General features: G+C 44.4%; 1 protein-coding gene and 1 pseudogene across 3 annotated transcripts; one reads left to right on the top strand and one right to left on the bottom strand.

Moving 5' to 3' along the window:
- The first annotated feature begins 44,588 nt into the window (after positions 1 to 44,588).
- LOC148518409 (two pore channel protein 2-like) lies at positions 44,589 to 131,789 on the top strand. Of its 3 annotated transcripts, XM_088477392.1 has the most exons (20): positions 44,589 to 44,914; positions 45,029 to 45,129; positions 64,023 to 64,105; positions 69,403 to 69,517; positions 69,897 to 70,025; positions 70,129 to 70,245; positions 96,751 to 96,869; positions 99,205 to 99,306; positions 99,857 to 99,983; positions 107,685 to 107,886; positions 108,157 to 108,301; positions 108,412 to 108,597; positions 110,897 to 110,961; positions 111,719 to 111,806; positions 112,988 to 113,057; positions 114,880 to 115,099; positions 116,623 to 116,713; positions 120,232 to 120,345; positions 124,572 to 124,684; positions 130,841 to 131,789. In XM_088477392.1, exons 1-20 carry the CDS (start codon positions 44,863 to 44,865, stop codon positions 130,984 to 130,986), a joined length of 2,385 nt encoding a protein of 794 aa, XP_088333518.1. In that variant the 5' UTR covers positions 44,589 to 44,862; the 3' UTR covers positions 130,987 to 131,789. The 3 variants fall into 3 exon arrangements, 2 of the variants coding, with proteins under 2 accessions (XP_088333518.1, XP_088333517.1); XM_088477391.1 differs by lacking the exon at positions 44,589 to 44,914 and having other exon boundaries at positions 44,922 to 45,129; XR_015878986.1 differs by lacking the exons at positions 44,589 to 44,914; positions 124,572 to 124,684; positions 130,841 to 131,789 and having other exon boundaries at positions 44,922 to 45,129; positions 116,633 to 116,713; positions 120,232 to 120,321.
- LOC148518410 (uncharacterized) lies at positions 58,365 to 59,313 on the bottom strand (annotated as a pseudogene).
- Positions 131,790 to 144,179: the final 12,390 nt, after the last annotated feature.

The raw sequence follows: 144,179 nt of genomic DNA, 5'->3' as shown, positions 1-144,179 counted from the left end.
ACTGCCAGGTCTTTTCTTGGCATAGGGACCACGGGTGACAATTTAGGTGGCAAATCCCTAAAAAGAGAAAACAGACACATTTGCACTTAAAGGACTCCAAGAGAATGTAACAATAGCTAAGGTTAGTATAATATAATAATGTACCCATAGCTACATATTATGATTAACATTTATATAGTAATAGCTAAAAAAAATACTTCATAAGAATCTATTCTTATCTATAAATTACACTAATTTTCATCATTTTACATTTCTATACATAAATCACATTGTTACTTATTGTTCATGTGAAATCTGCACAAAATACTTACTCAGAGCATCTCATAGGACCAGTGTTACTGGAACTGGGGGCTTTGTCCTTATGGTCCTTATGGGCTGGCTCTATGGAAAAGAATATAGAAATAGTACAGTTACTACTATGTCTGGTATATGTTTTGCTTCAGTTAGTCAATGGATTATAGTCTGGAAGTGTAAACCCCAATTTTTTTCTATTGTTCCTGGGTCAGTTGCTTCCTTTGCTTAATCTGTAACTGTAAAGATCAGCATATGTACACACCTCCCAACCACCCAGCATGGTAACTTGTGGTGTAAGTACAATTTGTATTGCTTAAATAAATGGTGATGCAAATTGTTAGTGCACAACCATTACAGACCCCTCAATCTTTTCATTACAAGAAAAAAGAATACCTGGAGGTTGAGGGTCTTCCAGCTGCACTTTGCTTTCTCTTGCAGCCTCAGGGATTTTGTGGGGGGCACAAACACGGTTCCTCTCCACCTGCAGGAGGAAGGGTAAACAGCAGAGAGTTATGCTGGGTACACACTGGCCGATCAATTGATCGGCCAATATATCTGCTGGCTGTCGGCCAGTGTGTACAGACAATATGTCTGAGAACTGTGTCATTCACAGACATATCGCATTGGCTGTGCTGCACAGCCGATGGACAGATATGTCTGCAGACATATCTGTCCATCGGCAAGTGTGTACAGACCGCCCGTACACACACAGCGGCAGCCGTGGGGAAGGGGGCGGCCCCGGACGCCTCCCTGCCAGCAGGACTAGCAGCTGTCAGACAGATGATGGCCGTTTAGTGTGTATGAACGACCATCTTCTACATATATATTTGCAGATCACTTGATCTGCAGATATATCTTTTAAGTGTGTACCCACCTTTAGTTACTGGGCACTGGCACACTCAGAGAAAACAGGGAGACAGGAGATTATGGATGGGTAACCTACGTTACCCATCCAGAAAGTAAAAGGACACATTCCAACCAATCGTCTAATAAAACTGATTTTGAATGTTCATAATGTTTGTTTTATTTAATAATAAATCCCTTGTTCCACCACAGTTATACCCAGTAACATAGATAAATATGCAGTTACCCCTTGGGGGCTGCTCACCAGTGTTTTGATGTGCTTGGCCTTGCTCCCGTAGGTGAGTGTGCTGCGAGAGTCTTCATAGGCAGCATCCGCAGGGCTGATGTGTGTGATCATCACCATTCTGCTCCTGCCACTCAGTGCGCCCTGTGATAGATAAAGCTCTTGTTATAGGGGAGATCACTGAGGAATCCTTACACATTGTAATGAGCAGTTTAAAGATCTACTACTATTGTTTTCTGCTATGTTTGTGAGAAACAAATGATTGCACTAATATCATGGTTGATTGCAGCTATTATCTGAGATAAAACAACAGAACATTGTGTTAGGAACAATGGCCCTCATTCAGAGCCGTACGCTCTGAGCAGAGCGCACGCTCTGAGCAGAGCGCACGCTCTGAATGAGGGCCGGCCTCCATAACTATGGAGCGTCCTCCTGGACGCTCGTATAGCTGTGGGTCACCAGCCACAGCCTATACGAGCGTGCAGTTTGATGGCCGCGATGGTCATGACCATCGCGACCATCGAAACTGCGAGCCGGAGCCTGCGGTTGAGGTTTTCAACCGCAAGCCCCGGAGTGATTTTGGCTCTATCAGAGCCAAAATCACTCCCACTGACATCACTAGTGATGTCAGTGGGCCGGCTTCTGACGGGAGGCGTTCCTGTGGGAACGCCCCCGTCAGGGAGGCACGCCCCCGGCACGCCCACCAAAGGGGGCGTGCTGTCAATCAACATCGACAGCATGCCCCCTTTGATCAGACACAACGAGCGAAGGACTTTCCTTCGCTCGTCGCGTCTGGCGCATGCGCACGACGGAGCTCCCTCCGTCGTGCGCATGCTCAGTGCAGAACATCGACCCACTTGCGAGTGGACAGCCGCTCGCGAGTGGGTCTGAATCAGGGCCAATATTCCTGATGACTGGGGTTCAGGCATAGATGCTGTGGCCACATGCCCAGTACACAGGACCTCAGCATTCACAGTGGGGGTTGGCCACACCCCCATACACTAGACCACATACCCCTTTAGTACAGGGCATAATAAAGTCTCTTAATGGCCCTGTTTGATAACTCACATTCATATTCCTAAATGCTTATATCCCAAAAAGCTATCTAAGAAGCGACTAATGCTACTTATACATCAGCTATGGGTGTATCCAGGGGCTTATTAAGAGATAGTTCGCTGACAGCAGCCGGGGAGAGAGGAAGGGGAGTAAACACGGGCCCCCTCCTCTCTCCCCGGCCCCCTCCTCTCTTCCCGGCTGCCATCAGCGAACTGACAGCAGCAGTAGGCTCTGGGCACTAGAGTGTGCCCGGAGTCTATTGCGCATGCATAAATCACCAGGAAAATGGCGCATCAGCCATTTTCCTGGTGACTTCCTACTGCATATGCGCAAAATGCTGCTAAAATAGCGCTACTCTGTGAGACTTAGGGAATGGTAAGTAAAAAAAAAAATGATTGCTCAGTGTGCAGTGCGGGCCCTCCCTAAACCGCACACGCTGCCCCCATTAGAAATAAGCCTCTCGGTATATCTATAATGGGAGCAAGGCATATGGGTTACATGTCCAGTGGTCTCACACCGCACCCTGTACCCATAACTTATACTTAACAATGCTGCTGTAATAACCAATGTAGTCACTGGGAAAATTACATGGGTGCCATATTTCCAAAGTTCTGCACATGCCCAGTAGAGAAAGCTCAGTGCCAGACTATAATTAGTGCATGTGCCTGTAAGAGAAGGGGGAGGGCGGCATGGAGACTGCACACGGGGCCCTTCTCTCTTATTACTGTCCCTGACATCAGGTACAGTTATATTGTCATATGTCTGTAGGAAATCTCATAGTAATAACATACCTTTAGCAGCCAGGTCAATTTGCTGTCCCTATAATTGATATGGCTGCCTGGTCTCTTGCGTAGCGCTGTAATGCAGTTCCTCAGGGCCAGAAGGGATCGGTTTATGTAGCCACTTTCTTTCATGGTTTGGCCAGTGTTCTTAGTCTGATATAGAAACAGAAAAGATAATGTAGACACATCTGACTTCAGGTGTGGATGTGGTACAAACACATAAAGTATGATTAAACTAATTACACAATTTACTCCATTTGTGTCCTACAGTAAGACAGTGACTCCCATTCACCTTTATATTAGTTAGTGATATTGGTAGAAATGTTTTTCTTACTGCTTGTAATTTAACCTAAGCTACTAAAGAAAACAAAATGTAATTCAATTATTAGTATCATTAAATTGATACTAGGTTATGTTATTAATTAAAAAATAACTTTAATCAAAATTTTATATAATTTGTTATGAGTAAGGTCTCAGTGGGTGGGGGTCACAGAAATAAATGTATGTAACCAAGGGAGAGATGCGGTAACAGATTGGAATTCACAGCTCTAAGGGGAGAAAGGCCACACTTAGGGCTCTATTTACTACAATCCGCATATTGAATGCAGATTGTAGTGTGATATTATCGACTGAATTCGCATTGCGAATTCAGGCAATATCACAGGGATTTACTACAAATCCCTTGCAGGGACAGAGCTTGCGATAAAGCTCTGTCCCTGCGAATCCCCTCCGCACACTAGTCATGGTATTTCCAAAAAAAATACAGTGACAAAGTGCCTGCGCATGCGCTGACCGGCCGCCGCTGCTACCCCCCGGCGCTAAGCTCTGCCCCAGTGCTATGCCCCACCCCCCGCAATCGTGGACCCCCCATGACCTCCCTCCCCCCGTGACACCGCCGCTCCCTTAAATACACTTACCTGCATGATCCGGGCCTCCGATGATGTCCTCCATGTCTCCGATCAGGTGATCTTCCATACTGCACTGGGCCGCAATGCACTATGGGAGACCAGCTGACCGGAGGGGAGACATCACCGGAGGCCCGATCACCGGTCCCTGGAGTCAGGTAAGTAAAACATATATTTTTATTTTTTTTACAGTAATCAGCTTGCGGTCTGTTTAGACCACACAGCTGATTACTGGGACCGACTCCTGGCTCTGCTCTGCCCGTTAGAGCAGAGTAGGAGTCCGGTAACTGGGGGAGACCCTGGATAATGCCACCTCCAGGTGGCGTTATTATCACAGAGCTTTCCCTGATATTTTTTACAATTTATTTTTAGTAACTTTGGTAGGATCACATTTCCCATTACGATTATGGGAAATGCGATCTTACTAAAAATAAGTGACACTTAGGGGTTGGAGTAGAATTTTACGAATTCTACTCCAATTGCCCTGTAATAACTAAAGGTGGTACCAAAATAATGTGAAAAGGGTGTGAAAACACCCTTTTTCACTTTATGTTAGTAAAAATAATGTTAATAAATAGAGCCCTTAGGGAGTACTACAAACTAGGGGTGAGCGGGTTCGGATTTCTGAAATCCGAACCCCCCCGAGCCCCCCCGATCCGAGTCCGATCCGAGTCAGGCTCGACTTTTCCCGCCTGACTCGGATCTGACATCGAGGCAAAACGTCATCATCCCGCCTTCCGAGTCTCGCGGGTTTTGGATCCTATATAAGGTACCCGCGTCGGCGCCATTTTCTCACTCGGCTGTGGACAGTGAAGAGGGAGGGTGGGAGTTAGTGCTGTGTAGTGTAGTGTAGTGTAGTGCTGCTGTTGTCCACTACTTCAAAGTCCATAGGGGCTGGCTGTGTTGTGCTGTGCTGCTGTTGTTAATAGGGGCTGTATCCACTACTTCAAAGTCCATAGGGGCTGGCTGGACTGTGTTGTGCAGTCAGTTCCAAAGTCCTGTGCAGTGTCCCAGTCCTAAAGGGGTGCTGTAGTGTTGTCCAGGGGGTGCTCTGTCCATCAGGGGTGCTCCCCCCAAGTGCTAAAAAAATAATATATTTTCTGTGTTTGTGAATTGTGTGCGCAGTAGCCGCACGTGCATCAACAAAGTAGTGCCAAGCGTGCGCCTGTGTCATAAGTAAAGGGCCGGCTGGCTTGACCGTTAAGGGTGCTGTAACCCCCGAAAGTACACTCCAGTCCAAACCAAAAAAAAAATTATTTTCTGTGTTTGTGAATTGTGTGCGCAGTAGCCGCACGTGCATCAACAAAGTAGTGCCAAGCGTGCGCCTGTGTCATAAGTAAAGGGCCGGCTGGCTTGACCGTTAAGGGTGCTGTAACCCCCGAAAGTACACTCCAGTCCAAACCTAAAAAAAAATTATTTTCTGTGTTTGTGAATTGTGTGCGCAGTAGCCGCACGTGCATCAACAAAGTAGTGCCAAGCGTGCGCCTGTGTCATAAGTAAAGGGCCGGCTGGCTTGACCGTTAAAGGGTGCTGTAACCCCCGAAAGTACACTCCAGTCCAAACCAAAAAAAAATTATTTTCTGTGTTTGTGAATTGTGTGCGCAGTAGCCGCACGTGCATCAACAAAGTAGTGCCAAGCGTGCGCCTGTGTCATAAGTAAAGGGCCGGCTGGCTTGACCGTTAAGGGTGCTGTAACCCCCGAAAGTACACTCCAGTCCAAACCTAAAAAAAAATTATTTTCTGTGTTTGTGAATTGTGTGCGCAGTAGCCGCACGTGCATCAACAAAGTAGTGCCAAGAGTGCCCCTGTGTCATAAGTAAAGGGCCGGCTGGCTTGACCGTTAAAGGGTGCTGTAACCCCCGAAAGTACACTCCAGTCCAAACCAAAAAAAAATTATTTTCTGTGTTTGTGAATTGTGTGCGCAGTAGCCGCACGTGCATCAACAAAGTAGTGCCAAGCGTGCGCCTGTGTCATAAGTAAAGGGCCGGCTGGCTTGACCGTTAAAGGGTGCTGTAACCCCTAAAAGTACACTCCAGTCCAAACCAAAAAAAAATTATTTTCTGTGTTTGTGAATTGTGTGCGCAGTAGCCGCACGTGCATCAACAAAGTAGTGTCAAGCGTTCGCCTGTGTCATAAGTAAAGGGCCGGCTGGCTTGACCGTTAAGGGTGCTGTAACCCCCGAAAGTACACTCCAGTCCAAACCAAAAAAAAAATTATTTTCTGTGTTTGTGAATTGTGTGCGCAGTAGCCGCACGTGCATCAACAAGGTAGTGCCAAGCGTGCGCCTGTGTCATAAGTAAAGGGCCGGCTGGCTTGACCGTTAAGGGTGCTGTAACCCCCGAAAGTACACTCCAGTCCAAACCAAAAAAAAAATTATTTTCTGTGTTTGTGAATTGTGTGCGCAGTAGCCGCACGTGCATCAACAAAGTAGTGCCAAGCGTGCGCCTGTGTCATAAGTAAAGGGCCGGCTGGCTTGACCGTTAAGGGTGCTGTAACCCCCGAAAGTACACTCCAGTCCAAACCTAAAAAAAAATTATTTTCTGTGTTTGTGAATTGTGTGCGCAGTAGCCGCACGTGCATCAACAAAGTAGTGCCAAGCGTGCGCCTGTGTCATAAGTAAAGGGCCGGCTGGCTTGACCGTTAAAGGGTGCTGTAACCCCCGAAAGTACACTCCAGTCCAAACCAAAAAAAAATTATTTTCTGTGGTTGTGAATTGTGTGCGCAGTAGCCGCACGTGCATCAACAAAGTAGTGCCAAGCGTGCGCCTGTGTCATAAGTAAAGGGCCGGCTGGCTTGACCGTTAAGGGTGCTGTAACCCCCGAAAGTACACTCCAGTCCAAACCTAAAAAAAAATTATTTTCTGTGTTTGTGAATTGTGTGCGCAGTAGCCGCACGTGCATCAACAAAGTAGTGCCAAGAGTGCGCCTGTGTCATAAGTAAAGGGCCGGCTGGCTTGACCGTTAAAGGGTGCTGTAACCCCCGAAAGTACACTCCAGTCCAAACCAAAAAAAAATTATTTTCTGTGTTTGTGAATTGTGTGCGCAGTAGCCGCACGTGCATCAACAAAGTAGTGCCAAGCGTGCGCCTGTGTCATAAGTAAAGGGCCGGCTGGCTTGACCGTTAAAGGGTGCTGTAACCCCTGAAAGTACACTCCAGTCCAAACCAAAAAAAAATTATTTTCTGTGTTTGTGAATTGTGTGCGCAGTAGCCGCACGTGCATCAACAAAGTAGTGCCAAGCGTGCGCCTGTGTCATAAGTAAAGGGCCGGCTGGCTTGACCGTTAAGGGTGCTGTAACTCCCGAAAGTACACTCCAGTCCAAACCAAAAAAAAAATTATTTTCTGTGTTTGTGAATTGTGTGCGCAGTAGCCGCACGTGCATCAACAAAGTAGTGCCAAGCGTGCGCCTGTGTCATAAGTAAAGGGCCGGCTGGCTTGACCGTTAAGGGTGCTGTAACCCCCGAAAGTACACTCCAGTCCAAACCAAAAAAAAAATTATTTTCTGTGTTTGTGAATTGTGTGCGCAGTAGCCGCACGTGCATCAACAAAGTAGTGCCAAGCGTGCGCCTGTGTCATAAGTAAAGGGCCGGCTGGCTTGACCGTTAAGGGTGCTGTAACCCCTGAAAGTACACTCCAGTCCAAACCTAAAAAAAAATTATTTTCTGTGTTTGTGAATTGTGTGCGCAGTAGCCGCACGTGCATCAACAAAGTAGTGCCAAGCGTGCGCCTGTGTCATAAGTAAAGGGCCGGCTGGCTTGACCGTTAAAGGGTGCTGTAACCCCCGAAAGTACACTCCAGTCCAAACCAAAAAAAAATTATTTTCTGTGTTTGTGAATTGTGTGCGCAGTAGCCGCACGTGCATCAACAAAGTAGTGCCAAGCGTGCGCCTGTGTCATAAGTAAAGGGCCGGCTGGCTTGACCGTTAAAGGGTGCTGTAACCCCCAAAGTACACTCCAGTCCAAACCAAAAAAAAATTATTTTCTGTGTTTGTGAATTGTGTGCGCAGTAGCCGCACGTGCATCAACAAAGTAGTGCCAAGAGTGCGCCTGTGTCATAAGTAAAGGGCCGGCTGGCTTGACCGTTAAAGGGTGCTGTAACCCACAAAGTACACTCCAGTCCGAACCAAAAAAAAATTTATTTTCTGTGTTTAGCCGCACGTATATATCAAATCGATATAACATAAATGGAGGACCAAACTTTCTCCGATAAAAATAAAATAGAGAAAGATCAAGAACCACTTCCTCCTAGTGCTGAAGCTGCTGCCACTAGTCATGACATAGACGATAACATGCCATCAACGTCGTCTGCCAAGGCCGATGCCCAATGTCATAGTAGAGGGCACATACAATCCCAAATGGCAAAGTTCAGGAAAATGACCTTGAAAAAGACATTTAAATCAGCTGAAGAGAAACGTAAACTTGCCAATATGCCATTTACGACACGGAGTGGCAAGGAACGGCTAAGGTCGATCCCTAGTATGTTCATGACTAGTGGTTCAGCTTCACATGACGATGGAAGCACTCCTCCCACTAAAAAAATCAAAAGAGTTAAGCTGGCAAAAGCACAGCGAAGAACTGTGCTTTCTAAGAAGATATCACAAATCCCCAAAGAGAGTCCAAGTGTGGTGGTGGTTGCGATGCCTGACCTTCCCAGCACTGGACGGGAAGAGGTGGCTCTTTCCACCATTTGCACGCCCCCTGCAAGTGCTGAAAGGAGCACCCACAGTCCACTTGCTGATATGCAAATTGAAGATGTCACTGTTGAAGTACAACAGGATGAGGATACTGGTGTAGCTGGCGCTGAGGAGGAAGTTGGCGAGGAGGATTCTGATGGTGATGTGGTTTGTTTAAATCAGGCTCCGGGGGAGACAGTTGTTGTCCGTGGGATGAAAAAGCCCATCACGGTCATGCCTGGGCAGAAGACCAAACATTCCACCTCTTTGGTCTGGCAATATTTCTATCCAAATCCGGACAACAACTGTCTTGCCATATGTACCATATGTAAAGGTGAAATAAGTAGGGGTAGGGACGTCAACCACCTAGGAACATCCTCCCTTATACGGCACCTGCAGCGCGTTCATAAAAAGTTACTGTCAAGTTCAGAAACTTTGGCTCAGACCGTAAGCAGTCCAGGGACACCTAAATCCCGTTGTCCTGTTGTATCCAAGCGCCTGCAAACCACACCGTCAACTCCCTCCTCGTCAATTTCCTCCTTAGTCAGGATCGGAAGTAGTCCTGCAGGCCATATCACTGGCATGACTGACTCTCCTATCCGGGATTCCTCCGGAGGATCCTGCATTGCTACGCCTACTGCTGCCGCTGCTGCTGTTGCTGCTGCTGCTGGGAGTCGTTCATCATCCCAGAGAGGAAGTAGGAACACCACTACTTTTACTAAACAATTGACCCTCCAACAGTCCTTAGCGAGGAGGATGAAGTACGACAGCAGTCATCCTGAAGCAAAACGTATAACTGAGGCCTTGACTGCTATGTTGGTGTTAGACGTGCGTCCGGTATCCGCCATTAGTGCAGTGGGATTTAGACAATTGATGGAGGTAGTGTGTCCCCGGTTCCAAATCCCGTCTAGATTCCACTTCACTAGGCAGGCGATACCGAGACTGTACAGAAACGTCAGAAAAAGTGTCCTCAGTGTCCTGAAAAATGCCGTTGTACACAATGTCCACTTAACCACGGACATGTGGACAAGTGGAACAGGGCAGACTAAGGACTATATGACTGTGACAGCCCACTGGGTAGATGTATCACCTTACGCAGCAACAGCAGCAGCGTCACCAGTAGCAGCATCTCAGAAACGCCAGCTCGTTACAAGGCAGGCTACGCTGTGTATCACCGGTTTCAGTAAGAGGCACACCGCCGACAACCTCTTAGAGAAACTGAGGGAAATCATCGCCCAGTGGCTTACCCCACTTAGACTCTCCTGGGGATTTGTGATATCTGACAACGCCACCAATATTGTGCGGGCATTACATCTGGGCAAATTCCAGCACGTCCCATGTTTTGCTCACACAATAAACTTGGTGGTGCAGAATTTTCTGAAAAGCGACAGGGGCGTGCAGGAGACGCTTTGGGTGGCCCGAAAAATTTCTGGCCACTTTCGCCATTCAGCGACTGCGTGCCGAAGACTGGAGCGCCAGCAAACACTCTTGAACCTGCCCCGCCATCACCTGAAGCAAGAGGTTGTGACGCGGTGGAACTCAACCCTCTATATGCTTCAGAGGATGGAGGAGCAGCAAAAGGCCATACAAGCCTATACATCCACCTATGACATAGGCAAAGGAGGGGGTATGCACCTGACTCAAGCGCAGTGGAGAATGATTTCCGTGTTGTGCAAGGTTCTTCAGCCCTTCGAACTTGCCACACGTGAAGTCAGTTCAGACACTGCCAGCTTGAGTCAGGTCATTCCCCTCATCAGGCTTTTGCAGAAGCAGCTGGAGAAAGTGAAGGAGGAGCTAAGACGGAGCGATTCCGCTCGGCATGTGGGACTTGTGGATGAAGCCCTTCATTCGCTTTGCCAGGATTCCAGGGTGGTCAATCTGTTGAAATCAGACCACTACATTTTGGCCACCGTGCTCGATCCTAGGTTTAAAGCCTATGTGGTGTCTCTCTTTCCGGCCGACACAAGCCTGCAGAGGTGCAAAGACCTGCTGGTGAACACACTGTCAGCTGAAGCGGAACGTGACACGTCAACGGCTCCTTCTTCATTTTCTCCCGCAACTGGGGCTGCCAGGAAAAAACTTAGGTATCCTAAGCAACCCGCTGGCGGTGATGCAGGGCAGGCAGGACCAAGTTTGGACATCTGGTCCGGACTGAAGGACCTGGCAACAATTTCTGACATGTCTACTGTCACTGCATATGATACTGTCACCATTGACAGAATGGTGGAGGATTACATCGGTGACAGCATCCAAGTAGGCATGTCAGACAGTCCATACCTGTACTGGCAGGAAAAAGAGGCAATTTGGAGGCCCCTGTACAAACTGGCTCTATTTTACCTGAGTTGCCCCCCCTCCAGTGTGTACTCCGAAAGAGTGTTTAGTGCAGCCGGGAACCTTGTCAGCGAAAGGCGTAGGAGGTTGCTTCCACAGAATGTGGAGAAGATGATGTTCATCAAAATGAATTATCAGCTCTTCCAGGGAGACCAGCCTCCAGAACGTACAGAGGGACCTGTGGTGGTGGATTCAAGTGGGGACGAGTTAATACTTTGTGAGGATGAGGATGTACACACTGAAGAGGGTGAGGAATCGGTGGATGAGGAGGATGAGGATGACATCTTGCCTCCGTAGAGCCAGTTTGTGCAGGGACACATTAATTGCCAGCTTGTTTTGTGGGGGCCCAAACGAACCAATCATTTCAGCCACAGTTGTGTGGCAGACCCTGGCGCTGAAATGATTGATTTGTTAAAGTGTGCATGTCCTGTTTATACAACATAAGGGTGGGTGGGAGGGCCCAAGGACAATTCCATCTTGCACCTCTTTTTTTCTTTGCATTATGTACAGTTTGGGGCCTAGTTTTTCTAACTGCCATCCTGCCTGCCACTGCAGTGTCACTCCTAGATGGGTCACGTGTTTGTGCCGCCCACTCGTGTCGCTTAGCATAGTCATCCAGCTACCTCGGTGCAACCTTTTGGACATAAAAACACTATTGTGAGGTGTGAGGTGTTCAGAATAGACTGGAAATGAGTGGAAATTAAGGTTATTGAGGTTAATAATAGCATAGGAGCAGAAAAACCTACAAATTCTGTGATTTTAGCTGTTTTTATGCTTTTTTTCAAAAAAATACAGATCCAAAACACAAAACCCAGAACCCAAAACACGGAAGGGTGGTTTTGGCAAAACCAATCCAGATCCAAAACACGAAGAAAGATCCAGATCCAAAACCAAAACACAAAACACGAAAAGTGGCCGATGCACACCCCTACTACAAACACAAGAAAAAAGTGCTATACACATGAAAGGCTCTGTTACAGCCCCCTAAAAAGAGCTATTTTTACTACAAAAAGATGCAAAAACAAACTACAATGTTCATAAGAGCTTTAATCAAAGAAAAGAGCTTACATTACATGCCACCTCAGAAAACAGAACAATGACTACCCTAGGACTACTTAGCTCTCTGATAATTATACAGATAATGGATATAATTTACATTACACAGTGCAAGAGCAGCTTTGGTCTCGCCATACACCTCAAGTTGTGCGAGCAGGGCCATAACTAGCTATGGGCCACCGGTGCCGCGTCCACCCAGACGAGCTCTGGGTGGACTATCTGTGCTCACTGGTGCAAAACCAAAGCATGTAGCATAGTGCAGTAACCTGCTACAGATGTGCCTTATACCTCTAGCCTCCTTGCACGGTAAACAGCCCTTATAGTCTCGCCATGCCATGGCGTGACTCGGTAGTGCCAAGCATCTTTTTGTGCAACTTTTTACCTTCAAATGCATTTAATTATTCGCACAGTGATGCTAATAAGAGGCACAAGCAGCTTCTGCCAGATTAAAATGATATGCAGCATGCCTATATTCTGTTTGCGACTGTGGGTGTATCTGCATGCAAAATGCTATGTTACAGCCGCTGAAACTGTAACGTAGCATTTTGCATGCAGATACACCCGCAGTCACACACAGACTATAGGCATGCTGCATATCATTTTAATCTGGCAGAAGCTGCTTGTGCCTCCTATTCACATAGCTGAATGTAAAAAGTAGCATAAAAAGACATTTAGCGCTACTGAGTCACATGGAGCTCCCGTGTTATGTGTAGCGCGACTTGTAGCGCACGGAGGATAGATGTGGACACATCTGTATATTCTTGAAAATACACTGTATGTTCCTCTTTGTGATTGCGTGGGTTCTTTCTAGGTGCTCTGGTTTGCTGCAAACTCATACTGGCAGGTGAATTGGCTGCTGGCCCCCAAAAATTGACCCCTGTATGTGAGTGTGCTAGTGTGTGTATGTGACTATGTGTGTGTATATGTGTGTATGTGAGTATGCTAGTGTGTGTGTATGTGAGTGTGTGTGTATATGTGTGTATGTGAGTGTGCTAGTGTGTGTGAGTGTGAGTATGTGAGTGTGTGTGTATGTGAGTGTGCTAGTGTGTGTATATGTGTGTATGTGTGTGTATGTGAGTGTGCTAGTGTGTGTGAGTGTGAGTATGTGAGTGCCATCGCAGCACAACATAAGGACGCCCACTTTACCTTACACACATCCGTAATACTTAGCAAGACTAATAAAACCATTGGTAACATTGAGTACCATCGCAGCCTCATGCACACTTGCACAAGCTCTGACCTTACTCAGTAATTGCTAACCTCATGGCATGCAGTGAGTACACAAGCTGCATATGGCATCGCAGTGGATAATTTATGCACACCCATGCAATGGCGTTCAAAGACAATGGCACGCCTGCGTTTTGCCAGCCAACCCCCCGTCACCACCCCCAAATGGTGCTTCCTGTCACTCACTCTGTGATGGCCTATGTAGTCACTGTGATCGCAGTCCCGATCGCAGTGGAGTGTTTGCGCACGCGCACTGCGATACATACAGATGCGCAGAATGCAACAATCGGACGATTGCGTGCATAATCATAGTTGTGATCCTTGCTGAATCAGGCCCAGTGACAACTAGTGATAAGGCATGAACACTGCAGAAGGATAGCAAACTAATGACATTTACCTCTTTGGCATTGCAGGGGAAATACAAAGAAATGATAATGATATGTAAAATACAAGTGATACCTGGCATGCGCGCTCTGATCCCGCCAGGTCTACCATGTACAGCTGGCCCGTGCACACTCCATCACTGCTCGTCTGCTTTACGGTGACTTGTACAACAGCATGGGAGCGGGATGAGTTCTTATTGGCAGCTGTGGCTGCCTTAGAGCGGCGCTTATTCTCTTTAGTCAGTAATGCGATGGCCTGAAAAAGAAAGTAATATAGATGTACCAACGCTCTTGTGGTTACACAAAACAACTCATAAAGTTACACATGCCCATGTGTTATAGCTACAGGAGGGTCACTACACCAGCGATCACATTCTCATGGGCTCTACTTATTAATTCACACATTAATGGGTTTTTTGCAGACAGCAACCCTGATTGTATTAGTCTGTACTTATATACAGTAACTTATTATCATCTGTATCCCCCTTGTTCAGTGTTGAGGAATCCCTTGTGGTCAGTGGCATCCTTCCCCACGGTGACACCCGGTGTGGGGAGGAATGCCATGGGCACAACCCAGCCACGCACCGACAAAAAGGGGGTGTGGCATTGGGTAGGTGACGTGGTCTCTGGGAAAGGAGCTTGGCCTCGCTGCCCAAACCTCCCCGGTTCTTGGTTATCAATGGAGTGGTGGGGGGTGCTGGAGGTGTGGGTAGTACTTGCTCACTCACAGTGTCAGGAGCCAAGTGCTACACTTAATGCTACAGTGCAGTAATCGGCTCCTGTCACTGAGGGAGAGTCTGCACCTTGGTGTCACCCCTCGGTGGGTGACACCCAGGTGCGGCCTGCACCCCCCGCACCCACCTTGTGACACCACTGCTTGTGGTGCTTATAAATAAAAGTTGATAATAATAATATAGACAGGGATAACTAGTGGTGGAGCACGGATGCTGCATAAGGCCAGCAGAGACTAATGATAGTCACCTCCTCAGGACTGCAGGGGAAGAACTCTGCAATCCCTTCTATCTTGGTGTTGCCGTAGGGATCCTCTCTAAGGTTCAAACATCCAGAGGATGGTCTTAGCAGATCCCGAACGGTTTCATTGTAGACCTGAAAATGTAATGAAGGAATAATCACTGTCTGCAATGTCTGCAAACACGACAAGTGCGTAATCCACATTTACTCTCTGGAAAGGACATGTGTCACTTGTGGTTCTCCAGATGCTGCATATCATAAAGAAAAGGTTTTCGGGGCCAGTACATACATGGCAGGGGCCCGTCTTGGCTTTCAGTTCTGCATCAGTCCCTATACATTCTCAAAAAAGCAGAGTAGGGGGTCTTAGTTTCCCCCTTAAACTTTGTTACGTTGCCTGGTGATTGCTAGTTATACCTAGGGGTGTGCACCGGCCACTTTTCGTGTTTTGTGTTTTGGTTTTGGATCTGGATCTTTCTTCGTGTTTTGGATCTGGATTGGTTTTGCCAAAACCACCCTTCCGTGTTTTGGGTTCTGGGTTTTGTGTTTTGGATCTGTATTTTTTTGAAAAAAAGCATAAAAACAGCTAAAATCACAGAATTTGTAGGTTTTTCTGCTCCTATGCTATTATTAACCTCAATAACCTTAATTTCCACTAATTTCCAGTCTATTCTGAACACCTCACACCTCACAATAGTGTTTTTATGTCCAAAAGGTTGCACCGAGGTAGCTGGATGACTATGCTAAGCGACACGAGTGGGCGGCACAAACACGTGACCCATCTAGGAGTGACACTGCAGTGGCAGACAGGATGGCAGTTAGAAAAACTAGGCCCCAAACTGTACATAATGCAAAGAAAAAAAGAGGTGCAAGATGGAATTGTCCTTGGGCCCTCCCACCCACCCTTATGTTGTATAAACAGGACATGCACACTTTAACAAATCAATCATTTCAGCGCCAGGGTCTGCCACACAACTGTGGCTGAAATGATTGGTTCGTTTGGGCCCCCACAAAACAAGCTGGCAATTAATGTGTCCCTGCACAAACTGGCTCTACGGAGGCAAGATGTCATCCTCATCCTCCTCATCCACCGATTCCTCACCCTCTTCAGTGTGTACATCCTCATCCTCACAAAGTATTAACTCGTCCCCACTTGAATCCACCACCACAGGTCCCTCTGTACGTTCTGGAGGCTGGTCTCCCTGGAAGAGCTGATAATTCATTTTGATGAACATCATCTTCTCCACATTCTGTGGAAGCAACCTCCTACGCCTTTCGCTGACAAGGTTCCCGGCTGCACTAAACACTCTTTCGGAGTACACACTGGAGGGGGGGCAACTCAGGTAAAATAGAGCCAGTTTGTACAGGGGCCTCCAAATTGCCTCTTTTTCCTGCCAGTACAGGTATGGACTGTCTGACATGCCTACTTGGATGCTGTCACCGATGTAATCCTCCACCATTCTGTCAATGGTGACAGTATCATATGCAGTGACAGTAGACATGTCAGAAATTGTTGCCAGGTCCTTCAGTCCGGACCAGATGTCCAAACTTGGTCCTGCCTGCCCTGCATCACCGCCAGCGGGTTGCTTAGGATACCTAAGTTTTTTCCTGGCAGCCCCAGTTGCGGGAGAAAATGAAGAAGGAGCCGTTGACGTGTCACGTTCCGCTTCAGCTGACAGTGTGTTCACCAGCAGGTCTTTGCACCTCTGCAGGCTTGTGTCGGCCGGAAAGAGAGACACCACATAGGCTTTAAACCTAGGATCGAGCACGGTGGCCAAAATGTAGTGGTCTGATTTCAACAGATTGACCACCCTGGAATCCTGGCAAAGCGAATGAAGGGCTTCATCCACAAGTCCCACATGCCGAGCGGAATCGCTCCGTCTTAGCTCCTCCTTCACTTTCTCCAGCTGCTTCTGCAAAAGCCTGATGAGGGGAATGACCTGACTCAAGCTGGCAGTGTCTGAACTGACTTCACGTGTGGCAAGTTCGAAGGGCTGAAGAACCTTGCACAACACGGAAATCATTCTCCACTGCGCTTGAGTCAGGTGCATACCCCCTCCTTTGCCTATGTCATAGGTGGATGTATAGGCTTGTATGGCCTTTTGCTGCTCCTCCATCCTCTGAAGCATATAGAGGGTTGAGTTCCACCGCGTCACAACCTCTTGCTTCAGGTGATGGCGGGGCAGGTTCAAGAGTGTTTGCTGGCGCTCCAGTCTTCGGCACGCAGTCGCTGAATGGCGAAAGTGGCCAGAAATTTTTCGGGCCACCCAAAGCGTCTCCTGCACGCCCCTGTCGCTTTTCAGAAAATTCTGCACCACCAAGTTTATTGTGTGAGCAAAACATGGGACGTGCTGGAATTTGCCCAGATGTAATGCCCGCACAATATTGGTGGCGTTGTCAGATATCACAAATCCCCAGGAGAGTCTAAGTGGGGTAAGCCACTGGGCGATGATTTCCCTCAGTTTCTCTAAGAGGTTGTCGGCGGTGTGCCTCTTACTGAAACCGGTGATACACAGCGTAGCCTGCCTTGTAACGAGCTGGCGTTTCTGAGATGCTGCTACTGGTGACGCTGCTGCTGTTGCTGCGTAAGGTGATACATCTACCCAGTGGGCTGTCACAGTCATATAGTCCTTAGTCTGCCCTGTTCCACTTGTCCACATGTCCGTGGTTAAGTGGACATTGTGTACAACGGCATTTTTCAGGACACTGAGGACACTTTTTCTGACGTTTCTGTACAGTCTCGGTATCGCCTGCCTAGTGAAGTGGAATCTAGACGGGATTTGGAACCGGGGACACACTACCTCCATCAATTGTCTAAATCCCACTGCACTAATGGCGGATACCGGACGCACGTCTAACACCAACATAGCAGTCAAGGCCTCAGTTATACGTTTTGCTTCAGGATGACTGCTGTCGTACTTCATCCTCCTCGCTAAGGACTGTTGGAGGGTCAATTGTTTAGTAAAAGTAGTGGTGTTCCTACTTCCTCTCTGGGATGATGAACGACTCCCAGCAGCAGCAGCAACAGCAGCAGCGGCAGCAGTAGGCGTAGCAATGCAGGATCCTCCGGAGGAATCCCGGATAGGAGAGTCAGTCATGCCAGTGATATGGCCTGCAGGACTACTTCCGATCCTGACTAAGGAGGAAATTGACGAGGAGGGAGTTGACGGTGTGGTTTGCAGGCGCTTGGATACAACAGGACAACGGGATTTAGGTGTCCCTGGACTGCTTACGGTCTGAGCCAAAGTTTCTGAACTTGACAGTAACTTTTTATGAACGCGCTGCAGGTGCCGTATAAGGGAGGATGTTCCTAGGTGGTTGACGTCCCTACCCCTACTTATTTCACCTTTACATATGGTACATATGGCAAGACAGTTGTTGTCCGGATTTGGATAGAAATATTGCCAGACCAAAGAGGTGGAATGTTTGGTCTTCTGCCCAGGCATGACCGTGATGGGCTTTTTCATCCCACGGACAACAACTGTCTCCCCCGGAGCCTGATTTAAACAAACCACATCACCATCAGAATCCTCCTCGCCAACTTCCTCCTCAGCGCCAGCTACACCAGTATCCTCATCCTGTTGTACTTCAACAGTGACATCTTCAATTTGCATATCAGCAAGTGGACTGTGGGTGCTCCTTTCAGCACTTGCAGGGGGCGTGCAAATGGTGGAAAGAGCCACCTCTTCCCGTCCAGTGCTGGGAAGGTCAGGCATCGCAACCACCACCACACTTGGACTCTCCTTGGGGATTTGTGATATCTTCTTAGAAAGCACAGTTCTTCGCTGTGCTTTTGCCAGCTTAACTCTTTTGATTTTTTTAGTGGGAGGAGTGCTTCCATCGTCATGTGAAGCTGAACCACTAGTCATGAACATACTAGGGATCGACCTTAGCCGTTCCTTGCCACTCCGTGTCGTAAATGGCATATTGGCAAGTTTACGTTTCTCTTCAGCTGATTTAAATGTCTTTTTCAAGGTCATTTTCCTGAACTTTGCCATTTGGGATTGTATGTGCCCTCTACTATGACATTGGGCATCGGCCTTGGCAGACGACGTTGATGGCATGTTATCGTCTATGTCATGACTAGTGGCAGCAGCTTCAGCACTAGGAGGAAGTGGTTCTTGATCTTTCTCTATTTTATTTTTATCGGAGAAAGTTTGGTCCTCCATTTATGTTATATCGATTTGATATATACGTGCGGCTAAACACAGAAAATAATTTTTTTTTTGGTTTGGACTGGAGTGTACTTTGTGGGTTACAGCACCCTTTAACGGTCAAGCCAGCCGGCCCTTTACTTATGACACAGGCGCACTCTTGGCACTACTTTGTTGATGCACGTGCGGCTACTGCGCACACAATTCACAAACACAGAAAATAATTTTTTTTTGGTTTGGACTGGAGTGTACTTTGGGGGTTACAGCACCCTTTAACGGTCAAGCCAGCCGGCCCTTTACTTATGACACAGGCGCACGCTTGGCACTACTTTGTTGATGCACGTGCGGCTACTGCGCACACAATTCACAAACACAGAAAATAATTTTTTTTTGGTTTGGACTGGAGTGTACTTTCGGGGGTTACAGCACCCTTTAACGGTCAAGCCAGCCGGCCCTTTACTTATGACACAGGCGCACGCTTGGCACTACTTTGTTGATGCACGTGCGGCTACTGCGCACACAATTCACAAACACAGAAAATAATTTTTTTTTGGTTTGGACTGGAGTGTACTTTCGGGGGTTACAGCACCCTTTAACGGTCAAGCCAGCCGGCCCTTTACTTATGACACAGGCGCACGCTTGGCACTACTTTGTTGATGCACGTGCGGCTACTGCGCACACAATTCACAAACACAGAAAATAATTTTTTTTTAGGTTTGGACTGGAGTGTACTTTCGGGGGTTACAGCACCCTTAACGGTCAAGCCAGCCGGCCCTTTACTTATGACACAGGCGCACGCTTGGCACTACTTTGTTGATGCACGTGCGGCTACTGCGCACACAATTCACAAACACAGAAAATAATTTTTTTTTTGGTTTGGACTGGAGTGTACTTTCGGGGGTTACAGCACCCTTTAACGGTCAAGCCAGCCGGCCCTTTACTTATGACACAGGCGCACGCTTGGCACTACTTTGTTGATGCACGTGCGGCTACTGCGCACACAATTCACAAACACAGAAAATAATTTTTTTTGGTTTGGACTGGAGTGTACTTTCGGGGGTTACAGCACCCTTTAACGGTCAAGCCAGCCGGCCCTTTACTTATGACACAGGCGCACGCTTGGCACTACTTTGTTGATGCACGTGCGGCTACTGCGCACACAATTCACAAACACAGAAAATAATTTTTTTTTGGTTTGGACTGGAGTGTACTTTCGGGGGTTACAGCACCCTTTAACGGTCAAGCCAGCCGGCCCTTTACTTATGACACAGGCGCACGCTTGGCACTACTTTGTTGATGCACGTGCGGCTACTGCGCACACAATTCACAAACACAGAAAATAATTTTTTTTTGGTTTGGACTGGAGTGTACTTTCGGGGGTTACAGCACCCTTTAACGGTCAAGCCAGCCGGCCCTTTACTTATGACACAGGCGCACTCTTGGCACTACTTTGTTGATGCACGTGCGGCTACTGCGCACACAATTCACAAACACAGAAAATAATTTTTTTTTAGGTTTGGACTGGAGTGTACTTTCGGGGGTTACAGCACCCTTTAACGGTCAAGCCAGCCGGCCCTTTACTTATGACACAGGCGCACTCTTGGCACTACTTTGTTGATGCACGTGCGGCTACTGCGCACACAATTCACAAACACAGAAAATAATTTTTTTTTAGGTTTGGACTGGAGTGTACTTTCGGGGGTTACAGCACCCTTAACGGTCAAGCCAGCCGGCCCTTTACTTATGACACAGGCGCACGCTTGGCACTACTTTGTTGATGCACGTGCGGCTACTGCGCACACAATTCACAAACACAGAAAATAATTTTTTTTTGGTTTGGACTGGAGTGTACTTTCGGGGGTTACAGCACCCTTTAACGGTCAAGCCAGCTGGCCCTTTACTTATGACACAGGCGCACGCTTGGCACTACTTTGTTGATGCACATGCGGCTACTGCGCACACAATTCACAAACACAGAAAATAATTTTTTTTTAGGTTTGGACTGGAGTGTACTTTCGGGGGTTACAGCACCCTTAACGGTCAAGCCAGCCGGCCCTTTACTTATGACACAGGCGCACGCTTGGCACTACTTTGTTGATGCACGTGCGGCTACTGCGCACACAATTCACAAACACAGAAAATAATTTTTTTTTTGGTTTGGACTGGAGTGTACTTTCGGGGGTTACAGCACCCTTAACGGTCAAGCCAGCCGGCCCTTTACTTATGACACAGGCGCACGCTTGGCACTACTTTGTTGATGCACGTGCGGCTACTGCGCACACAATTCACAAACACAGAAAATAATTTTTTTTTGGGTTTGGACTGGAATGTACTTTCGGGGGTTACAGCACCCTTAACGGTCAAGCCAGCCGGCCCTTTACTTATGACACAGGCGCACGTTTGGCACTACTTTGTTGATGCACGTGCGGCTACTGCGCACACAATTCACAAACACAGAAAATAATTTTTTTTTTGGTTTGGACTGGAGTGTACTTTCGGGGGTTACAGCACCCTTAACGGTCAAGCCAGCCGGCCCTTTACTTATGACACAGGCGCACGTTTGGCACTACTTTGTTGATGCACGTGCGGCTACTGCGCACACAATTCACAAACACAGAAAATAATTTTTTTTTTGGTTTGGACTGGAGTGTACTTTCGGGGGTTACAGCACCCTTAACGATCAAGCCAGCCGGCCCTTTACTTATGACACAGGCGCACGCTTGGCACTACTTTGTTGATGCACGTGCGGCTACTGCGCACACAATTCACAAACACAGAAAATAATTTTTTTTTGGTTTGGACTGGAGTGTACTTTCGGGGGTTACAGCACCCTTTAACGGTCAAGCCAGCCGGCCCTTTACTTATGACACAGGCGCACGCTTGGCACTACTTTGTTGATGCACGTGCGGCTACTGCGCACACAATTCACAAACACAGAAAATATATTATTTTTTTAGCACTTGGGGGGAGCACCCCTGATGGACAGAGCACCCCCTGGACAACACTACAGCACCCCTTTAGGACTGGGACACTGCACAGGACTTTGGAGTGGACACAGCCCCTATGGAGAACTGACTGCACAACACAGTCCAGCCAGCCCCTATGGACTTTGAAGTAGTGGACACAGCCCCTATTAACAACAGCAGCACAGCACAACACAGCCAGCCCCTATGGACTTTGAAGTAGTGGACAACAGCAGCACTACACTACACTACACTACACAGCACTAACTCCCACCCTCCCTCTTCACTGTCCACAGCCGAGTGAGAAAATGGCGCCGACGCGGGTACCTTATATAGGATCCAAAACCCGCGAGACTCGGAAGGCGGGATGATGACGTTTTGCCTCGATGTCAGATCCGAGTCAGGCGGGAAAAGTCGAGCCTGACTCGGATCGGACTCGGATCGGGGGGGCTCGGGGGGGTTCGGATTTCAGAAATCCGAACCCGCTCACCCCTAGTTATACCCAATTACACATGTACTGGAATCACTTACAGTTGGGCACATACAGTATGTGCGTAGAATGTACGTAAGGAGGACACATAAAAAGCTTATTTGATGCATTTTTGGGGGCTAGAATCATCTCAAGATGCATCCAGCTCAAATACAGCATTTGCTGCAGGTGTTTGTCAGGTGTAATAAGTGTGTATAGTGCACAATAAGACAGAGATTGTGTAGAGATGTGGATTGATAGTGTTATTAGTATATTATTAAGTAGCATTACCCAAGTTTACACAATTAATAAATGCTTAAGTGACATGTGCCATATAGTGTACACAGATACAGTGATTGCAGATAAAATAAAATTATTTTAAGTACTCTCTCCTTCTGCCTGTTCCCATATTGCCCACTCTCAATATCTCCCTCTCATCAGGCACTGTTCCCTCTGCATTCAGGCATGCCCTTGTCCCCCATTATTAAATAACCTACCCTTGATCCTAGCACTTTCTCCAACTACCGACTCATCTCTCTAATTCCTTTTGCCCACAGACTCCTTGAGCGTATTGTTTACACCTGCATTACCAGCTTTATTTCCTCCCACTCCCTGAATGACCCATTTCGGTCTGGCTTCCATACTCTCCACTCCACTGAAACTGCCCTGACGAAAGTCAGCAATGACCTCCTTGCTGCCAAGTCCAAGGGCCATTACTCTCTGCTCATGCTCCTCGACTTCTCTGCTGAGGACCACCTTCTCCACCTGCAAATCCTTCACTCCCTCTCCTGACTGTCCTCCTACGTCTCTGACTGCTTCTCTGTCTCCTCTCATGACTCCACCCCCCCCCCTTCCAATTCCATTAACAGTAGGTGTCCCCCAAGATTATGTTCTTGGACCTCTCCTATTATCCCTCTATATATCTTCTTAAGGTGAACTCATTGGCTCTTTTGGCCTCCAATATAATCTCTATGCTGATGGTACTCAGATCTACCTCTCCTCCCCTGACCCCTCCCTCTCTCTCCTCACTCATGTCTCCAAATGTGTCTCTGCTATAAGTCCATAAAATGCTGCATCCAGTGGTCGAAGTGGGGTGGTATACGGCGGTATGACATACCGCCACTTCCCGGCCCCACTTCATTTTAGCCGCAGAAGAGAATGCAACAGCGCTGGGATGCAGTATGGCATCCCAGCGCTGGAGCAGCAGTGGCAATGTGTAGAGATGTGTCCCGCAGGGGACACATCTCGATCAGCGGCTGGCATATACCCGGGACAAAGCAGCCACCTGATCCCGGCTGCATTGTAAACAGCGCATTCTGGCTGCCAGCCAATTGCAGTGCTTGCGGCCGCCAGCCAATCACAGGGCTCGCGGCCGCCAGCCAATCACAGTGCTCGCAGCCGCCAGCCAATCACGGGGCTCGCGGCCGCCAGCCAATGAGAAGCTGCCAAGTGGCAGCTTCTCATTGGCTCGCACTACTGGAGCAGCAACGAAGACCCGGTGCTCCTGGCAGCTCCGTTCCAGCAGCGCAGGACCGCAGGTAAGAGGGAAGTAGAGAGAGGGGAGGATGTGAGAGAGGGAATAGAGAGAGGGGCAGACAGAGGGAGGCAGGCAGTTAGTATTGTAGGGGGTGAGGGAAGAGAGGGATTCAGTTACAAGGGCAGGGTATGAGAGAGGGGAGCAGGCAGGGAGAAGTGTGGGGGTGGGGTTAGAGACGTACAATGGGGTGACATGGAAGCAGGGGCCCAGGGGGGGAAATTCAGTTTCCATACCCCCACCTCTAAATTGCCACTTCGAGCACTGGCTGCATCCATATAAATAAAGATTAATAATAATGTTAATAATAATTATAATAATACTAATAAAAACATATGTCACATATTTACCTCAGCATATGACAATGAAACAGAGAATTTATTCTGCCCTCTCTGCACCTCGATGGTCTTATATAGATCTTTCAGAGTACGAAATATCACTCCGGGCTCATGAACATTGCCCATCATTGTAAAGGTGCCTATGATATATATAAAGGTATTAGGCATACACTCACTGACGTTACAAGAAAAGAATGGCAAATATGTAATTATACAATGTGTCATGTCCAGGCCCGCCAAGAGCCGTGGTGGGCCCCGGTAATAGGGGGCGTGGCCTAATCACGGGAGGCGTGGCCACGCCCCCTTGCCAAGAAAAAAAAAAAGATTTGCAGCGCCTCGAAGGGGGTGCTCTGAGCCCCCTCAGCCCGGCGCAAAGCCAGGGGGGTGCGATCAGTGTGATCGCTCCCCCGCACAGGTATAAGAGACTGCTGTGGCTGCTGCTCAGCAGCCACGAGCAGTCTCCAACTGCAGCTCAGCACACGCTGTGTGCTGGGCTGCTGTGAGGGGGGGAGCGGCGCCGGACCCGGGCCCCGGCCGGGCCCCTCAGGAAGCCCGGGCCCGGGTAATCTGTACCCGCCCCCCCCCCTCTCGGCGCCCCTGGTCATGTCAGTAATGAACAGTGATAGACATCATGTGACTAAGCCAATATTCATCAGGATGCTGCTCATCAGTTCCCTCTCTCAGGGATGTCACTGCTTGTTAGTAAATGGGTAGACTGTGCACTATTGCAGATTTGTTTTGTCCATAAACGCTGCCTCCACATTTGGTGATGGGTGCACCTATTCCCTGGTCACTGAGAGTTAGAAGCAGCATTAACCACAGCCTGTTACAAGCTGACAATGTAACCATTAAAATGTAAACATCATTTAAGATGCTATATAAAAATCTAATATATGCACATTTGGGAGCTTTTTATTCAACACAAAACAACATTGTGACACGGTTATGTGATCCAATACAATTTTACCAGCACTACCACACTTGTCACCATTCTCATGCTATTACCATGCCCCAAATAGAAGAGTTATCCTTAAGAACTATGACTTGTGCCCTTATTGGATGTTTTCAGTTCAAATGTTAATCTGTTATCCTGTATCTATCATCACTATACTGAGGATTCAGTGCTCAGACCCGGATTGTGCCATGTACCTAACGCCTCACTTTCTGGATCCACCTGAATAATTACACAGCCCGTAAGGAAACTACTAGCTCACAATTACTAACAATACAGATGGTCACATGTTTTACCACCACTCATTTCACCAGCTCACTACTTTTACACACACAATATAAACAATTAGACTTATGTATTAATAACAGTAATTTTACCTGTAGGGCCGTACGCAAATATAGCAGCACTGTACCCCGAGATGATATCATCCACTAGGTTCTTCATTGTGGACTGATAGACATGCTCCTGAAATGAGACATATTTATTGATGATACATAAGCAATCATGAAAATAATGTAAAAATATGCCCTATACTGAATAAAGAGAAATGACAGCTGTACAAGCATTACTGGCTGATGCTACAGTCACATATCGTGATAAATTGTTCTCATGGGCTAATTTACTCCCTTACAAGATGCAGTATGAGCAGCGCTGCCGTATGTATAATGGGTGTAGGGTGTGTAGTGCACATGGGCACCTGAATCCAGGAGGGTTCACACTGCACTCCATACACCCATTATATGCAGGGGCGCCGAGAGGGGGGGGGAGCGGGTACAGATTACCCGGGCCCGGGCTTCCTGAGGGGCCCGGCGGGGGCCCGGGTCCGGCGCCGCTCCCCCTCCCTCACAGCAGCCCAGCACACAGCGTGTGCTGAGCTGCAGTGGAGACTGCTCGTGGCTCCTGAGCAGCAGCCACAGCAGTCTCCTATACCTGTGGGGGGGTGCGATCACACTGATCGCGACCCCCTGGCTTTGAGCAGGGCTGAGGGGGCACAGAGCGCCCCCCTCCCCTTTTTTTTTCCTCCCGCCTCCCGTGATTAGGCCACACCCCCTATTACCCGGGCCCGCCGCGGCTCTCAGCGGGCCAGATTGTATGTACTTACCATGCAGCTGCCTCAAAAAAAATCTACCTTGTGGCACCATTTTCCCAGTGAAATACAGTATGTCTGCACAATAGGCTCTGGCTCAGTACCAGAGACTGCACCTCACGTACAATGATTTGGGGGGGACCCGTTCAGAGACTGCACACAGGAACCCTCGTCTCATAAGATGTCCCTGAGTACTGTATTATATATACTATTAACTTTTATTATTCTTTGTAAATAGTTCAGGATTATAATCACCTGGGTAGCTGCTTGATCAAACACCTGATTAAAGGTGAACGTCCTCTCCCTGGTCCTGCAGCAATGCAGGACATCATCAGGATCCTTGCCAGGGTCCTGCAGTAGTACTGTCTGTAAGGAAAGAGAAGACACATATTCATTATATTCCACCAGGTTCTACAGGCACCTCTGCGGCTGGAGCAGAAGATCTTAAGTCCGGTTTATAGTAATGGATAAAAGCAAAGTCACACATGGGAATGTGATCTGGGAGTATAGAGTCATATTTGTCAGCATCTCAGCACAGTTTCCAGGAACATTTTGCTGATATCTATATAAACTCTTCTAGTCACTGGTTCTTAGGCCCTTAAGACACAGAATAGTCTAACTCATAAGCCTGGGGGTCTGTCCAACTGTGAGACATATTATAATAACTTATTGGATTGTGGGTTGCCCCCTATTGTGTAACTACAATTCTCAGCATAACCTCCTTATGAAAGGGATATGCCATAAATTACTGTCCGTAAAATATGTACATGACAAATATCCCTACTGAACCGAGAGCCCTGGATTGGGCAGATAGGGTGAGATGAAAAATGTTATCCGGCCTCTCTGATGTATAAACATAGCCACATCTTCTCCTCACACTAATTTCATAAGATATAGCAATAGCTGGTGCTGCATGACCACGCAGACCAATAGGAAGCCACAATGAAAGAGATCACCACTTCCTATTGGTCTGTGGGGTCACATCCCTATATGACAAACATATTCAACTGGTTAGTAAGAGGGAGGAGCAGTATGGTTACCATCGATGGCAAATTATAAAGTGGCCATGGATGGTAATCAACTATGCATCGATGGCTTCACCAAACAATGGTCATCCCTATTCCATGACTGACTGGACCGTGGGCCAATCAGAACTGGGGGTGTGGCTTTGTGGGTGTCAGTGGGCGGAGCTATGCTCAGTGTCCCGTCACCTTGAAAAAAAATAATAATAATGACTATTCGGTTATGTTCTTCCATCAATGGAGGGAGACCATCTGGTTCTCCCCCTTCGATGGGAAAAACATTCAACATCGGCCATAAATCATCAATGATTATGAATCATGAATGGTTGATGGCCATCCCTAAGGAGCAGCTTAGGAGCCCTGCAAAGGTGTTTTGCAGCACGCCCAGCATTTGCACAGTCCATGATTTCCCCATTTCTTGTGCCCAGAGAGGTAACACCTGGCATTGGTTATTACTCTAAATTGCTTATGGGTATATGGGGACTGTGGATAGCGTTCAAACTCTGATACACAAAGCAAAACATTTTCTTTTTATCATATTTATAAACACAGATATATATATACAAAGTGAAAAATTAATTAAACAAAATAAATGTAAAAATAATGTATTGGTAAAAAAAATCTATTTTATAATTAACTGTGTTAAATTTTAAACTAATTCAGTTTGTTTAAACTAAAATAATGTTATTAGCATATTCTTACCTGTGGCCCGAGCTGCTGTATAATGCATTGGGCGCTGCTCCTAGCCTCTGTCCTATTAAATGGACGGATGCGCAGAGCGACCTGTGAAATAAGGAAACATACATAAGAACAATGCAGGATTATTAATACCAAGGTAATCTCCCAAACCAGCCTATTCTGTTCCGAAAGAAAAGACAATTGTCTTGGTCTGACTTGGTTATGTGTAATAAATAAATGACTATATTACCGTTGGAGCCAGTTGTACAATTCCAAACAGTGAAGGAGGGTGTCCCAGTGGTACTGAACCAAGGGCCTGATTCAGACCCACTCGCGAGCGGCTGTCCGCTCGCAAGTGGGTCGATGGTCTGCACTGAGCATGCGCACGAGGGAGGGAGCTCCGTCGTGCGCATGCGCCAGACACGACGAGCGAAGGACTTTCCTTCGCTCGTTGTGTCCGATCAAAGGGGGCGTGCTGTCAATGTTGATTGACAGCACGCCCCCTTTGGTGGGCGTGCCGCGGGCGTGCCTCCCTGACGGGGGCGTTCCCACGGGAACGCCTCCCGTCAGAAGCCGGCCCACTGACATCACTAGTGATGTCAGTGGGAGTGATTTTGGCTCTGATAGAGCCAAAATCACTCCGGAGCTTGCGGTTGAAAACCTCAACCGCAGGCTCCGGCTCGCAATTTCGATGGTCGCGATGGTCACGACCATCGCGGCCATCAAAATGCACGCTCGTATAGCCTGTGGGTGGTGACCCACAGCTATACGAGCGTCCAGGAGGACGCTCCATGAAAATGGAGCCCGGCCCTCATTCAGAGCGTGCGCTCTGCTCAGAGCGTACGGCTCTGAATGAGGGCCCAAGTCCTGATATTTTAACCTTAAAATAGGGGTTTTCCCCAACTTTTAACCTGCTCCAGGGGCCCTGAAAAAATGCTTCCGTTAACACCTATACAGAATTAATGATCGATAACTGGATGGCTAATCAATAGGCCAATTTTTATTTTTTTTAACACTCAAATTTGACTTTTACGCTCGAAAACGGGTTTTCAGACCTAATGGAATTTTCCCCATAGTGACAAAAACCACTAATATAAAGCAAAGCAAAACAGTGATATAGATGCACTTCCCTTTGTATAACAGCATTTCACAATATTTTTGCTTTTATTTTACATAATTTGAAATCAGAACCTTACATAATAATTAGAAAGTCTGGAAAGCTACTAAGCAAAACACAAATTAATACTCCATAGTAAATAGTATAAATACAGAGAAAATGGATTATTTATAACTAATGTATCTATCTCTACCCTGAACTTATATGAAATCATATAGCAGTGACCTATTATCATTACCCATCAGTAATACAGTGAGTCCATGGCTCTATAAGAGATACTTACAGACATTTGATGGTCCTTAGGATGTTTTTTTTCCGCCTTCTTCATCGTAAAATCATTGTATCCACTCAGAAATGAGAAGAGAAATATCTGTACTGTCACTAGTCCAGCAATATCAGATATGACACAGGAAGCATCCAGTTGCCTTATTATACCCATCATACCTCCAATAGTGACATCATCAGCTGCCACTATGACATCACTAGGTGCCCTGTAAGGGGGGCACTGCAGTGTATCATAGGCAGGGCATTGGGGGTTAATAGTAAATACAATGTGATGATTACATTTCAATAAATCAAAACACATAATTGGGATGAGCAGAAATGTAATCATTACACACAGCAGTGATGTGTATTATCTGTGCGCTGTGTGTGTCTGTGATACATTCAGGCCCATACCATACTTGCCGACATTTCGGCAGGGGAATCCGGGAGGGGGCTGGCAGGTCCATCCAGCAGGGAGGATGGAGGCGGGTCAAATAGACGGAGCGGGGGCGTGCCGACGCGATCGCGTCATAGTGGCCCTGCCTTATAATGCCAATATTACTGGCATTATAAGGCAGGGGGCGGGGCTACGATGATGCGATTCAGCGCGAATCGCGTCATCACACCCCCGCACCGCCCAATTTTGCAGCTGGCGCGGGGGATAGCGGGGCTATCCGGGGGACTTGCCTAGTCTTGCGGGGTGTCGGGAGCGGCACCCGATTTTTGGGAGGCTCCCGACAGTCCCTGGAGAGTAGGCAAGTATGGCCCATACTATGCACACCTCCCAACATGACCCTCTCCAGGAGGGACACAATGCTCTGGTCCTGGACTTCCCTGGTAATTTATGATTGCTGGCAGCTCCAGAGGCGGGGCTGTAGCATAGTCCAAAATTAAAATAGGGGAGTCACACCAACTGCCAGTGATTCCCAGCCAGTGATGTTTGGCAGCGTGTGAAATGGCAGTTGGTGTGGCTCCCCTATTTAACTTTTGAACTGCGCTGCAGCCCTGCCTCTTACCAGGGAAGTCGAGGACCAGAGCATTGTGCCTCCTGGAGAGGGTCATGTTGGGAGGTATGCATATAGCAGAGGTACTCAAGCTCTGCCATTACAGTCCAAATTTTATGGATATTTCTGCTTGAGCACAGGTGACTTATGATTTATTTAGAACCTCAGTCAATCTGAGTTAACAATCTGTGCTCAAACATGTATATCCTTAAAACCTGGGCTGTAATGGCGGGGTTTGGGAACCTCTGACATATAGGACTTTTCCATGAATGAAATTTCTCTCACACACTCATTCTGGATATCGCCAAACTCCAATAAGGGTTATTAAGTAGAAAAAAAGATATTAGCAATCATAGTGTAGTATATTAAATACCAGATATTGGTATCATCCCAATTTGCTTCAACATTAAGAATGATGATGTTTCCTGGTCCTCCTCAGCACTTCCACAGCTTCATCCACAGGATTCTGGATAACATATAACAATACCCATTGCGTTTTATCTCAGCAATTATGCTGATAAGACTTAGGGGCTTATGTATTAATAATCCCTGCACTGCCACAATTACACTGGGGAAAAAAAATATATATTTTTTTTTTGCCAAGGATTTAAGATCGGTTTGAGAGTACTCGCATGTCCTATTTTCACATTAGATCTTCGCTATAGCTGAATTAACTCCAGTTTTCAAATTAATAAAAAAAAATTAAAAATTTAAAATTAAATTGTTTTCTCCATTTGAAGCACCTTACTAGTCTAGGCCTGATTTACTTAACAGAATCAACTTAGTTTTGCTTTCTTAGCAACTACCCTCTTTCAACAATAACAAGAATTTGTTTTATCTGTGATAACGTAGCTGTAAGTCACATTTGAGATAGAGATGAGCAGTTCAGATTCTGTGTAATCCGAACCGCTCCGAACATTGGGGAATTGAGTCCACCCAAACGCTGTTCGGGTGTTCCCTGCTTGACTCAGATCCCCGTTCGAGGCCGAGCCACAGCCTCCTGATGTCGGATTCTTGCGAGAGAATCCGACATCAGGGCTCCTCTAGTGTAGGGCAGACCGCTGTGATAGCGGTCTGCCCTACACAGATCAAACACACAGCTGCCAGCGGCAGCTGTGTTTGTAATAGCAGCCAATAAGAGTCACACAGACTCTCAATGGCTGCTGCACGGAGGGAGACGGTTGGAGCTCACTCATGAGGTCTGTCTTCCGGCTCCCTCCGCGCGTTATACAGCAGAGCAGAGCGGATGTCGGCGGGAGCGGGGATTCAGGTAAGTTGTTTTTTTTCTATGTGTGTGTGTGTAAGGGGGCATTACGGGGGGACACACTACTAATGGGGGCCTGCTAAGTGGGAGCCTGCTAAGGGGGGCACTACTACTACTGGGGGCCTGCTAAGGGGGGGATACTTCTACTGGGGGCCTGCTAATGGGGGCAATACTACTACTGGTGGCCTGCTAAGGGGGGGCATACTACTACTGGGGGCCTGCTAATGGGGGCACTACTACTACTGGGGGCCTGCTAAGGGGGGCACACTACTACTGGAGACCTGCTATGGGGGGGCCTGCTAATGGGGGGCATACCACTACTGGGGGCACTACTACTGGGGGCATGTTAATGGGGGCACTACTACTGGGGCACTACTACTGGGGGCACTGCTACTGGGGGGCATACTACTGGGGGGCATACTACTTGGGGCATGCTAATGGAGGCACTACTACTGGGGGCCTGCTAATGGGGGCACTACTACTGGGGGCCTGCTAATGGGGGCACTGCTACTGGGGGGCATACTACTGGGGGCATGCTAATGGGGGGCATACTACTACTGGGGGCACTGCATAAGGGGCCCTACTACTAAGGAGACTGCATAGGGGGCACCACTACTGGGGCCATTGTGTAAGGGACACCACTGCTGGGGGTATTGTATAAGTGGCACTACTACTGTGGGCATTGTATAAGGGCCATTACTACTGTGGGCATTGTATAAGGGGCATTACTACTGTGGGCTTTGTGTATAAGGGGCACTACTGTGTGTCGTAACATAAATAAGAGACACTTTTATGGTGTAATGTGAATCAGGGGCACTATGTGATGGAATGTGAATAAGATTGTGCACTGTGACTCCTTGGGCTGTAGCCCACTTTGTAAACAAGTACTGTGATTCTGCTGGCCGTACCCCACTGGGTGGGTGCACTACTTTTCATTTCTGCCACTGCTGTGTGGCAATGTGTCATAGATGTGCTTTAAATTGTGGTGTCTGTGCCGCTGCGCTGCTGCGCCGCTGCTTTGTCGCTTAGTAACCAGTCAGCTCACTGCAACCTTTGGCCAATAATGTTGAAAACAATATTATAAGCTGTGAGGTGGTCTAAATTGACTATACATGACTTTAAATTAATGTTATTGAGGTTAATGATACTCTAAGAAGAAAAAAAGGACCAATTTATGTGATTTTTTTTGTCAATTTTTGTAAAAAAAATCCAAATCCAAAGCCAGTCACCGCAGTTTGGCAAATCCAAATCCAAATCCGGACGACGAATTAGAACCAAATCCGGTAAAAATGGTCTGGCGCACATCCCTAGTTTGAGATTTAACACATTCAAATCTCTCTAATGCTGGAAGGAGGCGTGGCAGTGCACTGCTGAGCCTGCTGGGACATCCTCAGACCACAGCCACGCCTCCTCCCAGCATACAGAGAGGAGCAATACAGAGGACAGAGTGACGCAGTTAGCACCTCCTGTTCCTTTGTTTGGCCCTCTCTCTGTCCCACCATAAACAATTTCCCCGCTGTTTAGGCTAGTTTTGTTCAGTACGACCTGGGCTGTTGGGAGTTAGCACTGAATTTGTGAAACAAACGTTTTCGCCGTAAAAATGAGTTCTTCTCGGAGACGGTGTACTAACAACCCTGATGTTTTTTGTTATATTTGTGGCCAATATAGTGTTGCAAAAGAAAGAAAAAATATAACTGTATTCGCAAAACAATCGTATCAGGCTTATTATGGACGTCACATAAGCCAGCAAGACAAGATTTGGGTGCCTCACAAAGCTTGTAAAACCTGAGTGGAATCACTCCACAATTGGACTAAAGGTAATCAAAAAGGACTTAATTTTGGCATATCTATGATATGGCGTGAGCCAAAAGATCACTTGAGTGACTGCTATTTTTGTGCTGTAAATGTGAAGGGCATGAATCAATTTAAGAAACGCAAATGGGAATACCCAAGTATGAATTCTGTAAAACAACCGATACCACATAGCGAAGACTTACCTGTACCATCATTCAGTTCTTTGTGTGAAGTTGAATGTTATGATGTAGAAATGTTAATTTCATCCAGTGCAAGTGACAACACAGATGAAAATAAGTTTGAAGAAAGTTCCACTACTCCAAACAAATTTTCTCAAAAGGAACTAAACTATTTCATTTGTGACTTGAATTTATCGAAAAAAGGAGTTGAGCTTTTAGCATCCAGACTTCAAGAAAAGCATTGTCTTGAGCCAGATGTTACTATAATGTTGTATCGAAAAAGAGAGCAAGCCATACTGCCGTTCTTTAGCCAAGATAACAATCTTGTGTATTGCAATAATATTCCGGAACTTCTCCAGATGATGGATTTACCAGAATATCGAGCAGAAGACTGGCAGCTCTTTTTGTATAGTTCTAAAAGGAGCTTAAAATGCGTATTACTGCACAATGGGAATACATTTGCGTCAATTCCTAACAGTCATTCAATAAAACTTAAAGAACAGTATGAAAATATCAAGTTGGTCTTAAAAATTTTTTCTTATTCTCAGCATCAGTGGTCTGTTTGTGTCGATTTAAAAATGGTAAACTTTCTTCTTGGGCAGCAAAGTGGATACACTAAGTATCCTTGTCACATATGCTTATGGGATAGTCGTGCAAAACAAAAGCACAGGCAGCAAACCCTATGGCCTCCAAGATAAGTTATAACTGTAGGAGAAGCCAACATCATTCATGAGCCCTTAATTAACAGGAAAAAAATCATACTGCCACCTCTCCATATCAAACTGGTTTTAATGAAACAATTTGTAAAAGCATTGGACAAGTCACGCGATTGTTTCACGTATATTTGTCGAACATTTCCATCTCTTAGTATTGAAAAATTAAAGGCAGTAATTTTGACGGTCCACAGATACGGAAACTGGTGAAGGGTCCAAATTTTACCACATCTATGACTGAAATCGAATGTGAAGCATGGCTGAGTTATGTGTCTGTCATTCAAAAATTTTTAGGCAATCACAAGGCAGACAACTATCATGAATTAGACCAGAACATGCAAAAATGTTTAGAGAAAGTAGGTGTCAACATCACTATTAAAGTACATTTTTTGTACAGCCATTTAGACAACTTCCCATCCAATCTGGGGGATTTCAGTGAAGAATAGGGTGAACGATTCCACCGGAATATTCAGATAATGAAAGAAAGATATCAAGGAAGGTGGGATCGTCACATGATGGTCGATTACTGTTGGAGTCTGCAGAGGGACTGGCCGCAACAAGAATACAAAAGAAAATCCTACAAAAAACAGTTCTCATAGCTTCCTAACACTTATGTATGTAATTATCCTGTGTCTTTTTATAACATTTTACGAATCAAATTTAATCAGAATAAAAAAAAACTTTTTTTTATCTATTTTTAACATTGTTTAATTTAATTTTTCATAAATAATAAAGACTTATGCATATCTCTAAAATTAGAGCCAATTGAAAAATAAGTATGGCATATTCATGATCAGAAGCAGAAAATTAATCGAAATTGACTCTTAAATCCCTGGCAACAGATTGACTGTTTCCCATTGTTATTAACAGACAGTATCGCAACAGATTTTTAATTCTGAAAGAAAATATCCCCACTACAGTATGTGCTAAAGTTAACTAGCAGGGGCAGCGCTAGTGAAAACTGCTGTCCCTGCGAATTACATCCCCGGCATATCGAATAGTCTTTCACATTTTTTGAAAGACTCCTCCAGGGGAATATGACAGTGCGCATACACACAGCGTCAGATTTGGGAGCCGGCCAGAGCCGACCCTCTGCTGCAAGATTGCTCCATAGGCTTATAGATTTACGCTATCTGAGGGGGATGTAGTTAAGTTACCATTGTTCGTAATGCTGGCCACCAGAATCCTGACGCAGGATTAAGTTACTATCTATACTCTCCCCCTCCCTACCCCCAGCACTGCCTGCTCATAACCTCCTCCTTGCCCATAGTACTGCCTCAGCTGCTATCTACACTTGCCCCCTCCCTACCCTCAGTACTGTCTGCCCCTAGCCCCCTCCTTGCACCTCAGTACTGTGTCAGCTGTTATCTATCCTTGCCCCCAGAACTGTTGCAATTGCTATCTGCACTTACCCCCTCCCTACCCCCAGCACTGGCTGCCCTTACTCCCCAACTTCTCCCTGCCTTTCCCTCCAGCTCTACCCCAACTGCTACCTGCCCCCAGCACTGTCCCAACTGCTACCTGCCCCCCAGCACTGTCCCAACTGCTGCCTGTTTTCACCCTACCATAATATGTGATAAGACCCAGAAACAGTGGAGTAAGACCCCAATTTTATAAAGCGACGGGTCCCTGGGACCCACAAATGTTTTCACTTATCGCGATCACTGCCCTTCCGCCCCCCATGAAGAGTTAGGACTATGCTAGGGGAAGGGGGGGCTAGGGTTAGGCAACCTCTGGGAGGGTTAGGTTTAAGGTGCGGGAAGGGGGGGTTAGGGTTAGGCACTACCATGGGGGAGGTTAGGGTTAGGCACCACTAAGGGAAGGTTGGGGGGAGACAGGGGAGGGTTAGGGTACTTACCAGCCCCAGTCGGGATGTAGAACCTACGGTCTTCTGGCATCTGTATTTCATCTGGCGGCTAATCAGCCGTCAGCATTATATACTGATTCCATCTGAGGATGACACAAATTGACAGGGCCAAACTCCAAAAAGCTGGTGCATAGGGGACAGACCCTTGTCCCCATTGATAACTGCGGTCTGCAGTGCTAATTAGGCTTTTATGCTGTTACATAGGAATACATATAATTATGCAGAAACTGCTGTTTGTGCATAATTTTATGACAAATTGGTTTTATAAATAGGCCTCTTAATTAAAGGCATCTATATATAATAAGGTTCAATACTGTATTCAACTATTCCTCTTCTAAAAGTCAGGTAGCATACATCACACACTTATACCCCTTTTGCACCGCTGCAATAATCCTTGTTATTGCCGGGTCTACCTGGGACGCAGCTCAGTGGAAAAGGGTCCCTGAAAAATAACCTGGGTCAAGTGACCTGGGAATCTAACCCAGGTAGCTACCAGGGTCAGACCCAGGATGGACCCGGGTAATGGTGCAGTGAAAATGGCGCGACCCAGGTTATCAGACTTGGGACACGCCTAAAATGAGCCGATTGGTGGTTGTGGAGTATTCACCTCCCACTTTTTATGAACTCACAAGTTTAGCAGGGAAGACCCGGGTTCAGTGTGAATGGATGTGACCTGGGAATAACCCAGATCGAAGGTGCAGTGTAAACAGGATCTGACATGGGTTGAAACCAGGGGCCTGATTCAGACCCACTCACGAGCGGCTGTCCGCTCGCAAGTGGGTCGATGTTCTGGACTGAGCATGCGCACGACGGAGGGAGCTCCGTCGTGCGCATGCGCCAGACGCGACGAGCGAAGGAAAGTCCTTCGCTCGTTGTGTCTGATCAAAGGGGGCGTGCTGTCGATGTTGATTGACAGCACGCCCCCTTTGGTAGGCGTGCCGGGGGCGTGCCTCCCTGACGGGGGCGTTCCCACGGGAATGCCTCCCGTCAGAAGCCGGCCCACTGACATCACTAGTGATGTCAGTGGGAGTGATTTTTGCTCTGATAGAGCCAAAATCACTCCGGAGCTTGCGGTTGAAAACCTCAATCGCAGGCTCCGGCTCGCATTTTCGATGGTCGCGATGGTCAAGACCATCGCGGCCATCAAACTGCACGCTCGTATAGCCTGTGGGTGGTCACCCACAGCTATACGAGCGTCCAGGAGGACGCTCCTTTTTCATGGAGGCCGGCCCTCATTCAGAGCGTGCGCTCTGCTCAGAGCGTACGGCTCTGAATGAGGGCCCATGTCTGAAAACCCAGGTCGGAAATGGATTTTTTCTGGAAAATGAGTGTAACAAATTGATCCCAAATGTTTGTATTGTTGTTTTACTTTACTTGCTCGAGAGCAGGTGCAGGTTGGGCCGGAGGGGCAGAGTGCCATCTGCCCCCTGGGCCGGTACAGTTGTGCAGCACAAGGGCAGCTGCTGCACTCTGTGTGCATATACCAGTGACAGCTGGAAAGTTTCTCTACCTGCCTTTTGGCTGTCAGTGTCGGGCTGCGTCAGAGCAATTAGTATGAGATATCTTAGCCGGAGGAGAGACTGCACAGCAAACACATGGTCACGTGACTGAAGACCAGGAAGTAAGGAGACACGGCATTGGGCACTGCAAACACACGCTGCAGTCTCCCGGACACCTGTCCCCGCCAGCAACATAGGAAGAAGCCACAAAGCAAGCCCCATCGAAGATTGAGGCCAGCAGTTAGCTCCATCGGCAAGCAGGATCTGAGGGGTCTATCCACACCGCTAGTGAGGTAATCACACCTCCATCGGATCGCTTACCCCGTTGGAAATTAACTGGCTGCACACATCCTTTGAGTAAAAACACAATACAAGAGACGCAGGACGCTGCTCTCTTATACCCCTTTCAGACATAAGCCCCTGGGAAATATCCTGGTACTTCCCGGTCTCAACCCTGGATATTCCCAGTTCTTAGTCTGAGACCCCCATTCACACTACACCAAAACCCGGGAAATTCCAGGGTCGGATACGTCCACACTGAAACCGGGTCTGCCCTAGAATTTGGTGTGGATTTAAAGGGGACATTATTTTTTTGTTCATAGTAATGACATAAAAATTAGCATTTTTAGAGTAAAGGCCACAAATTTAGTTTGTTTCCAGTGTTTTTTTTATTGAAACCCAATAAATTTTTGCATTACAATATAAGAAAATTATGAATATAGCCTTTAAAAAGTTTTGGTCTATCTAAAGACAACATTTTCCCATAAAGTTAAACATAAAATAATACACACAAATTAATTTGCTCCCCAGCCATGTGGTCCGGATCTGCAGGTGCAGAACAGCCATTGAGAAAGAATTCTTAAAACCTGGGTCTATAAACCTGGGTTGGATGCATTCACACTAGAGCCTACCCGGGTTTCACCAGGGAAAAACCCTGGTATAGAGCAGGGTCATGGACCCAGGACTTTAACCCAGGTCATTTCTGTTCACACATAGCAAAAACCTGGGTTGATGCACGTTCATGTCCAAAACCAGGGTTTTTGCTGTATGTCTGAAAGGGTATTAGTATAACTTTACTTCACATTATACTATTCTATTACAAAGTTGTAAGTTAAAGGGCCATTCTACAATAGGTCTCTTTCTTACAAATACCCATTTTCCACCAAAAACCCAGGTCTGACCTGGGTTTTTGGACATGGTTCCAACCCAGGTCAAAACCCGTTTAGACTGCACCTTCCATCCCAGGTATTCCTGGGTCAGCCCGTTCACACTGAACCCGGGTCTGCCCTACTAAACTTGTGAGGGCATAAAAAGTGGGAGGTGACTGCTCCACAACCCCCAATCAGCTCATTTTAGGCATGACCCAGGTCGGGTAACCCGGGGTCACGCCATTTACACTGCACCATTACCCAGGTCCACCCCTTAAAGGAACAAAATGAGCGGCCTTGAGAAATCTGTCCACCACCACCCATATTATATTGAACCGTTGGCAGGATTATAGATCTGTCACAAAGTCCATGGAGATGTGGGTCCATGGACGATGAGGCACTGATAAAGGAAGCAGGGAACCTGACAGAGAGTGCGGCGGAACCTTGTGTTGAGCACAAGTATGAAAGGTTGCCACGAAATCCTAGACGTAGGATTTATAGCACCGAAACTCCAGCTTTGCACGGGTTCAGGTGCTATAAACATTTTCCTCGGAGGAACCTTAACCTTGTTAGTTACTGCTACAAAGCAAATTAAGAATGGTTTTATCCTCCCACCACTTCGTCCTCTTCAGAGAAACTGAATGGCCAGGGCAACGGCATTTATATTTTTCTACCTGGACAATAGGTGATGACCAGGTTGAAACTACCATCTGGACTAGCGATAGTTCAGGCAGTGAGCTGTTCTGAGATATGTAAGGTTCTTTTGGTCAGTGTAAACAGTCACCGGAAATTTTGCCCCCTCCAACAGATATCGCCACTCTTGCAGAGCCAGCTTGATGGTTAACAGTACTTTATCTCCGACAGCATAATTCTTCTCTGGGGCCGAACACTTACAGGAGAAGAAGCCACAAGAGTATAATTTTCCTTCCACGTGTTTTTGCCAAAGCACCACCTCAACCCCAATCGTGGATGTATCCACCTCTAATAAGAAAGGACGATCACAGTTGGGAGTGCTGATATGAAACACTGCTTAAGATGGCCAAATGCTTCTTCCACCTCAGGTGGTCACACCCTAGTATCTAAGCTTGCTTAGTGAGGGCTGTGATAAGAGCTGCGATAGAAGAGTAATTTCTGATAAACTGTTGGTAGAAGTTGTGGAAACATAGGAAGTGTTGTATGGCCTTTAACCTGATAGGACGGGGACAGTTGACAATGGCGGTGAGTTGCTCAGGATTCATCTGAAGCCTAGAGCCCAAAATTATGTGTCTCAGGAATGCCAGTTCCTTTTGCTCAAAGGAACATTTATCTAGGTTACAGAAGATTTGGTTATTCCGGAGTCGAGACAGCACCTCACATACATGCTTGCGATGACTTGCTACATCCTCTGAAAATATCAGGATGGCATCCAAATATACTACCACGTACTACTATAACATGAGTACGGAAGATGTTATTCATGTATTTTTGGAAGACAGCAGGGATATTACTTAATCCAAAAGGCATGAAAATCACGAGTGTTAAAAGCTGTCTTCCACTCATCCTCAGTCCGCATCCTAATCAGATTATAGGGCCCGCGAAGATCCAGTTTGGAAAAAATCATCACCCCTTTTATTCGAACAAATAGTTTTGAGATCAGAGGTAGGATGTTCTGGTCCTTGACGATTATAGCATTTAAATCTTGGTAATTGATGCAATGTCTTAATTCTCCATGTTTCTTCTTGAAAAAGAAAAGGCCAACTCCTGCGGGTGACTTGGATTTTCATATAAACCAGCGTTCCAAATTCTTTTTGATGTATTCAGAAACAGCCTAGGTTTCTGGAAGTGAGAGAGGAAAGAATCTTCCATGAGGAGGCATTTTCCCAGGTAATAGATCTATAGTGCAGTGCACTCCCGATGAGGAGGCAGATTCTCAGCGGATTTTTTGCAGCACACATCCCTGAAGGACTGATATGGAGCAGAAAGAGGATCATCTGGGGAGATGGTCGAACTTTGGATGATATGATGTAGAGGTCAGATTATCGGCAAGCACCTTTGATGGCACTGAGATTTCCATATGGCACTGAGATTTCCATAACAAAATGTGGGGTTCTTTCCAGTCTAATGTGGGAGCATGCTTGCGTAACCACGGAACACCCAGGATGACTCGACTCTCGGCTGATGGGAGGATATAGAAGGAAATTAATTACCTGTGAACAGTGCCAATCTGCATGGTAACTTCTAAAGTCCTAGGGATAAATTTACTAAGATTCGAGTTTGGTCGAGATGACAATCTCGGGTGAGTTTAGGCATGTTTTTCATCTCGCAAATTTACTAAAGACAAACTCGGGTGAGTTTGGGAGAGAGTTCTTTAATCTCACTCGTAAAACTCGGGTGAGATCGCAAACTCGAATCAACTCACTATTGGGCAAACTCGGAAGTACTTTTCATTAAAAAGATGCAGCTTGCAAATTTACTAAAATTCGAGATTGCAATCTCAGGTGAGATTAGAGCAAACTTGCAGAGAAATTGAAGTTTCAAAACTCCACCTCCTGAGCTGCGAGTTTGCCAGAAACATACACAGATCAGTGTGATTTGTATATATTTCTGCATGTGCACTTCATGTAAAGTGTTTTTATAAATAAAAAATACGTAGGGTCCCCCCCCAAAAGACATAACCAGCCCCGGACTGGTCAGCCAGTCCTGGTTCCAAAAATGATGGGGAACAAAACGAGTAGGGTTCCCCCATAGTTTAGGAACCAGCACCTGGCTGCAGGGCCAGTGCTGGTTTTAAATATAGGGGGGAAAAAATTGCGTAGGGGTCCCCCTATATTTTAAACCAGCACCAGACCCATACCGACCAGGGTGTAATGACACAGCCAGGAGACCCTTTTACCAGGTCTCCATGGCCAAAGCATTTGCAGGCCAAGCCGGGGATCTCAGGAGAGGTGGGGACCCCTCAAAAAAAGGGGTCCCCCCCTCTCCCGAAACTCCAGGCTTGGTCTGAAGGCTCTTCCCCGCACCCCTGGGCTGTGGGTACAGGGGTAATAATGTGTAAAATTGTTGAAAACTATTGTATTTTACAGTGGAACTACAGGTGCCAGCATGCCTGCCCTTTGGCACTTGTAGAAATACAAGTGGCAGCAGGCGGCCGGCACCTGTACCCCCACTGCAAAATAAATACAGTACACACACCGTATACAGTAACATTTTATTACATACACCTAACCAACTAACACATACTTACTTGTGCCAGCTGGTCTGTCCCCTTGTCCCATGTAGATTCCACAGGTGTACCTGGAAAAAAGATCCCATACACACTTCCTATGGTAACAAATCAGTGTTAGTGGTAGGAGTATTATCTGACTGACTATCTACCTCTTCGGTAAATTACTAATCGTTTTTGTTGTGTGGTTTGTCTTAGCCCAAACATTTCCATGTACAGTAGCAGCAAAAGTTTCAAATGCAGAGTATAAAAATTTTGACGCATCGGAATGACAAATTATGTAAAATGTGTCCACTCACAATGCCGATACGCGTACCTGCGCGTCGTACTTCGTATCTTCAGATCTTGCCTACAGCAAGGATACCAACACCTATTGGTAAGTAGCCTAACCCTACCCATAGGCCTCCCTCCCAGCACCCTAAACCTAACCTCCCCCCTAGTGCCTAATTCTAACCCTCCCCCTTAACCCAATACTTACCGTTGGGATGCCAGCACCAGGATTCTGACTGGTGTTGGGATTCCGGCGCTGGCTTTGTGAGCGTCTGCATCCTGGCTGTCAGGATTTCAACTACCTCCCCATAGTTAACAATCGATGGTCGATGGCCATCCCTACTCCAATATGTAAAATCATGTGGAAACTGAATAATTTAAGTAAGAAGGGGCTTGATAAATAGGCCCCTCAGTGGTTTTGGGGCCTCTTACCATTGGTGCCCTAGCAACTGTCTAGAGCAGTGTTTCTCAAACTCGGTCCTCAGGACCCCACACAGGTCACATTTTCCAGGTCACCCAGCACGTGCACAGGTGTACTCATTACTCACTGACACATTTTGAAAGATCCACAGGTGAAGCTAATTATTACACTTGTGATTGTGAGGACCGAGTTTGAGAACCTGTGGTCTAGAGGCCCGATTCAGACCCACTCAGTAGGCTGCGTTCGCACGCAGCCTGCCGATGTTTGCAATGTTCGCATGCAAATGCTTCGCAGTGCGCGAACTAGTCCATGCGATCGGGGAGCGTTCGCTGAGCATAGCCACCTCGCTAGAATGAGTGACAGGACGAGCCATTTGTGGGCGGTGACAGGGGATGGTCGATAGAAACGGGGGTGTGGTGGTGCGAACGCAGGCGTGCCTGAGCGTCTTAACACTATTTCAGAGGCGTGCATTATTAAGACGCAGCGTCATAGTACAGGTCACCTGGTTGATTTATATACTGAAGCACTTGCAGTGCTTGCGGCAGGGTATGGTCAGCCAAGTGCTGCGTACGCTTCCGATGGTACCAATGGTTACATACACATCCTGGAGATAACGTGTATAAGTGGGCGTCTTAAGACAGGCTGGTAGGCATCTACATACACACCGCGATCGCACGCCAAGACATAATGGGCGTGCTAATGCCTTGCCATGCGATCACAGATTTGCATAATTTCGCTGTGTGCAAACGCATCTAGCGAATGGGACTGAATCGAGCACTAGTTTCAAAGCAAAAAACAATCAAGTTCCATACACACACAAGGATTTAGTAAATGAACGATTTTAGTAAACGATTTGCGTTAATTTTTTCAGGGGAAAAATTAACGAAAATCGTTTACTAAAATCGTTCATTTACTAAATGTAATGAATGATTTTTTTGAACTACAAACGATTTTTGCATATTCCCTTATGGTGCATACACACGGTCAGATTTGTCAGATGTGTCAGATAAACGATTTTACCAACGATTTGAACAATTTCTGACTGCATTAAAATGAATGGAATCGTCCAAGTCTGACTGCAAACACATCAGATCGTTATCTGAACATCGGGAACGCGCATCGTTCAGACATGTCATCTATGTCAGATTTTCCTTCAGATATGAACGATTGAACGATTTTTTCAATCATTATCATTCAGATCTGAAGAAAAATCTGACCGTGTATGCACCATTACTGAAAATCGTTGAGTTGGTCAGTCTGACTGAACTACAAACATGAACGCGCATGATCGATAATCGTTCATTGTTTTAACTCAGAGCGTGAACGATTTTTTTCAATGATTGAACGATATCGTTATTGATAATCGTTCAAAAAATCGCTGTGTGTGTATGCACCTATAAAGTTAGATAAATAAATTGGTTTAAAAAAAACAACAACACCTAACTGTTTTTAATACAATGAAACAAGCAAAATAGAAAAACACTGTTGCAACAGTACAAGTTTCAATTTATAAATATATTACCAATAATTTCTATTAAAGAAAGGTAGTAGCAATAAGAATAGGAAAAAAAAAAGTCAATTCAGTAATCCTATAATGTCCAGCAATTTATTTTCTTGTGCAGCCAATATCCAACGTGTATATTGAATAAAGGTCAATCTGTGAAAAAAAGAATAGGTGCTCCTTATATTGATGCTTGTTTGGAAACAGCAGACATATACAGACAAATTAATAATAAACATCCAGAATCATTAGGAACCCGGCAGGGAAGACGATTCACCTCTATGGTGGCTTCCACTCTTATAAAAGTGCCCACAGATGACGCCTAATTCATCGGTTGCATAATAAAGTCCCCGGCTGTAGTTGATGAAGATTAGTAGTGTTGTCTGCATATAATGTACACAAGTCCGCTGCTCCCATATAGCAGAGGGTTGCAGTGAGCACTGACGTCCGCTATACAGCGTGCAGCTGAACATCCCATCTAGTTTTCCCGATGCCACTGCACAAGCAGAGCAGACCACACAACTCAACAGTTGTGTAGCTGCAAAACAATACCTTATGTTTATTATCTTACAACAGACATCCATCTTCTGTCCATCATCTACTGCGGAAGGTGAAACTTGAGCTATTCCCTCATTCTTGCTGAGCTGTTTCCGTTCGGTCACATGACCCCATTCCAAACTCCAGCTCATCATCCTGCAGGAGGGGAACAGCTCTGTGCTGCTTAGTGCATAGGGAGCAGCAGTGATATAGTTACTGGCGGGCAGGGCTGTCACACACAACAAGCTTTGGTTACACACTTCATCGTACATTTCTTTCACCTGTTTACAACAATGACGGAAACTGGAGCAAAAACTAACATTGATCTGAGCAGCAGTGGAAATAACGGGACAGAGGGAGGATGCTCTGTGGAAGTGGAAGGTCCTAATGAGGTAAGACTGATGTCTCTCAGGCTGGATATTTAAATAACATTTACAATACTACAATTAATACATAGATATATGATAGTGGTGTGGGAGCTGCATGTGACTTTTGGTAGTATGATGCAGCCCTGATTCGTGCAGCACCTACCATAGTTACATGGTTTCAATCATCTGCTTCTGAATCCTGGGATTGTTGTCTCTGCTGATCCGAATAGGACGAGATTATTAAACTTTCTGCATTTGGTGCAAAATGTACATTTTGTCTGCAGTTATTTTCTTATCATGGTTTGTTTTGTAGGAGCCTTTTGTACGTTTTCTTTTTCTCTATAAAGAAAATATTTGTTCATTTTTGTTGGAAATCAGCAGATTTCCCTGACACAGAAAGGCTTACACAGCACATTCCTCACACTTACCAATCATTTCAATTAAATGACTTTGTTTTTGAAGCCCATTATCTGCATATTGGTAATAGGTTTACATGTATTTATGGTGTGGGCAAAAGTTTTTGCTGCTTAATAAAGTACGTATTTTCCCATGGATCGGTTGTCTTTCATCATATAATAGCCCAACTCTTTACTGTTCCAAATAAATACAGGGGCAAAATCGGTGCAAATGCAATTTGCATTTTACACATGACTCTTAGGGTCCTATGTACTAATAATTGCGGCAGTTTTACAATGGATCTTAGTAATTTTTAATGTAAATATCCCTGCTATGTACTAAGGGAAACATGTTGCGGTTGCAGGCACCCCTGTCCCTGCAAGTTATATCCCTGGCATTTTGTAGAAGTCTTTTACAGAAGCTGACACTGTGCATGCACCAAGTGTCAATTAATGCTGGAGGCTGTGGGAGAGATTTTTAATAAAAATATCCCTGCTATGTACTAAGGGGAACCGCTGTCCATGCGAGTTATATCTCCAGCAAATTGTGGAAGTCTTTCACATTTGTGAAGGACTTGTAAGACTTCTCCTGTGGAAGCTGACACTGCGCATGCGCACAGTGTCAGCTTCCAGAGCCGTCCGGAGGCTGCGAGAGAGAAATCGAAAGATCTCTCTCCTGCTCCTGAAGCTAGATACACACTATAGTTTCTGTCCAATCTGGCTGGTTGGAACGAAAGTCTGGTAATGTATAGGAGCAAATAACCATGGACCATTTGTTCCCAGACTCCGGAAAACAGACAAAAACGTCTGCTCGGACAAACTGGTTAAATCAATTGGATTTAAGCAATTTGATAATTTTTGTCTGTTTTCCAGTGTTTGGAAACACATGGTCAATTGTGATTTGCTCCCATACATTACCAGATTTCTGTTCCAACCAGCCAGATTGGACAGATAATCATATGCCTACACACTTATCGATACTTTACATGATTTGCCCGATTCTGACGCATCGTGATGACAAATCTTTTAAAATATATGCCCAGATCGTAAGTGTCCACTCACAATGCGCGTCCCCACAGGTCGTACATCGCATCTTCAGATCTGCCGTGCTGTAGGGCAGATCAATCTTAAGGTGGCCATACACTGTGAGATTCAAAAGTTGGTCAGATCAGTTGTACGATTTCCCTTGAAAATTCTTCCCTTCAGATACAGGACGATTTGTATTTAAAATGCAACTATTTCACATAAGACCATACAATTTGATCAATCACATCACATAATGTGTGTCAATTCCTACACGATCAGTTGAGATCTCTCTGCAAAACCATCTGATCTGCGATCCAACTAGACGACGGTGGGGACGCGCATCAGTGTCGCAGAAGACTCAAAATACAACTATTTTCAAATGATTGATCTGTCCAACCAGTAGAAACTGCCCAAATTGTCTGATCAATCGTCCTGTGTATGGCCAGCATTAGTAACAATGCACTGGAATAGTTAGGAGGCACGATAGATCGTTTTGTCACATTGGACAGTTTTTACACCAAATCGTGCCCACGACTGCCGGGGAGCTGCTGGGGAGAGTTCAAGGGGAAATCGGACACAATGTCGGATCGTGAGCACATCGTCAAGTTCGTAGGCACCTTTATAGTGTGTACCTAAGCCTCCATAGGTTTAAAGCAATTTACACCATAAGAAAATGGTGTAAATTACCAGGGCCAAACTCTGAAAAGCTTTTGCTTTTTTTGGAATTTAGAAACCAGGGCTGTCGTCAAAAATTGTGAGGGACTATCAAAATCCCCCCCCCCCTCCGTGTTCCCGTGTTTCTGCAACTCCAGCCCTGCAGTGTCTCTCCAGCTCCAGACAGCACTCCTTCTGTCTCTCCAGCCCGCCCCGCATCTAGCCCCTTGCAGCCCACAGACACTTACCTGCTTCTGTGTCTTCTGGCTGCTCTTCTTTGTGCTGCGGCCGACTGACTCCTCTGTCCGTGGTGTGGCACACGGGATGTAATGACATCACATGTGCCTTGCCTCAACAAGGAAATACAAAAACCTTTATTGTACCAGGCAGCCATCGGCAAGCGGCTGCCTGGATGGACCCCACAGTAATGAATAGGATAGATCCATCTCGATCCACTACAATGATCAGGAGGGCGCGGGCAGCGGTTATAGATGGATAGCTCTGTGCACCCTTGACAGCTTTGCTCCGTCACTGTGCAGCTCTTCTGGTATTAGCGGTAGAAACTAGGGGCGGGCCCCCCTTCCTGCCCGGGACTCCAGGTTGCGGGGAAGGGGGGGTTAGATTGTTGCCCCCCCCCCCCTGATGCCAGTCCTGTTTAGCACATAGGAGTCAGATCGTAATCCCCATTGTTAAAAAATAGGGACTGTGATCTGCAGTGCTAATTGGCACTTTGCCGGAGATTTCTGGGAAATCTCAGGCATTGTGCCATTAGTACATAAAATTATGCAGCATACTTTCCTACCAGGGCCGTAACTAGGGTAGTGCGGCCGGTGCCATCGCACAGGGCACCACAGGGCAGGGGACGCTGTTTGGTCCTGTCAAATTTCTGTTTATTATCATTCTCACTTGTAGCTTCCTCTTATTTCATCCCCAGCATCTCCTGTCCTCCCCCATCTCTTCCCTGGTCCTTCTCCATGACGCCATTCCCCTTTTTTTGGGTGCATTATGTCCCTTTGGCACAGGGCACCAAAATGACTAGTTACGGCTCTGCTGCCTACCCTCCCAATTCGTCCGAGAGCCTCCTGAAAATCGGGTGCCGCTCCTGGCCCCCTTCCCCTCTCCTCCCCTGGAAAAGCAGGCAAGCCTCCCAGGGGACGCCGACCCCTCTGGACCCACCGCAGTTAAAACACAACAGTTATGACACGATCGCATGACCAGACTCCGCACTCCGCCCGCAAATGCCAGGTAATATGTCCGGCTGCACCCCCTATACCGTCCATGCCCCCCTGCTATGCCGACCTGGCTGCTCCCTCCTGAAGGGGGCAGCCAGAATGTCGACAAGCCTGCACTGCAGTTTCTACATAATTTTATGTAAAAAAAACATCTTGATACATATGCCCCTCAGTCCCTTCAACTTCAAGCTTTGTGTTTCTGGCATCTAAACTAAACTCAGCTAAACGTCAAATAATCATTAGTAAGAGATCAGTAACTGCTTCTAACTTCATTATCTACATTTGAATATTATGTGACCTGAGTACAGTCTTGTTTTATATTAACAACTGAGCTGTGATAAAGTATATTCAGGGCCAGAGCAAATCTTATTTATGCCCACATTCCACTATTGGGCTTTTCCAGCAGAACATTACTCTGGGTCTGAGCCTCTTTCTCTGCAGAATTGTGATTACAGCTGGAAATGTTCACGGAGAGAGTAAAAATGTCACTTAAACATCCTGCCTGTTACTACGGGATTGGTATGATTTACCGCCCGCCGCATGCCGACAGCAGAAGCCCGACAGTGAAGATCCCGACAGGTAAGTATATTTTCTAACCCAGTGGTTCTCAAACTCTGGCCCTGATTCAGAGCCGGATGCTCTGACAGAGCGCTCGCTCTGAATCAGGGCCGTCCCTCTTTTTGACCACCCACAGCTATAGCGAGCGGCCAAAATGATGGTCGCGACCATCGGGCTTGCGACGAGACCCTTGTGGTAGGGTCTCGTCTGCCACAAGCCCTGGAGTGCTTTTGGTTCTATTAGAGCCAAAAGCACTCCCACTCCCATGGGAGCGCCTCCGTCTGGGCAGCTACACCCCCGGCACGCCCACCAAAGGGGGCGTGCTGTCATTCGCCATCGACAGCACGCCCCCTTTGGTGCGAGACCCATAATGACGGCTTGGCTGTCGTTATTCGGGTCTCGCGCATGCGCACGACGGAGCCGCCTCCGTCATGTGCACTTGGCCAACATTGACCCGCTTGCGAGCGCTCAGCCCTCGTGAGCGGGTCTGAATCAGGCCCTCTGTCCTCAGGAACCCGCACAGGTCACGTTTTGCAGGTCACCCAACAGCTGCACAGGTGTATTTATTACTCACTAACACATCTTAAAAGATCCACAGGTGCAGCGAATATCTCACTGAGGAGACCTGGAAAACATGTACTGTATGGGGTCCTGAGGACTGAGTTTGAGAACCTGTGTTCTAACCTCCCCCCCCCCCCCCCCCCGCCCCCAAGTGCCTAAATCTAACCCACCCCCCCCCCTTCCCCGCAGCCTAATCCTAAATCTTCGGGCGGGTGGGGGGTGCCTAACCCTAACCTCCTGGGGGTGCCTAACCCTAAGTACCAAATATTGACATGATATAATGTCAACAAACCGTCCCTGGACATCTAGCGGTGACTTATCTGCACGCAGAGGTGTCTTCCGGGCCATAGGTGGAGCAGCTATGGCGCAGACCTCTGACGGAGCAGCGTTTCTGGTAAGTATACTCCTCCCCTCCCCCCCCCCCACCCCCACCCCCTATTCCTGATCCCTAACGTCCCTACCCCCGCAGCCTAACACTAATGCTGCATACACACGGTACAACCTGCACAACCAACGATATCGCTGATAGATTTCCCTTCACCTTTCTGTAGTGCAGGGCAAACGAATTTGGCAGTGCACACTGATAGATATTTCAGTGAAGTCATCTCTTGACATGCAAATCATGTTGAAATCGTCCAAGTTGGCCTGTATGTCCATGCGGGAACGTGCATTGTTGTTCGTTCGCTGCATAAAAATGAATGGTATGAACGATTGATGGTTATCATTCATATCGTTCATTAAAATCGTACCGTGTATACGCACCATAACCCTCCCATCCCGCAGCCAAACCCTATCCTCCCCTCCCTAAGCCCATATTTGCCGACTTATAAATTCTCCTCCCCGGATGAAGAAGCAGGTGGGCGGAGTTAGGGGTGGGGCGGACCGGATTGCATCATTAAGCCCCCTCCCCTAACGGGAATTTGATGTAACGATGCATGTTTGAATTGGGAGGCAGGGCTAAATGATTTTCATAGAATTGCGTCATTAGGCCCTGCCTCCAACGCACGGACCTGTCGATCCCCGCTAATAATATCCCCATTCTGCCCTCCTCTCTAGGAAGTGGGCAGAATGCGGGAGAAGTGCCTACACTTCCGGGGCTGCGGGGGGGTTACCCGAAAAATCAGGAGCCTCCCATGAATTCTGGGAGGGTAGGCATGTATGCCTAACCCTCCTATCCTGCAGCCTAACCCCAACCTCCCTACCCCTGCAGCCTAACCCTAACCATTCCATCCTGCAGCCCAACCCTCCCACCCCGCAGCCTAACCCTAACCCTCCCATCCCGCAGCCTAACCCTAACCTCCCTACCCCCGCAACTTAACCCTAATGTCCCTCCCATCCCGCAGCCTAACCCTAACCCTTCCATCCCGCAGCCTAACCCTAACCCTTCCATCCCGCAGCCTAACCCTAATGTCCCTTCCATCCCGCAGCCTAACCCTAATGTCCCTTCCATCCCGCAGCCTAACCCTAATGTCCCTTCCATCCCGCAGCCTAACCCTAATGTCCCTTCCATCCCGCAGCCTAACCCTAATGTCCCTTCCATCCCGCAGCCTAACCCTAATGTCCCTCCCATCCCGCAGCCTAACCCTAACCCTTCCATCCCGCAGCCTAACCCTAACCCTTCCATCCCGCAGCCTAACCCTAATGTCCCTTCCATCCCGCAGCCTAACCCTAATGTCCCTTCCATCCCGCAGCCTAACCCTAATGTCCCTTCCATCCCGCAGCCTAACCCTAATGTCCCTTCCATCCCGCAGCCTAACCCTAATGTCCCTTCCATCCCGCAGCCTAACCCTAATGTCCCTTCCATCCCGCAGCCTAACCCTAACCCTTCCATCCCGCAGCCTAACCCTAATGTCGACATTCTGAGAGTGTCAGGATTTCACATTTTGGTTATCAACATATTGAATCATACTTGCCAACTATCCCTGATTGCTACTATTTCAGGGAGTCTCCCTGACAATCTCCCTGATTGCACCTTACCTCCGTTATAAAGCTGTTCTATAAACGGAAAACTCAGAGAGATATATACATTCAAATGGGATCATTAGTATAATTTCCTGCATTGGTTATAAGGCACAATGATCTCTATGGCTACATGCATTTTCTGAGAAGTATTAGTGTGTTTTCATCAACAAATAGATCTTACTAACTGCTTTTGGGCTCATTTACATTTGGAAGTAAATCAAGTTTAGGACACGCCTCTCAGATGTAGCAGTACACGCCCACTGTACAACCGCGCTCATAGGTGCTACTTTCACAATCTCCCTGAAATGCTTTTACAAAAGTAGGCAAGTATGGAGTGAACATGTCGACATTATGCCTGCATCCCCCGCATCAAATACTTGTGGATGGCGTATAAAGGGCCTGATTCAGACTTGGGAATAGAGTAAGAGCAAGTAATTGTGCACCTGGACAAACCATGTTGTAATGTAAGGGGTGCAAATACATACATTGTTTTTTTTACATGCAGGGTAAATACTGGCTGCTTTGCATGTAGCCCACAATGCTGGACAACTTTATTTTTAAACCGCAATTATTTTTTTTTCAAATATCTTTTTATTTTAGTTTTTCAGACAGAAAAATACAAAAAATAGTAACAAAATACTTGTGTAAATATAACAAAAAGGAGTCATTAATCAATATGTTTGTATTTACTCTGTCATATTTAAAGACAAAAAAGTCGACCAGAATTTAAACAATTATTATCAAGTATCTCAGACTGACTACAAATGAATTTAAACAATGTAGTAATAAGGAACTCTAAAAGAAATTCCAATCTCATAAATCACATAGAAACTGTAAAGATTGAGAATTTCAGTTTTCCAGATTCTGGTATTTTATTGAATAAAGACAATATATATCTTTAACTAAATAATACAAAATAGTACAATAGTATAGAAACTAAAATAAATATAAATAGACAATATTCATAACGAAGGGGAAGAAAGAAAGGGAATAGAATAGAGGGGGGGGGGGGGATAAGTACCCATATTTCTAGGTGCCTCTAGGGCTGAGTCTTCTATAGTAGAGACATTTTAATAACAAAATTCTTCCAAATCTCTCAAGGGAAACAGACACAGTATATGAACTAAACCAGCTTTTGGTGCAAGTACCATGTTGTGGTTTCAAAAATGTTGTTAATATGGGATTGAGTGGTGTTATCCAAATGTGATATATAAAATCCCCATTTTCTTTGGAAACGTTCTACACCCTTCTCTATATCTGGGAGAGTGTTGCGCCGGTCAAAGTAGAGTACTTAAAGTAACATATGTTTGACATCACCAAGAAAAGGAGGGGTCTTTACCGTCCAATTTATGAGAATAGCTTTCTTAGCGATCGTCACTATTGTCGTAAGGAGCGGTATTACTGTTTTTTTTATTGTGTGGGGACACATCCCAATTACTAAAATTAAAGCTAAAGGGTCTTTTAGTAGACGTAGTGATAGCAAATCATTTATAAAGCACATAAGTTTATCCCAGAATTTGCAGATACATCCACATTCCCATATATTGTGCCAGAAGGTGGCTTTAGAGGCTTTGCACTTCACACACTGTCCTGTCTCATCTAATACCATATGAGCTCTACTACTCTGTGAAATATAAGCCCTGTGTAAAATCTTCACATGGACTTCCTGTAGGCGAGCTGAGTGTAAGATTCTCAAGGTGGTCTCATAATATCTCAAAAGAGTTTCAGGAGAATTTACTGTGGGGATATCTACTGCCCATCTCACTGCGCATTTATGCCATAGGGAGTTTGCTTTAGATGAAATGAATTCAGTTGTCAAAAATTTGGTTTTGTAATTATTTTGTATTGTGAACCTAAATATAGATTCTAATGCATCTTTTGCACCTGGGTCTTTCAAAGCAGGAGGTATATGTTGAATAAAATGTCTGACTTGGAGATACATAAAGAATTGCGAATTAGGGAGATAAAATTTTCTTTAAGAGTTTGAAACGTAAGAAAGGTGCAGATGGATGGTAGCACGGAAGCTACTTGGTGCAGCTAATGAGCCGTGAGGTGAGTGGACTTGGAGGAACCGGACTGGGACCGGCAGGAAGGCTGACTGAGCTGGTCGGATTATTAGTAGATGGGCTTGCAGACGGATGGTAGCGTGGAAGCTACTTGTTGTGGCTTGGGAAGCCGTGGGTAGGCGTTGGTAGCTGGGTGGCTACGTGGAGCGGCTGGATAGCCGTGGGTAGACGCTGGTAGCTGGGTGGCTACGTGGAGCAGCTGCATAGCCGTGGGTAGACGCTGGTAGCTGGGTGGCTACTTGGAGCGGCTGGATAGCTGTGGGTAGATGCTGGTAGCTGGGTGGCTACGTGGAGCGGCTGGATAGCCGTGGGTAGACGCTGGTAGCTGGGTGGCTACTTGGAGCGGCTGGATAGCTGTGGGTAGATGCTGGTAGCTGGGTGGCTACGTGGAGCGGCTGGATAGCCGTGGGTAGACGCTGGTAGCTGGGTGGCTACGTGGAGCGGCTGGAGAGCTGTGGGTAGACGCTGGTAGCTGGGTGGCTACTTGGAGCGGCTGGAGAGCTGTGGGTAGATGCTGGTAGCTGGGTGGCAACGCGGAGCGGCTGGATAGCCGTGGGTAGACGATGGTAGCTGGGTGGCAACGTGGAGCGGCTGGATAGCCGTGGATAGATGCTGGGTGGCTACGTGGAGCGGCTTGGGAGCCGTTGGTGAGAGATGGTAGCGTGGAAGCTACTTGGAGCGGCCTGGGAGCCGTAGGTGAGATATGGTAGCGTGGAAGCTGCTTGGTGCGACCTGGGAGCCGTGTGGAGAAGCTGGTAGCGTGGAAGCTACTTGGAGCGGCCTGAGAGCCGTAGGTGAGAGATGGTAGCGTGGAAGCTGCTTGGTGCGGCCTGGGAGACGTGTGGAGAAGCTGGTAGCATGGAAGCTACTTGGAGCGGCCTGGGAGCCGTAGGTGAGAGGCTGGTAGCGTAGATAGCTGAACGCAGCAGGCTTACGGATAGCACTGGTCTAGGAACCAGCAGGAGCCTGGGACATACTGGTACACAGAGGTACAGCTATAGCACAAGTAGTACACCACAGAACGTAACAAGATGTTCAAGCACCGAGTGCTATTAGAGGAGGATCTATATACCTAGAGTCTGGCAGCGATTGGTGGACACAGACAGGTGGTCTGGCAGTGGCATTCTGAGTGGAGCAAGGCACAACATGCAGAGGGAGTAATCATCTCTGCAGCCCTTGAGAATCAGGACCACACCTGTGATTCCAATTAAGACTAGCAATGCTCACAGACAGAGCAGGGTCCAGGTGATTAATCAGTTTGGGTAGGAGAGCAGTCTGCACACACAGAGATGTCACAGCCAGCATGATTCAGCCAGAGCAGATGTCCCAGGAGAATTACAAACACAGATCCATGGAGCAGCTGGCAGAGGTAAGTCACAAAAGGTAAAAACTAGCCAGGATTGTGACAATAGGGTTACCCCAAAGAGTGTTGTATTTAGTAGAGCAAGCGTTTCGGTTGAGTCTCCGGTTGATGGTCCACCACGCCTTGTAGGTGTCACGAAAAATCATATTTAAAATTTAAATTGGGGAGTTTGGGTTTAGGTGTGTGTAAAAGGGCACTTGGAGCAAAAGGAGAAAGTAGTTCTGTTTCTAGAGACAGATCCGTGTAAACATTACGTTCAAGACACCAATCTAACACATATCTATAAAATACAGCTTCTGAGAAGTCCTTCAGATCCGGGATACCCAAACCACCCTTCCCTCTATTACCCTGAAGCTTAGCTAGAGCTATTCTGGTTTTCCCGCCGCGCCACAATAATTTGGAGTCTGCTTTTGAGCAAATGTTAATATCAATTTGGGTAAAGGCAAAGGGAAGCATTTGAATCAGACAAGCAATCTTTGGTAAGATTATACTCTTCAGGACCGCTACTCGTCCCATCAGTGACAAAGGAAAGTCACGCCAATCCTCCAATTGCTTATTGATTTTCGAGAGCATTGGGGAAAAATTACAGCTGTATATTTTAGTAGTTATTTCGGGGATGTAAATTCCTAAGTATTTTAAAGTGTTCTGCGATCTTAAGAATTGGGAGCAAACAGTGGGAAGGATAGAAGGGGAATTTGCTCCTAAATATAATAACTCAGATTTGTGGAAATTTACTCTATATCCCGAGAAGGATCCAAAGCGTTCAATGTTTTCTAAAACTGAGGGTAGGGAAGTCTCTGGATGGGAGACAAATAACATCATGTCATCCGCAAATAGAGCCAACTTGGATTCTACTGTTCCTATCTTGATACCAGAAAACTGCTAGTCTTTCCTCAGAGTGACCGCCAGAGGCTCCAGTGCTAATGCGAACAGCAAGGGGGACAATGGACATCCCTGTCTTGTCCCCCTGCCTATCGCAATAGGATGAGACAGATAACCGTTGCAGGCTATCTGGGTTGTTGGACTAGCATAAATAGCAGAAATTAGATTTATAAAATTTTCAGGGAAGCCAAAACGTCTTAGAGATTCAAAAAGATGATCCCATGTTAGTAAATCGAACGCCTTTTCGGCATCCAGAGAGAGAAGCAAAGGCGTCCCTTGGCTCTCTTTGAGTTCTAATCCCTGCATAATCGAAATAACTCTCCGAATATTGGTTAGTGAGTGTCTACCCATGATAAAACCTGTTTGGTCTGTATGTATTACCGATGGAAGACATAGCTTAAGACGATCTGCCAAAATCTTTGTGAAAAGTTTATAATCCGAATTTAGTAGAGAGATAGGTCTGTAAGACCCTGGTTGTTCAGGATCTCTTCCTGGCTTTGGGAGTAATTTAAGAATAGCGCTGTTAAAATAAAGTGGTAAAGACTTATTTTGAAGTATATCCATTATACATTTCTAATAAAGTGTCTCCACATTGGGGGAAGAGAATTTTCAAATATTCTCCGGTAAGGCCATCAGGTCCCGGAGCTTTATTGGGTTTGAGTTAGCGTATAGCTCTAGAGAGTTCCAATATCGTAATGGGGGTACATAGACCTTCCGCAATTTCTTGAATGATCTGGGGTAAGTGTAATCCCTCCCAGTGTGTGTAGTCTATTTGACTGTTTGCATAAAGATCTGAGTAAAATGTCCTAAGCGTTTCGGATATTTGTGCACCGGTGTGTATTCGATTACCTTTTTGATCTATTAGGGATTGAATGATATTTGTTGTGCGAGGGCCATGTAATAGATTGGAAAGTAGACGTCCTGTTTTGTTGCTGAATTTGTGGAATTTAAAATCTGAGACATATTGTGATCTATCATGGTAGTTTGACACAATGGAATCAAAAATCAATTTTTTATCTAGGTATATTCTTTTTTGTATGGGAGAAAGTGTTAATTTATATGTTTGGAAAGCGTCAGTTAGTTCTCGTTGGGCCTTATGGTAATATTTATAGTAATTCCTCGTATGTTGTTTAACATAGGATATTATTTTGCCTCTTATTACTGTTTTGGACGCTTGCCAGAACAAACAGGGTAGGGTTCGTGAGCCTGTGCTCCCCATTATCATTTTTATATTTTTGCCAGGCAGACTCTAGCATGGATCTAAATTCTATTGAGTTGACCAGGTGTGTGGGGAATCTCCACTGTCTATAAGGACCTTTGTCAACTTCTTCAGTAATAGTGACCCGAATCAGTGCGTGATCAGAAATACAGATCATTTCAATATGCGCCTATTGTACCTTAGGGAAAAGGTTAGTCGAGATTAACAAATAGTCAATTCTAGAAAGAGAGCCGTGAGCAGCCGATAGGCAAGTGTATTCTTTTTCTAATGGATGTAGCGTTCTCCATAAGATCTAATTGTTGTTCAAAGGATGAAATACCAAGTTTAGGTGGTTTAATTGGACGAGTCCTAATTGTCTGTCTGTCTAGAATTGATGACGATATGATATTAAAATCTCCTCCCACTATAAGCCTAGTCCCAGTAGGTGAGTTTAGTTTATTAAGAATTTTTTGGAAGAAAGATCTGTTATATACATTTGGGGCATAAACATTGCATATTTTGTATCTAGTACCATTTATAGTCACATCAATTATTACAAAACGACCCTCTGGGTCCAGGACAGAGGAATGTATCACATAGGAGTGCTTTTTATGTATTAATACTACCACACCTCTCGCTTTTGGAGGTGAAAGAAGCATAGGCCTTAACTTTATATTGGAACATGTTCAATTTATTTATTTCAGGATCTAGTAGATGGGTTTCCTGAAACATCATCAGGTCAATGCGTAGTTTGCGAATATAAGTAAACACTCTTTTCCTTTTAATAGGAGATTGCAAACCACCCAGATTCCACGAGCCAATGTTCAGGGAGCCCATTGTGTAGGAGATAAATTAGGTCTCACACTAGCATCACTACTAAAGGTTATCCCATATACAAGACTGGCAGTAATAAACTTTAGTGTGTTCTTAAAAGTCGCGTGTTGCATATTAAGTACATTATCCTCATCAAGTCGGGGGAGAGGGGTGGATTAGTAAGTGGAAAGAGAAGTGAAGGGGGGGAAAAAGAGACAGAAGAACATTCAAAAAATAAAAACATATATAATTATCCTCCAAAGGGAGGTAATCTATAACTGAAGCCCTCAGGCAACGCATTGAAACCTCTGATATAATTAGCATCAACACCCAAAACCTCAGGCAAAGAAATAGGAAAAGAAAAGAAAAACCATATAACCCATTATACTCTTAGCCTGCCACGGCCCTATGATATGAGTGTTGACATTTATCATGTATAGCTAGAAGAACGTTAAAATACACCAGCAGAAGAGAAACAAGTATGATAATAGTAGTAATTACCACATTCATTATGCAGCTTTCATTAACATATTGAAGGAAGTCTCTAGGTCATCCCACTGAAGAGACAGAGTGGACGGGTGGGGATGTTTGAGCAGCGTCGCCTTCTTCCGATAGGAATGCCATCGCATCTGCTGCCGTGGAGAAATCTTGATATGAGGAGCCATCAAACATCCGAAGGCGTGCAGGGAACAATAGTGCAAACTTGCGTCCATCCTTAATCAGCCGAGAGCACACTGGATTGAACTCTTTAAGGGCTCTGGTGACCTCGGTAGAATAATCTTGGAACAAAAATAGCTTGGTGTTTTCCCACATTAAATTGCGCTTGCGTCGAGAAGCTGACCAGATGGCTTCCTTATGTGTGAAATTTAAGCATTTGAAGATGACCACTCTAGGCCTATTTGAACCTGTATATCTGACAGGCCCCAGGCGGTGCGCTCGTTCAATTACTAAATCAGAGCTAATATCATTCAACTCTTAACAATTCAGGAAGGGTCTGACGTAAGAAATGGTATAAGGCAGCTCCCTTGATAGATTTAGGAAGTCCCACTAGTCTCAGGTTGTTCCTTCTGGAATGAATTTCTAAGTCATCGATCTTACTGCATAGTTGATAGTTAGATTTTTCCAACGTTTCACATTTACTTTTAAGAATTTGTATGTCATGGAAGTTGACCCCCACTCTATTTTCATTTGTGTCCACAAGAGTTTCCACATGTGTAACATTAGACTTAATGTCAGCTATAGCCTGTGTAAAGATGGTTGCTTGATCTTGCAACATCGGACCCATTGTGTCTTTTATAGCCTGCACCATTGATGCATAACTTATAGGCTGTTCGGGGTTGGATTGTGTAGGCTTAGTAGAGATCAAGTCGAAAGATTGTAAGTTAGAGTCTTTCACTTGTGGCTCAATAACAGCGGCCATGGTGGAATCTCTGCGTCTGTCTCCCTGTTGTTTCTGACTTGATTTTCCTGGCATCAGCGGAGGGAAAAATTTCTCCATAAAGTGGAGACACTCAACAAGAGATGTGTCAAATAAAGAGGGGGGTCGCGGACGCCTACAGGGCGGTTAATATATGGTCGGGGTGGCAGTGGAGTTTCGATATAGATCTATTCCATATCTCGCCGGAGGCCCAGGGTTAGTAGAATTTTTTTACAACATGACAGAGAGTAGTAAGCAGGCCTGTATAGTGTGTAGCAGGCTGGGGGCGAAAGTAAACAGCATGCACCATATGAGGAGAAAAGGACTCCGACCAGCAAAGACTGTCAGAGTCTGTCTCAAGAGTAGGGAGAACAGAGAGACTAATGAATCTCCGTCTCCAGGTGTTGTGTTCCTGAGCCGTGAGCCGCGACCAGCGCACTGCTCTCAGCGCTCCTCAAAATGGCGCCGGCGTCTCCTCTCAGGTCCACTGTAAGACACACTCCGGAGGGCAGCTCTGGATCCTGAGGACCGCCGCGAGAGGGTGGAAGTAAGTCTCGGGGGAATCGCTGCAGGGCTGAGGGTGAGGGAGTGCCTTGGTGTGCGGCGTGTGTAGTAGCCGTGAGTCCCGTCTAGACGCGGCCGGAAATCGAGGCCGTGGCTTGTAAGGCGGTTGGAGGCCGCAACCCGCGGCAGCGTGAATACTCACTGCCCGATTCCGCGGACCTCGCGCGCCCGGTAAGGTGTTATATTGGTGGGTATGGTGGGTGGAAATCAGTCACCAATACGTGTCGGGAGCAGAATATTCCCCTTAGTCAGCGGGAGCTCAGGCTGCACGCATCCATCTTCTTCAAAGGTCAGGCCACGCCCCCCCTTTTTTTAAACTGCAATATATAATTCAGTTTACACATGCCCCTCACAAATCTAATGGTGCATACACACGGTATGATAAAAATGAATGATAACGAATGATAATGATAAGAATAAGAGACGAGGAGGCTCTTCTGGTAGACGCTCTATCGGTCCAGTGGACCTTTCACTGTGCGTACCTCTGTTCTTCCTCCTTCCTTGAGTGCTTTGAAAACTCAAGCTAGAAGGAGGCACGCTCCTGTTGATAGCTCTAGTGTGGCCCAGACGTAACTGGTGCTTGGATCTTCGGAGTCTCTCCATAGTCACTCCAATGCTGTTGCCTCAATGTCCGGACCTGTTATCTCAAGGTCCTTGCCATTACCCGGCCCTGGGTCATCTAGCTTTGACGGCGTGGCTGTTGCGACAGCCCTCTTAAGGTCCTGGTTTTTTTTCCAGCCCTGTAGTTAACACCATGCTAAGAGCTCGGAAGCTTACTTTTTGCAAGAATTTACCACAGACTGTGGCATTCTTTATTTGGATGGTGTCACCCTAGAGGCTATGATCCTCAGGTGTTTAGGATATCCAGGGTTTTGGCTTTCCTACAGGCAGGCTTAGATCATGGTCTTCGCCTTGCTTCCCTGAAGGTGTGGTTTCAGCGTAGGATTGCTACTCTTCCTGATGTCCGCACCTTGATGCACTGGACTCTCTGAATGTTATATGAAGAATAAATGAAGGACACATGAGCATTATTATAGTCAGGAAAAAACAAAGTTTTCATTGATGTTGGGTTATACCAAAGGTTATAGTCTGACATGTCTATATCTGAACATTCCACTCGAGCAAGGCATATTCTCCCTGTAGTGAATTTCCAAGTTGGGTTAAACATATGGTTGCAGTGTGCTGTATTTTGCTAGAATATTACCAGTTTCAACCTGACATGATATAAGCATAATAAAAAGTCACTTTAAACTGGCAGAAAGTAGTTACTGGGTTAAAAGAAAAATGTAATATTCCCCATATGTATTGCATACGTAACCATCTACAAAAAAACAACACAAAATCCATAGGTTTTTTGTTTTGTTTTTAACTGTGTAATATTTTAATCTGGGTCTTATGTTTTCTGTTTATCTGACACTTGCGCTGGAGTGATCCTTGTCATGTAAAAATGGGCGTGGCTAACAGTATTCATCCATCTATACTATAGTTTTGGATGGTTTTTATCACCTTTGTATAGCTCGTTGTGTCCTCTCTATCTCAGAACTTGGGCATTTTCATCAGTCACACTAGTTTTGTAAATGTTGCACAGTAAACGTTTGTTGAAAACTAAAATTAAAAGTTCTATTAAGAGTATTATGTAGCAGATGTAGGTTTATTCCATACTTTCAGCATATTTGCTGAGGTATGGAGAAATAGGAGCAATTAATAAACATCTAAGCTTTCTTCATGTTCTGCTTTTGTAGTGTAGGATAGAAATAGTGACTATTTTTGAAACAATAAAAACCACAGCAAAAAAAAAGAAATAAATAATGCAACTAGTGTCAACTTCTTAAGGCACACATCCACTAAAAGACCTCAAAACGACTGCACGATTACGACATTGTAGTTGTGTAGTGGTTTGTCAGTCTGTGATGTGCCTACACTGAACGAGCAGTCGTTCAATGTAGACACATCAATCATCTGCAAACATGCTGAATCTAACGGTATCGTCAGGTTGTACAACATATTTGTACGATGATAGATGTCTAAACGAGCAGCGGGCGTGCGCATCACTGATCGTTTCCGACTTAGTTTAAAAAAAAAAATCTGTAAAGGATTTTCAAACGATTATTGAACGATTACGATATCGTTATCGTTCAATTGCTCAATTTAATCTTCTAGTAGATGTGTGTAGCTTACAAGTGTCAGATTGTGTATTTATATAAAGACACACAGACCCATCTTTGTGTGTGTGTGGGGGGGGTTGTGTTAAAGTTTTACAGATGTTTTCTTGGCAGAATTGATATTTTGCAAGGGTTGAATCAACAGTAAAGTACAATACCAGAACTAAAGCCAGCACATTTATTGCTATTTGGTTTTTGCTTTTCAAAAACAATAACCTTGTTCTATTCCTAGGTTACATTCTGCTGGCAGCCGCCCATTAATACTGTCCTGGAAATAAAATGAATAATTTGGTTATGAGTAGATGCATCTGTATTGTGGATTATGATCAGAGATACTCCATGCATTATAACATAGGACCTGATATTTATGCATAGCGCCGATCATTATGCGGTTTAGTATAGCTTTGCTACAGCGCATGCACAAATGGTGTAAAGAAAAAAAGAAAACCCTTACTGCGCATGCGTGATCCAAAGTGAGCAATGCCATTCGCAATTGCTAACACATGAAAAGGGGCCGTGTCATGGGCGTGTTATGGGAGTGTCATGGGCCTGTCTGGGAACGCTGCTTTGTTCCCAATTGCAAATCCAAAGCTTCAGTGACCATGTTTAGTTGGATTAGAGAGTAAACTGAAGCCACAGATTTCGGTGGTGTGACCGATGTTGGTGTGTTTACAATCTCCATTGCAAATGTACAGACTATGCAGCCTGAAAGTGGGCGTCTCACCTCTCGTACTCTACATCGCACCGCCCGCACAAAAGGAAGACTGGGATTAACGTTTGCATATTCCCACAAGCGCTATTGCACGAGCAGCTGCATTACAACCACATCTGTATCAGGCCCTCCATGAAGGAAGGACAAACCATTGCAAATAAGGAGAAGAAAAGCAAATCATCCAGAACACCATGCCGGATTAACAATACAGGTCTATTGTATCTTATATACTCCCCACCAATGAATCTGTATAAGGAAAGAGCAGACACTTACTGTAAAAGTAGTAAACAGTCACAAAACTTTATGTACCAGCTTTTAAAATTTGTAATTCACAGAGAATTAGAAACAGTTGTCACCTTTGTGCATCATTATAAATAATCTGACATGAATTACTAATAATCGGAGCTGGAAGTAGTCGCTTATTATGTGCTGCTGGAAATAATGTAGGAGTCAATGCATCTGTTATTTAATAGGACTGTTGTGGCTGAGCCTCCCCCTGATGTGTTATTATATATGCCTGGTGCAGGGGGTTGGGTATGGGATGCCAGCGCTCCAGGTCCCGGTGGTCAAAACCCTGATGCCGGAAACCTGACAGGATACCAACACCTGTCGGTAGGTGTCAGTATCCCCCCAGCACCCTACACCTAACCCTCCCACTTAGTGCCTAACCCTTCCCCTAAACCCACTACTTACCCTCAGGATGCCGGCGCCGGGATTCTGAGAGAGGTCTGGATTCCGGCGCCGCTATTCTAAGCTAGGGGGGAGAGGGGGGGGGTTGGCGGCCAGCAGCTACACTATAATCGTTGCAGTGATAACCCTTCTACACCATAGGGTCAATTCAATTAGCCACGAGGTGGGCAAGTTGGCATTTTAATGGCCTTGAAATGCTGCCAATGATACCTAAAGTCGTCACCCCCCCCCCCCCCCTCACACTCGTTCTTGTCTTGCACTTGTGGATTTTGTATGCAGCATCGCAGCCCTATGGTGCTGCAAACAAAATTCTGAGTCTGGAGGCACCATAAGTGTGGCATATAGCTACACTTACTAGTTGCCGTTCACAATCGGTTAGTGGCTAGTTTTAGATAATTGGCACCATTAGGGGCAGTCATTTATAACTTGTTACTTACCAACAGCAAAACCTCCACAAACCTTGGTGGATGTCGGGGTGATGGAGTAAGCCCATTCTGTCACACTGTAATGGAAATTTGAAAAAAAAAAAAAAAAACCGATTTGGACAGTGGGTGAATTTTAGTTTCCAAACATGATTCTGCCTGTTTCCTGCTTTTATCTTCGCCTTTAACATGAAGGTTTTATACAGTGTCAGCTTATTAATACTTTACTTTCTTTCTCAGAACTTACTCCTGGCTGCAGCATATGTTTATGATGCACAATACAACAGAAACATCCCCTTTGAAACTTCACCTCATGCGATCAGGTGAGTACACTGTAGCTACTGATACGAAACTCTGCCCCTACTACACTGTGACAGACTATAGTGCAAACACCCGGAAGCCATACTTGCCGACTCCTCCAGAATGGCCGGGAGGCTTCCTAAATAAGGTGGCATTCCCGGGCGCCCACAAGAGAGGGCAAGTCTCCGGCTGCCACCCGTAAAAATACCCACTCCCCCCACCACTGCTGATGTACTGACTGAAAGTGGACGGGCCAGGGATACAATGAAGCGATTCGCGCTAAAACTCGTCATTGTAGCCCACCCCCTGCTTTACAATGGCAGTAATCTTGGTATTGTACAGCGGGGGGCAGGTCCATGATGATGCGATCGTACCACCCCCTCATTGCCGCCGCCACACCCCTCCTGCTGCACCGACCTGGCTGCCACCTCTCGGAGGAGGGGATTGCAAAGTCAGCAAGTTTGCAGAGAGCTTCACAGTATCACCCATTCAGATCAAACACTCAGATATCTTAGTGCAAATTTATTTATTTTTTCCTCATTTAAAACTGGGGGATTAATAAACTTGGATAATGCCTGCGTCACACCCAGCTTCTCCCATTTCTTTACATGATTAAGATAATTTATGAGAAACCATTTGCCTTTTTTTACCAAGCTCCAAATAACATTGGACACCTGTGAGGTGGGGTAGAACCAGAGATGTCTTGACCCAGTAATAAACTTATAAGGGCCCTTACATACACATTTTGATACACCCCAAAGTGTGGGCTCTATCCCCAGTCAGTGAAGAGCAGGTACATGCCCAGCAAGTTACAACTTTTCTGAATGTAGTGCTGATCCAGAGAATGGCAAATCAAACCTCCACTCTCAACCAAAATCTGGCAATGCATTCAATCAGTTAATACTTAACTTCCCTTTTAACGTTCCCCTTTCTTTCTTCCAACTAGTTTTTTATATATACAATATATTCTGTCTCTTGACTGGAAGGGGAAATTGCTTCTGAGAAATGAATTCTAGGGGATTCTCTATTTTCTGTCTGACAATACCCTTTATCCTCTTTTGAATTACCATAAATCTAATGCTGAGTACACACTGACAGATACATCGCCCGTTCAATGGAATCATCGATATATCTGTAGGGCATCGGCAGGTGTGTACAGATGATGTCTGTGAACAAGGTCATTCACAGACATATCGCATCTATCCTGCAGAACAGGAGATGTCTATATATTGGAACACATGAACAAAAAAGTAGTGCTGTAATAATGTCATATACAGTGTATATAGAATAAACCTATAGATGGATAAAATGTATATAATTTATATACATTCACTTTAATCAAAAGGAAGAATATTTCAATAAAAGGAAATGAATTCCATAAAATCTTCACAAATTGTTACATGAGCAAGATGCCTCACCCTAGTGATTGTCCACAATAATGTTTGCCTGTTCTTATTGATACTTCTGGATTTGATCAATTAAATATGAATTATAGCAGTTTTTCAGTCTTATTAGAAGAAAAAGGACTGTCCAATAGATGTATAGTTACCAGACCGTTTCACCGGTGGGTTCTTCAAACACAAAACATAGGAGCACTCAGAAGTTCAGTGTATGGATATGGTTTAGTCCTAGATGAAGATAAGAGCAGATCCAGGATGGTAGCTAAGTTCATAGTGTATCTGGCAAGCTGGTCCAGACTTCTAAAGACAGGTGGCCGACTGTAAGGTCACTTGATGGGTTGAAGGAGGTAACAGCTGATGCGTTTCGCTGTACAAGAGTGACAGCTTTTTCAAATTACCTTTCACGTGGCACGTCCTTCTGCGCATGCACGGAAGGACGCCAGAGGGAATTCTGGGTCATAGACTCAGAAGTTCCTCACTTGTAATGGACAGCTCTTACCGAGAGAGCTGTCCTTTGCATTTACTGTCATACATACCGGCATGCAAAGAGTGGCAAGATGCATCGCATCCCGCCCCTTTGTGAAATAAGAATATGCTGTTCATGATGCAGCCTTGGTTGCGGATTTGGCATTCTTTATGATACACTTACACTTAGGGTGGGATACAGCAAATCAAGAAATGCGATCAAACCCCTGAAAACTGCATTTTCGGGTTTTGATCGCATTTCTTGCTTTGCTGCATCCCACCCTAAGTGTAAGTGTAGCATAAAGAATGACCGCATTTCTCATATGCACCAAGCCCCGGAATGCAATATATTCCAGGGCTTTGATCGAATCAGATCCCTCCCTGCACCCCATGCATCTCACGTCTTTCTGTGCATCATTCACTCGCAAAGGACAGCTCTTACCAAGAGAGCTGTCCTTTGCATTTTCCGTCATGCATCCCGGCGTAATGAACAGTGGGATGCAATGCACCCTGAATGCGATACAACATGAATCCCCATCCTTATTTTTATCACCAGTTGTTTCGCTTTGAAAATACGCAGCAGGCATCAATGAAAGGTAGAAAACCTCTCTAATACAGTAGAAACAACTACTGTATGTAAAATAGAATTCTTAAATGAGCACACACAGGCATATTATATGCCCCAGCAATGAGTAAAGCAGCTATCTGAGGGCCTGATGCATTACGGAACGTAACTGCGAATGCAATAGCGATTTTTGCACCGGTTCAACTGTGATAGTATGCTAATTCATTGCGATAGCAATGCTACCGCAGAACTACATAAGGACGCCCACTTTACCTTACACACATCCGTAATGTTTAGCAAGACTGTGAAAACATAGGTACAATCTCAACCTCACACACACTTGCACAAGCTCTGACCTTATTCAGGAATTGCTAACTTCCTCGCACGCTATGAGACCTCATGCTATGTAGGGCATCGCAGTGGCTAATTTATGCACGCCCCTGCAAAGGCTTTCAGACTCCCTGGCACACCTGCATTTCCCCGACCATACCCCGTCACCACCCACAAACGGCACTTCCTGTTAGTCACTCTGCTATGGGTCTGCGTACTCCCTGCGGTCACAGTCCCGATCGTAGCGGACGGTTTGCGCACTGCGATGCATATGCAGTACGCAACAATCGCCCGATTGTGTGCGTAATCGCAGTTGCGTTCCTTTGCTGAATCAGGCCCTGAATCAGGAGTGCCTTTACAAAACAGCCAATCAGAAGTAGTTCATTAGTGCTGATGACTGTCATTTTCATCTTAATTATCATCATCCTGTATTTGTACCTGGCCCTGACTACACGCAAATTATGCATCTCTCTCATGCAAGTATGTGCCTGTTAACAATATTAGAAATGAACCTCTATATACCCCTGCCTATACCTTCTGAAAACCTTCCTATAAACCTCTAAACACAACGCTAATTGCGTACGCAGTATGACCGCAAATAAAGACAGGAGTGGAATCTGTGGTTCCAACGCACAAGTATTATTCAGGTAAAATTATAGTCAGTTACACGCAATCTATACATACATAATTTAGGCGTAAAAAGGAAATAATACAGACCCAAGTACAGTAATCATACGCTGCGCCTCCGGACCCAGAGATATACCTCAGACTAGAGACCCCTAGTACATACAACCTTCAGCATGGACTCCTAAACCAGTATATCGGCACATGTATTTATTCCCCCCAGACTAAAGCAGGACAAAGGGGAAATTTCCTGCTGATCTCATTGGTTCCCAGAGGAGAAGCATATGTTACGGCACATTTAACAGGTTGTTTCAAATAGACTTTCCCTGCCTCTAACAGCCGGAGTCTTTCTGGTAACGCCTCCTGTAACATTTCATCAGCTAAACATTTTGTTGCTTGTAAGTTCTGCGATCCGTAACTTGAGTTTGCATGATGCGATCTCTCCACCGATAACACCGGGATGCTGTAAAAAGTGTATGCATCAGAACGAGACCAAACATACCTTGCATATCATGTATAATACCTTAGTTATCAAAAACCTTTATTTCTTAGCATTTAAACTAACTTAACCAACTTGAATCATACATTTTGATGCTTATGGAACCTTATGTGTGAATATGAAATGTGTGAGTATTCGGGGTTTGATATAAAGACATATTTAATGTGTGTGTGAGGATAAGTGCCTTGTCTCTAACATTTTAGCATGCTGGGCCAGATAGTTCTACATCTCCTGTCAGCAGGCCCTCCCACCTTTCCTGTGTCATTGCAGGAAGCTTGCTTATTTATTCTAGCCAGACCACCCGTAGTGAACAAACACTATGCAGGAAACTTATCTACCTAAGCCAGTTGTCACCTGGCCATTTGCTTCATATGATAATGGTCACAGATGCCTTCGCATGATGCTAATGGTATTATCGCCACATGTACTAAAATGTGAGTTTATCTAAAATGGCGCTTAGGCCGCCATTCACAAAATGGCGTCTTGCGATCGCATTTCTAAAATGGAGTCTTGCGGCCAGTCGCAAGATGGCGTCGCTGTGATTGAATTTTAAACTGAACTTGTCTTACTCAATTATTCAGCTTCGACACTGTCAGGGCCAGTGCTAGGGTGTTCGGTGCCCCCCATTCAAACTATACATTTTCCCTCCCTCCCAAATTTTTTATTATAAAAGAACAGCATGCGCCGAAAAAGAGGTGTGGTCTCATAACAAAGGGGCATGGCCACACACCAGTACCCTCAATTCAATTACACCACACAGTAGCACAATCTTATTCACATAGTACCCCTGATTCACATTACACCACACATAGTACCCCTGATTCACATTACACCACACATAGTACCCCTGATTCACATTACACCACACATAGTAGTGTCCCTTATTCACGTTACAACACAAAGTAGTGCCCCTTATACACAATGCCCACAGTAGTGCCCCTTATACACAATGCCCACAGTAGTGCCCCTTATACACAATGCCCACAGTAGTGCCCCTTATACACAATGCCCACAGTAGTGCCCCTTATACACAATGCCCACAGTAGTGCCCCTTATACACAATGCCCACTGTAGTAGTGCCCCTTATACACAATGCCCACTGTAGTAGTGCCCCTTATACACAATGCCCACAGTAAAAGTGCCCCTTGCACATAATGATCCACACAACACGCTACTTCCTGCGCCTGCCGCCATCTGACAGCTTCTCGCGCTCAGCATGTCTCTCTCTACACCCACTGCGGAATCGAAAGGCAGAGCTCAGGTGTGATCTCCAGCCTCTGGCTGCAGGGAGGGAGCCGCTGGGCGCCTGCTGGTAACAAATAATATCACACCGACACAACCATTGTTTATAACTTTAGAAAAACTTGCCTTAAACATCTTTTATTCTCTCATGGTATTTCCTACCTTGCTTATTGTGTGTGTTTGTTTGTTTTGCAGACTTTACTATTTTTATAACCACTGGGTAATGCAAGTAGCAACCTACATCTGTATCATTGTTGATCTAGGCCTGGCGCTATTTGAGGAGCCTGCTATTTACCCACTCCCATTTCTGGTAAGTATGAATTGCAGAGTGCTTCGGATCATATTATACACCCCAAAATAAATGTTCCTTCAGTGGATGGTAAATGCATACAATTGTTATTGGACTGGCAGAGTATATACATTAATCACACCATTACCGAGAAATTACCTAAATATCATTTAAAATATCATCTGATTTGTAGCTGACTTGGAACAACATTGACTGTAAAACATGACTGGATGGCGTGGGATTATGTCGTGTTCCGCTACCATTTCAGGCTATGTAAAAAGAAATACATATGATTACAGTATGTTTATGCTGTCAGATACACTAGCTTAAAAATTAATTAAACTGCAGGACTACAAATTGATCTATGTTGAAACCAGTAAAGGATTATTGTTATTTGCAGGCTACTTCCATAGTTGAGATCTTCTGCTTAATGGCATTCTTTGGCCGCCTTGTACATTTTGGTAAAGTCACGCCACGCACCATTTTCTGGAAAGACACTAAGAACATTTGCGTTATGGTCACAATATTAGTAAGTTATTTGTACTGTATGAAACATGCTGTTAAAAGTCTAATGAAAGGTTCCCTGAATTTAAAAACCACTAAACTATTAATGTTTGTCTTCTGTTGGACAGCTCAATTTAGTCGATTTGATTATTTATGGATCTTTGAGTATAGCTCAAATAGCCAGCATCCGATGGTCAAGAGTACTACGTCCAATTTACTTGGTTAATTTTGCTGAAAGTCGACAGGTAACAGATTCATCTGATTTTTATTGTTTGCTTACTATGGTTTATATAGTATGTGATCCTTTGATTAAAATTGCTAAAAAAAAAAAACAGTTGCTGTGTGCTACACATTAAAGTTTAAAGGACCATATTCTGTGGCGGTAATATACATTCACTACAGTCTTGCGCTACAGACAGCTGCAACTCATATAGGTCAAAATGCTGAAATGCAGTTATATGGGTTGTTGTGACATCACTGGTCCCACCCCTGTGTATAAATCCACCAACCCACACAGTACATTTTTGTACAGCAAGTTTGCAAAGTTGTCGCTCAAACTCTCTTGCTTAGATATATACCTTCCTCCTAACATTAACACCTGCTACAGTGCGGTGAAATGGATTACACTCACCTAGGTGTGGTTTAAGACAGGAGGAGGCCTGTGTGCAGCCTCCGCATAGGCCCCCTTTCTCGTCCCGGGCTTGCTAAAGGGGCCCGGGTCCGGCACCCCACCACCACCTGCCTCTTACCTCACAGCAGCTCAGTACAGGCTGCTGTGTGCTGGGCCGCAGTGGGAGACTGCTTGCGCAGCAGTCTCCTATGTCTGTGGGGGGAAGCAATAACACTGAACGTGCCCCCCCCCTGACTCTGCGCCGTGCTGAGGGGCTCGCGGTGCCCCTCTCCTCAGCACACAGCGGCTGGAAAAATATATATATATTTTTTAATCCTAAAGGGGTGTGGCCATGCCTCCCACAATTAGGCCACGCCCCTTCCCGGGCTCGGCTCTCAGCGCCCCTATCTATGGCCACCGGGATGGGGGGGGGGAAATGTTGCATAGTCTGCAATATGTTATGTTGTTGTCTACAATATACCCCACTGGAGTATTTTACTATTACATAGTTTTAAATATATTTTTAAATAGATATTTCAGCATAGTTATGTAATTAAACCAAAAAACAAGTTCTAAAGCATTTTTTTTGGGAAAAAAATCAGTCGGTTAGGTGGTCAAATTGCAGAAATATTCACATTTGCTTCTTCGGGTTCCATAGGGTCCACAGGAATTACCTTGGGATATATAGTTGGACAGCATCCATTGCACCAAACAGCAAAGCTTTGGAGCTCCCAGCATGCACTGGTCCTCCTCCCTATATACCCCAGCCACAGGCATTCAGTTTTTTTGTTTGGTGCGTGGCAAGACACACCTGTTATAACAGGCAGTCCTAAGCTTTTTTTCTTTTAATTTAAGTTATGAAACTTCAGAGTTTAGCGGTTTTAGCGCCAGTAATGACACCCTACTGCGGCTCCAACTACCTCCGCCGACGACGAAACACCAGTATGGCTGTAAGCCCTGAGGTTCTCTGCAGGCCTCGGCTGCCTAAAGACGCTGAGGTCCGGGACTGCGGTCGGGTAAACGGAGATGTCCAGTAAGGATTCCTCTCGGGATATCATGCGCAAGCAGTCCCTAGCCTCTGGTGTTGAGACGCGCCAGAGGCCTTTGCAGGTGAAAGACGCTTTGCGATTCCTCACTAAGGCGGCTGGGATCATATCGTCTGTTGCCGGGGACGGGTGGTAAAGCGCACTAGTCAAGTCTTATTACCTTGTAGTGCAGCGTACCCGGCCATCAAAATCGCAGCTTAGAGGAGATGAGGTGCTCCCCCGGCCGCCCCTCCTCCCAGACTTCAACTTCCAGGTACGGATTCCGGCGTCTGGTATAAATGACCACCTCATGTGTGAGACGCGCGCTGTTCAGCGTCTGTTCACGGCTGCAGCATTTGGTCTCAGAGGTTCGGTATGTCTCTCTATATACCTCTCCCTTGGGTTTGGCATATAGCGTACTCTGTATCCTACCCATTCCAGAAACTAGAGTTCTGGTAATGGGTGGTCCCAGTTTTAGCCCCGTGTCAGATATTGTTACTGTTCCTTGGGGAAAAAAAAATTATATCATATAGATAGATAGATAGATATAGATATATATATATATAGATATAGATAGATATATAGTAGAGTTGCAGGGTGCCTGTTAGTGAAAAGGAAACTTTGCAGCGTGCCTCCGGTGTAAGCTCCAATAAAGGGGGTGTGGCTACTTAAACAGGGAGCATGTGTTTTGAGAAACACCCCCTGTAGGGTCATTCCATGGTAACTTATGTTGCAGGGTGACATGGTGAGTGTGTGCATGGTTGTCAACAGCAACAGTTTATGTGACTTTGGTTTTGATTGCTGAGAAAGTGATGAGACGGATCATGCTTTGGAAGACTGTATACAGGAGCTGCTGATTGTTTGCTATGTCACTTTATAACGTGAGTTACCATAGAATGACCCAGTAGTACTAGAGGCTGTGTCGCTAGGTACAGAACCTGTAGGCAGTCATAGATAGAAAATCAGCAAGCAGGAGGGCACCTTAATCTGTCCCACAGCAAAAGGTCATAGAGGAGGGCACAGTCCTCCAGCAACAACAAGGTCAGTCAGGGAGTAGGTGCAGGAAATAAACTCAGCAGCTGGCCAAATGCTGTTAGGGGCAGCATAGAAATAAGCATCAGTACCTGAGGCAGCCTAAGGACGTCAGGCTGAGGAGGTCTGGTTCAGCAACGATGGTCCCTCAGGGAGGAAGCTGGAGGAACAACGCACAGGGAGATCTCAGGATGAGGAAGAGAGCCGATCCGTGCCTGCACCGGGAACCACCAGCAGAGAAAATCCCAACACCACAGCACCTGCACACTGCAGCCACTAGATAATCAGAGCAGCAAGCAGCACCAGGCAGCCAGGAGAGCAGCAGAGGTTACCTGAGCTAGAGGAGAGGGAGGTCACTAGCAGAGAGGGAGGAAGCGTTGGAGACAGTGGCGTAAGTTCATCCCAGACACCCGGAGGCAAGTTTTAACTCTGTGCCCCCCCCCCGTCACCGCCGCTGACACTGTAATGTAGCACTTCGCAGATACACCCTATTGATACCGTTTGAACAGCATCGACATTAGAGAGATTTGATTGCACAGACCAGATTGCCCATACCTCCCATTTCAATATAAAATAACTTTGTCACACAGAAACAGTTTGCGGTTCCAACACACACAAAGGTACTATATTGTAAAAAGGGTATAATCAGCCTTAATCTATACAATGCAGCTATATACAGGATAAAGACAAAGATACAATTACCAACACTTCGCCATGCGGTCTGGATCCTAGACTAACAGCTGTCCATCAGGATTGCTGTGTGTTTCTTTAGGGTCAGGCAGGGAGAAAGGTAGCAAAGGAAAAAGGGGCTGGGATCCAGACTGCATGGCAATTTATAGGTGTACAATTACCTTTGAACATATGCTGAATACTCAGAGGGGTTCCCTATTGGCCCTTTATTACTGAGTCACAATGGTTGTTGCTATTCATTTGTTAGTAAATGGTTGACGTCACTGGAGGTTGAACTGTTAGAAAATCCCTTTGTACTAACATTTGGCATGCAAATCTACAGGGGAGGTGTACAGTGATTTATACAGTATAGAGTATAATTCTTGGCAGGTCTTCATAACTCGATAGTGATCCCTTCCATATTCATTCTGTTGGTTTCATATTCCTGTTGAGACAGAGGGAAATCGGTAGATACTACTCATGACCCATTTATCTTATTCCTAATCCCAGATATCATATAACTGCTATTTAACATGTAACATTCACTGCATACCTTTAAAACACATAGCATTGTGCGTATCTCAGTCAGTTTAGGGTTAAATGGGATATAAGTTTATTGTAAGGAAAGGCTGCTGTCCGTCGGGGTAAGGTTTCCGACAATAATACTTAAAAGCTGGCTATGCGATTGAAACGCAAAACAGTATTTAAACAGTATTGCTGTATTAACTTTATGTGTTTATGTAATGTTAAAATGGCGCTTAACTGTTGTGAGCACAGAAGCATGGCTCGCCATTCACAATATGACGAGTTGCGGGGACATGGGATGCGTGTGCATGTATAGCGAGCATGTGCAATTGCGCGTGCGCAAATGCGGCGGGAGCCTGTGTTCGCATAAAAATGGCCGTGGACGATCAAATCGTCCAATGGATGTCGTGTTGCGATTCGTGCGCAATTAAGCGATCGCAACCAATTTATACGGTTTCGACAGTCCACCCTTTGATAGCAATCATACGCTATCACCATACGCAAGCAACAATTAATAATTGGTTATCTGATTAGCCATACTATAAGACATTAGTTAATGTTATTGTTATGGGATGGCATGAGTTGTTAATTTACCCATCAATGAAGCGCTCTTGGGGGAAGGGACATAAAACTAGCCTTATGTGCACACCACAGGCCAGACGGAAGAGGTTGTGACCATATGTTAGATGTGGGAATGCACCTAACCCATAAGGATAATTTTGAATTGTTTAGAGACTTCATATTAAGATGTTTTGAAATAGCATTAATAACACTTTTATGCACTGCTAAACAAATCCAAATCACATCATTACAAGGTACGTGTTCTTATGGGACTTCTACTATCATTCGGATCTTATTTCATGTGGACACTGTATTATAAAGTATTGTTCAATGTTCTTAACGATATGACTCCGTGTGGTCATTTGAATCGTTGAATAATGCGCCCCTGGGGACATAAAGTAGCCCCTCGTACGCATACCACGTGGACTCTAAGTCGAGGACCAATGGGGAGCTAGTGTGGGAAAGCACCACTCCATGGAGAGGACAACCTTGGAAGAAAGGGGAGATGAAGACTACATTTTAAACTAGGGTGTTCTAAAGAAACATTGACAATACTTTATTATACATGGCAATTTGCAAGCAAACATTAGATCGTACTCTCTAATTCAGGGTTATAATGTAGGGTATTAGTTACATTAGTATTCACAGCATCATGGGTAACTACCATCATTATTTCATTTTCCTGGTTTCCATTGGAACAACCTTTTGCACACTTCATAGCCGCTGGAACACATCTGATACATATGCCAATTATTAGGATGACCACCAACACTAGGATCAGGAGTTTCCCTATACTCGCAATCAGTCCTTGGACTCACTCTCCTAGACCCGAGAACCATTTCATAGGGTTCAACCAGGAGAACCACTCTTCGACCTGTTCCTCCACTTCAGCGATTGAAGCATTATGGTTCTTCCGAAATTCCCATTTCAACTGCAGAATTTCATCCATTTTCCGGTCTATCACCTCCTTGGGGTCACTAGTGCTATTGGTGATATAAGTACAACATTTAACACCAAACTGGGTGGCTAGGGTTACGCAATACCCTCCAGTGACAGCAGTTAAATAATTCAGCACTAAACGATGTTGGGCCAGCTCTTTCTTGTACACTTGCAACTCCTTACCAGTGTACCTAAAGGTGTCATCATATAGCTCGGTGATATTATCTATTAATTTTGCGAGATCTTGAATATACCTAAAATTTAGAGATCCCCGAGCAATCCTGGTGGGATCAAGTGCAACTAAAATCTGGAAGCCAGTCGTCTCACTTATCATTTGAGTGGCTTTATGCACATCACCAGGAATCATGTTACTCTTATTTCTGTGTTCATAATGCGTATGAAGGTATGGAGAAGGTATGTTCCTATGGACATCAATCATTTCATTATGTGCAAGAGTCATAACTTCAGGGAGTACCTTTCCCAAATAGCATAGTCCACGTGACTAAGGAAGCAGAGAGCCTTGTGCACAGCCTCACGCTGCTACTCCTTATCCTCCTAACAGGAAACAGCAGGAAACAGCACCCTCCTCTGCCATACTACAGAGCAGCGTGCATTAGAAGCAGAGGGTTGAGCGAGTGGTCCGGCTGGACTGACTGCGGCAATTGAAATCATACCGCACTGCTCCCCTCCTCCACACACCACATGGACAGTGCAACACGTGACATTCAGTGAAGACGCCGACCGGTAAGCCCCGCTAGCGGGACGCTGCAGTCACACTTTGCACGGCTCACTCTATCACCGGGACATTGCTTCAGACAGTGCAGGGACACGTACGTGGATATCCACATACGGAGAGCTACCTTTCTACATAAGGTTACCCTCACTTCCCTAGCACATTGCAAGTAGCCAAAGGGACATACACATACTTGTCTTTTTAGACATAGGGTACCGTATATATTTACGGGAAGGTAACCCCCTCAAAGGGCACACCTACCACCCGGACATTATTTACCCACTTGGGATCAGTCCTATTGGCTGACTTTTTCTTGGCTACTAGTCGGTATGGACAAATACTGAGCTGATATTATAACATAAGGGTACCGTATATATTTACGGAAAGGTAACCCCCTCAAAGGGCACACCTGCCACCCAGACATACCTTGATCCTTCCATATAGGACTTAATCATCATATATAATTTTTATTAGATTATTTTACCATCATACTCCTACTACCAGAAAGGAGACATATAAGAGTCTAAAATAGCCATCCATATCACTAGACGCATTGGTATATGGTGTCTATATAAATAAAAGATTGTTTATAACATTCATTAGATCTGTTGCCATCTCCACATTTTTTACCTTAGCTACATTTTCTATTATATGATATATAGACAAGGTGAGCGCATGGTACAAAATCTATTTTTATCAGTATAATTTTGTTGGAGACAGGACATCTCCAGTACCAAGCAGCCCCCTAAAACAATAAACATCTTGTTGAGCGCTGTTCACATTTTCCATTTCTAAACATGATTTTACTCAGCTTGTTTTTAATAGTACCATTTACCCTCTCCACCTTGGCACTGGCCTGCGGTCGATATGGGGTGTGAAGCTTACTATTAATACCCATCAACTTACACATACATTGAAAAACATCTCCGGTAAAATGGGTACCCCTATCACTTTCAATTATTCTAGGGATACCATACCTACATACAAACTCCTGAACTATTTTCTTTGCCGTGAATGCAGCAGTGTTGGTAGCAGCTGGGTATGCCTCTACCCAATTAGAGAATACGTCTATGCAAACCAAAACATACTTCAAGTTCCTGCAGGGTGGTAACTGAATGAAGTCAATTTGTATGACCTGGAAAGGGCCGTCTGCTGGAGGGATGTGAGATGGTTTGGTGGGTACAGTTTTTCCTATATTCTTCCTTAAGCAGGTCAAACAGGACATTGCCCTCTTCTCTGCTTGGGAAGAAAAGCCAGGTGCATACCAGTATGCCTTCACTAACTTGCACATACCCTGCTTACCCAGATGGGTCAGACCATGTGCTGCTTCTGCTAAGCTTGGGTAGTATGCCTTAGGAGCTACTGGCTTCCCTTGTCCATTTTCCCAGAGCCCAGAGGACTCTTGCTCACATCCCTTGGATCTCCAGCTTGCCTTTTCCTGATTGGAACACACACCTTGCATTTCAACCAGTTTCTGCATGTCAACCGTTTCAAATACCAACACTTTATCCATTTGATTAAGTTTTAAACCTGCTGCCCATTTGGCAGCTTCATCAGCCCTGTTGTTACCCAATGATACTGGATCATCTTCGCAGGTGTGGGCTTTACACTTAATGACAGCTACTGTCTTGGGTAGCTGTATTGCCGTCAACAGTCGTTTTATGTGATGTGCATGTGCGATTGGTGTGCCTGCTGCCATTAGAAAATTTCTTAGACGCCATAGGGCCCCAAAATCGTGCACCACCCCAAAAGCGTACCTGGAGTCTGTGTAAATATTGGCCGTTTTTCCTTCGGCCAACTCACACGCTCTCCTTAGTGCCGCGAGTTCCGCCACCTGCGCTGAATGGGGTGGACCGAGTGGTTCGGCCACTATAACATTCCTTGTCATCAACCACAGCATAACCTGTACATAACTCACCTGTATCAGTCTGTCTATGGCAACTCCCATCCGTGTAAAACGTTAAGTCTGCATTTTCTAACGGTGTGTCATGAATGTCAGGCCTAGCTGTAAAATTTTGATTTAAATACTCCATACAGTCATGCCTATTAATTCCTGTACCAAACTCACCTTCTACCACTGGTAATGATTCACCTTTACCTTCCACCCTTTGTGCGTCATGAGGCACACTTGGTAAATATGTAGCAGGGTTTAAAGTATTACACCTCTTTATAGTAATGTTGGTCGGTGCAATTAACGCTAGTTCCCATTTAGTGAACCTAGCGGAGGAAACGTGTCTGGTCTGGGCTGAATTTAACAGGGCAGAAACAGCATGTGGTGTATGTACAGTCATGTCATGGCCTAACACTACATCCTCACTCTTTTCCACTAAGAGTGCGGTTGCAGCTATGCTCCTTAAACACGTTGGGAGTGCTCTTGCCACAGCGTCCAACTGGGCACTGTAGTATGCTACTGGTCTATTGGCATCACCATGTTTTTGTGTGAGAACTCCTGCCGCACAACCAGCAGCCTCCGTACAAAATAAATCAAAGGGTTTCCCATAGTCTGGAATCCCCAATGCAGGTGCTCTTATCAGACTGTCCTTAAGATTAAGGAAGGCTTGCTCTGACTCTTCAGAGTGCAAGACACGGTCTGGTTTTGTGGAAGATACTAACTCCTGCAGTGGTAAAGCCAGAATGGAAAAACCGGGTATCCATGACCTGCAATACCCACACATGCCCAAGAAGGTACGGATCTGGTGCTGGTTCTGCGGTAGTGTCATGGTCTGTATGGCGTGGATTCTGTCCGCTGTCAGATGTCGGAGGCCTTGGGTAAGACAGTGTCCCAAGTATTTAACCCTGGTCTGGCACGGCTGTAACTTGTCCTTAGCAACCTTATGCCCTGTGTGCGAGAGGTGAAGCAACAAAAGTTTAGTATCATTTAAACATGACATAAACGAATCAGAGCATAACAACAAATCGTCTACATATTGGATTAGTACCGATCCATTGGCAGGTTGAAAAGACTGTAAACAATCATGTAAGGCCTGGGAGAAGATACTGGGGCTGTCAATGAAGCCCTGGGGTAGTCGTGTCCATGTGTACTGTACGCCTTTGTATGTGAAGGCAAATAGGTATTGGCAATCAGGATGAAGGGGGACGGAGAAGAAAGCGGAGCATAAATCTATTACCGTGAAATGGGTTGCGGTTGATGGGATTTGCATAAGGATGACAGCTGGGTTAGGCACTATGGGAAATTGACTTTCTACCACCTTATTAACCCCTCTAAGGTCCTGTACCAGCCTGTACCCCCTCCCACCACTCTTTTTCACAGGGAAGATGGGACTGTTGGCTACACTGGCTGTACGGACTAAAATTCCCTGCTGTAGTAAACGCTCAATTATGGGGTGAACCCCTAACTCCACTTCTGGCTTTAATGGTTATTGGGGAATTTTAGGAGCGTGTCTACCGTTTTTCAGGTTTACCATGACGGGAGCTACATTTGCCATTAACCCAGTGTCCTGTCCATCCTTAGTCCAAAGGAAACTAGGTATTTGTTCTATCATTTCATCTACCTGAGCTGAACCCTTGTCTGATGTTATGGTGTGCAGCATTAACCTTTGGGGAGTGTCTAGCACATCCCTTACCTCGTGTGCAAATTTTCCTGGGACATCCATAAATATCCCGTCAGGGGTACAATAGATAATACATCCCATTTTGCACAATAAATCTGTTCCCAGGAGATTAGTAGGGGCTGTTGCTGCCAGGAGGAAAGAATGCCTGGCATGCAAAGGCCCAATGGTAACCTCCGTGGGTTTGGTTAAAGGGTAATGCTGTACGCTACCTGTTACACCCATTGCTGGTACTGTCTGGTTTGTTATCTGTAGATTTTCAAGAGATTTTAAAACAGACCTGGTCGCCCCTGTGTCTACTAGGAAGGAACGTTCAGTACCAGCTACATTAACCTTTTATTACCGGCTCTTCCCTAGTACCTCCCGTTATCCTGACTGCCTGCAGACTACAGGTATGACCTAACCCCTATAGTTGGCTATCTTCCCCCAGCAAGGCATTTGCAGCAACTATGTGGGCAGGATTTATCTGGTAGTTCTTATGGTTACGAGATGCATCAATACGTTGCTGCATGTGGGGTTCCTGAATTATGACTCTACAGTCCTTCCTAAAGTGTCCTACTTGGTTACAGTTAAAACATTTCTTAGCTGATCTGTTGGGGAAATTTTGTTGAAGTCCGGGAGGAGGGGATTTTGAGTGTGGGTATGATGGTTTTGGGTGTGTGTGAAGAGTGTGTTGTGGTCTGGTGTGGTATGTGTGAGGGAATTGTATGGGTTGGGCCTGCGCAGGATGGTAGGTGTTTAAGACTTGTAACTGTGCAGGTGGATATGTGTCTGTTGGCTGTAAGTGCATATCTTCTAGAGCTCGAATGCTAACAGCCATCAATTTCTCGCTCTGAGCTTCACGTTTCCTGATGATATTTTTGTCATGGTCTATTGCAGTTTCCCTGAGTGCGTCAACTGTTATCCCTCTCCAACCAGGGTGTGAGGTCTGAACTCTGTCTTTCAAACTGTCTTTTAGACCGTCCATTAGAACAGTGATGACCATTCCCCGGTAGTGCGTGCTATCCTTAATGTTTTCGATCCCAGTGTACTGAGTGATCGTCTGCAGCCCACGATTAAAGTAATCTTCTGCAGGTTCACTTTCCTTTTGTTTAATGGAGAAGATTTTACTCCAATTAACAACTAACGGGAAAAATATGGCTAGTTGGGCAACTATACGGGCAATGCAATCCTGATTACCTTGATCAGTTAAGGGGATGTCTGCATCCAGAGTACATGCTGTGATAAACTTTTTCACATCTGTACCTTCTGGGAGACATGCTCTTAACACCACTCGCCAATCCTTGTTGGTTGGCTCATGGGCATTGCCTAGATCCTTTATGAAACGCTGACATTTTGCCAGATGTTTCTTGGGGTCAGAAATTCAGACATAATGGAATGTAGTTCCGCCCGTGTCCAAGGACAGTGCATCGCTACTTCCCTTGTGGGTACGACACCATTCGCATCTGCGTTCCCATTAGGGACAATAATTGTCCTTACAGGGTGGATGCCTCCCACCTCTATACCTTTAAGCCCATTACTGCAGCGAACGTTATTAGTAACCTCCGCTATTGAAACAGTTGGTTCTAATACTTCCTGCACCCTTATTAAAGGAGCCTCCCCCACCATGGGTTCTACTAGGGCCTCCCCCCCCATGAGCTAAGGATCCCTCCCCCCCTCTTGATGCCATAGGGGCAGCTACTTGTACTTGCTGGGAAGGGACATTTAATAACTGCACAGCATGGGATACAGCAGACATTGCTACAGGATCACTTTCTGCATCATAGACATTTTCCAAATATTCACTCAGGACCGGGTACAACTTACTTGGTTCAGTTACAACATTTTTATAGTTTTTGTTATGTGGTAATGTATCATCACCGCCCACCACATAAGGTGGCGGGGGTGCGCAAGCGCGATTCGCAATACCTTTGGCAACGCTACCGTGCCGCAAGTTTGCATTTCCCTGTGATGCGTACGCTACGCTGTGTAGCGTTGCATGCGCATCACCCCTAGGCATGCATGTGGCTCCCCGCGGTGCCCCATGCACGCCATTAACCCATGTGCGACTCTCATTCAGCCAGAGTTTCAAAGAATCATCATACTCCACTCTTTTCTTTAGGGATTTCACTCTACATATGTGATCCCTAAGGTTATTTAAAATCTCCATATTAAAGCTTCCAATCTTTGGGAAAGGTTTCTCACTCTTACTCGTCATCTTAACCCACACAGTACAGTGCGTCGTTGCGTACGCACCATATTTAGTGTACATTATATGAAGAGCCGACCCGGTCGGACCTTGCATACACAGCGCATCGTCTACCATCCCTGTTAACTGTTTTGCGCCCATTTTGCGAAAAAAACAACAACAATGATGAGACCGGTGGAAGAATTATCCTATTCTACAGTTAGCTAATATCTAAAAATAGGGAACACAGCAATACCTACTAAGGCAAGCACAGTACCACCTATAATAGGGAACACAGGAGTTATCTAGCTATAGATAAAACCACAGTAACCACCTATTGTCCTTTTTGTCCCCGCAACCAGCCTCAGTCAGAGATGCCACACTCGTATGGTCCGGTCGCCACACTCAAAGGCCCTAACTGACCGATGAATATTACAACTACACTGGAAGCTATATTTTATCGTTAACTCTCTTTAACGATAGGAAACCAGGAGGATCCCCTCTGCCAGTATACCTGTTATGTATACCCTATATTTATTACCTAAAATAGGGACCACGAAGGCACAACCTATTTAACAATCTCAATCATACACCTTACACACTTCTATATTGTGGCCAATTAACAAAAATAAAAAAAAATACCTTTCTTTTGATTAATAGCCTTTTGGAGATTAAAGCCCTATCAATATGACGTATTTCAGTCTTGATGATTTATTTGAATTCTAACAGAAATGCTAGTCACATGCTTCACTTGCTATTGTGCGTTCGGTTGCAAACAATTAGATGTAATCACTACACATGGCAGGAAGTGGCCGTACATCCGGTCGCACGCACTATGCTGCGACTGTTTGCACGTGGTGTACACTAAAACCTTTGTGGCATTATTGTGCGATCGGTTGCGCATGCAATGCGCGGCCGTTCTACAACAACGTGGGCAAGCACAAATCTCTCTCCACTATCCCAGATTCTAATCAGCCCTCTCTGAATTCGCAAACTGCGAGTCTCCGTCTCCGAACAAAAATAGGAACGCAGGAAAAAAATCTGTGGGCGCCTTTCCAGTCTTTTGTTCCAAGACGAGGGGAGCAGTTCAAAAACACAGTGATGGGTGATATCCAACTCGGTGAGCCCCCATTTATTGATACCGTTTGAACAGCATCAATATTAGAGAGATTTGATTGCACAGACCAGATTGCCCATACCTCCCATTTCAATATAAAATAACTTTGTCACACAGAAACAGTTTGCGGTTCCAACACACACAAAGGTACTATATTGTAAAAAGGGTATAATCAGCCTTAATCTATACAATGCAGCTATATACAGGATAAAGACAAAGATACAATTACCAACACTTCGCCATGCGGTCTGGATCCTAGACTAACAGCTGTCCATCAGGATTGCTGTGTGTTTCTTAAGGGTCAGGCAGGGAGAAAGGTAGCAAAGGAAAAAGGGGCTGGGATCCAGACTGCATGGCAATTTATAGGTGTACAATTACCTTTGAACATATGCTGAATACTCAGAGGGGTTCCCTATTGGCCCTTTATTACTGAGTCACAATGGTTGTTGCTATTCATTTGTTAGTAAATGGTTGACGTCACTGGAGGTTGAACTGTTAGAAAATCCCTTTGTACTAACATTTGGCATGCAAATCTACAGGGGAGGTGTACAGTGATTTATACAGTATAGAGTATAATTCTTGGCAGGTCTTCATAACTCGATAGTGATCCCTTCCATATTCATTCTGTTGGTTTCATATTCCTGTTGAGACAGAGGGAAATCGGTAGATACTACTCATGACCCATTTATCTTATTCCTAATCCCAGATATCATATAACTGCTATTTAACATGTAACATTCACTGCATACCTTTAAAACACATAGCATTGTGCGTATCTCAGTCAGTTTAGGGTTAAATGGGATATAAGTTTATTGTAAGGAAAGACTGCTGTCCGTCGGGGTAAGGTTTCCGACAATAATACTTAAAAGCTGGCTATGCGATTGAAACGCAAAACAGTATTTAAACAGTATTGCTGTATTAACTTTGTGTTTATGTAATGTAAAAATGGCGCTGAACTGTTGTGAGCACAGAAGCATGGCTCGCCATTCACAATATGACGAGTTGCGGGGGCATGGGATGCATGTGCATGTATAGCGAGCATGTGCAATTGCGCGTGCGCAAATGCGGCGGGAGCCTGTGTTCGCATAAAAATGGCCGTCGTGTTGCGATTCGTGCGCAATTAAGCGATCGCAACCAATTTATACGGTTTCGACAACCCACAGTTGCACACAGAATATAGGCATGCCATGGAGGAGTGAGACAGCGAGTTGTGGGTGTGGGGGGCGCCGGACATGTCACACTGACAAAAGAAGCTGCTGAGGAACAGCAACACCAATGAGTATAGATATAGGCTATAGATAGACGGAGGCAGCAGCTGATGGTCTGTCATGGATCCATTAGTGTATGGTGGCTTCTCAGGTGCCCGAGAGTAGGTACCATGTATTGGGCGGCCATAACTGTACACTCTGAGTACATAGTTACCGCCCTAAGTGGGGTGAATATATTGAGGGCAATGGAGGAGGTGCCCCTTCGGTGCTGGAGCCCGACGGCCAGCGCCTCCATTGTCTCCCATAGTTCTGCCCCTGGTTGGAGACTATGGGGGGGATTCGGAGCAAAAGGGAGGGCTCTTCTCCTGCCGAACAGCATCCCTTCTGCGCTACGGTCCACAGCGGGACCTTTCATTTCGGCGGGTCCTAGATCAAGTGAAGTCCAGGGCGAGAATTTATTGTGGTGCCCCCACCCGCTTCCTGCCCCCATAAACTCAGACACACGCTTCTGCCATAGCCTCACACACACACTGTCCCCCATAGCCTCACACATACTCACTGCCCCCTATAGCCTCACACACACTGCCCCATAGCCTCAAACACACACTGTCCTCTATAGGCTCATGCACCCACTGCCCCTCACAGATCACACTGCCCCCTCACACTGCACCCCTTTACAGATCACACTGCACCCCTCATACATAACCCCCTTACAGATCACACTGCCCCATCTCACAAATCACACTGCCCCCCTCATACAGCACCCCCTTACAGATTGCACTGCCCCATCTCACAAATTGCACTCCCCCCCCCCCCCATCCCCCACACAGCACACCCTTACAGCTCACACTGCACCCCTTTACAGATCACACTGCACCCCTCATACATAACCCCCTTAAAGATCACACTGCCCCCACACAGACCCCCTCCTCAGAGATCACACTGCCCCCACACAGACCCCCTTCTCACAGATCACACTGCCCCCTCCCCCCTCACAAATTGCACTGCCCCTCCACAGAACACACAGTTCCCCCTGACATATGGCAATTGCCCCTCTTACAGATCTCACAGACCCCCCCCCCTCAGATCGCACTGCGTCCCCCCAGCACTGACCTCTCCTGCCTGCAGAGCGCAGATAACTACCCCCCCACCCCCCCCCCGCAGGCTCTCTGCCTCACTCACTGGCTGCACAGTGGCTCACTTACACACTGTCTGCACTGTGCAGCTGCTCTGTACTGCACCCGCCCCCGACTCTGCAAAGTTTAGAATGTAAACAAAAAAAAAGTGTGTCCCATGCTGCTGCTGGCTCCCACGGCAATGCAAACAAGGCACCGACCGTGAGCCAATCAGGAGCGGCAGCTCCTGATTGGCTGTCGTTCCGCGAGCTGTGATCAGCTCACGGCTGGTACTGTTTCACTAGGATAGTATGCAGGCTGCAGCGCAGCAGACGCCTGCCCTGATGTAATAGTTACCGCTAACTACATTAAATATGGCGGATCTGGCATGCACCCCCCCCAGTTTCGCCTTTGATCCTACCATCCCCCTCCAGGGGTTGGTTTAGTTGAGTCCATATTGCTGTAGCAATTGCGCATCATTTTGCATTTGAATGTGACTGTATAGCAGCTGCTGTATGTACACTGCATATGTTTTAAAAACTGTCAGGTATCGGTATAACTGCCTCAAGAGTCGGACTCAACCTTCTAGTCAGACAAGGACTCTGACTCCTGGGTCAGTCTCTGTAAAGGAGGATCATCAATCCTTGGTGGATGTTCGCTATCTGGTAAGAGCGGTGAGGTCTGTCCTCAATATTCAGGAGGAGGAGGTTGCACTGACATCTAAGGAGGTGGTCTTTAGACGTCAGGTGGTGGCCAAAGACTATTTCCCGCACTCAGGGCAGTTGACAAATTTCATGCCTGAGGCATGGGAAACTCCTAGCAAGCATTTACGCCCACTAGGAAATTAACCTATCAGTACCCATTTGCACCTGGAGCGTGTAATAAATGGGAGGTTTTCCCCACAGTAGACGCTCATGTCACTAGATTAATTAGGAGCACTACATTGCCTAATCCGGCAGTATCCTCCTTAAAGGTGAGTATGGATAAGAAACTTGATGCTCATCTTAAATGAATGTTTTCTTTATCTGGGGCCATCACCAGACCTGCTACGGCTATAGCTTAGGTAGCAAAGGCTATGGAAGATTGGACGAGGTCTCTAAGGGAGACTATGGTCGACCCAACAGGAGAGCAGAAGTTCCTTCTGGAGCAGATACAGGAGGCGGCTGTGTACCTGGGGAAGCAGGTATTGACGCAGGCATCATGGTGTCTAGGGTCTGCTAACTCTTTGTCCAAGGAACTGGTAGGCAGATCCAGGGTCTAAAAAGGCTCTAGAATCTTTACCTTTGACAGGCAAGGTGCTGTTTAGACCAGTATTAGATGACATTATGACTTTGTTGGCTACACCGAGGTCTGCGGAGTTACCATCTACATCTACTTCTAGAAGACAAAGAAACAGTCATCGCTCAGTCATGGTCAGTCTCATAGAGGACCCACAAGGAAGTCTTGGTCAACCAAGTGCCCGGCATCCAAGTCAGACGGTAAGCCTACTGTCTGATGGGGCGGGCCTACCCCTAGAGGATGTCAGGGTTGGAGGCCGACTGTTACAGTTCTCCCGGGCTTGGCATCAGACAACTACAGATGCCTGGGTGCGGGAGCTGGTTGCTCACGATTATGACATAACATTCCGAAGGCCTCCCCTTCAGAGGTTTGTGGTTACAAATCTTCCTGCGGACCCAGTCAGAGTCTCGGCCAGGGAACTGTGGGGGCCCTCCTGAACTCAGGAGTCGTAGTCCCAGTTCCTGTGACGCAACGGGGAAGGGGTTACTTCTCAAATTTATTTTTGATCCTAAAACCCAATGGGTCGCACCGACCTATCCTGAATCTAAAATCTTTCAACAGATTTGTCGGGGTTCCGAAGTTCCATATGGAGACTCTACGGTCAATTATGCTGGCAATGGAGTCGGGAGACTTCAGGGTTTCGCTGGACATTCAGGATGCATATCTGCATGTCCCGATTGCAGAATCCCACCAGACCTTTCTCAGGTTTGCAGTGGATCAGCAACATTTTCAATTTCAGGCTCTACCCTTCGGTCTGGCCACAGGTATTTACAAAGATAATGGCAGTCATGACAGCTCATCTCAGGCAACAAGGAGTCAGGATACTGCCATATCTAGACGACCTCCTGATATTGGCCCAGTCTCGGGAGATGTTGCAATGTCATCTATGAATGAATATTGTTTGCTTACAGGAGCATGGCTGGGTGATCAACTGGAAGAAATCTTCCCTGTCACCGACTCAACGAATGGTGCACGGCTGGACTCTCTGCAACAGAGGATCTTTCTGCCGGAGGACAAGATTGTGGCACTACAGTCTCGGGTGCACAGTCTATTGTGCAATCAAGTAGCATCAGTCCACTTTGCTATGCAGATTCTGGGCTCCATGGTGGCCACATTCGACATGGTGGCTTATGCCCACTTCCACTCCAGGGCCTACAGCTGGTGGGGCCAGCTGTATGATGGTCAGCATCATAAGATAAAGCATCAGATGATTTATGTGTCAGCAAGGGTTGTGCGTTATGGGTCCGGAATGGGTTCTCCTCACCACAGACGTAAGTCTAAGAGGATGGGGAGCAGTGATCGGTCAGCACACCTTTCAGGGAAGGTGGACAGACCAAGAAAGCCATCTACCGATAAATATATTGGAGCTTCGGGCAGTGTACACGGCACTTCTTCTTGCACAGGACCTTCTGCAAGGCAGGTCTGTCCAGGTTCAGTCCGACAATGCAACGGCAGTGGCCTACATAAACCATCGAGGAGGCACACGAAGTTCGGCAGCCATGAAGGAGGTGGCAAAAATTCTGCTGTGGGCAGAGAGCCATCTGCCTGCGATCTCGGCAATTTTTATCCCAGGTGTTCTCAACTGGGATGCGGACTTCCTAAGTCACCAGGACATACACGCCGGAGAATGAGCTCTTCATCCGGAGGTGTTTCAAATCCTGGTGGACAGGTGGGGGTTACCAGACGTAGACAAAAGACCCCTCAGCAGCCTTCGTGGATGCCCTGGCTGTGAGATGGAACTTCAGGTTAGCGTACCTGTTTCCTCCAATCTCCCTCCTCTCAAGGGTTGTCAGGAAATTCAAACAAGAAGGCGGCAGGATGGTTCTAATAGCTCCTGCCTGGCCCAGGAGGCATTGGTTTTCAGTTCTGACACATCTATAAATAGACAGTCCGTTTCCACTGCCTCTGCGACAGGACTTGTTAATACAGGGCCCGTGTCTTTATCAGGATTTACCTCTGCTGGCTTTGACGGCTTGGCTCTTGAGTCTTCCGTTTTTAAAAGGCCAGGGGGCTTTCTCCGTTAGTGATGCAGATGCTGCTATGAGCGAGGAAGCCTGCTTCCGCTCGCATCTATCACAGGATTTGGCAGTCACTTTTTCTGTGGTGTTATAACAGGAAATATGACCCGAAGATATTCAAGGTGGCCAGGGTACTTGGTTTTCTCCAGGCTGGATTAGACTTAGGTCTTTGCCTGGCTACCTTGAGAGTCCACGTTTCGGCTTTGACTGTTTGGTAACAATGCAAGATTGCTCCTTTGCTGGATGTTAGAACATTCATGCAGGGAGTACTGCTTCTGCAACCTCCATTCCTCCCACCGGTAGCACCGTGGGATTTGTCTCTGGTTCTCAGGGCAGTGCAGACGCATCCCTTTGAACCCTTTGAATAATGTGGACTTGAGATGGCTGACGACGTAGACGCTTTTTATCCTGGCTATCTCTTCAGCTCGTAGAGTGTCTGACCTGGCAGCTCTGTCGTGTCGCTCTCCCTACTTGGTGTCTCATCAGAATAGAGCTGTCCTCCGTACCAAGGTGGGCTACCTTCCAAAGGTGGTTTCCATATTAACGAGGAAATTCGAGTCGGCCTTGATGTGGTTCGAGCCCTCTGGATCTATGTGGATCGGACCAAGGGCCTGATTCAGAGTTTGGAATAGAGGGCCTGATTCAGACCCGCTCGCAAGCGGGTCGATGGCCGGGCAGTGCGCACGCGAGTCCATCAGTAAAACAGATTATCTATTTGTGTTGTATGGATTCCACAAAAGAGGTTGGCCAGCAAATTAACAGACTTTGTGCCGCTGGCTCCGTATGACCCAGGTCTATACTCAGGTTAATCTCCCTGTTCCTAACAGGGTGACAGCCCATTCCACTCTGTCTGTTGGACCATCGTGGGCGTTAAGACAGGGTGCCTCGGCTGAACAGCTCTGCAAGGCAGCCACCTGGTCTCCCCTGACTACGTTCATAAAGTTCTATGCTTTTGATACGTATGCCTCCCAGGATGCTTCCTTTAGGCAGCGGATTCAACTGTCTGCTCAGGAGCGTCCCCAATTATGGTGTAACATACCTTTTTTGATTCTTTTTTTTTTCGAGGTCCATAGGGTCTACAGGGCACCCACCCTGACGCACCTGGCCTTAGATGAACCTGTTCTTTAAAGCTTTATATCACAGATTCCCTCTTCGCTTGTTGAGTGTTTCTTCCTTCTCCATTCTCCGTCTTTTACTGCGAGGCTTAGTCACGAACTGAATGCCTGTGGCTGGGGGCGGGACCAGTGGATGCTGGGAGCTCTAAAGCTTTGCTGTTTGGTGCAATTGACACTGTGCAACTATATATCCCAAGGTAATTCCTATGGACCTCGAAGAAAAATAATTTATTAAATTCTTTATTTTTAACCATACAAAGAGCATTTATTGTTACATTGTAATTGTACCAGTCACAAGTACGGCTTGCACATGTCCTTCAACACTGAGTTTTTTTTCCCTTTTGGCTACTGAATGGTCAGACTAAATTATCTCATTCCTCTTAAATCAATATGTTTTTAATTTCTAGTAAAATGTAGTGCACAGGTTAGGAGATATTAATCTCTGCTTTTTGTAATGTAATATTTGTGTGAAGCAGAATATCTTCCAGCAATATGTATTATATTTCTGTTTCTTTGGGTGACCTATTTCTATAAACATTCTAAATAAGGAGCTTGCAACCACTTCAGCGACACTCCCATAACATACCCACAAGATGGGTTACCCCCCAGTCATGGCCTACCAGGCCTAGGAACACCCAACAAGTCGTTTCTGAGACCATGCGCCCCAGTTGGCACAGCAACTTTGTGCATGCGCCATGCAACTTGCATGTACAGGACAATCGCTCAACTGCATCCAATATCGACATTGAGTCCGATTCAGAATCAGGTCCTTAGAGTTTTAAGATCATATTTTTTCAGAGGAGGAAGTTCTCATGGCTATTAAATCGCTCAAATTGAATAAATCACCTGGCCCTGACGGCTTTACAGCAAATTACTATAATATCCTAAAAGACGACATTACACCTACACTTACCAATTTACTGCAACAAATCTACTCGAATAACATTCCATATCCCTCATTTAACGAGGCAACAACAATCCTGATTCCCAAACCAGATAGGGATACCTCCTTGTTGTCTTCATACAGACCCATTACTTTGCTTAACCAGGATTATAAAATCTTGGCAAAGATCTTATCGATTAGATTACATAATATGATGCCGACAATCCTTACCCCACATCAACTAGGATTCACAAAAGGCCGCCAATCGGTGTTGGGCATTCGCTCGGCAGTTGCAGTTCTGGCCTCCTCCCCAGCGGATCAGAGATCTTCCACTATTTTGTTGAGTTTGGACGCTGAGAAGGCCTTTGACAAAATTCTATGGGAATATTTGTTCCTAGTTCTCGATGCCAGGGAATTTGGTACGTCTTTTATTAATATGATCAAATATCTTTATTTGAATCCATGTACTAAGTTACTTGTCAATGGCCTTCTCGGCAACACATTACATATGTTTAGAGGTACGAGACAGGGGTGTCCGCTCTCACCCCTTTTATTCAATTTAGCACTTGACCCGCTAATCCGTTCTCTTCAAGATTGGTCGCTGTTACGCGGTGCTTCCATTGGAGATTACGAATTAGAGCTTATAGCTTTTGCGGATGATCTCATGCTTTTCATATCTAATCCAGAGGTTAGTTTGACCCCCTTGTTCGAAAAATTGGAACGATTTGGTCACATTTCTGGATTTACTATTAACTTTACTAAATCTACGGCACTAGCTTTGGGTAATAGACCTTTTAGACCTAGAGACAATTTAGGAGGCTTAAAATGGGCATCTTCCAGCATACCTTACCTGGGTATACAATTACCCAAGAATATTAACAACCTATATTCTTTAAATGTTACCTCAATAATAAATAAAATTTGTGTGGAAATGGACAGCTGGCAACATTTTCAGCTTTCTTACCTAGGAAGGGCCAATCTAATAAAAATGATAATTTTCCCTAAACTGCTATACCCTCTACAAGTCCTCCCGATACTTCTCACTTTAACTGATATTAAAAAGATAGATGCCGCATTTCGGAAATTTATCTGGAATAACAAAAAAACAAAACTTAGTTTGAAAATTCTTCAACGCACTAAGGAAGAGGGGGGAATTAACTTTCCCCATACTCTCCTTTATAACCAAGCTGCAATATGTAGATACATTCATGACTGGATTCTACATAGAAATCATTTCGCCCACTATGAATTAGAGAGACAGTTCCTATCTGGTTTGGACTTGGTTTACTTCTTATTATATGCCTAAACACGATATAGGGCTATATCCCTGTTTTACCACCTACTAAGAATTCCTTACTTTTACGGGAACATTCTCCACTGGTATCACTAAGTGGCAGACTTGCTTTCCAAATCTAACAAAGTAATATTTTGTGCACGCTACAGTATTCCCTCCAAACATTGACAGCTACAACTCACAGAGAAATGTTCTACAGATTATTCTATAGGAGCTATCTTTCTCCCAAACGTTGTCACTTGATTGGTATTGCAACCTCCTCTGCGTGTCCAAAATGCGCCCATTTAGAGGCATCTTTATACCACTGCCTATGGGACTGTAGGGTCATCAAAAAAAATTTGGATGGAAGTGAAACAATATGTGCTAGCTGACCTAATCAATTATCTTCCATTAACACCAGAATGGGCAATATTGGGTTATATTCCAGGAATAACTAGAGTTTCCAAGGGTTGTAAAAAATTATTATTAATTATTTCGGCTGTAGCTAAAAAATGTATCCTGCAACAATGGATTGCTCCTACCCCTCCTTCATTAACCATGTTCAAAGAGAAATTATTTTATATTTTCAAAATGGATTGGGTCAACTCTTCTATCAACAAGGAAAAGAAAGCAGAACAATTCTTCTTAATTTGGGAAAGCTTTATTGAGGCTTTAAATCCTGAGATTAAAAGACAAATAGAACAGTGTTTCAAATCAACACAATGGTATGAAACTAGAATACTGCTACAAGACCCCCCAGTAATTTACGCTTAAGAGAAAAAGAAAAAAAAAAAGAAAAAACCTACATAAATAAAAGAAGAGTAGTAAGGGATTGACAAAAAGAGAAGAAAAAAGCACTGTCTCTTTGTTGGCGCACGGAAAGAAAAATAGATTAAAATATAACTTTTAATTATAAATATCTAAAATAACCTAGCCTTATTAGTGAAATATTCTGTAAAAATAAAAATCATGAAACAAACACATAAATGTATATTATTCTGGTATTCCTTTGTCAAAATTAAACAATAACACAATAAATAGTGTGTTTGTCTCTGTGTCCTTATTGTTGTTGTTAATTGAATTATAGGAATTTCTTTTATTGATAATTCATTCTCAAGTGGATTGTGCCTATTACAAACCTACAGTTGTGGATAAATGGTAATTCTGTTGGATATCTCAAACTAATACTGCGTTCATGCAACTTATATGCTTGACCAGTCTCGTATTGCCATTGATTATATAAAGTTAGTGATTGAGACTGTAAACCAACAACTATTGCCACTGTAGTAATTATAGCGCCCTCTATGGGGAAAAGTGCTTCTTCAACTTGGGTTACGCCACATGGGAACATGTATCCATATCTCATTTCAAAGTATTGACTATCCCTCTTTATAAGGCTACATATTGTTCATCAATCGTATAAATTACTACTTATAGAAATTGTATCGGGCAATTAAACATAACCCCTTAATATTTGGTATTATTCATACCATATACACGTATGGTCCATTCATCGCATAGCATAAAAACCCTAGTAGTACAGTACTAATATTGTGGCTTTCCCTGTGGGGTTGTGGAGTTTTCACATATATAAACGATTATGCATTCACTTATAGTTACATTATTATGTGCATATATAGTTTATTTATTATAGCACCCTCTATGGGAAAGCAGAGAAATTATATTGATTCAATATTATTATTAAAGCTCCCCCTGTAGGGTTATAGGGTTATTCACATGTGTAAGATGCAAACAAATATTATTTATGTTTATAATGTAAACCACACAGTACTCAAATATGAGGAGTTTTATTGCCTCATGCCATTATCTCCACATCATATAGGTTTACCAATCTCTCAATACGTTAGTTGAGGGTATAAAAATTCTACCTATTAGTTTTATCGCGACATGGGCATGACACGCGGCAACAGCCGCAAGCGTCAGAAGGCTGTATTAATTCAATATCAGTATTATAATTTCCCCTATGGGGTTGTGAAATTTACATATATGTTAGATATTGTGCATTTTCTCATAGCTGTATTGTCCTGTGCATATTATAGTTAGTTATTTGCAACGCCCTCTATGGGAAAGCAAAAAAACTATCGGTTCAATACTAGTTGTTTTGACTCCCCCTGTAGGGCTATAGGGTTTTACACATATGTAAATTGCAAACAAGTATTTCTTATGTTCACCGTGTAAACCATACGGTGTTCAAACTATGGGGATTTTTACTGCCCTATATCATTATCTCCACATCATATAGGTTTGCCAATCTCTTAATACTTTAGTTGAGGATACAAATCAAAAAAAGGAAAAGATAAGTTCCTATTTATTTTGTCACAACATGGACATGACACGCGGCAACAGCCGCCAACGCCGACGTACGTTTCACTAATCTTTTGTCAAGGCAACCCAAATGTGTAATACAGCACCGTTTAAGTGTGCTTCGTAAGCCAATCCGAGCGCTGCTGCATCATCGTGTCAGCCGCCAATCATTGACCGTCCCTGTATCATCCAATAACGACACGTCAGTGTCATCACATGTACCATTAGACCAATCAGTGGGATGCTCTGCTAAGTAAATATCACGGGGTTTTCTCATCGTGCATCACCAGTCCCACTAACCAATCCAGGCAGAGGACCTCCGACACACCTCCTCATTGGCATAAGTAAATAAACAGACAGATAGACAATGCAGTCATAATACTTACAGCATATATATCTTGGATTTTATCATTATCTCTGGTTTAGAGCCCCTCTACATGAGGGAATTGATTACCTATATATATTTAATATAATTAAAAATATCCAACAGAATTACCATTTATCCACAACTGTAGGTTTGTAATAGGCACAATCCACTTGAGAATGAATTATCAATAAAAGAAATTCCTATAATTCAATTAACAACAACAATAAGGACACAGAGACAAACACACTATTTATTGTGTTATTGTTTAATTTTGACAAAGGAATACCAGAATAATATACATTTATGTGTTTGTTTCATGATTTTTATTTTTACAGAATATTTTACTAATAAGGCTAGGTTATTTTAGATATTTATAATTAAAAGTTATATTTTAATCTATTTTTCTTTCTGTGCGCCAACAAAGAGACAGTGCTTTTTTCTTCTCTTTTTGTCAATCCCTTACTACTCTTCTTTTATTTATGTAGGTTTTTTCTTTTTTTTTTTCTTTTTCTCTTAAGCGTAAATTACTGGGGGGTCTTGTAGCAGTATTCTAGTTTCATACCATTGTGTTGATTTGAAACACTGTTCTATTTGTCTTTTAATCTCAGGATTTAAAGCCTCAATAAAGCTTTCCCAAATTAAGAAGAATTGTTCTGCTTTCTTTTCCTTGTTGATAGAAGAGTTGACCCAATCCATTTTGAAAATATAAAATAATTTCTCTTTGAACATGGTTAATGAAGGAGGGGTAGGAGCAATCCATTGTTGCAGGATACATTTTTTAGCTACAGCCGAAATAATTAATAATAATTTTTTACAACCCTTGGAAACTCTAGTTATTCCTGGAATATAACCCAATATTTTGTGTATCATTTATTACTGTCTGTGGCAGCACCCCCATGGGATAATCATACACTAGTGAGTTATCAACAAGTTGGGGTTATCTTATTTACAATTATTTTCAAATTAAACCTTGTGCAGAGATGCTATCCAAGTTCCCCACTCCCAACTTATTAGTAAGGGATTGACCCTGGGAGTGCATGGCTCATAACCCCCATCCCACTTTATTTCCTCTTCTTCTCTGTTTTTTTTTTTTAATCTATTTTCTCCTTTTTTTCATCTCTCTCTTCTTATACTTATCCCCACCCCCACCCCCCCATCACCCATCTACTTTCTTCCCCCTTCATTTCTTCTATTATGGTTGAAGTCATTATAATATATTACTGTTTAATTTTCAATTGATCGGTAAAAAGAGAAAATTGTGGCAAGTCTATTACCTCAAACCACAAGTGAACTGTATGCTATAAATTGTAATTATGTCATTGTTTCTTGTCATATTTACTTGTGTACCAAAGTGTATTTGTTGACTTCAATAAAAACATTTTTGAAAAAAAAAAAAGATCATATTTTTTTGGTTTTGTTTTTCTTTTCTTTTTTTTTTTACAAACTGCTGTATTTAGTGAGTTATTGGTTCTTCCTTTCATATCTACTAGTTTGTCAGTGCTGTCAGTTGTTTAGTGCTAAACAAATAGGAGAAACCCCTTACTGAGCTCATGAGGCTGGTAACTTTGTCATATCACACAAAATAATGGCTTTTTGTCTGCTGCTTGATATGCAACACAAATATATTATCTAACAGCAGCTCACACAATACCTCCCAACATTGTACAATTCTAAATCAGGACGCAGCTGGTAGACGATGTGGATGTGTTCTGGTCATGTGGCATGTTCACATGACAATGATCATGGCCACGCATCGGTGGCATGCCTAGCACTTCCTATGTGGCGAAACACCCCCAACTCCCCCCTTCCCTCCTCGAAAAGCATCCCTTCAATGCTGCATCGGTATGCAAAGGGCATCAAACAGCGGGGGCCATTCCTTCCAACTGATAATCAGGACGATGGGACATTCCCCTCAAATATGGACTCTCACTTAATTGGGGACAAGTGGGAGGTATGTTCAAGGCGCTGCAGACAGACAAGTGGGGTGCTCCACAAATTGAAGAGAACACATTAATTACAGAAATGACCAGTTGTGCTTAATTGGAAGCTTAACAGGGAATCAGGGGTGGTCTAGTGGGGGGTGATTGGGCATAGCCCTATGACCATACCCTTCTGGGCTACACATCAGCTGCATATATGAAGCTTTTATTAATACTACTAACTGCATAGTATCTCCTGCTTTTATTTCCCCTAAATGTATTTATTGCTGTGTCTTCTGCAGATTCGCCGAGCATTCCGCAGTATCAGAAACACATTACCTGAGATCCTCTATGTCTTGCTTCTCTTCATGTTCAGTGTGCTCATTTTTTCTCTCATGGCTCTGAAACTCTTTGGGAGCAGGTAAAAGTTCATTTACATAAACCTACCCACAATTCTGTGGTTCCATGATGTTAATATTTAGGAATCAGAAGAATTTGTACTTATTTTGTATTGGTTGGGAATATGTGTTTTCGCTCTGTAAATTAGAAAGTTGTTGTGTTCCAAGGTAGTTACCCCACTGGCCAGAATATAATGTACTTTTTGTCTACAATGTTTGGCATTAAGTGTTCCCAGTTCTGCCTTCACCACTTGTATGGAGAATAATTGTTTTTTACAAATAGAAGATCCTAATGAAAAGGAGAACCTTGTCTTATATAAAGATAAATAACATTACATGTTTTTACTAGAGTTACTCTTGTACTTGGCGCCTAAGTTGTAGACCCTTCCTATTACAATCTATTAGTGTGGGAGAGATGTACTAAGCTCCTAACTGTCATGTTACAGGCTGTGTTTGAAAAATGACAGGAGCGGACTGGTTGGTAATTTATCATTCTCCAATGTATCACTTCCAGAGCTTAGTTCATCTGCCCCTTATGTGGAAGTGAGGATACACTTCCTTTTGTGTACTACCCGGGCTACCTTGGCACAATTCTGATACAATCCTTTTCAAATAAAGAGTGAGTCCTATATCTAGATGTAATATCTTAATTCCACCATGCTAATAACCAGTATCGGCACCTTCTTCCTGGAAACAGGAATTTCTTCTACTGTCATTGCCAATATATTTTACTTGTCCTTCCTGGAACTTGTATGACTAGACTCCTGAGTTTTAGCTACTTTATAGACTAGGTTACACATACCTGCCCACAGGAGCTTCAGCAGTATAGGTGATTACCGGTACCTGTTTTCATAATACTGGTACCTTTACTCATAGGAAAAAAACACTACTAACGGGATCTAGTTATGATTATGATACCTACAGCCGGCATCCTGGCTGACGAAATTCTGGCATCAGAATGCCACTACCCAGCCAGAAGCCCGGCGCCGGAATACAGACAGTAGTGGACAAACAGATGCCCGACTCCCGACAGCCGGGAAGCCGATCGGAAGTATAGCGGGGCCTGTTAGGTTTTAGCCACGGGGGAAGGGGGATTAGATTAGGTACCCCCTGGGGAAGGTTAGGGGGTGGGGAGGGTTAGGATGCAGGAAAGGAGGGTTAGGGGGAGAAGTGGGGAGGCTTAAATATATACTTACCAGACCCATGTCAGGATCCTGAGCATCGGGTTGCCGCTGTCGGTATATTGACAGCAGGTATCCCGACTGCCAGGATTTCATACCGATTCCACTATTAACATCTAATTTAACATGAATGCACATTTTTTTTTTCCCAAAGTGTTTTCATTGGAACATTTATTTTTTCCAAATTCTACAAACGGTGAAGATATAATACACATACAAACAGATATGTATATCAACATAAACGGGTAATGTATAATAATACAATATTAATTTCCATTTGCATGAAAAAAAATTAAATAATTGAACAATACCCTATAAAGAAATTGGCTTAGAGAGGAAGAAGGAAGTGGGTTAAAAAAGATAGGAGAATAGGGAATATGAGAACCGTTGTAAATAATTTTTCAATAGATTATGTGGCTGCCTTTAACGTAGAGGCTGTAACACCCCAAGTAAAACCCGCCACCTCATTGAGCCAGTTGCAATCTGTGACTGCACTGGTTACACTGACTGGCAGTAACTTCCCATTGGAAAGTGTTTTCTCCCCCTGAGAGCGTGCTTCCAGTGGGAAGCTGCTCCTTTGACTTTCAGGCAGTCCTACCCGGGCTGCAGCCAATGCAGTCCCTAGAAGCCAGTGTTTTGTGCATGTGCCACGGTCCCAGTGGCTGCCAGATCCATTGTGCAGACACCAGGACCCAGCTGGCCGGGACTGTGTCCACCTCTCCTTCTGCAGCGGCAGCCCCCTCATCCAAGATGGTAGGAGCTATTGCCACCAATACTTCCTCATATTTTCTTTATTGTCATTATTCTTAAAGTTGCTTTAGTTATTTTATCCATGTTGTATGCAACATTTTACTGTATTGCTGTTGCTGCTAAGTGCTTTTAAGTTTTCTATGTAGGTGTAAAATAATATGGGAATATTATAAATGTTCCTTGAAAAAATTAGTGTCTCTTTACCGTAGGCCCTTTAGTCACTGTAACCAGATTTTCATATCGATTTGTCATTGATATCACTGGCTCCTAACGAATGGTCTGCAGAAACGTTGACCTATGCTTAACAGGCGCCTTATAATACAAATGGGAAGCACCTTGTGTCTCTGTTTTTGGTATGGTATAGTATTTAGCTTTATAGATGTTCTATGAATTCGTTCTTTATCCGATATCTTTCTGTTATTTGCAGAAAGCTGAAGACAGCTGAAGGAGAGCCTTACTTTGAAAACTACCTGGAAGGTGTATTTAATCTTTATGTGCTGGTAACTACTGCGAATAGTCCTGATGTCATGTAAGTATTGCCGCATGTATAGGGATCATTAGCATAAAGAAAAGGTGTAGTGTGTGTATATTTCTTATTAGTTTGATATTAAATGCAACACTATAGTATCACTATTACTTTCTCAGATTTATAAGGTATATGAATACAACTGCGCTAAATTGTGGAGCTGCTCATTAAGATTGTAACATGAGAAAGGGGGGTTTATGAGCGCTATATATATATATTTCTCAGAGCAAACATGGTTTTAGCCAATGTTATAAAAAAACAAAATTGCATATTTTTATAATAATGTGATGCTTACTGTGGAGTAATATTAGTAATGACATGATACTGACTGCAGTTTAACATTCTCCTTCATCCTCTGATATTACTCCTATATATTACAACATAGAGAACACTTTTTTTAATTTGTTTTTTTTAACCTATTTTGGGGACACTGCCCCTATGCATGATGATGCTGAATCAGAGCAACTTAATGTGTCCTCAGTGTGTTTTTACCATAATATGTCCACACTTTGCCTTTATCACGTGTTCATGTATGATTCTGTCTACCTTTCAGGATGCCAGCGTATGACTACAATTGGTGGTACTCCATCTTCTTTATAGCCTATATTATTCTGAACACTTACATCTTTATGTCAGTCTTCTTAGCTGTCGTGTACAACAATTACAGAAAACACTTGAAGGTAGGCTATTACATTTATACAGGTAGATTGTTTTATTGAATGCTTGAATTAGTACATCTGTGTGTGAATAAGTCTGACTCTGTATAGGAAGTGCTATGAAGTAGCAGCCGCAGGTTTTTCTCACCCCAAATTCTGTTGTGCTTAATTTGCGACTTTGTACGTGTTTAAAACTAATTCCTGTGTCTCTAGTATGCTTTGAGTGGTGCGTCGCTGCATCTGTAATGAGAATAAGACAAAATATTTTTTAAGACTGTACACTACACATCCCAGAACGGCATAGTCGCGCCAGGCGTCTCATGCTCTAGAGAGAGAGATGCTAGGGGCTAAGTGTAATGGCTCCCGATCTTCAGCCACTGCCAGGATTTATGCTAGTCTCCCCGTATTTTTAAAGCTGGTTTAGCTTCTCCAGTCAGAGTTGACGTCATCATCCCGCGAGGCAATGACTGTGAGGCTGAACTAGTGCTTTGACTGTCTAAAAATATTTAAAGAAACAAGATTACCCGCACAGAGATATATTAACTAGTTTGCTAGCCCTAGATCCTTCCTTATTATAAGTCTATCTATGATGAAGTAATCAATTAACTTAAAGAAGGTACACCCTGGAATAAAATGACAGTATGAACACGAAAGAAGAGAAAATTAATTCCTTTATGGGGCACTCACGGATCAGGACTATACAGGATGGCAATAGGTATGTCGACTGAATTGGGAAAACATTCTGATATATTAAAATATAACTTTTATTAGTCCGATCTAAAATAACAATACACGAAATATAAAGGAATGAAAAATAGATAAAATAAAATCGTGTGACCACTATCGTTTTTACTGTGTTACTTTTTTTATTTTTTATTGTATACTCATCATCATGTAGCCAATTGGCTTACTCTGAGTTTATTAACTTGGTGTCTGCAGTACAAGGGACATACCACACTTCCCCTTAATTCAATTGATACGATGCAATATTATGTATTTCTCAGGGGTACTATTGTCCCACTTTAATAAAGGAAGTCTATTTGTTTGCGATTTGTAATATATCTGAATATCACATTATCTCAGAGGCAGAATATTATAGATAAGTCTCTGGCGTTGGATAATAAAGCTTACTACCAAGATCACCATTCTAATATTTCCATATATCAATAACATAAATGAGGGGTCTCATATATATTGTAAGTTTACACATGTATTGGAAACTGGAGTTCCTTTTCTTGCTATTATATTGCCGGTTAGAAGATATTAGATACACCTTATATATTCATATGGTGTAACGGTTCCAAGGTGAGATCTCGCTATCTCTGAGATTAAATATCCCTATTATGCTGTGGGTTAATACCTCCGTAGCTATCATAGACACATATGTAGTTTTATATTCTACAATAATTCCACACACTGATGGGGACCAAAAGTGAGGATGCACTGATCCTCATAGAAATATTATATATTAAAGCCAGACAGTGTTAGCTTACCTTAACCATTATGGTAGGTTAAGTGAATGCCTCAAATCAATGTATCTAATGGCGTCCTTGTTACAGGTAAATTGAAACAGTGTGTAAATTGAAACAGTATTCTAAGTATTGCAGGTCACATGCGCCTTTTGACAGCGTCCCTATGTCTAACAGACACCCTCCATATACATAGTTATTATAACAGAATCAGTGGCTTCAACACATTAATATAAAAACATAGCACATGCTAAATGGCGAGTGCTACGTGTCTCCTGACACGCGTTTCACATTTAGAGCGTCTGGAGTGAAACTTCCACCATGTCAAAGGCAGAGATCAACTTTACCAGAACAGCAGAGATGAACCGCCATTTGGCACGTCTGTAGGAGAGATTGTACTATTGTCTATAAGGCCAAACTTTTGTTCCTGGGGAAGAAAACTCGCTGGGACTGGGTATCCAAATAATCCCCCAAGTGAAGCATCCGTTGTAGTTTAGTCAGGTTGAACTTTATGAGCCAATTGTGTGACAGATGGACCTGAACCGTGAGGAGATGATGTTCCTGAAGGGTGACAGGAGATTGATCCTCAATAAGTAGATTGTCAAGATAGGGGATAATCAAGATACCGTGAAGTCGAAGATCAAGACATTACCTTTGTAAAGGCACCTTGTGTCGTTGACAAACCAAAATGCATGGCCTGAAATTGGTAATTATCTGAGAGAACTGCAAAGCGAAGGAATTGCTGATGGTCCCTGAGAATGGGAATGCAATTTTGCATCCTTGTCATCAAGGGACACCATGAAATCCCCTGGCTCCAAGGCATGCATGATGGACTGGAAATGTTACAACCTGAACTTGGGAACCCTGAGGTAGACATTTGGTGACTTCAAGTTGAGGATGGGGGCGGAAAGAACCGTCCGGATTCTGTACAAGGAAAAGGTTGGTGTAGAAACCAGTCCCTGGTTCCTAGAGGAGGGATGAAATCTTGGCTTGCCCTGAGAATGAAAGTACTGAATTGAAGAGGTCCTGGGTTTAGGAGATGTAGAGGGCAGGAAGGTTTATTTGTAGGCAGCCAGTCCCACAATTATTTCCAATTCATACCCAAAAAGAACATTCAAATGGAAGGGATTGTAGGGCCTGCTTCGATACGGAGTCCCAATGTCAAGAATGGATCAAGATTGCTCACGTCAGCTACAGCAGAGACCGAAACCTTAGCAGACAGGATGTTCAAGTCAATAACTGGCTCACCTATATAAGTAGCCACTTCCCTGACATTGGGAGTACTGACAACAATTCAGAGCAATGCACACGTGACCTAAGGGAATCCGCCCACCTTTCTAAGGCCTTCGTAACCCTAGCGGAGCTGAGGGTTGGCCATAGCGCTGCACTGGCTGTAGAAGGTTGCTACGTTGATTAAGTGGAGTGAAAATAACAACTTAATTTAAAAACAAAACAAAAGCGATAATAATTGATTTTAGACAGCAGCGTAGGTGCGTAGTGGAGTGAGTTAAAGATTTTAAATTACAGGGCACTGTTATTTCTGATCTGACGTGGACCTATAATATTGGATCAATGATGAGGAAGGCTCAACAGCGCCTATTCTTTTTAAGGAAACTGCGCGTTGCAAATTTAACTAAGGAAAATTCGGTTAGGTTTCATCATTGTGTTGTTGAAAGTGTGTTGATGTACTACATAATAGTCTTGTACAACAATAGCACCAGGGGGAGTGAGTTGTACGTACTGCTGTGGGTATTATTGAGTGCGATTTGCCGCCAATTGAAGACATCTACTCTGAAAACTGTTGTCGTAAGGGTAATAGCATTGTACAAGATTGTCATCATCCTAACCATCACGTTTTTTCCCTCCTGCCGTCTAATAGATGGTTCAGGTGTATAAAGGCTAGAATATCTCTATTTAAGAAAACTTTTTTTTTTCCATCTGTTATCGTCAGTAATTTATCATGTGGATGTTCTTGATTGGATCCTTGTGTTTCTTTGCACTGACAATAAATATATATCTATATCTAGAATATGTATATTTGAGGAAAAACCCTATTTTTCTGTTCATGGCGTCTTTGAGAGGCCACAATTAGAAAAGGGAACATGGTGGTCTTGGTCAGAGGAAGGGTGAGGATAGAAAGTCATGATAAGCTTGGCGATCTGGAAACTCCTATTAGGATAAGTCTAGGTTTCTGCACTGAGGTCCTCAAGTTGAGCTAAAGAAGGGAAAGGTAGCAGTCTCCTTCTTGCATTTGAAGGATGCGGCATACTGAGAAAGGGCACCCTTCGAGTACTTTTAAACAGCGTGGACTTAACTGCGGCTCCTGAAGGGGCTCCACTGCCAGGCAGCTGCTCCATAGCAAAGCGCTCATCGCAAACCCCCCTTCCCTGCCCATCCTGATTTGCACTAGAGACTTTGGGATCTATGTACTAAGCCTTGGAGAGCGAGAAAGTGGATAGAAATAAAGTACCAACCAATCTACTCCTAACTGCCAACACAGCTTGTAAAGTGACAGGAGCTGATTGGTTAGTATTTTGTCTCCATCCACTTTATCTCTCTCCAAGGCTTAGTGTATAAACCCCTTACTCATGATAGCTCCTGCAGGAAATGAATTTTAGCACAGAAGTGCCTGGTTAGCCTTTGATGAATGCTCCTTGGCATACTGACCTCTAAAAAGGGGAACACACACACTGGGGACGTAAAGTGGACCACGTTGGGGGAGATTACTGAGCAAAGGAAAAACCACCAGCTAATATAGAAAAAGGTAATCTCCCCCTCCCCCCCCAAAAAAATACTGCGATATTATCAGTAAATCCTTAAAATGACACAAATTAAGGATACTGAGATTACTCTGATAACACAGGGCCTGATTCAGAAATGCGCAGGACCCGTTCTGCCATGTGCAGAATGGGTCTCGCAATTATCGCTTGCAGTGCCCCCTAATCTGCAGCCTGATTGACAGGCGGCAGCCATTTGGGGGCGTGTCATCCCCATTTTCTGGGAGTGCCGAGGCCTTTGTATGCATCTACTGACACAGAATTACTGGCCTCGACAGCGCCTTAGGCTTTCTCAGATGGCCGATGCTGCAAACATATGATCTTGCGTCTTCGGATCTGAGATACTGGCTGTAGGCGTCTTTTTCCTTCAGACGCCCCCCTGTAGCATTAGCATATATGCACACAGTAGCTGTGACCAACGACGCAGCTACTGTGTGCATAGTGTATATCTCTGAATTTGGTCCACAGCGCAATATATTAGATAGCATTAAACCGTTATGTAATTAATCAACTTTCTAATATTGAGTTTGCACATAACGGGTATAAAACAACAGAGAGGTAACTAGCCATTTTGGCATCCTGTGCAATAGAGAGTTGGTGCCCCCTCCCCAATCCTGGAATTAGGCTAAATACCTGTTCAGTGTCAAAACATCTGCCTGACCTCTTACAGTATGCACTCAGGGAAGCACAGCAGAGGGAAGATACTTCAACTCTACCAACAATGTAAGTGCAGCACTTCTGCAACCTGGTAACTTCATAGTAGCCATATAATTGCTGAATCCTCCCTCCCCCAGGCCCCTGCATTCTGTACTCACTTGTCTGCCATGGGGTGTATCTGTGACAGCTGTCACCGGTCTCCTGAGTGAGAGATTACAGCCTGCTGTATAAAGCTGCTGCTGCTCCCAAAGTCACGGACTAAGAGGAGAATGTCAGCCCTGCACAGAACCTTGTACAGGGAGACTTTACAGCCTCCTAACCCACTGCTGCTGCTCCCGGACAGAGGGAGCAGCACGGAGGCGACTGCTACTGCTAATGGTATTAATTTGTATAGCCAGCAGTAAGGGCTGTGGGGTAGCGATGATGCCACCCACAGGGTCCTGCGTTCTGTGCGGTGGCACTGCTCGCACACCCCTGGTTACGGCTCTGTAAAACAATTAAACTGAGAAATACTAATATGATGTAGTTACTGTAATTAAGCAGTAAATAAGAAGAACACTAATAAACTAACCAAAAATTAATTTAATATGTAGCAAAAATGAAACCAGAAAAATACAGAGAAATCCTAACTGTCTGTGAATACATAAGTCTTGACTGCCTAAAAGACAAACAGCAGCACCTTGCACACAGAAAGAAGTTCAGAATGCACAGAAAAAAACTAAAGTCTGCGTTCATGCAGGGACTTGTGTATGAACGGGTGATATGTATGTTGTATAAATGGGTGATATGTATGTTGTATGAACGTGTGATAATTATGATGTATGAATGGCTGATAGGTGCAAAATCTGTAACTGTGGGCCTGATTCAGACCCGCTTGCGAGCGCTTGCAAGCGGGTCGATGTTGGCCCAGTGCGCATGCGCACGAGGGAGCCAGTTCCGTTGTGCGCATGCGCGAGACCTGGATAGCGACGGCCAAGCCGTCGCTATGGGTCTTGCTACAAAGGGGGCGTGCTGTCGATGGTGAGTGACAGCACGCCCCCTTTGGTGGGTGTGCCGGGGCGTGGCTGCCCAGACGGAGGCGTTCCCATGAGAACACCTACCGTCTGGAGCCGGCCCCACTGACATCACAAGTGATGTCAGTGGGAGTGCTTTTGGCTCTGATAGAGCCAAAAGCACTCCAGGGCTAGCGGCAGACGAGACCCTACCACAAGGGTCTCGTCGCAAGCCCGATGGTCGCGATGGTCTTGACCATCGCGATTGTCTTTTTGGCCGCTCGCTATAGCTGTGGGTGGTCACCCACAGCAATGCGAGCGGCCAGGAGGCCGCTCTAAAATTCAGAGGGACGGCCCTGATTCAGAGCGAGCGCTCTGTCAGAGCGTCCGGCTCTGAATCAGGGCCTGTGATTGTTATATGCAGCAGTTACCACTTCCCTGCATGTACTAAGTGTACAGCATGATGGGGGGGTGTTATGCACCACTGTCATTATTGGCGCCTCTATTAAGTAGATAGGGCACCAATCTGGTGTGGTAAGTTAGGAACAGTCAGTGGCACTGAGCATCCCGACAACTGCAGCTCTTGATTTTCACAGCAGCAGCTGTCGTTGCTGCACCACAGTGCTGCCCAGGGACTGTGCTTACAAAAAAACATTAAAGGGAAAGAGTGCGATTTGCTGGAGAGGTGAGTTAACCCTCTCCCTCTTCGACAAAATTATGTTTCAAACATGCTGTCGGTAATTGGCGCTGCTTTGCCTTTATAATGGGTGAAGCAGGGCCATGCTTTTGCCGAATGTTGGCAACCTGTTAATACTTCTCTCACAAGAATCTAAGGGGTCTATTTACTAAGCAGTGTTAGGAGACAGAGTGAAAAGTGATAAGGTGCCAGCCAATCAGTTCCCAACTGTCATGTCACAGGCTGTGTTTGAAAAATGACAGGAGCTGATTGGCTGGCACCTTATCACTTTTCACTCTGTCTCCTAACACTGCTTAGTAAATAGACCCCACTTGGCACCAGCCAGTGAGGTATAGGGAAGGTGGAAAGCACTCAAGAAGGCAGCTAGTCCTCTATTGTTTGTGAGAAGATGGCTGCTCATTGTTCTAGGAGTAGAAATGCAGGAGCCTTTGGTGGGCTGCCTAGTAAATGGTCGCACCAAAGGGTGGAGGAGGAGAAAACCCAACCCAGCGAAGACTCCTCACTCGGGCCAGCTCCCAGGGACTTGCCTATGTTTTCATGGCATATCCATTGCAAAAATGTCCCTGGTGCTCCAGTGGGGGTGCGGATGACCGGGTCACCACTGGGCCATTCCCTCAGGGGACGGCCACTGTACAATGGCTCCCTGCAGTGGGAGGAGCGGCTTACCTTCTGTCCCTGTTTCAATCGTGGCTCCTGTCCATATGTGCCCCGGGGATCAGCCAGAGCTACTGACTGCAGCAGGGGGTGGGATATTGGGGAGGAATAGCCTGTGATGTTTCTAAGATTAACCTTTTGGTGCCCAGACTCCTCCAGCTCCTCTACCCACCTGTGTCCCCCATAGATGAAAGAAAAATTCCATTTATTTCTGTAGCTTTCTTCGGTTGCTTTGGTTACATGACTCTGCAGTGCTCACTGTATTGGATACAATTGTTTACATAGGTCATGTAACCCAAGGCATCAAAACTGAAGAACTATGCCTTTCTTATATAAAGACACAGCTAAAAAGATAAATGACTGTACTGTAATGTTGCCGTAGAGCGTGTAAATGTCAATATATTCATCTATAAGTAGAAAAGGTATTTAACGAATTTAGGATTTTGAGGTGACTCCCATCAACATTTAAATCTTTTCAGAATGAGATCCGTAAATTGGCTTACATGAAGCGTCGCAAGATGGCAGAGGCTTTTAATGCTCTTAAGGTCAAAGAGGGTTCAGAGTTTGTTATACCAGAAACCACTTGGAAAAAATTGGTGAAGTTGGTGGCACCAGACATCAGTAAATCACACCGAGAACTGCTACTAAGGGTATCTAAAGATGAACACCAAACATATGTGGGTAGGTACAGGGCCTGCTTTTTGTGACATAATACTTTTTTGGTATTCGTAAACATAATTAAGTAGTATATAAACATTTGACATAGGTCTACATATCATACAATGCCTTCACTGAAAGTTTACGGATATTAATTAAAAATGATAGTCACAAATGTTTCTTCACTCAGAACTTTTTTTTTCAAACGGAGAGATATAGAAGACCTACATAGCCCAGTGGCTGGCAGTGGAATAAAGGTCCACTATTTCCTCACCTTCTAGTTCTTTCCCCCAGGGAAACAAGCATTCATACGTCTGGCCGACTTATTGAACATTAAGGTGATCACCGTGAAGGCTCGTATGCATCCGTTTGAGTGCTGGATGCCCCATTTCTACAGATGTGTAGTGAGCCGGTTTATCCGTAGAGTTGTCCAGCATAAGTAGGTGTACTCCATAACAGCTGGGATTGTTAATCCATGTTGTGTTTTGTGTGTGTGTTTTTTGTTCTGATAGAATAATAACGTTCATCTTTTTTTCTCTCCTATTTCAGAGGATTTGTTTATGCTTTCGATGTGGTCATTCTTGTGAATGCCATTTTCATTGCACTTGATGACAGAAACCCGCTGATATCAAATGCGGAGTGGGTGTTCCTTGCCCTCTACGTCATGGAAATACTTCTGAAGCTCTACACTTATGATCCCAGATCTTTCTTTGCAAAGAACCAGTTTTGGAACTGGTAAGCTTGATTTTGTGTTTCTGATTTGTCTTCCACAACTAATAATGTCTATAGGGCCGGATTCAGAGTCGGGCGCAGTAGCACTGTAGCTTCGTCTTTGGATCTTCTGGCAATCAGTCTGCGGTGTCCGGGCACTGATAATGAGTGTGCAGATCTTCAGACATCTGAGTTGTGCACTAACCATCAGGTTTGTGTACAAAGCTGAATCAGACCTAATGTTCATTATTAGCTGATGCTGTGCTGCTATGTTCTAAACAGGATGAACATTTCTGCTCCTAGCTGTGGCTTCTTATAACTGCGACAGAGAGTAGCTTCTGGTTAGATCAGCGGTATGGAACTTGTTGTGTTTCCTTTCATCGATGGCAAAACATAACCAAATGTTTTTTTTGTTTTTTTTTACAGGGTGTGGTGACGAGGAGCATAGCTCCACCCCCGGCACCCGCAAAGCCTCTGCCCAGATTGGCCCACAGGCCAGTCAAAGAACAGGGATGACCATCAATTGGTGAAACCATCAATGGTCATCCATTGCATAGTTTGTAATCATCGATGGCCACTTGCTATATCACCATCGATGGTAACCACACCGATGGCCATCCCTACATTGAACCATGGTACACTATCACCTAGGGCCCAAGCTAATAAATATGTTGAGCACCACTGCCTTTGAGCAAAGGAAATAAGCAGCATCTCACTTTCAGAGTAGGGAGGAGAAGTGGAAAAAGCCCCTTATCTATATTGCATGTTGGTATTATCTACAGATAATGGAACAGTCATTCAGTTGCTTCGTAACATTGTGGATGAGAATCATAACTGTACTCACCGTCCTAACAGAACTTTGTGTTTATTGTAAAGTGCAGTGAAAACACAAAAAAGCCTTAGAGAGAGATTAAGTGGATAGAGATAAAGTACCAACCAATCAGCTCCTATCTGACATCTTACAGGCTGTGTTTGAAAAATGACAGAAGCTGATTGGTTGGTACTTTATATCCCTCCAAGGCTTAGTACATAGACCACTAAACCATTAAACATTCCCCGTGTGCGAAAAGCGGTTTCAGAACGGCCAGTTCGTGTGCAGACAAGACACTTTTTGTAGGCAATGAGCTGTAAATGGTTTATTGACTAGAACAGCTGTGTTCATACACATAGAGAGGGCTGATTCCATGCGAGTCTGCTGTACAAATAGGTCTTTCTGCACTGCACATGCTCCGTAGCCGAGCATACACGAATATAAGCAACTACAGGCGATTCAGAATCCTACATATCTCGGCCACATCTATCCTTGCAGCTGAGTCAGTATAACTGGGATGCAACTGGGCATATGCACATAAGCTACAGTAAGTGCTGCAAGGGTGTGATGTGGGCGTGTAGATGCTGGTATTTGAGGTGAGTTTATGCCGAGATCTGTTTCAGGCCGACCTCTAGCGCCAAGGGTGTTGATGACGGCTACAAGCTAATGGATAAGGCAGGTGTGGATGCATAGGTGCGGCCAATGTAGGCAGAGATCCACATTTATTTCCGAGCACACATCTGTGCCCGGCTTGCTTGCAACACTGACTCAGCCCCAGAATTGTTATATCAGTATGTGAGCAATAGATGGCTATTATAACAAAGGGGTAGCATTATTAAGGGGATGTAGTCAGGAAGCCGGCGGTCGAAATGCTGACTGCCAGCTTCCCGACAGTGAAAGCTCGGCATGGGACTTATGATAGGCGTCTAAATACCGATGCCAATCATTAGCCCCGCCCCTAAATCCCAATGTCCGGTATACCGAACGCAGGTAAGCCGGGCGTCGAGAGCTCATAGCCGTGGGAGAAGAGGGTTAGGTTTAGGGACTCCCGGGGGGACTCTGGGATAGGCACCCCCCTTCCCCCCGCCCCCGGGAGGGTTAGAGGCAGGCTAGGGGAAGGGGGTGTTAGGGTTAGGCCCCCTCCGCTCCCCTCACCCGTGGGGGAAGGTTAAGGTTAGGCACTGGGAGGGAGGTTAGGGTTAGGGGGGAGAGGGGAGGGTTAGGGTAAATACTCACCTCAGTCGGGATCGTCCGGCGTCGGTATTTCATCCGCTGGGCTTAGGTCCGGCGGTAATACATACCGATTCCTTATTAAGTTGCCTCTTGTAACTCTGAATGCCTGCCAATTATAATTGCTATAATATAAAACCATTAAGTGTACACTGATTGTTAATGCTATGTTATCACTATATATTTTGGTGATATTTTGCTATATTTCTGTGCTTCTTCTATGTATACATTTCCATTGTTGTGTTTAGCTGGGAACTTATTTTCCTTTATGTAATTTGGCAGGTTTGACACTATTATCATTATTGCTGCTCTAATTGCTACAACAGTCAACACATTGCTGAGTTCAGGTACAGTATGTCTATCGTATGTACTAATAAGTTCATGGCAAACGTGTGGGAAGTGCACTGACTTCCTATCAGGGGAAATCTCTAACATTTACAGGAAAACACAGGGAGATGTATGAAGCCTTGCAGAGAGATAAAGTGGAGAAGTTGTCCAAAGCAACCAATCAGCGCCTAGCTGTCATTTCAAAGACTGCTAGGTAAATGACAGTTAGAAGCTGATTGGTTGATACATCTCCCCCAAAGCCTGAAATGGAGCAAGTGTAAAGTGTATTGGAAATAAACCAAGATCAATTAAAGCTGGGTACACACTTGGTGATATATCATTCGTACAGTTATCGAACGATATATCGCGAGTGCATCAGCGGGTGTGTACAACCGAAGTGTAGTTGAACGATGTCGTAAGCCTAAACCTTATCATTATGCTACTTGGGAGACAGAGTGGCACAGTATCATTTTACTTCTAAATAGTTATTGTTTTCATTCCCTAGTGTGTAAATGGAAGAATATTTTAGGATATGTGCCAGAAGCTGCCCTCTGACAGTGACTGAGCAGTGCACTAATGCAGCTATAGGAGGGAGTTGGGAGTGTTCTCCATGTATTATGGTCCAAGACAACAATATGTATTGTCAACGAGTATTATTACAGAGCTAATGCATTTAGAAGAATTATAACATATACAATGGCAGCCTGTTCATTGTATAAACTGGATTGAAGATTGTAGTTTAAACTGGTTTCAGTGTCAAAATTTCTTCCTACACAGTGAGTCAATACAACAGCCAACAGGTCCTAGACATTGTCTTCATTCTCAGAGTTCTCCGTCTCATCAGGATCATTGACAGCATTCAGAGGTATTACTGATTTATAGCTGTGTTCTTTAACAGCCCAAACTCATTGCTGGGAACCTCATTCACTGTATAATGCCCCCTTATACTTTATATGCAGACAGCAGACTACGCATGCACAGAATGGCTCCAGCTCCCGAAGTAGAAGTGAAGTGATTGCTCTTGCTATCATTTCTCTTCTTTACACTTTGCGGATATGAGCTCCTTTCCAAGCCCCTATCCCTACATGTGATCTTTACTATATTCGGGCAAATGTTCATTTCTTATTACCATGATAAGCGGCAATAAGAAATTCTAATTATCGAGTTTAAAACCCAATAATTAGTAAATATGACCCATAATGTTTGCATCTTCTGGAAAAATACTGTCCTAGTTGAGTCTACAATATATATTATACCACTGATTCCCAATCTGGTTGTTGCGGCGCTGTCACCGGGGAGCCATGGCCAGAGGCTCCCCAAAAGCTGCCTTTTGGGTAAGGGTTGGAAAGTGGAGTGAAGCGGGTGCGGGAGCTGAAGTAATGGCCAGGGCGCTGGGTCTTCTGAGGAGCTGTGGGAACGGCCACGCTGCTGGCGATCTCTACTAAAGGTAAGTAAGGGGGCTGCATTGGAAGCCATAGGGGGGATAGCTATGAGCAGTGCAAGATAACTATACTATAGGGAGGGGCCGCATAGGAAACTATAAGGAGGGGGGGCTGCAATGAGAGACATGGAGGGGGAGGCTACAAAGGGAGGCTGGAGACACATGAAGGGGGCTTGCAAAGGAATACACATTGAAGGGGCTTGCAAATGGTGAAAAGGAGACATGCAGGGAACTGCAAAGGGAAACACCTGGAGGGGGTTTGCAAAGGGTGACACATGGGGGGAGGACTGCAAAGGGAGACATATGGAGAGGGCTTGCAAAGGGTGAAAAGAAGACAGGTCAGCGTTTGGGGGTGGTGACGGGAGTGGTTGGAGAAACGCAGGTGTGCCAGTCCGTTTGAATGCCGTTACAGGGCGTGCATAAATTAGCTAACCACTATGCCATCCATGCTTTATCACTTTATATAGCTACAATCACATGTCTCCAGAATAGGTGGCACAGAGATTATAACTGTTATTGGTTAGACTGGCTGCAAAATATCTTGTTATAGTTTTCGTTATTTATTTTGCCTTTTTATAGTGGTTGCACTGACTCTTGTCTTGTAGGTTTCGGGTCATCATGAATACATTGATAAACATCCTTCCCACTATGTTCACATTTTGTGGTATTATCTTAGTAGGTATTCTGTTTTAAAGTGTTTTTTAATTAATATGTGTTTTGTTTTTTTTATTTCTATTAGAAAACTTAAAAAAAGGGTTGATGTATGTGAAAGCTATTCCTAAAATCATAGCAAAAGCAGATGTCTAGGGACATCTAAGTTGACAATAAACCCATCATTCTAGTATTCTGGATTTACCAACTACACGCAAAGAGCCTTTCTGAAGATGTGCGCAGAGATTTCAAGTTCAATTTTTTATCACTTAGGGGGCAAATCAATTATCCGCGTTAAATTAACTTGAGTAGCCTCTGACTTTTATGCCCGGGACTATTTAATTAGCCTCCCACATTCACCCGATAGCCTTGTTAACACACGTTAAACACATGAGTTACTAAGTGTTATCAGACCGACTTGTGGGAAACCTTACACAATGACGACTGGACTGATATCTATTCTAACTTGGTCAAAAGCTCAATATGTGTTCACATAAAAGAAAATGCATGAGTTATTATTCAGATGGTATTACGTTCCTACTCGTCTTAATAAAATGTACCCTGAGATTTCCCCTTTGTGTTGGTGATGCTGCATAACAGATGGGACGTTCCTACATATCTGGTGGAGCTGTTGGAAATTAGTCCCTCTTTGGAAGGAATTGGGTACATTGGCCAATTCCATCTTAGGCATTCAGGTCCCTCTTAGCCCTAAATATTTTCTACTCCCTACATGTATCCCTGGGGCATCTCCTCATCAAAATAAACTATTTACTCAGATGGTTTTGGCGACCAGATGTGTAATTACTTCAGCATGGAAGACATCTGAAACTCCTACTATGGGCCTGATTATAGCTAATATATGGCATATCCACTCCATGGAATACATCGCTAGCATACTGAAGGGCTCATCTACGAAATTTGTTAGGGTCTGGATACCCTGGACCTCTTATTTCCAAGTCCCCCCAGCATTTTCTGACCACTTATTGATGTGATTATTTGTTATACAGTCCCTGTTTTTAATTTATTGAGCTCTTCTGCTATGGCTACGTCCAGTCGGGTTTCTTCCCCCCCCCCCCCAATCCCATCCCACCCCACCCCATCCCATCCCACCCCATCCTTCTTCTTTCTCTTCCTTCACTTGCTTTTCCTCTTTCTTGTTTTTTCTTTTTCTCCTTTTTTTATTAATTTTCTTTTTTTTTTCTTTTTCAATATATCGGAAAATGGATGAGACTGTTTTGTTGTACACCTCTTTATTATAGGTGTACTATACATTTGCAAATTTTTGCAACATTGTATGTTTACATGTTTAGACCTCTGTGTAGGTCACTATTATATTATCTCTGATCTCTCTAATAAAATATGGTGATTAAAAAAAAGGGTTATCAGGCGTAAACGCACAGGATCCATGATAAGTTTACAGACCTGTGCATTAACTGGTAGTTATCACTCGATAACTGCACAGTTAACGGGGATATTTTTGGGCGTCTCAGGAAACCCAAAAAGAAATCCCCGATAAGCAGGGTGAATTGAATACGAGCCAGCGATTAATTGCCATCCATTCAGTTAACGGGTCTAATTGAATCCCGCCCTTAGTCTAAATCTATATTTATTTTTTTAAATTATGTTATCCAATGCCAAACACTGCACAATAGCAGTATAACCCCTTACGGTTTGCTAACATTTCTATAAGCTCCTGTAGATATTTAGTCTGCATGCTGCATGTTCTGTACATGTCCTACAGTGGTATGTTGATTGTCTCATTGTCTGTATAATGATGTTGAGCAGGTCATGTAAACATGAATATTTCTTTTGCTGTATTGTCATAAACCGACATTTCTCCTCTTAGACGATATACTACGTTTTTGCCATCATCGGAATGGAAATTTTCAAGAACAAAATCCGTTTCTTTCCTGAGAATTCCACTCACCCTTATGCCCAGGAGTGTGGAGCAGCAGCCTTGAGGGACTCTGCCTTTGCCAGAGGCAAATACTGTAGGAATAACTTCAATGACATGGGCTCAGCCTTCATTGTACTAGTGGAGCTGACTGTAGTCAACCAGTGGCATGATATCCTTTAACTTATTGAAATTGGGGTTTCCTCAGCATGTATCTTTTTTGTGCAATCTATTTATTGAGAGTAATAAAAAAAAAATTTTTTTAAAAAGGGGGAGGTGTACATAGGAATAAGTAAGCACTCATATCAAATATAACCCATAGTAAATAGTGGCATAAGAGACAATGGCATGACACTAGGCCAAAAAACTTACACTAAAATAACAAACAATTTAATAAATCCAATGTACAGTGCTGAGCGGAAAGAAAGGATAGAAAGAGAAGAGGAAAGAAGGAGGGGGGGGTGACAACCGTATCTTCTAAGGCACAAGAGCAGAAGAAGGCAATGTGGGCGGCACTTGTAGGATTTTCTTTAAATAGTTTGGTAGAGAATGTGAGGTCTTCCATGGCCATGTAGTGATCCAACCTCTGGAACCACCAAGAGATCGTGGGCATAACAAAGGATCTCCAGAAACTTGGGATAGTCTCCTTTGCAGCATTCAAGTGAGTGATATTTTAATTGGGAGAGTGGCATGTCCATGAGGCTCAGAAGCCACAACTCGGGTATTCGGGAGTAGAAGTCTGTAATCGCTTCAGATAGTCTCTGAACTGTCCACCAAAAGGCAGCCAGAACTGGACACTGCCACCAAATGTGGAATGGGGTACCCGATGCTTGGCCACACCGCCAGCAGTCTCCACATGTATCTATTCTAAGGGTGTGAATTATATATGGTGCTCAGGCTTAGACTGGAAATTAAAGCTACTGTACCATAGTTCCCATCAGTGTTTCTTAACTTGCCCTATCCTCAGTATACAGACTTTATAGCTGTTTGCCCACGATGAAATTCTGCCAACATTTTTTTTGAGGTGTTCTAGTTGTATTACTTTGAATAGGGGCCCTTTGGCAGGAGTGGCCCACGTGACCAGCAGCGCTATGCAGACTGGTGGCAGCAGACCATTCACCCACCACTCACACCAATGTCACTGTGTGCCCTGTGCACAGACTGCTATGTATTCTATTCAAGTGAACGCAGGACCAAAGCTCCTCTCCCCCCCCCCCCCCCCCCCACCCCTTACCGGCCACGCACATGGTGCCACATCTGTCTCTTGAATTGATGATGTTCATAAAGTTTGTTTTTGTTATTGCTCAGCTTTAACTTGACGGATCCAGATGAAACAAAGTGCAGGTTATATCTAGGAGTTTCCACTACAAAATGATGCAGTTTTCATGAAAATCGGTTGGGCCAACTTGGAAAAAACAAACACATTGTTCTTATTATTTCTAGTATAGATAAGCTCACAGAAAATTCCATTGGTATATTTATATTTTATATTATTCAGTTCTTGGACTTTCCATACACACACTTTGATTAATACAATAAAAATTATATTGGGAAAGAAAACAATCTCTGGCTATAAAAAAACAAAAAAAAAAACATTTGTGGTAAAATGTTTGAGATTTGTGTATTGTACCACTTTGATATGTGCACATATTGTAATTTATTAAGTTTTAGTTTTCACTTTTCTTAACATACTACTTCTCGCTACTGGGTTCTCTATGGTAACCCGCCCGGAAGCCAAGCTTTATTTCATCACTTTCCACGTGGTGATTGTGATTATGATAATCAAGTGAGTTTTTCCATTTGGATTTTTATACAAACTTTGCCTTATGGGGTATGTTAAGAAACACAAATAATATCCTGCACAGGAAAACAATGTCATTCAATTTATAGACCAGCAATTTTGTACATTCTAATAATTTGTTACCAAATTTTGTATCGAATATTAAGTACTCAGAAAAAAAACCTTCCATTTTCTGATATCAACTACAGATTGAGTCTCCCATATCCAAATATACCGAAATACGGAATTTTTTTGGCTTGACTGAGAAAATGAAACCTTTGATTTTTGATGGTTCAATGTACACAAACTTTGTCTAAGACACAAATTATTACAAATATTGTATAAAATTACCTTCAGGCTGTGTGTATAAGGTGTATATGAAACATAACTGAATTTTATGTATGTACACAAACTTTGTTTGAGCCACAAAATTATTGAAAATATTGTATAAAATTACCAGCAGGCTGTGTGTATAAGATGTATATAACACATAAATGCATTCTGTGTGTATATTTGGGTCCTATTCCCAAGATATTTCATTATGATATGCAATTATTCCAAAATACGGAATATTCCGTTATCAAAAATACCCCTGGTCCCAAGCATTTTGGATATCGGAGACTCAACCTGTATATGGTATTTATGGGTGTTTATTGATGGGTGACTCTGGGGATTATTTTGACTCTTTGTGAAAATATGACATCTCTTTAAAGATGGAACCGATTAAAAGTTATATTGTAAATATGTATATTTCCTGATATCAATTATATCAATTAATTTATTATAAAAGAGTGCCCCACCAAGGAATCACTTGCTGCACATTGGCTGAAGCCAATGGAAGTTTTTTTTCTGAGTACTTATGGGGTATAAGCCTGATGGACTTAAGTGGTGTTGGTGCCACTTCTTCGGTTAATGCAGCAGGAGATCCAGATCCACCGCATGCATCCAAAGATGCAGCATCTGATCACCATCGTTACCATCGGTTGCTCAGAATATCTAGCTGCCAAGGCCAGTGAAGCTGCATCCGACAATGCCAGAAACAAGGGAGCCTCCTCTTATTTCTTCAACACGCTGCCTTCCTGCCCCCCAAATGGCTGCAGTTTGTCAATCGGGCTACGGCTTCCCCCACACTGCATCCAGACCCGCAGCAGTATCGCTGTAGATGCGCACTCCAGCTCAGGCGCATTAAAGAAAACATCAGACAGCTGCGACAAAATCGGTCCAGCGTCCGTGTCTGAATAAGGCCTAATGTACATTAAGATATACCACAGGTTCTCAAACTCGGTCCTCAGTGCATGTTTTCCAGGTCTCCTCACTGGATCACAAGTCAAATAATCTCCACCTATGGATCTTTTAAAATGTGTCAGTGAGTAATGAATACACCTGTGCACCTGCTGGGTGACCTGCAAAACGTGAACTGTGTGGGGTCCTGAGGTCCGAGTTTGAGAACCTCTGAGATACTAATAATCTAGAAGGAGAGCTGGAGTTTTTAATTAGGGGAACATTAAACATAATGAAACTCATTTACACTCTAGAGAAAAAAATGCAGCCATGAAATATATATATATATATATTTTTTTTTTTTTTTTTATTGAAGCGTCATGTATAATACACATTCCATATACAGAGAAAATACAATACAGAAACAGTAATCAAAATAATAAAATGGTATAACATACATCTCTATATATTAAGCTGATACTATAAGTGCAATTGGTACAGTGTAATATCTTTTACCAATATATTCAGCCATCATGATATCATTTGTATAAACAGTATATAACAAATTAAATCAAATTTGAAAAATAAAACTGAAGCTCTCTCGCCCCCCCCCCCCCCCCCCCCCTTTCAGTCCATCTAATCAAAATCTGCATCTAAAACAATAGGTGGGTCATTATCGACCATTCTCAGTGAGTACCATGAAGTACTATGGAGACTTTGGTGTATTTGAAGTCTTATATCTATGGACAGTGTAGATATGTAACTTTCCCACATGTTGAAAAATTTCTCCATTTTACATTCTTTCTCCAAAATAACCTCCACCCATTCCATTCGAAATAAATGAAATAATTTAGATCTGAATAATAAGGATGGAATTAGTGTCGATATCCATTCTTGTAAGATAGTTTTGCGACCTGCTGCGCTTATAGCCAGTAATAGCCTTTTCCCTCCCTTACTTATCTTAATATTTGGGGGCAGAATGCCCAATACAGCCCATTCTGCCGTAAGTGGCAAGTAATTTATTAAATTAGTTTCTGCATACAGTTTTATTTGTAACCAGAACATTCTGACCAATGGGCAAAGCCAGAAGCAATTAAATAAATTTGCGTTCTCCTCTCCACATCGGTAACAAGAATGAAATATATTGTTTTAATAGATTTCGGTGTAGCCATCTGAGACACCAGCCAAAAAAACTTGCATTGAATAACATAGTGCAACCAATCGGATTTCAACTGTTAGCATTCCTGAGTACTGGAGGCCTTAAATATGATGTGATTAGTTGCAATGAGCACATATTTGCTCTTTGCACCATCTTATTAAATCAACTCTTTGGGAGCAGTCTATCAAAGACTGATCTTAAGCAAATCTCCAATTTAAAAAAAAAAGGGGTTCATTTATTCAAACGCCCAAGAAAAACATCCCACCATACAGTACCTGATCAGGCACAGACATTTCTGCATTGTGAGGGGCAGGTCCCCATGTTACTATTGCTAGGGAGTTGATGAGATTTTCCCCTTCATCCCTATGAGCAAAGCATTCCACAGATATCTCTTAAATAATATGTTCACTTGGGCTCTGAGTGTGTTTCCTTCTTAGTAATGGGAAAGAGAGCAAAAATTCACAATTTCATCACAGCCCGGCGGTAAATTCATACAATTTTCAAATAAAAACAATATATAAAACAAAGTCTCTCCACTGATCCTTGTATAATTTTTTTTTTTTTTTCATAAATAGCACTTTATAGTATAGTACTTACTTACATTTGAAGTATTCTAAACATTGCATAAGATTATGGGGGAGATGTACTAAGCCTGTGAGAAAGAGAAAGTGGAGAGAGATAAAGTGCCAACCACTCAGCTCCTAATTGACATGTTACAGGCTGTGTTTGAAAATTGACTGGAGCTGATTGGCTGGTGATTCCAATCCAAGGCGTAGTACATCTATCTTTATGCCTCTTTTCCAACTTCTTTTCTGCTACTTTTTATTCTTATTTTCTTTGTTATGTATGCCATTATGATTTTCTATATTTCTCACAATTTGTGTAATTTTATAGAGCAGTGTATTTTTATAAATTTTTCCAAAAAAGAAAAAGTTCAAAAATAATAATAAAAAAAATTCCTGGAAAAGCACGAAAAGTAAATACCAGTCTGAATGCACTCACTGCATTTGGGGACCTTCCATTCTCTCCCCCAGCACTGGTGCTCTACACTTATATATATCCTCTTTGTGCAGTTGACTTTTGTCTAAGAAAACTAACTTTCATTGTTTATATTTCCACTGACAAATGTTTTTTTGTTTTACAGTATTTTTGTAGCATTTATTTTGGAAGCCTTTTTTGTGGAGTATTCACTGGAAAAGAGTGAAGTTGAAACTGCCATTGAAAAGAAGATCCAGGAGCTGGGGATGGCAGTACTGGAGTAAGTGTGTGTGTGTGTGTGTGTGTGTGTGTGTAATGTGATATAAAGATCAGTTACCATGTACATGCACAGATGATGACGAACTTTACGCATTATTATTTAAGATACAGAACAACTGAAGAAATACTATATTGCCAGATTTACACCCAAAATGTCATTAGGCATCTTCATGTGCCTCTTGCTACTCCTCCAATTCACTTACTGTTTTATCTACACATAATTATAAACATAATAATACATATTAGGCTTTCCATGTGGGTACAGGGCCGGTTTAAGGTTTGTGGGGGCCCCGGGGCAACTAAATACCGGTGGCCCTATCATTAACATTGCCATGACCTCACGCAGTGACTACTATGCCCCGCAACATAAAATCATTCCGACGCCCCTGATATAGATATATACTGAGTGTGTGTATATATATATATATATATATATATATATATATATATATATATATATAATGTGTGGTGTGTGTGTGTGTGGCATGCTGATGCGTGCCGGGGACAGGTGAGACACAGCTGATTCACAGCTGACAGGCAGCAGACGCGGATACTGTAATCCGACACGATACTAACAAAAACAGACAGAGTTCTGCACAGGTAAAATCTTTTCTTTTTCTAGGTGGTGACTTGACTGGTCTGGGTGCACTTGATTTCTGCTATACCCGATGGCACCAGAGATCATTTAACTCCCGCTACATAAGACCTTTAACAACCCACCACTATACTTTATGCTCCATAGATACCAGCCCCCCACTCTCTCATCACCTGTCCAATGCCAGGCGAATAGGTACAACAGGAGAAAGAAGAAGTGGGGGACATCTAGGTGTCTTACTCTTACTCATTCTATTAAACCTGTGTATCTCTGACCTATTTATATTGAGTGACATTTAGATACACATGCGGATGATCACTATTAAGAGACTTGTATAAGTTGATAACGATCATTTGCACTGTTGATATAAATTATGAGTGCAATCTATATGCATTAGTTTTTTTCTTGTTTCCCCTTTGCTTTTTTCACAGGATTGATGTATTTAAGGTCATCGCAATTGAGAGGCTGATATAAACTAGATAGGCATTAGATTCCTGATTGAGTTTATATCTGAAACTGTGTGATTTCATTAATTGATAAATGTGAATCATTATCTTGGCAATTAAGCCTATTATTTTGTGGATATTTATTATTACGTATATACATTTTTTCCACTTGTTGCATACAGTTTTTTGAGATATTGATCCTTTCATGCTTATGTGGGTACATGATACCAATGTGATATTTTTTCTTATGTTAGATTAAGGGTATGCCAGAATTTTGCTTTTGTATTGAAGGTATGAAATCGCATGTGTTCTATTCACTGACATTATTATAATGGTATTGTGAACAGGATTAATACGTATCTGGCAGTGTATCATACTAATAGGTATACGCTGCTGTTTTCTATATTTTCGCCTATTGATATTTTATTTTTTGAGATATTATTTTCAACATTGATATTCATGATATGTATTATGATTCATATATGTATATTTTATAGGGTATGTTTCTATTAAAAGTTATGTTTTAGAACTCCCCATCATATCACAATACTTATATTTCATTTAACAAGAGTGCCCCAAAAAAGGAATTTTCTTTTCTTGTTTTGCCTGTGCAAAACTTAACCCTATATAGTGATATACAGCGTTGGTGGTGCTCCCTGGAATAAATATATTGCTTTGATAATTTTTTCTTGTAAATTTTAATCTATACTGTTGGTATTCTATAATTATTTAATAATTAATTTCAATAGATCCTGTGCATTAAATTACTCCCAGATCCCCCTTTCCTCCTTTTTTTGACAAAACATCTGAAGAAATACTATATTGCCAGATTTACACCCAAAATGTCATTAGGCATCTTCATGTGCCTCTTGCTACTCCTCCAATTCACTTACTGTTTTATCTACACATAATTATAAACATAATAATACATATTAGGCTTTCCATGTGGGTACAGGGCCGGATTAAGGTTTGTGGGTGACCCGGGGCAACTAAATAGTGGTGGCCCTATCATTAATATTGCCAAGACCTCACGCAGTGACTACTATGCCCCGCAACATAAAATCATTCCGACGCCCCTGATATAGATATATACTGAGTGTGTGTATGTATGTGTGTGTGTGTATATATATATGTATATGTATGTATATATATATATATATATATATATATATATATATATATATAAAAATCTGTGTGTATATATATATATATATTATACATATTGTGTATATATTCCTAATAGAGAGGGGGAGGGACAGGTAGTTTCCTCATCTTTTCTCCCCAGCAGCTGAAGGTGATGAGTTATACTGCATAAATGTGTATCATCACTGCAGCACACTGTATTTGGCCGTGACGTCTGGATAACAGTGGTACAAAGGGATCGTTACCCCTTCCAGTGGCAAACGCAAGATTTTGAAAGGGGGGTTTCCAAATCCTTGGTTACCGAACCAAAGAAGAAAAATCTAGACACAAATAAATAAATATATATATATATATAATTATATTTCAAGAGTAGGCCGGCACACGCACTTCAGTAAATCCAACACCTGGGGTGCAAACCTCAGTACTTCAGTAAAATGTTTTTTTGATAACAATCCCTTAGAACAATGAGAGCACTTGCCAGGGATTCAGTATGATTTACCGCCGGCCGCATTTACTGCGGCAGCCCGACAAGGATGAAAATCCCGATCGTCCCAAGGTAAGTATTCACTTTCCTATTCTACACCCTAACCCCCCCTTCCCCGCCGCCTAAACCGAAGTCCCCCAGGGTGGTGCCTAACCCCAACCACCCCCCCTTCCCCTAGCCTAAACCTAACTCCCGGGGGGGTGCCTAAACCTAAATCCCCCACCCCCCGGGAACCCTAAACCTACCCCTCCCCATCCCCCCCTGTGGCTATCCGCGCCCTTCGCCCGGCTTACCTTCGATCGATAACCCGGGTGTCGGTCTCCCGGCGTAGGGAAAATGACGTCGGGATTTCGATAGCTGTCATTTAACCCTTGCCGGGATCAAGCAGTCGGGAAGCCGGTGGTCGAGATTCCGTCCATCGGCTTCCCGACTGTTTCCCCTCACCTGCTACAGGTGCCCTCACAGAAATACCGATATCATCCAGAAAGGTGTGGCACTCTAGGCGCATTTTTAAAGATGAATTCACAGAAGTGGAAATGCCTTCAAAGTTTCAATATTTACTCATATTGTCATCAGGATCAGGAGCTGCTTACACAGGATTTAGGACCTCTACAGTAAAATATACCACTCAGCCTATGACGGGGTATACACACACTGACTGAGACAGACAGATACACACACCTCTCTCACTAAGAAACATGAATGCAGCAGGCAAATAAATACAGCCAGCATAATTTATTAAAGACCTCCCTCTCCCCAGTAGTGGTCCTCCTATGCAGTTCCCCCAGCAGGGCCCTTTAACAGTGCCCCTTATGTAGAGCCCCTTATACAGTGCCCCCCCCAATGCAGTGCCACTTATACAGTGCCCCCAGTAGTGGTCTGCCCTATTCAGTGCCCCTTCCATATATAACACAAGACAAACACAATATACTTATCTGAATCCCTGTGCCCGCCACCATCCGCTCTTCTGTCCTCCCACTCGGCACTTTGGGAGAGACGTCATGACTCTGCTGCGGGAGCCAGAAGGCGGAGCTCATGAGTGAGCGCCAGCCCTGCTCCCTCCGTGGATACAGCAGCCAATGACAGTTTGTCTGACTCTCATTGGCTGCTAAAACAAACACACTGCCGCCAGGTAGTACGAGTGTACTACCCGTCCACTGTGTGTTTGTTACTGTGTAGTGCGGACCGCACTCACTGCGGTCCGCACTACACCACTGATCGGCGGGCAGGGGGGGGAGGGTTCTGGGTACTCAGAAACCCCCCTGCGTGCGTGTATGCCTTCACCATCGTACTAAACAAATCAGATTTGTCATGCCCCTTCCCCATGAGGACATGCACCTTTTTTGGCACGCCACTTATGTCCGTATTTGAAAAATTGGGGGGGGGGGGGGGGTATGCTCCGACAATGCTCTTTCTGGCACAGGGCACCAAAAAGTTTAATTACAGCTCTATACAATTTATTGATCCATGTGTCTAGAATTTAACTTGCATGTTTTATTAATTGATGTTAGTTTGCCCATAAATGTTACTTATCTTTCTATGGTATTCATTTTACACAGGGGAGATCTTCCTTCTGGAAACTTAGTAGACAACATGGAAAACTGTGAAAATGATCTGGGTGCTTTTGGGGAAGTGAGCCAGAGAGGACTGATGTTTAGAATAGCTTCAAAACGTAAGCTGTTCTTTTTTGGTTTTAAATATTGTTTTATCATAGGAGTATATTCTTTTATGGGCTGCAGCACTGTCTCATTACCAGCAGATGTCACTACTGTATAGTGTTTTGGCCATCTACGAGTCACATTCCTATAGCAGCATGAGCTGTGTCGTGAGTGTACTTTGTGTTCATAGACAAAATATCATGAAACAGCAGTTTGCTGGGCTCAGACAGTAATCACAAGGATGCACCCGGGATGCCTCCGTAAGATTTTTAACACCTGATTAATTCATAGCTGCATTACCATGAATATTGTCTCAGCCAATTAATGGATTCCTGAAGTAAATGATGAGTGCACTCTACCTACTTTCCCTGTTTCTGTAAATATGTCTATTATAGTGATTTGATGACAGCCTATTATGCAGTGTCACAGTAATGCTGCGTATCCACTTGCCAATTAAAATGAGTGATTGAACAATAAAGATATAATTATCGTTCGATCGCTCATTTAATTGTGCATGAATCTGGCATGAAAATGTCAAACGACCAGCGTTGCGTGCTCCCGCTAGTCGTTTTCGACATCAGTCATCGCCTGAAAATGCTGGTCAATCTGCCGATAACATCAGATTGACCATGCTCAGGGATGAGGGAGGGTGCCTGCACTGAATGGCTGATCGTTCAGTGTAGGCACTGCAGGGGAGGAGGAACGACTGTAGGATTACAATGTTGTCATCGTACTGTCGTTCCCCCTATCTGCTAGTGGATACGCACCTTTTAGGGGATGTATGTGGCAATCCTCTGCTTTAGATCTGTTGTTAAGCAAGCTTGGCCACATACCACAAATGTCTGCAAATACAATGGGCAAACCCATAGTTTTATGACAGATTTTGTATCTCTCCATCAAAATAGTTTTCAAATGGCAACTTGAATTGCCTTGGCCACGTCCCCTTAAAATAAAGAAAAAAAACGAATTGCAGCGGTGCTGGGGAGGGGGCGCTGTGAGCCCCTTTAGACGGGTGCAAATCCAGGAAGGGGCACGATCAGTATGATCTCACCCCCCACAGGTAGAGGAGAAAGAGACTACTGGTGCTATTCAGCAACAAAGAGTAGTCTCCCACTGCAGCTCTGCACAGCAATGTGCTGGGCTGCTGACAGGTAAGAGGGAGAGGGGAAGGATGCAGCGGACCCAAGCCCCTCCATCAAGCCCAGGTAATAAGTACCCGCTTCATCACCCACACTGATTTACTGTATACCGCATGGTATATGCACTAATACACTGTTACAAAGAGCTGGAAGTTGTATCAAGTTTTGTTGAATTTTTTTTTTAACATCAGTGACCCGGCCATTATATGATGTTTTTTCACTGACCACTATTACTTCACCCATGATGACGTCCACAACAACGAAACGCGATGGGTGTTTATAATCTGTATCCACAACACTGCAAGCCGCCTCTGTGTCATGAGCTCACGTCCTAGCGATAGGGCGACACAGAGTGACAATTTCCATCTGCAGTTTAGTGGTAACAGATTTCTTGTCAATGGTGTATGTACACAATGATTGTGACTTTTTATTGAAAGTATTTCAAGAAGAAATGTTTTAATATTTGTAAACTATCAATTATGATTAATGATTTTGTATCGGGCACATGTTTTACTACAAGAATTAGCACACAAAAGATTGCACAGTAATAGGTCAAATTGTTATCCTCATATTAAAAAAACATTAAATAATCAAAAGACCTCACCACTGGTTTTTAGTTAGATGGACATTCCTTTGGGGCAAATTTACTAAGATGGGACTTCTATTAAGAAGTGATTTTGCCCATAGCAACCAATCAGATTCCAGGTATTATCTTCTAGAAGGTGCTAGATAAATGAGAAGTAGAATCTGATTGGTTGCTATGTGCAACATCACTTCTTAAATAGAACTCCCATCTTAGTAAATTTACCCCTTTGTGTCTATCAGAGCAGGCTTTAAATCCGGGCAATTCAGAAACACTTTATGTGGGCCCTACGATTAAACTCCATGGGGTAGTTAATTTCCTTTTTTCTTTTGGGGTTGCCTTACCACGGGACATTCATGACCTTTATGACCTTAATATGAGGCGACTTATCGGAAATGTGGTCGAGGAACTGTCCTGCTTTCTTATTTGGGACGAATACATTTGCTTAAAATTGTCTAATTTCCTTACCTATTGTACGGGATGTAGTCACAATCCCGGCACATGGGATGCCGGCACTTAGAATACCGGCGCCGGCATCCCGACGATAAGTAGTGGGTGGACAGGGAGGGTTAGGGTTAGGCACTACGGGGTGGGTTAGGTTCAGGGTGCGGGGATGGAGGGTTAGAGGTAGGAGAATGGCTAGGATATCTACCGACAGCTGTCGGTATCCTCACCCTGTCGGGATGCTGACTGCATCTGACTGGTCATTATACAAACTCCCTGTGGACCAATCCTTTTTACCAGATCAGCATTTATCGGCATTCCTTCACTCCCATAAACAAGAGCTTACAGTTGAAGTTGTTAAGAATCCTTTGCTAATGTCTATGTGGCGGATATGGCATTACACGCATAAACTTTGGAACCTAAAGTGTCACTTGTGACTGGCATACTTCATTGGATCTTCTACTAGCTAGGCCTTTAGGGGTTAAGAGGGCTCTTTCCCTTATTTAAAAACTCCTTCACGATCCCTTGGACCAAACTACGATACGAACAGGGCTCTCCTCCTGGAGAGATACCTTCCCACACCTCTCTATAGGTGGGCTGTTGAAATCAATCTCCTACTCTCAATCTTTTCTTTCATTCAGTGTGTATAATGATATTTTTATAACATATTCCATAACAGCTATCTCTCCCCTCATAGTAGATATTTATTGGGTCTGTCGGAAATGGGTAATTGTTCTAAATGTAATAGCCCTAATATCACATTTTTACACTGTATGTGCCCTCTAATACAACAATTCTGGACCTTGGTCAATAGATTTCCGGCTACTTATCTTTTAAGTTATCTTTCGCTGAAATGGGCAACATTGGACATCCCTCCTGCAAATATTCCATAGTTAGGCAGGGGTAGGAAGATGTTATGTGTACCACAAGTGTATACTATATATGTAGTCTAGTAGGCATCCTCCACCACTGTCGATCAAGAATAAATAGCCCTTCAAATGGATTGGCTTCAAACAACGTTACTTAAAGAAGCAAAGACGGACAATTTTTTTTCCAACTGTGGGAGGGTTTTAATGACTCCCTCTCTCTGGAGCTCAAACACCGGATTTATAGTTCAGTGGTGCATACACACATAAAGATTTTCTGTCCAACCATCCAACTAGTTGATTGGTTGGAATGAAAATCTGGTAAGGTACGAAAGCAAATGACAATCAGCAATTTGCTCCCAAATGCCGGAAAATGGACAAAAACTGATGTTTAGATCAAACATTTAACAAACTTGGCTGAACGTCCATTTTCATCTGTTTTCTGGCATTTAGGAGCAAATTGCTGATCATCAGTTACTCCCATACGTTACTAGATTTTCATTCCAACCAATTAACTAGTTGGATGCTTGAACAGATAATCTTTACGTGTGTATGCAGCTTTAGATATACCTCTTGGTTAGGGGCGTCGGAACGATTTTATTTTGGGGGGGAGCAACCTACAATTGTTCCGGTGCCCATCCCCTCCTCCCTCCCTCTCTCTTACCAGAGCGGAGGAGGTGTAATGTGCAGTGTTTTAACTTAAAGACTGCACATTACACCTCCTCCTCCGTATGGTGCAGGGGATGTGCAGCTTATTACTATAAAGCACATCCCTGACCAGCCACTGCTCCTTTCACATGTTTGAGGAGGGAGATGCCACCCCCCTCATTCTGATGCCCATGCTCTTGGTACGAGACTCATATGTTGGTGAAGGACCCCCAGTTCTGCTGCCCTCTGCTACTTGAGTATTTAGCTTCCTGTTGACTGGGGTGGGCTGCCGGCCATACTTGAGTTGGGGACGATATTTCCGTTTTAGTCATTGTCATTCTCTTATGTTTACTGTCACGCTGCTATGATTTTATGATATTTTTGCCACTCTGTGTTGTACTCTTGCTCCAATGAATAAAGAAACCATTTAAAAAAAATAATAATAATAAAAGCTTAAAAAGTGTCTATTCTGTTGATCCCTAATTACACCACCCTCCCTTGGGTTCTTGCAGTGAATATACCCTGTTACATACCTGGGTGTGACAATATTATGCAATCCCAGACACTTCCTTGCCTATGCACAGGTTTGTAAGGGATAAGGCTGGTGCATGCATCTTACTTTTTTTCATTTCTTGCTGGACAAGTCAAAATGGTTCTCTTCACTAAAATGATATGTTTAACCCAGCAATCCTAGACTCTCCAAAACAGTTTCCAAAGGCTGAACTCCAATTTGCTTTGATTTGTGAAGTGGGTGACTGAAGCTTTGCATAGGATTGACTTGTCCTGCCAAATTTCATATACTATCATTGGACATGTCAGTTATTCCACTACTATGAATGGAATTATAGTTTCCGAGTGAAACTACACTGATTTGAGAGACCCTCAGTTGTCAGAAATATTGGTGTATATATAGATGTCAACCATACCCAACTAGCAGAGGGATATGGGTCTGATGTTTGGGAACTTTATAATTTAGGTGTGTTCTTGATATTGAACATTGGCCATTCTGTTCATTGTAAGTGAGATCTATAAAAAAAATATTTATATGTAATATACAAATTAATAAGAGGTGGTATCTGAAATTATTCACCTCAGGGTGCGCTCACATAGACATAAGGATACATATAATACAATAAAATATTTTATTCAAAATACACAGTACTAGCATATAAAAAACATTTAGAAATCAGCATCTAAATGGCCATTCTCACATATTCATCATAATGGAACAATAATAGCATGTGTGAACAATCAAATGTCCACCTGTATAAATAAGTATATTGATCTCCTTTAAGGTTGTAATTATGTCCAAATAGAGCAATATTGCACTCGCGTTCCATCAATAGGGGGGGGGGGGGGGTAATGAGATTTCCAAAGCAAGTTTCAGCTGTTAAGTGTCCACTCCAGTAATACCTGAAGTCTGCCAATCAACACTCTCTGCAGCCAACCAACAGGTGATTCAAGGTAGCTATTTCAAAGAGGGTGAAGATTTAGTGGTACAGTCTCGGTATATTTACCCAGCTCTCCTCTCCCTGACGTCTGTAGGGGCAATGCTGGTCCGAAATGCTGCTGTTATCTTGCTATTGCAAAGGTGTAAAATCGGTCAGGGGATTTGATATTCTCACATATCCGGATTACAACATTGTCTCCTGTCCCAAGCCGTGGCTCTGCAGTGAGAACGGGAACCTGCTGTGTGAGGTGAGAGCACACACAGACATGTATCCCTCTGCAACCATACGGAGAAAGGGATTTTACACCTTTGCAATAGCAAGATAACAGCAGCATTTCGGACCAGCATTGCCCTACAGACGTCAGGGAGAGGAGAGCTGGGTAATTATACCGAGACTGTACCACTAAATCTTCACCCTCTTTGAAATAGCTACCTTGAATCACCTGTTGGTTGGCTGCAGAGAGTGTGGATTGGCAAACTTCAGGTATTACTGGAGTGGACATTTAACAGCTGAAACTTGCTTTGGAAATCTCATTACCCCCCCCCCCCCCCCCCAATAAGGAGCATAATTATTGACGGGACGCGAGTGCAATATTGCTCTATTTGGACATAATTACAACCTTAAAGGAGATCAATATACTTATATATACAGGTGGACATTTGATTGTTCACACGCTATTATTGATCCATTATGATGAATATGTGAGAATGGCCATTTAGATGCTGATTTATAAATGTTTTTTATATGTTAATACTGTGTATTTTTAATAAAATATTTTATTGTATTATATGTATCCTTATGTCTATGTGAGCGCACCCTGAGGTGAATAATTTCAGATACCACCTCTTATTAATTTGTATATTGTGAAGTAGTAATATCAGAGCTATTTATTGGGTAGCGACTCTTTATACATTATTTACCAACAACTTTTATTTTATATTTAAAATAGCGCCTGTTGTTGTATGTTTATATGTTTTTATATGTAATATACCCTTCGTTATTTCAGGATTATGCTAATATTTCCCACATTGTATTTCAGGGTACAGGACGGTGGATGCCTTGTTACAGCGGATGTTTGAGGCAGAGATACCTCCAGAGGATGAAGGCCCGCCAATGGAGGATATTTTAAATCTGTCACCTGATGACCTGTATATTGTAAACCCAACATACCATACAGCAGCTTAGTATCGGATGTTTGTTTTGGGAACCTGAATAGGAATGACAGGGAGCAATAATTTGTGCAGAGAATCGCAAGCTCCACACTGCCACTGTTCAATTATCTATTTTTTCTAATAAGAATATTTATTTTTATAGAGTAACTCTTTTATTAAAAAAATAAATAGGAAAAAATATTGTAAGATGTCACACAAAAGGCCCAGACTGGATAAAAAAAAAAAATCATTCCTTCCCAAGCCATGTCTCACTCCTTTTTGTTTTCACCAGAACACATGTGGAGGGTGACGTATTGTGGGAAGAGCTAGGCTACATTCTCATGAGTGATAATTCAACCCACAAAATGGCTCCCTCCAGTGTCTTTAGAAAACCAGTGCACTAATATTAAAATTTGCCCAGGAAATGAATACTCATCCTACACTAAGCCAGAACCTCAACATACTATTTTTTTTTTATTTTACGCACTTTTCCAAGCACATTAAGTGATGGTGAAGGTCACTACATTATGAGAGGTATTTAGAAAAATACATGTACACATTTCTGTTAAATTGATGTATATTCCTGTATACTGCTTATAAAATTCTCCACCTCCTAATTGCCCTGTTTATCAGAATTCTTATTAAGAAACAAAACATACGCACCCCCTCTTTTTATCATAAATACCTAGTCTGTGATGTTTGTAAAGGACAGCGACTGTTAATGCTGATGGAAAGGACCAAAGTTAACCAAAATTGTGTGTTGTATATCAGCCAATCAAAACTTAGCTGTCATTTGTCTAATGCATCTATAAACATTAAAGCACATATCTGATTTTGTTTCTGTGGTCAACACCAGTTTTCATAAATAGTCCCACATTTTTCTTATTTAAAGCACTTCATTTTCATGTACAAGTCCAAAATAATTAATTGGCTCATAAAGATATTGTTACTCCTTATACATGTATGAATTCCTGATGGGTTAAATTAGCATGTTTGTAATATACTGTATTCATACCTCCCAACATGACCCTCTCCTGGGGGGACACAATGCTCTGGTCCTGGACTTCCCTGGTAAGAGGTGGGGCTGCAGCACAGTTCAAAATTCAAATAGGGGAGCCACACCAACTGTCATTTCACACGCTGCCAAACATCACTGGCTGGGAATCACTGGCAGTTGGTGTGACTCCCCTATTTTAATTTTGGACTGTACTGCAGCCCCCCCTCTGGAGCGCTCCACCAATCATAAATTACCAGGGAAGTCCAGGACCAGAGCATTGTGTCCCTCCTGGAGAGGGTCATGTTGGGGGGTATGCTGTATTGCCTGACTGACAAATGCCCATAAAGCTATGGGATAATTACCACACATTCGGAAAGGTCATGGGGTGTAATTATGTAGATGTGCAGTGCTGAATTGCTATTTTTCTGTACAGACTGCATCACTTTGATGCGATCTATCGCTTTGCTAAGTAGCAATTCATGTAGTCTGACCTTTGTTGCGATGCCATGCAGTGTTCCTTGGCGCAGCAGTCCGGTCTTCTCAGTTTCTTATTTATTTATTTTTTCTTCCTAGTACTTTTCTACGTGAATGCGCCATTTTAGCGCTGTGTCACCTGAGCGGCGGGGGGAGGAGTACAGGCAGAGCGAGGGGGCACTAGGGCAGCGGGCAGCAGATGTCGGGCTTTCAGGAGGAAGTTACCCGGCATATGCTGAGCTGCCTCTACCAATATATAGAGGCGGCGGTTGCTGTGGGACAGAGCGAGAGTCACCGGGCAGCGCGCAGTCAGGACTCAGGAGGTGACCTGGTATATGCATATGCCCTAGGCCACAGGTTCTCAAACTCGGTCCTCAGGACCCCAAACAGTGCATGTTTTGCAGGTCTCCTCACATATTTACTAGTGAAATAGTTAGCTGCACCTGTAGATCTTTTAAAATGTGTCAGTGAGTAATGAATACATCTGTGCACTTGCTGTGTGACCTGCAAAAAGTAAACTATGTGGGGTCCTGAGGACCGAGTTTGAGAACCACTGCCCTAGGCTCCTCTGATACAGAGGGGGTGGAGATAACAGGGAGACAGCCGTCTTCACTGCTCTTCTCCCCTAACCAGCCTCTTTAACCCATCCTGAGATTGCAAATTAATTATGCGAAGCGAAACGGAAAGCAGAGTTTTCCGTGCTTCTATTAAATGCTTTCCCCATACTAGTGTATGGGGAAGCGATAGCTACACTAACCAGGGGAACAGCTGGAGAAATCTGAGATCTCCACAGTGACACCTCCTATGAATGGGATGAAGCAGTAAAAAAAAAAAAACATTATCACTGATAAAGGGCTTTTCACTGCTGCATTAATAGACCCCCATATCTGCAACTGTCTTCATTACATTTATTGGGGATTATACACAGCATTTTATATAAGTCCAATAACCACTTTTAATCTTGGAGCATAATTCTAATAAATCTACTGTAGACTGTATCAAATAAAAAATAATAATTTGTATTCTAAATTGATTATGTACGTGGACCCCCCATGTTTTTGGTTTTGCCAAAACCACCCTCAAGTGTTTTTGGTTCAGTTTCAATTTCTTTAAAATTTTTTGAAAACCGCTAAAATCATGTAACTTGGACCTGTTTTTGTTCTGATACTATTACTAACATCAATAACATCAATTTCCACCTCACAGCATCAGAAATCAGGATTGAGGGACTTAAGTGCATCCAAAACATGAGAGATCCGAGTTAGGAAATGTGAGGCCATATTCAGGACTCTGTTCTACTCAGAATCCCAAAGCAATTGTGAACTGGGACTCTTCGACTCTTAACCCCTAAGTTCGGGTGTGTTCGGTTTTCTCAAAAACTGAACCACTCATCTCTATATATAACTTCAGTACATGTGGACCTGTATGTATGTCAGAACTTGAATGGTTAGTATTAATATTGGTTTGTGTGTCATCGTAATGGAAGGAGTAAATCTAGTCAGATTTTTAGTACAGAAAATTATGGTCCTGATGGTGCAAGGGAGAGCAATTCCGCCCTATGTGGGCTCAGGTGCCCATCCAGTGTCTCACTTACGTCAGTGTAACCTTCGGACCTTATACGCAACTGCACATACGGAGCTTCTCTGTTTATCCTCCATACTGAATGGAGGTGCCCAAGTTCCTCTCCCATATGGAGATTGTCTGTCTGTATGTATGTATATAAGAGACGCCATTAACCCTGTGCATAACATACTACAGTACATGACCTGTATACTGTTTAACCCTGCATATTCCTGTCATTTAATACACCAATTAAGTTATCTACATGTGGACTAACCTCCATTACACTGACTTCAATATGTTCTGCTAGTAGAATGTACACCCAATTCCATCCTGCATATGTGCCTACAACTTGAGGGAAGATGTGACTTATAATAGGCTGAGTACAATAAGGAAGTAAAATGACAGCGCTGTGGGACACCTGAGACCTTACTGGATAATGAATAAAAATTAGATAAATTATAAAATAGATCATCTATGTCAAATGACAAATTTAAATATTTTTTTTTTTATTGCTAAAAAGTAATAGTAAGAAATTCAGTATACAACAAACATCATTGGCCAATGAAACATACATGAAAATGTACAATGTACTATAAAATACAAAAAATGGCATAAAAAAGTAGCCAATGTCAATCAGTAATGTAATAATGAACACTTTAGCAAAGATCGTTGGTTTGTTTGAATCACCACAGTACTTTGTATCAGCTGACAAGTACTGATTATTTAGGACACTTATATTTAACATCCCATATGTTGGAAAATCATTTTCATAGTGCTTCCTGTAATATATATTATGGGTATCAATCAAAATACACAAAGTTCCATAAACAAAACTCGTTTTCAAAAGTTTTGACCAAACCTGTAGTCTGTAATGATCTTTGAGCTGAATCCTGTTTAGAGATTAGTTGTAGTCCCCCATAATATATTGCATGTATGAAAACAATACCTCACTGTTCTATACGGACAAGATGTTTTTAATCCTTTGATGCTGATGTCCCATATAAATACAGTTTCTAGGCTACCGCCAGCAACATCCAGGTTCCATCAGCCTTTTGGTAGGGACCTCTCACTCACACTAAGTCCTGGCTCGTGACTCGTTAAATCATTAAATAGATCTTTCTTAGAACTGTTGAGTTGAAAGCAAGTTGGCCATCATTGCTCCCGCATTGTGTGCACAGTACTGATGGAAATGCAGATATTCACCCATTGCCATTTTCATTATTAGTGCATCCTTGAACCAGTCCCATCAGTGGTGCAAAAGATCCTTATCAAAACAAGCAAATCTATGTAATCTGTAATTCCATTGGCATGTCCTCACTGAACATTGGCTATACATGAAGACCTCTTTAGCCGTGAGTGAAGATGTGTTGGAGTCCGGGCCGGCTCCAGGGGTCAGAGCACCCTGTGCTGGCTCTTCACAGTGCGCCCTTCATCGGGGCGTTGGCTAATTACCATAGGCCATGCTATCTATGTGACGTTATTTGAGGGCATGCCTCCAAATAACGTCAGGTTGGTTGGGGGGAGCCTCACTAGCTGGGCTTCCCCCAGCCGCCCCTCTCCCGTCACTGAATGGATGCTGCACGTATGCGCACAGCATCCATTCAGACTCCGGGGTCTGACAACGCCGCACAGTTGCGGCAGTGGGCGTCCCCAAGCTCCCGATTTGACCACCTGCGGAGTGGAACAGCGAGACAGTACTATCCCTCTGAAATCGGGATGTTGGGGTGGGGTGCGCCCTCTATGGGTGCCACCCCTGTTCGACAGCACTGGTCGAACACCCCTAGAACCGGCCCTGGTTGGAGTTGTGTACCACTCAGCATAGCTGGCAGATGCGTACACTCAGCTGTGGAACATATACAGTGCAAAAATAATGCACAATATGGCTGCAAAAGTGACTCACATATAACTGTACATTAGCCCCAATGTGTATGGTGGTCACCCACGTTTTCCTTGGCACCCTGGCAAAACAAAGATCCTTCAGGTAGCCAGTTATCTCTATAGATCACTGAAGGAGGAATGTGTCTACATATTATATAAATTGTGGGCATACATTTTAATTTTACCTGTACAGATCAATACGTACCATCTGTAAAGGGTTAGCTGTCATGGCTATCTATGTGAAAATTATTTTCTGTATGGTAAAGCTGCATCCATAACAACTACACTGTTACTACTTCGTTTTCTGTATGAAATTAAAGGGATGGTGCAGCTGGTTATAATATAAGATGCAGGGTCGCAGAGACCTACAGTGATGCAGGGGAAATCCCCTGAGGGCCCACCCCTCCTTCTAGGGATCAGGTTCCAGACTGCGCACCCAAAATATACATTGTTACTCTATTAGACGGTCAGGTACTTGGTGGAGCAGGACTACAGATGAACATGGGTGGTTGGTACCTTCTATACAAACTACACCAAGATTCGCTCTCCTGACAATCACAGTGGGTGGACATAACACCGATCCCCTCCTCTGGTAGGTTGTGGGCTTATACATAATGATTGCAGTTCCTGCCAGTGATTGGAATGACAGTGTAGCTCTACGTTCATTCACTAACCTACAATTAAGTAATCTCAGAAAAATAATCAACTAAGCTCTTGTCACTGACAATGAAATGTAATTCACCTTTACTAGACTTAATTCAGTTCTCACTTAGTTTTAGACACTGGCCAGTTAGTACTGGAGTTCCCAAATACATGTAGTGCATTAATGTAGTATATATAGACAGGATCACTGTCATGTGCTTAATTATTTATACATATGTTACATTATACTGCATTCCCAGGACTAAGGTGTATTGCTGTCATCAACATAGTGCATGCATAATAATGTACAATCAGTATTTTACTTTAACATTAAAACTGTCAGGTGAAGTTAATAATATTGATCATCTTCTTGTGGCACCTGCCAAGGGGTGTAATATATTGAGTAGCAAGTTAACAGTCAGCTCTTGATGAGTTGGCAGTAGGAAAAATGAAAGGGTCAAATTGTGATAGCAGACCATTGGATCAGAGCATCTCCAAAATGACAGATCTTGTGGGGTGTTCCCGATATACAGTGGTTAGTACCTACCAAAATTGGTCCAAAGAAGGACAACCGCTGAGTCTCATTGATGCATGTGGGGCACAATGGGTAGACCATTTGGTCATCTCTCACAGAGAAGCTACTGTAGCACAAAATGCTGAAACTATTAATGATGGCTATGATAGAAAGGTGTCAGAACACACAGTGCATCACAGCTTGCTGCAGACCCGTCAGAGGGCCCATGCTGACCCGTGTTCACTGCCAAAAGTGCTTACAATGGACAGCTGAGCGTCAGAACTGGACCATGGAGCAATGGAAAAACTAAATTTTCTTTTACATCATGTAGACGGCTGGCTGCATGTGCATCGTTTATCTGGGGAAGAGATGGCACCAAGATGCTTTGGGCAATGTTCTGCTGGGAAACCTTGGGTCCTGGCATTTATGTGGATGTTACTTGACATGTACCACCTACCTAAACACTTGTAGATCAAGTATACCCCTGCATGGCAACAGTACTCCCTGATGGTAGTCGCCTCTTTCAGCAGGATGTGTTGCTGCAAAAATTGTTCAGGAATGGATTAAGGAACATGAAAAAAGAGCTCAAGGTGTTGACTTGGCCTCCAAATTTCCCAGATATCAATCCAATGGACAGGATCAGATTAACAATGGGGCAGGTGGAGCTGCAGCTCCAGGCCCCCACTGAAATAGGCCCACAGGATCCACTGCAGTGGTGACAGGATTTTTTTTTATTTTTTTTCCTGTTACCAAAAGCATTCCAAACCCCGACCATTCACCTCCTGGAGGATCGCCAATTCACAGCCCCCGCTGGCCGAACTTTAGCCCCACCCACCCGTCCAAAGTTCTGCTCCCATGCAGCCCAAAACTCCACCCCAGGATGTACTAAACTCTGCCCTCTGGTTAATCCGCAGTTCCACCCCATGCCATCTGAAGCACACATTTCCTGGATCCCAAAGCAAGTACAACCCTGGAAAGAGCTTTAAAGCAGTTCTCGAAGATAACGTAGGTTAGACTGTTACTCGTGCCAGTTCCCCGATTTAAAAAAAAAAAAAAGTAAATGTTTGTGGGGTTTGGCATGAATGGCTTGTGTGTTTAAATTACAAAAGCTATTGGTTTGGCCAGTGTGCATACTTGCCTACAGACTGAATGGCCGAGAGACTCCTGAATTATGGGGAGCTCTCCTAATATCCCTGGACAGTAAGCCCTTCATAATGCTTGCCTCTTGGACCTACTCTAAGAATTAGTATGGTGCATGAGCGTAACTAAAGCTGTAGGCCATGTTACTGCTTTATACTTACCTAAGTTTCTACCGGGTTCCAGGATGTATAAAAATGAGGAGCAGTGAGTGGCAGCATAGTGCAAGATTTGCATCTTTGGTTTTTCTTTTTTTTTACCCATCAACTTTGTGGATCCTGTTGGGCCTATTTTCATAAGGGGGCGGTGATACTGGGATGCGTTCTATTTTATATGGTGGTCTCTGTGATGGGTGAGGTAGTGTAGTACATGCAGCAATACCTAGTCTATTGAATTTTTGGGGCAGTTGAGCCTGCATGCTCCAGTGAAAAGATTAGATACCCCAGAATAAATGCAGCAGTCGCTGGCACCTTAAGGCACAGCTTGTCAAACTCGGTGCTCAGGACCCCAAACAGTGCATGTTTTCCAGGTCTCTTCACAGAATCACGAGTGAAATAATTAGCACCTGTGGATCTTTTAAACTGTGTCAGTAAGTAATGAATACACCTGTGCACCTGCTGGGTGACCTGGAAAACGTGACCTGTGTGGGGTCCTGAGGACCGTGTTTGAGAACCACTGCCTTATGGTAATGGGACTACAAATCAAATTATTAATAGTCAATGTGATAAGGAAAATCAGTGCTGATGGATGCAAATTATAAAATATGTGAACAAACAGAATCACAACATTATCCACCACCACATAACTGAGCCTACCTAAATTCATTTAAAAAAAACTTCTGATAGTCTAGGGTGCAGTGATTCAAGAAAGTTTGGGAGCAAAAAATGGTGATGATGATATACACAAAAATCCTAGTCTGACTTTTTCTATAAACATGCAAGTTACCACCGTTCAATGATAATATTGCTATTGTGAAAGCTTCCCAAAGTCTTTGCATGGGGAAGCCTATTTAACTAGTATTGCAGAGATACTTGCACTGCCGCATTACCTTTTACATTTTTTATTTTTTAAGAAAAATACAAAAATAAATTTGTTATATGTATAGACTTTTTTTATCATCTTAAATAGTTTTTATATTTAATACTTTATTTGTAATTTTTATTAACAAGTAAAACTAAAAACACAACCCAGTTCATGCATGCACATATGCAAAGCAGTAAGTAAAGCCTTAAGACGCTGGTCCAGGTTTGCCATAGCAGCTATTTATGGCAACAGCTAACAAGGCAGTTCATTTATTAATTTACTGCAGTGGCTAGGGATGTGGGATGTGGGATGAATACTTACAGAAAACAAGAGATATGGTAAGAACTTACCTTTGTTATCTCTGTTTCTACGAAGTCCATAGGGTCCACAGGGTTGACCTTGGGGTATAGCTGGATCTGGATCCACGGGCACCACGCAGTTAAAGCTTTGCTGCTCCCAGGATGCACTTGGGTCCGTCCTCCTCTATACCCCGCCCCGGCCACAGGCACCTCAGTTGGTAAGCAGCTAAGGCCGGAGGAGGAGACTAAACAGAGAGAAGGAAGACTGGAACACACAAGAAACCATACTCACAGAAATGGGAGACGGAAAACCGGTGACCAGCCACACAGCCCATTTGAAGCCAGGTGCGTCAGGGCGGGCGCCCTGTGGACCCTATGGACTTCGTAGAAACAGAGATAACAAAGGTAAGTTCTTACCATATCTCTTGTTTTCTACTTCAGGGTCCATAGGGGGTCCACAGGGTTGACCTTGGGGATGTCCCAAAGCAGTTCAACTAAGGGCGGGGACGCTCCTGTGCTGAAAGGAGTACCCGGCGCCCAAAGGATGCATCCTGAGAGGCGAAGGTGTCAAACGCATAAAACCTCAAAAACGTCTGAATTGAAGACCAAGTAGCCGCCTTACACAGCTGAACAGCGGAGGCGCCACGTCTAGCAGCCCAAGAGGGACCCACAGAACGAGTGGAATGAGCCTTAACAGAGGCTGGCACAGGTAAACCCTCCTGCGCATAAGCCTCACAAATAACTGAACGAAGCCAACGGGCTAACGTTTGCTTGTTGGCAGGCCAACCCCTCTTGTGAAAACCGAAGAGGACAAACAAAGAATCCGACTTCCTAACCGAAGCAGTCCGGTCCACATAGATTCTAAGTGCCCGGACCACATCCAAGGAAGCCTCACCAGCAGAAAGATCAGGTGACTGAAAAGCTGGCACAACAAGTTCCTGATTAATGTGGAACTTTGAAACCACTTTGGGCAAAAACTCAGGACGCGTGCGGAGCACTGCCCTGTCCTGGTGAAAAATCAGAAAAGGAGGGCGACAGGAAAGCGCCCCCAATTCTGAAACCCTCCTGGCCGAAGCAATTGCCAGGAGAAAAATGGTCTTAAACGTCAGCCACTTGAGCTCCACCGACTCAAGCGGCTCAAAAGGAGGACCCTGCAAGACCCTCAGTACCACCGTCAAGTCCCACGGAGCCACCGGAGGCACGAAGGGAGGCTGGATCCTGAGAACACCTTGGAAAAAGGTGTAAACATCTGGCAGTGTAGCAATCCGTCGCTGAAACCACACGGACAAAGCAGACACATGAACCTTCAGAGAGGCCAGGCGTAAGCCGAGGTCCAAACCCGATTGAAGAAATTCCAAGATTCTGGAAACCCGGAACACCTGCGGATCATAGTTTCTGGATTCACACCACTGAAAATAAGTGCGCCACACCCTGTGGTAAATCCGCGCGGAAGCAGGCTTGCGTGTCCTAAGCATGGTACCAATCACTGAACTGGAGAAACCCCTAGACCTCAAGACGGCTGTCTCAAGAGCCACGCCGTCAAAGACAGCCGACCCAGATCCGGGTAAAGGCAGGGCCCCTGAGACAACAGGTCCCGACGCTGAGGAAGAAGGTACGGAGCGTCGATGGAGAGGCACCTCAGATCGGAGTACCAAGGACGTCTGGGCCACGCCGGAGCCACCAGCACGAGCGTGCCGCCGTCCTGCTTGAATTTCCGCAGAACCCGAGGAAGTAAGGATATCGGAGGAAACAGATACGCCAGGTGAAACGTCCATTTCACCGACAGAGCGTCTACCAGACAGGCGCCTGCGTCTCTTGTCCTTGACCCGTAAACGGGCAACTTGTGATTGTGACGGGAGGCCATCAAGTCCAGCTCCGGCAGCCCCCACCTGTCCACGAGTAGCTGAAACACCTCTGGGTGAAGCGACCATTCCCCGGGATGCACATCGTGACGGCTGAGGAAGTCCGCCTCCCAATTGAGGACTCCGGGAATGAAGACTGCCGAGATCGCTGGAACGTGACACTCCGCCCAAGCAAGAATGCGAGACACCTCCGACATTGCTGCCCGACTGCGAGTTCCCCCTTGGTGGTTGATGTACGCCACCGTGGTGGCGTTGTCGGACTGCACCTGAACCGCCCTTCCGTGAAGAGCGGGGCCGGACGACTGCAGGGCCCTGTACACAGCCCGCAGTTCCAGGATGTTGATGGGGAGAAGTGCTTCTTCCGCGGACCAACGACCCTGAAGCGATAATGAGCCGGTCACTGCCCCCCAACCCCGAAGACTGGCATCCGTCGTGAGCAGGACCCAGTCCTGTGAAAACATCGCCCAAGGAGGGTCCTGTGATACAGGGGGGTTGGAGGGGCCCGGTACCAGCTGGCACCGCCCGCACAGACCATCCTGAGATAAGTCCTCCCCATCAACTCCAGCAGCACAGCGTCTGCAGGAAAATAGCACAGGAGCCACAGAGCGCTCAGTCTCCTCATCAGACATGATACCGTAAATACACAAGAAATAGGTATCACCAGAGGAATTACGGTTTTAACACCCGCGCACTCACCAGTATGCGACACAACAGCCCAGATATGGTACTGTGTAGCACACAACAGTATGTGACTGACCCCACAAATACGTGTTTTATATAAGTGAGGGTCTCAGAAAAACGCCCTTCCCCCACACACCTGCCGGGCCGTAGGAGAAGGAAAGGGATAGTTATAAGCTGACAGTAAGGAGAATAAGTCACAGACAGGCAGCACTAGCAATAGTCACATACAATGCAGAAAAGTTATACTCACTGCACCTTCCGCTACAATCAACCGCCCAGATTCAGTGTCTGGGAGGGCTATAGCGCTGTGTACACTGTCCTTTTGCAGGGGAGAGGTACACAGGGGGACCGGTCCACTTGATACCGCCTGGGAGTCTGCGATGTGCCAGTAAAGCTGGCCGCCGGAGACCTCAGAGGAGGAGTGGCCGAGAGATAAGAGCAGCTCAGCGACGCCAGACTCCTAGTTGAAAGGCGCGCTGAGCTGAGGGGAGGAGCCACTAGACAGGGAAGGCTGCCTCCCCTGGCTAGCAATTAACCCCCGGGTTGCCGGTCCCGCTACCAGCCTGATACCCTGGTGGTCTAGCGTACACGCGGGGTATTCCTCAATTGAGGGGGAGCCCGCCGCCGCCGCTAGCGCCTCCGGTCTGTCCCCAGAGACCGGAGGCTCCTGACTGCATTGAAGTATCCGCGGCCCGCCGCACGCGGCGACCCGCGGCTTACCTGATCCCCGTCGCGTCCGGCAGCAGTCAAGGGAGTCCCCAGAGCCCGGCTAGTACAGGCTCTGGGGTCCTGCCGCGATCCCCAGAGCTGTACTGGCGTCGCGGCGCCAGCGGGGAGAAGGAGTGGCAGCGTGGACGTCCTAAAGGACAGTCTGATGCTGCCGCTCTAACAGTGTAAAAAAAGTATAAAAAAATAAAAAAATTCTCTTTTAAAATAAAGCTTAGGGGCTGCTCCTGCAGCCCCACTGCGACAGGGTGACCCGACTCCGGCCGGGCACCAACTAAAACTGAGGTGCCTGTGGCCAGGGCGCGGTATAGAGGAGGACGGACCCAAGTGCATCCTGGGAGCAGCAAAGCTTTAACTGCGTGGTGCCCGTGGATCCAGATCCAGCTATACCCCAAGGTCAACCCTGTGGACCCCCTATGGACCCTGAAGTAGAAATATACCAATAATCAATGATTTTTTTTTTTATTAATCTGAACTATTCTAGCACTCAAGAAAAGACAGACAATATATTTCACAAATATAATTTAGAAAAGGCCCAAAATTGGCACTGCCAATTAGAGTTGATAGCGGCTCAAAAAGGGAGTCACTCTTCTAGCTTGTTAAAGCTCCACTGTAAAGCGGTTGAAGTATTGTAGGCGCTAGCTATGCCCTTCCGGGAGAGAGCCACACCCACTATGCAGACCACACTGGTCACAGCGCCAGACAGCGCCTGCAGCAGCACACAAGAGGTCCTTCATAAATTTCTGCTCCAGGACCGCAAACGTTAATCTGGCATTGCCGATGGAGCATCTGTGGTATGACCTGGGAATAAAAAAGTCCAGGCCATGTAGGCCCCACCTCGCAATTTACAGGATCTGCTGCTAAGGTCTTGGTGCCAGCTATATGACAATTTCAGGCGTCTGCTATAGTCCATGCCTCGTTAAGTCAGAGCTGTTTTGGTGGCACGAGGGTAACTTATGGGACCCATTCATCTGCGATGGATTGCCGCAAAGCTGCAACCCGGCATCTCAGAAATCCAACATGTTGGATTATGCCGATTTGACGATTGCGAACAAAAAATTGTCAAATTGCCGACTTTTAACATGGCAAATTTCTGCGATCCAGCGACGGATCGCAGATCGATGGTGGGCGATCAGAAGTTTCCACTCATATCGCAACGATCCGTCGCAGATGTATGGCCACCTTTACACACAATTAGGCAGGTGGTTTTAATGATATGGCTACTCGGTGTATATATATATATATATATATATATATATATATTTATTTATTTATGGTTAACCAAGCCTCATGCTGGCTGATCACACCCCTTAAGCATAGGCTACTACCACTGCATTCCACCAGAGGGCCCTACGTCTGTCACAGATATAATGATATATATTTTTGAAACCCATTCTGTATTAGTCTTATTATATATATTTTTTTTTTTTG

Source organism: Taudactylus pleione, unplaced genomic scaffold (genome assembly GCF_031769625.1).
Source record: "Taudactylus pleione unplaced genomic scaffold, aTauple2 ptg000201l, whole genome shotgun sequence".
In the NCBI taxonomy this organism is placed as follows: Eukaryota; Metazoa; Chordata; class Amphibia; order Anura; family Myobatrachidae; genus Taudactylus; species Taudactylus pleione.
The sequence above is the reverse complement of the archived record's forward strand: the minus strand, read 5'-3'. Positions and strand labels throughout refer to the sequence as shown.

What these genes read in the sequence shown, in the direction of transcription:
- LOC148518409 (XM_088477392.1), top strand. Translation starts at nt 44,863, where the DNA reads ATGACCCCATTCCAAACTCCAGCTCATCATCCTGCAGGAGGGGAACAG. An exon ending in AAGAACCAGTTTTGGAACTG is followed by an intron (nt 108,598 to 110,896) that starts GTAAGCTTGATT and finishes GTAATTTGGCAG; the next exon opens with GTTTGACACTATTATCATTA. An exon ending in GTTTAGAATAGCTTCAAAAC is followed by an intron (nt 124,685 to 130,840) that starts GTAAGCTGTTCT and finishes ATTGTATTTCAG; the next exon opens with GGTACAGGACGGTGGATGCC.